This window comes from Pyrgilauda ruficollis, unplaced genomic scaffold (genome assembly GCF_017590135.1).
Source record: "Pyrgilauda ruficollis isolate IOZ18807 unplaced genomic scaffold, ASM1759013v1 scaffold7, whole genome shotgun sequence".
NCBI lineage: Eukaryota > Metazoa > Chordata > Aves > Passeriformes > Passeridae > Pyrgilauda > Pyrgilauda ruficollis.
Genome location: NW_024528821.1, coordinates 13,361,003 through 13,492,345, shown reverse-complemented (window position 1 = coordinate 13,492,345; position 131,343 = coordinate 13,361,003). Strand labels below are relative to the sequence as shown.

The 131,343-nt window shown below is 42.3% G+C and overlaps 3 protein-coding genes across 14 annotated transcripts; 2 read left to right on the top strand and 1 right to left on the bottom strand.

Moving 5' to 3' along the window:
• Positions 1–13,006: 13,006 nt before the first annotated feature.
• LRCH2 (leucine rich repeats and calponin homology domain containing 2) lies at positions 13,007–52,730 on the bottom strand. 5 transcript variants are annotated; one of them, XM_041485096.1, is made up of 22 exons: positions 52,401–52,730; positions 39,277–39,421; positions 38,246–38,372; positions 37,331–37,436; positions 37,088–37,224; positions 36,729–36,862; positions 36,513–36,600; positions 36,108–36,219; positions 35,697–35,794; positions 35,521–35,588; positions 35,184–35,288; positions 33,436–33,513; positions 29,543–29,611; positions 28,163–28,211; positions 26,931–27,047; positions 24,939–24,983; positions 24,492–24,542; positions 23,360–23,417; positions 22,599–22,711; positions 21,361–21,498; positions 20,989–21,066; positions 13,007–19,854 (listed from the first exon to the last, which is right to left on the bottom strand). In XM_041485096.1, exons 1-22 carry the CDS (start codon positions 52,684–52,686, stop codon positions 19,735–19,737), a joined length of 2,322 nt encoding a protein of 773 aa, XP_041341030.1. In that variant the 5' UTR covers positions 52,687–52,730; the 3' UTR covers positions 13,007–19,734. The 5 variants fall into 5 exon arrangements, with proteins under 5 accessions (XP_041341030.1, XP_041341032.1, XP_041341031.1 ...); XM_041485098.1 differs by lacking the exon at positions 26,931–27,047; XM_041485097.1 differs by lacking the exon at positions 33,436–33,513.
• An 8,433-nt stretch (positions 52,731–61,163) lies between these two features.
• On the top strand, positions 61,164–72,218 carry LOC121363101 (UAP56-interacting factor-like). Of its 6 annotated transcripts, none has more exons than XM_041485202.1 (9): positions 61,164–61,333; positions 63,645–63,788; positions 67,471–67,613; positions 68,888–69,009; positions 69,845–69,923; positions 70,340–70,380; positions 70,462–70,536; positions 71,171–71,361; positions 72,039–72,218. In XM_041485202.1, exons 1-9 carry the CDS (start codon positions 61,252–61,254, stop codon positions 72,056–72,058), a joined length of 897 nt encoding a protein of 298 aa, XP_041341136.1. In that variant the 5' UTR covers positions 61,164–61,251; the 3' UTR covers positions 72,059–72,218. The 6 variants fall into 6 exon arrangements, with proteins under 6 accessions (XP_041341136.1, XP_041341134.1, XP_041341133.1 ...); XM_041485200.1 differs by having other exon boundaries at positions 61,165–61,333; positions 69,842–69,923; XM_041485199.1 differs by having other exon boundaries at positions 61,166–61,333; positions 70,337–70,380.
• A 3,082-nt stretch (positions 72,219–75,300) lies between these two features.
• Positions 75,301–79,583, top strand: LOC121363173 (leucine-rich repeat and calponin homology domain-containing protein 2-like). Of its 3 annotated transcripts, none has more exons than XM_041485302.1 (4): positions 75,301–75,623; positions 76,063–77,024; positions 77,257–77,320; positions 79,066–79,583. In XM_041485302.1, exons 2-4 carry the CDS (start codon positions 76,790–76,792, stop codon positions 79,178–79,180), a joined length of 414 nt encoding a protein of 137 aa, XP_041341236.1. In that variant the 5' UTR covers positions 75,301–75,623; positions 76,063–76,789; the 3' UTR covers positions 79,181–79,583. The 3 variants fall into 3 exon arrangements, with proteins under 3 accessions (XP_041341236.1, XP_041341238.1, XP_041341237.1); XM_041485304.1 differs by having other exon boundaries at positions 75,304–75,623; positions 76,063–77,072; XM_041485303.1 differs by having other exon boundaries at positions 75,304–75,623; positions 76,063–77,320.
• The last annotated feature ends 51,760 nt before the right edge of the window (positions 79,584–131,343 follow it).

Below are 131,343 nucleotides of genomic sequence, written 5' to 3'. Positions count from 1 at the left end.
CTCACTGGCTGAAGCTGTGAGCAGTGTCCCAGCAAGCTGTGGGACAGGCAGGGACAATCCCTGTGCGTGCTGTACCAGAGCCCCAGGTCAGGGCAGGCACAGGTAGTGGATTTAGGTCTTATTAACTGTTGTGTAAATGGGATTAAGTTGCAAAAAAATATAAAAAAATATCCGCCATGAGGCGATGACAAGATCATGGAAGAAAACGTAAATGAAACCAGAGCAGCTCTGGCTCACCAGCAAGCCCTGCCAAAGCTCTGTGCAATGAGCCGAGCCTGGCGGTGTCACTGCTGGCTGGGCTCAGCCCTGCCCCTGTCCCCTGTGCCACCTTTCCTGGAGGCTCCTGGTGTCAGCAGCAAGGCTCCCCTGAGCCCAGCACCGAGCAGAGCCACAGGGACTGTGTCCCCTTTGATTGTCTGCCTTCCCTGCTGCAAATATCTGGATATTGACTCGTTTGGTTTGCTCATGAATGAGAGTTTTTAGGATTTGTCAGCTGGGTGACTGACCCCTGGAGTCACAGTGTGCTCAGGAACACCTCAGCTTCCTCCTCCTCCCTGAGCCTGGCCAGCTCCCAGAGCCCCACAGCTGCTCTGGGGGGAAAGAGTAATAAAAACACTAAAGCTGAGGGAATGCAAGCTTGTAAAGGTGCCACCGGGCTGAAAAAGAGATTTCAAAGAGCCAAGAATCCCCTGAGCTGGGTTCTTGGACTATGACAGATATGCAGCTGCATGAAGAAATTAAAAAGCCCTTCTGTAAAAATCTGCTTCTGATTGAGGAAATAAAGGAACAGCAGCATCATTGCTGAAATACTCCATTGCAAATGGCAAAGCAGTTGGCAAAGATCATTAATGCAGCTAAATATAAAAAATGGGCCAAATCCTTTCTGGTTGAAATATATTTGATGTATTTGCCCCATTTGTGCAAAATTGGTTCTGTCAAGCAATCCATTGTAAACCTAGGTTAAAATATTGGGATGCCATAGCTCAAAATAAAAGCTCTCAACTTTGCAACCTCCATGTTTAGAAGAAGCTTCCTAATCACCAAGATAAAAACGGAAAGGCTCCAGCTACGAACAGACCATTTGGTATAAAAGAGCATGTTTCATTTGATCCAGAAGGATAGTTTTGAAATTGCCAGGGGCATGGAAAATAGATGATTTATAAAAGCCTCTTAATTGCCTCATGGTTCAGGGAACCATTCAGGGAAATCAGTCACTTTTACAGAACTTGCATTAAACAAGCTCTTTCCAAGGTGCCAGGATGAAGGACTCAGTAATTCCAAGCAGACCTGTGGCCTCCAGCACAGAGTTATGGATTGCACTGGAGAGGGGATGTCACCACAAGGACAAGGGCTAGGAAAAGGAGCACGAGGTGCTGGAGACAGACTGAGTGTTGCAAGAAAAAAATCCCTTCTTTACATTCGTAAATTAAACACTTATGGCTGTTAGAGGATTTCAGGAAATGATGGAAGGAATCCAGACTCTCTAGCAATGTCCACTGTCAATATTTATTTTTCTGGTGAGTGGAGACCTCTCTTTCCCATATTTCTTTGCTGATGGCTACTATCCTGGCTTAGATGGCATCTTAGGAAGGACAGCAGCTGTTTGGATGTGCCTGTATCATGTGAGCCAACAAGGCAGCTGCCATGGAGCTGGCTCCACTGAAATCTTTGCTTTCTGTAATCAGTGCTGCTCCCAGAAAGACCCATCCAGCCCAAAGTCAAATGTCACACGCTCCCTCTGCCTCTCAGATGGCTGTGGCAGCCTCTCCACTGCCTATGAGGCAGCCCTTGCACAAATCCATCAGCAGTTTCCTGCAATTCCTGATGAAGTGGTTTCTGTGTGCTGTGTCTGCTGCCTTGGGAGCACACCCTGACTGAAGTCTCCACAACCTGCTGGCTCCTGTCTTCACACTGAGTCACCTTTTGCTCCTGGAGCAATTTCTTCCACAGCCTGCACGTACCCTTTGCCCACACAAGGACTTGCTCTGACTCTGCCTCTGATGCAGCTGGGCTTAGGTTTAGCAGAGACCGTGAGAATAATCGAGTTCTTCTCATGGCACAGTGCCAGGCTGAGTCAAGAACTCGGTGACTCTACCCTGGAGCAGCAGTGCACATAAAACTTTAGCAGGAAAGAGCTACAAAGCAGGCTGAGGAATTAGTGCTGACCAAAGTGCACAGCAGTGCCTGGGAATCGGTCTGCAGGAAAAAAAGGACTCCAGGGGCTGGGGGTGTGCAGGGCAGGCTGGGGAGATGCTGGAAGGGGAATAGGAGAACAGCCAGGAATGCCAAATTTTGCTACTAAATGCACCAGGGCATTACAGAAACAGCTGAAGACACAAAGCTGGCAGAGCAACAACGGCAACAGGCTGTGAATACATCCAGAGGGAGATGTAAAAGAAGGCAAAAATTATCTCCAGAACAGAAAAGCTCTGCCACAGAAGGATTAGGGGGGACAAAGAGCCACTGTACCTATTTGTGCAGGCAGCACTCTGCCATGTGGCTGCTCTTGGCTGCTCCCAGCACCATCAGCACTGGGTGCAGGGGGGTCCTGCCAGGGGACCTGCCTGGCTCTGCCAGGCATGCTAGGGATATGGGGCTTACAGGGAAGATCTGAGCACCCCTGTTCTGGGAAAGGTGTCATTTCCCCTGTTGCTCCTGCTCCCCCCTGCCTGCAGCCTCGGATCTGTGCTGCCCAGAGTCAGGGCAGCTGCTGACCCCATGCAGGGCAGGGGACCCCTCCAGGACCCCTCTCTGCTCTTCAGGCAAGAGCAGGCAGAAAGAACATCTTGTATCCAGCAGACTGAGCCCTGCTGGAGCAGAGAAAATGGAGACATCCAAAGATAAATGGTTCTCACCCACACCATCTCCCCTGCCTGTCCTGCAGGGTGGGCAGGAGCCTCCTGGGCACCAGGCTCTGACTGTGCATTGAGAGTTAGAAAACACTCTCTGTTTTCTCCCTCCCTCCAAATCCACCAGCCTGCTGAGTGGGCAGGTGAATACAACTGTTCTCTACCTGGCCCAGAGGCTGCCTGAGAAAAGACCAAAATCTTCCCACCACATGGCTTTAAGCCTGGCTTCAAGACTGAGTTTATCTGGAAAGGCAAATGTCCTAAACCTTGCTGCAATCCTGAACCCAGTGTGGAGTTCCCAGTGGGCAGAGCAAGCTCCCAGGCTGGCTGCCATCCTGAAAACCTGAGTGCATCCAAGAGCCTGCTGCCTTTCCATGAGAGCAGTTTTGTCACCAGAGTGAGGTGAGCAATGGCAGCCAGGTGTGCAATCCCTTCCTCAGTGCTAAATCCTGGCAGGGGCTGACACACCTCACTGGGACCCTCCTGCTCAGCCTTTTTGCTGGGAGGAATGCCCAGCTGCCAGCCCAGCCTCTTCCAGCACATCCTGCTGGCAGGCCATCACCATCTCCACTGGCCACCTGCCCTCCCTTGCACCAATCTTATCCCAGCAGCATTTGCCCTCAAAAGTAATTACTTTTGTGGTAAAAATAATTAAAATAATTATCCCCAGTGGTAAGAACTTCCAATCTCTTTTTCAGGTTGCTTCAGAATTAGATACACATACAAAAAACTAGGCTGAGAGTTGTTATTAAGGCAGAAATATTTCACATCAGGTGCTATCCCAGAAACTGTGAGGGCAGGGCTAGCAGCAGGGCAGCACCTTGCAGGCTCTGAGAGTAAGGATGGGGGAGGAAAAGCAGGGATCCTGGCAGGCAGGGATCAGCTGCCTCTGATGGCTTTGGCACAGGCAGCAAATGCTCCACTCAGGCCATCCGAAAGTGAGAATAATCTCCTGATTTCTTCTTCTCTGCTTTGTCTTTTAAAACTGATTTGTCCTCCACAAGCCTCCAAGCCCTTGGAATAAGGAAAATAAATTTCCCTTTCCTTCTCCTTTAAACTCCATGCACCAGAGAGTTTATGGAGATGCTGGCAGAGGTGTTCTGGTGCAACCACAGTGCAATGGGACTAACAAGTGAAAAAACAGATATTCTGCTTTTTATTCATGCAGTTGCTATTCCTACAGTTGAACACCCTGACCTGGGAGCTGGCAGTTCCCAATCTCTTCCTCTTTTCTTCCTGCCTTTGTCTCCAGTGGTGCCGTGGGCAGGGCAGGATCTGCCAGGGCTGGAGCAGCCACCACCCCCCAGTCCCTGCAGGGACAGCAGCACAGCCCGGCCGGGACAGGCTGGCTGGGAGAAGTGGCCAGGGAGCCCTGGAGGCACCCTGCAGCCGGAATCTAATCCTGCCTTTGCTGCTGAGGGCAGGATCTGGCAGCTTCCAGAGGGATGGGAGTGCCTGAGCAGGGCAGCTGGCACACTCAGGAGAATGGGCAAGCTCCAGGTCAGCCTCACAGAACGGTCCTTGAACCCTGAGCTGCAACCCTGGGCATATAAACCAGCATTTTCCCTGGAACCAGGGGGTTTTCCTGGAGTCTGGGGGGGCAGCAGGGCTGGGCTGCTCTCCTGTGCCTTCCCTGGGGTGACCAGGGACCACCAATGCAAACAGCAGCCCGAGCCTTTACTGCTCACATCAACAACTTCTGGTGTTGAAAGCTGCTTTGTGAAAAGTTAGATGTGTGGTTTGGCCTGACAGTGAACAAACTGAGGAGAAATTCTTTAAAAAAGAAAAGACAGTCCAAAAATGCTGAGTGGATTTGCCCTTTTCAGAGGCAGATCTTTGACACCTCCCCCAGGAGAGAAGAGTTAGCCCAGAATAACTGCTTGGCCAGACAGCCCTTGCATGATATCAGCTGACAGCTCTTATCAGCAAGCCAGTGCTGGATTAGGACAAGCCTAAAGGCTGTTAGTGATATGAAAAGCTGTTTAAATCTTTCCATAAAAGAAAAAAATATAGGAAGAGACTTAAGGAATGATCACCAGAAGGATTTTAGAATGGCCAGAATGTGGCTTGAAAAGGATGAGACATATTGGTGCAACAATGGTGTAAACACACACGTACATACACAACTGTCTGAAATTCTGCAATTAAACATCACCCTGCACTCTGAGCAGATACAACCAAAGTTATTTCAAGAACACAAACATCAGTGCCACTTAAAAATAAAGAGGTGCTGGAAAACTGTTACAAATTTGTACAGAAATTTTTTTCAAATTTATATAGAAATTATGGTATACATAAATCCATATTCTGCATTACAACTGAACAGCTTTGGAGAGTTTCAAACACACACACACAAAATAAAATCATAATATAAAGTAACTACAACTTACCATCACACTTTGGGATTTTCCTTTAAGCCAGGTAAAGTGTTAGACAAAATACTTACTATCTCTTAAAAAAAAAGGAAGCTGGAAGAGTGAAATGAAAAGAAAGTCCTGTGTATGTTCCTGTTTCTAGAGAGTGAGCTTTGATCCGCTGCATCTGAGAGGGCAGCCTGGGAGTGTTCTGTGTGTAGGATGCACATGAAGAACAGGGCAGGCACAGCGAGCTCACGGACAGGCTCAGCATCCCCTGCCAGCAGCAGAGCTCCCTGCACGTGTGCCTTGTGGTCCCACGGCCGTGTGTGAGGGACTTCCCCTTCACAGGATGCAGTTTGGATGGGGAAACCTGGATTAGTGAGACCTGAAGAGCCCTGCCTGGCTGTGGGACACCGTGGGGACAGTGCCACAGGCAGAGCCCAGCAGGGAGGGAGGGGTTCTGGCTGGGGGCTCTGTGTCCAGCAGATGGGAAAACCTTGGCAATCCTGGCTGGTCTCAGGTGTCGCAGCCCCCATCACCTGTGATGTGGAGACTGCTGCAGCTCTGCACAGCCTGGACTAACACCAGCATCTCAGCTGGGCACGGGCAGTGTGCCACTGCTGGACTTCTTCATTTATGGGGAACCCCACCCTCCCCAAAAGAAAAAAAAACAAACACAAGTGTCAGAAAGGTGAAACACTTTTTATCCAACGAGAAATTTTGTTCTTGGCTTCCACTGGGTCCTTTCAAATTGGGTGGGGCTCCTTCATCAAAGAGAAATCTTGCTCCATTGTTATTTCCTGTGAGATAGGCTGTGACCAAGGTCCTGCCCAGATGACTGCAGCTTTCAGACAGCAGCTCACAGCTCTCCAGCCATAAATCATTGTGCTGAAGGATGTGCTCACAGGACTGCTCCCCAGGGCACAGCTGGCTGGTCTTCCCAGCACTGACTGGCCAGTGAAATCAGGCACAGGTTTGATCTCCCCAGGTTTGTGGATGCTCTTACATAGGTTTGTTCTGCAGCAGGAAATATGATTAGGAAATATGATTAAGGGAAAAGGGTAGAGCAGCCTCTCCTGAAATGCCTGCACAGCCCAGGAGCACACCCGCATCAGGGAGCAGTGAAAAGGGAAGCAGAGGGGGTGGGTGAGCTGCTGTGCCTCTGGAAGGCATTGCTGGCAGGATGCTTTCATCCAGCAGCTGCTGCAGGGGGAGAGGGGGGACACCCTGACCCTCTTGAGGGGGTGGTCAGGCTAATCCCCCTCAGCTGGGCTTGGACAGGCACGCTGTCCCTGCACTTGGCAGTGGGAGAGACCAGCTCTGGCCAAAGCTGTCCCTGGCATGTTGGGGTCTTTTTTTTTTTTTTTTCCAGATAATTTACCAACAATTTATAGCACTGATAAAGGCTTGGGTCAGTGTGACCAGATCTGATGTTAACACTGTTCAGACCTCTACAAAAGCACAGCAAATTTCCAAAGCCAGAGCCCTGAGAGGGCCATTCCCATGTAAGTGTCCTGAGGATCCTTTTCAATAGAGGCTGTGTTGGGTTTTCCTTTCAGAGGGGTTCACCAAGCAGCATTTGCACTAACCACTGCACTTTAGCCTGGATTAAAGAAATCTAAGGATTCACATCTCTGCTGTGAACCAACACTTACTAAACAAACCCATGCTGAGATGGTTTCATTGCAGATCTGCTGCTGGTAAGAAAGAATGAGTGCTCCATTTCACCTTGAAGGCAGGGCTCAAACAGTTTAAAAACTGCTTTTGCAAACAAAAATATTGGCTAACACTTAATATCTGACATGCATATTCTTGAGAAATTAGAGGTCCCACGGGTACAGGATTAAGCCCAAAGATCATCCTGTTATTTCCTAGTTGTTCCCTCTTCTGACTTTCCCTGGTGTTATGCTCTGTTCTTTGGGCTTGCCCTGCATTAGAGATGACTTCATGGATTTGAGTAATACTACTCAAAAAGATTGACAACAGCAAAAACAAATATTTCAACAAGTTTTAAGAAATATACCAATAAATCCTTCATCAGTGTATTAATCAACTGCCACTTACAAGATGGATTTTAGCTGATGGAAGATTTGTCTTAACAGAGAAAATAAAAATATTTATTTTAAAGAAAGGATCTCAGTAGTTTGCCTGCTTTGTGAAAGACATTCCTTTACCCTGTGGGTGCAGCAATCTGCACTCTTCTAATTGTGCTCTCCTTAATTCCCCACAAGGTGACTGAGCAGTGACTTTTTAATCCCACTATTAGCCTTGAAACTTGAAGAGTTGCCTTCTTCTGAAGCATCTGCTAGTCCTACACCACCTGTCTCTGCAGAAAGCCCCCGGGAAGATGCCATGGGGACAGAGGCACCCTGTGATGCTTTCTTGGTGAAGTCCTGCAGCACACTAAGCCCCTGGAGGCCTGAACTCCCTTGCTCCCTGCATTGGCTCAGCCCAAAACAAATTTTATGGCTCATTACACACCAAAATATATTTAAACAAACCCGTATAATGTCAGGAAAAGGATAAACAGGGAAAGTCTCCACAGACACTGAGCCATTGAAGTGGGTCTGCTCCAGCGGTTCTGCTCCAGGGGATGCTCCAGGGCATCACCTTTAATTCCACAGGCTGGGATTTCAAGGAGCAAAAGAGAGCTGGACCTGCTATCTCTGCTGGGGCAAGAGCTGGCAGCTCAGCCTGGTGCCCACCCTGCCCTGCCCTGGGCACAGGGGTGAGCTCCTGGGCTGAGGAGAGGGGAGGGCACTGCCCACAACAAAAGGGACCCTGCTGCAGTTAAGCTAAGGAGCCACAGCCTTGGCTCATCTTCCAGCCCTCAGCATCTGTCCCCTGTTGGTTTCCTATTTCCCAGTTTGGGAGTATCAAGCATTAAACCAAATATTCCTGTATTTGTAGGTTTTATCTCTGTGAATATCTGGCACAGAAAACATTCATCAGAAGTCAGAAATTTGTCCCCTGTGAGAAGGATTGGTCAACAGAACACAAGTTAACCACTGTCTTCTTCCTGCTGGGCGGGAGACAAGTAAATTCCCAGCCTTAATCACTTCTGACAGCCTAATTTTAAATGCCTTATTTTGACTTCCAGTTTGTCTCCTACACTGTCTAAAAAAATTCTGGTCTGCAGCAGCACTTTCGTGGCACCACAGTGCATGAACTGCCCACTCAAAACTGAGCCCAACTAAAGCGTGTAATGTGGGGCAGGGTAAAAACACCTTTGGATTCCTCCTTTGGTCCACCAGAATCTCAGCATGCCTGACAAATGAACCAGCAATTGAGATACATTTCATGTCAATCCAGCTGTTCATTTGGAACATACCAGAGCGCACGATGCTCTTGCTTGTGAAGAAACATCCCACCCTCTGTTCTGCCAGCTGACAGGAGTACCTGAGTGCTCCCCAACCATTTTCCTAAAAATACTGTGGGATTTGTCACAAACCAGCATCTGCAGCTGCTTAGAGCCTGCTGGCCAACAAGGACAGCCTGAGGCACCATCCTTGTGCCTGCAAGCAGGGCAGGACACTGCAGCTCAGAGCCTGGTGGGACTGCAGGAGATTCTCCATTCCACGCTCCCGGCAGAGCGGCTCAAACACCAGCAGTGGGCAGCTGGGTTAAAATCTGAGCAGAACGTGTTTTAGCCCTGTAGGGCAGGCAGGTGGGAGCTCACCTGACTTGGTGGGGGTGGAGGGAAGCCAAGGCTCAGAGACACTGCTGGAAGCTAACAGGGAGCTGAAACTCCTTTGGGCAGCCCTGAGCACCACCCAGGTGTGTGTTTTTACTGCCACATCCTTGGCTTGGATTTTTCCTGTTTACAGGCTTGGAAGGGTAACAGCTTCAGGGGCATCAAGTGTTTATTCGTATAAACAGGCTGCAAAAGTGGCAAACAGCAGAGTGCTCTAGCTCTGGAGATCAGAGTGCAGGAGCAGTTCTCTGGCCAAAGTAAAGGGGCTTCCTTGTCTGCAGGCACAGCACAACCTGCACTCACAAGGAAACACGGGATTAATTCAAGTTGCAAGGTTGTCAAGCAGATGCAATCTGTCAGAAAGTGAAAAATACCTCATGTTTTTACCATTGTTGAGTAAACTGTCAATTTAGACATAAATTTGTTTTGTTTTTTTTTTTAAAGACAATAATAAATTTAGTTTTTAAAATTTGTATTTACAGAAACTAAATTTACCCTTCTGTGCATAAGGCTTTCTTGGTTTCTGTGAAAGTCCAAGTGAGAAAAGACAGATGGTGGTGAGGTTTCTTTCCCCATCTGTACCTGCGGGAACAGAAGTGGTAAGATCTGCTCTATTTTATAGATGTCTTCAAAGCATATTATAGCAATTCTGAGTTTGCTTTTAGTCAAAACAGAACTCCTTGCAATTTGTTGATATCTGAAAGGGCAAATGATTTCGCCGAGAAAAAAAAAAGGAGTGTACCCCAGTCTGGAGTCTGGGGACACATAAGTCCTGAAAGAATCAAGTATTTTTCCTAAATAAAATGTTTGTCATTTCAATTTATGCATCAAACACAACTCCTGAATTTGCAATGAAAGCGCTTTGAATAAAATGTTAATGCAAGTTATCAAAAAGAGCACACATCAGAAGCAGTCCGTGTGATAAAGCCGTTTCTGAGCCAGTAACAAAAGTACAAGTTGGGAATGGGAGTTTCAAAGTTCCCAAATACACAAATAAGGCTCAGTGATGCCATATACAGGCAATACACAAAAACTGATAACCAGAGCAGCATGGCATTGCTCAGAGAAGGACAACAGCACTGAGTGATAAACTCATTCACTGGGGGGGTCTATCTGCTACCTCTCTTTTGTAATCCTGTTACAGATACACAAGGAAGAAAACTTTGGGAATTCCCCTATGATTTCACCAGAAAAAAAAAAAAAATATAGCCTTCATTTAAACTAATATTCCTGGGAAATAGAAGTTTATGTTGCTTGAGCCAAAAATTACAAGATGATCACTGTCCTCACTGGAGAAAGAACAGAATGCACTTACTATTTCAGTACACAGTGAAAAGTGCAAGCTAGACACATCACCCAAAGGTTTATGGAGGAGAAGAGCTTTCACATAAACATTATTTGGAACTGAATTCAGTACTACTTATCTATTTCTAAATTATACCCCTGAGAGTTTTCAGAGATAATCCTGCTTTCTTTTGATTCTGTTTCTTAGGGCCTGGAGAATACAGGGAGTGTGGGATGATTTGTCTTACTAAGTATTCTTCAGAAGTTCATGCACTTGGGAACTTCTGCTAGGAAATACCGTGTTGGCTGTCGCTTTGCCTTCTCTTTCTGAGAGCTGGAGATTTTGGAGATCAAAAGGGAGAGGATGAAATGAACAACACAGAATCAGCTCAAGAATTTATACCTGTCTGTCTGGAATGTCATATTCTTATTAACACAAATTAACATTTACACTGAAGATATCACTACTTCTCACTCAAACTGCAAAAGGATTTAAGCCTCCACTAACTGTGGATAAGAAAAATATCTGGAATTGCATTAGGAGAGAAAGTAACACACATCATTGGGCAACTGAAGAGTAGGAAGTTTAGCTCTGACAGTTTCATGGAAGATAAAAGTGGTAGTGTATCATTGTCTTGGTTTCAACTTTCATCTTAGAATGGTACAACCATTAAGGCTGGAAAAGACTCCTGAGACCCTTGAGTTCAAGCACTAGCCCACACCACTGAGCTCACCATTAAACCCTTTTCCCAGTGCCACATCCACACAGCTCTTGCCCACTCCAGGTACGGTGATTCCACTGGGCATCATGTTCCAATGCCTGACCACGCTTTCAGAGAAATTTTTCCCAATATTCAATCTAACCCTCCCAACACCACTTGAGGCTGTTTCCTTTCATCCTGTTACTTGTTACCTGGGGGAAGAGTCCAACCCCCCGCTGGCTCCACCCTCCCTTAAGGAGCTACAGAGAGTGATAATGTCCCCCTTGAGCCTCCTTTCCTCCAGGCTGAGCCCCTCCAGCTCCCTCAGCTGCTCCTCATCAGACCTGAACTTGGTGGGGTTCAGCTCGGAACAGAGGCTTTTGAACGTGGCATCACTGCCCTTGAACATCCCCAAAGCCTTTTCATAACAAGTTTCCTTCAGAGCTGAAAACTAAACAACAGACTCAGAATATTTCAACTATAAACCCATCACTGGTAACTCCAAAAAAAGTTCCAGCTGCTGAGATGCTTTTCTAAAGGAATGGTGTTCACATTTCTTGGAATGCTGTTCCTCAGTTTCCACTTTACAGTCCCCAACGTGCCTAATCAGAAAACAAAGAGCAGCTGGGTGTGTGCAGGTGCAGAATGAGGTCTCACAGGGAAAAACATTTCTCAAAACAGAGTATTTATTTTCAATATTCAGGTCTAATAATAAAATGGATTACATCTTTAAATAACCTAAAAGAAATTAAAATAAAATAAATTTGGTCCTATAAAACACTCTGTTAACCTACATTAGAATAACCCAACTTAACTACAGCTCCAAAACCTGGCAGTTCAGTTTCCCTAAGGCTGGATCAAGCAATTGATGACTGCAAACCACACAGATTATCTGTGCTAGTGCCAGAGCCAGCCCAGGGAACAGAAGGGAAGCAGATCACCTCTGTCAGGAGGAATTTCTGTGCTGCTTTAAGGTTATCATTAGCAGGACTCAAAAATCTGTGTTGTTCTAAATATAAAGGTGAGAAGACATTGGGTGGTTCTCAGAGGAAAGTGTGTAGATGTATAAAGATTGCTACAAGTGAGGGCATCTTGATCCTTGTATATTCTCACCACTGTTGGTCAAAACCAAAATCCCAACATACTTCATAAGTGGATGTGTCCTACTTCCCTGAACCAGAAGTTAGCTTTCCTTTTGTCAGAGGATGTATTTCCTAACATAATGAGGCAGGTCACTTATCTATCAAAATGAAAACACAGACATTTGAGAGAACATACAACAAATTCTCATTATTTACTACAAATATATAAACTGAAATGAAATCAAATTGAGTAACTTGACTACATGAAAATTATGAAACAGTTTGTATTTTATACACAGCGTATGTACACTGGTTTTGGAAATGTGGGGTTTATCCATGCAAATTTAATACAAAACACTATTTACAAAAACAAAATAACAGTAAGAACATTTTTCGAAAGAAACATGTATGTTGGAAGCTCCAGCAATAATGGAAATCCTGAAAAAAGGCTTAATACAGTATAGTACAAGTAGACAATCTTCAAAAGTATGAAAGATGCACTTTACAAGAACATGAAATGCAAAATCAATTGAAATGCACTATCAAAAACTTTGCAAGTATATACACAATATGAGCATCTAGTTTTAATGATAACTCTCCTGCTGTGCCCTCAGAACTACTTTTGCCACATCCTGCACACATTTACATGTTGACCATTTGGTTACATTGCATCTTCTGAGTTTTATAACCACAAGTTACAAAATAAAATAACCAAATACCAACCAAATGATAATTGTAAAGCAATCACATTTTCATTGTTCTAGACATTCCACAATAGTAAAAAGTATTCACATTACTCCCAAGGTATTCCACCAACCCACCCTTTTTCCTACACCTGCGTGTGCTCCTCCTGGGAATGTCAGCCTTGCCTTGCTGCTGGTGCCACAGCCAAGAGCAGCCACAGCCAGGAATTTGCTCCAGGTACCACATCCCTTCAGCAAACACAACTGCATCAGCAGCTCCATGTGAAGAGCACAGTCCTGCACAGCTTCAGAATACAAATTAATACTGAATAGCTACTGCCAAGTTCCCACTGGTTTTGGAAATGTGGGGTTTATCCATGCAAATTTAATACAAAACACTATTTACAAAAACAAAATAACAGTAAGAACATTTTTCGAAAGAAACATGTATGTTGGAAGCTCCAGCAATAATGGAAATCCTGAAAAAAGGCTTAATACAGTATAGTACAAGTAGACAATCTTCAAAAGTATGAAAGATGCACTTTACAAGAACATGAAATGCAAAATCAATTGAAATGCACTATCAAAAACTTTGCAAGTATATACACAATATGAGCATCTAGTTTTAATGATAACTCTCCTGCTGTGCCCTCAGAACTACTTTTGCCACATCCTGCACACATTTACATGTTGACCATTTGGTTACATTGCATCTTCTGAGTTTTATAACCACAAGTTACAAAATAAAATAACCAAATACCAACCAAATGATAATTGTAAAGCAATCACATTTTCATTGTTCTAGACATTCCACAATAGTAAAAAGTATTCACATTACTCCCAAGGTATTCCACCAACCCACCCTTTTTCCTACACCTGCGTGTGCTCCTCCTGGGAATGTCAGCCTTGCCTTGCTGCTGGTGCCACAGCCAAGAGCAGCCACAGCCAGGAATTTGCTCCAGGTACCACATCCCTTCAGCAAACACAACTGCATCAGCAGCTCCATGTGAAGAGCACAGTCCTGCACAGCTTCAGAATACAATACTGAACAGCTACTGCCAAGTTCTCGTGCCGGGTATGGCACAACCAAACCCTACACTAATATTATAGTCATTTTGGAAATATTTCACTGGTTCACTCATTTTAAAATGAAACAAAGCAAAAAGGTATCCTTGTGCCATTTCCAAATATTCTCTGTTTTACAATCTGCCTTCGTAAAACTATGATGGAAAAAGTTATGTTTGCCTTATTTCACTTAACTTTCAATGAAGTGAGGAAACCCTCCTTAGTGCTAAGAATTTACTTTAAATGACTGACTTTATGCAGTAACTGAGCTGCAAACAACTCTGGAGGGAAATTCTGGTCTCACTGAAGCCTTGCAATCACAGACTTATTTAGGTTGGAAGAGACTTTAAATGGATCAAGTTCAACTGCAAATTTAACACTGCCAAAACCTAGATTTTTCCAAAACAATTTAATTGCTGTCAGTCTGAGCTGTTCTTCTCCTTTAGAATTTCCTAAGATACTAGAGTAGCCATGGAAAAATATTTTGGTTTTTGCTTGTTTTAAGATCAGGATTCTAAAATGTAAAAAACACTCTGAAAATTCTTTTTTGAAAATATTATATATAGTATATATAATTTGAACTAAAAATGATAGATTAGATGTCATTTTATGATAACTGGTGTGCCTTCCCTAAAACTGACCAAGCAGCTTGCAGAAATTTTGCTGTCCTTTGTCTCTCATGCTGAAAAAATAATGGTCAAACCCAATGAGGGAACAAACATTTCATATAACCACAATTTTAAGATAGCATGTTAGCAAAATTCTATTATGTGAAATACTTAAAGACAAATAAAGCAAAGGGCATTTTATTATGTAACACACACACAGGAGCCAGAACTGCTTCTGTGCAGTGGCAAGTTTAAACTAAAATTCAACTAATCATATATATGCTCTATTTAAGCAGTAAAAATCAGCAGAATTTTTCTTCACAGGAAAAGAGAAATTTATCTTCATATTTTCCAAAACAAACCTGTACCATTACATATCATTAAGAAGAGAATTCACCTGTCCCTTTGTCTGCAAATGAATGACACGTGACCCAGTGTGTGGCATATGGAACAAACCCAGCAATACTGTTTGCATTCCCTCCTGGAAGTGCACGAGGGCCACACTGACCAGTTCAGAGCCACAGTGATATTTGCTGTCAGAAAAGGTCTGCAATTCCCACAGCAAAAGCATCCTCTGCCTCACTACATCACCCATTGCTGGGGAAAGTTAAGTATTTCTGAATATCTATTAGTGATTACTGTCAAATCATCACTTGGTGGTTTTGCTCAGGTTGCAGCAGCTCTTTAAGAGCAAGGAGGTGTTTTTGTCAGCAGCTGTCCTGCACAGCCTCACTGGCCCAAAGGCAGGGGAGCACAAGTGGCACGTGCCAGGTGCCCTGCCCAGGGCTGGCACGGGCAGCGCTCCCTGCGCCATCAGCCACGCTTGCTGCAGCACTGGCACACAGCTGTCCACACCAAATGGGCTCTGGGAACACAAGGCTGGCAAACCCCTTGTTCTAAGCTCTGCTGAAAGCTCCACACACTCCAGCGTCCTCATCCCTCAGCTACAAAACACATCCCTCTTTACTGAGCCTGAAGGCTTTTCCTGAGGTGAAATCAATTCAGAGCACTCTCTGCTTGGACAACTCTACTTTGCCTTTCCCACTGCTGCTCTTAATGACATTTTCTTAATTCCAAATTGTGTGTGTTGGGGTGTGTTTATTTACTTTTGCTTTTTAAGTAGAGATTCTCTAACAGAAACACAGACATTAGCTTGATTTGGTGAGGGAAAAGTGACATTTGATTTACCACATCTCCTATCTGCAGAAGGGCTAGAAACTCCCACAGGTTGTTTTCAGTTGAAATGAGTGGAATAAGCCTTTCACATAAACACTTAAGGAATCAGCAAAGGGAAGAAGTGCCAGACCTTTGTCCTTTTCTTCAGTACCAACATGACATGAAAGTTCCATTTTAGTGAAAATAAATGTATTCATTTTTGTTTGGATTTGGCTACAGATTTACGTCAGAATCTGATGAAACTGCCAGTAAATGATACGGTATTTGAAATGAAGTTTTTAGTGCAGTAAAAACCTAATGGTTGTCCTCACCTACAATTTTATTGAGGTAACAACACCTTCCCACCTCACTTTAATGTAATTTTTCCTACCATCTAAATACTGTTTGGCTTATCAGAAGTTTTTTATTAAACGAATCCACACAACATTTTACAACTTCATGTGACTTACCGGAGATCACTTTTTTAGTCAAGAATCTGACACTAAAGTTTGCTAGTGTCAAACAAGTTTAATCCACGTTTGCTATGGTCCCCAGCTCAGGTGTTCCACAAATCAAAAAGGTGAGAATCTACTGAAATCAAGGGTAAAATCTGCCTTGACTTCAGTAAAGTCTAGGATTTAAAAAAAAAAAAAAATATTAATTTCAGTTGTTTATTGTTTCAAATCCATTCCTCCCTATTTTATGTTCACAGTTCTTGGTTAGATTTTGGAATCTGACTCCAGATCATGGGTCTGGATGGCTTCTGCATCCCCAGCAGTGCCCCACTGAGCACAGTGGATTAGCAGTGCTGGAGAACAGATGAAAAGTATTTCTGAGATACTCTCTGGGAAGACACCACACTTCACAACAATTATTTTACTGTCACTGCTTTAAGACCTCACCATATCTGGGACATTATTGCTCAAGTGAAAGATCAGTCACATGTGACACACTGCATGCAGTGACATAAAACACAGAAAAAATAGACAGGGCCAGAAGCCCTGTCACTATGCTGATCCACTCTGTAATTTACAGTTCATGCCACATTATTGCAAAGTTTATTGGGAAAACTTAATGCACCTTCCTAAAGCTTTTAATGATGACTTTTCTTCAAAAGAGTGCAACAGGAACTGAGCAGGCCTCTGTTTTTACCTACCCTATCAGCTGTATCAAGTATTAAACAATGGCATCATATCCTAAACAAAACTGAAAATGGGTATCTCAAACACTGGAAATGTTTGGAGCAGGGATTCTGGACTCACAATGGTTTACCAGTGCCACTGGAACCATTTCTTAAACAAATTCAAGAGGAAGAAGGGAAGTGGCCCAGAGTAACCAACAACCTGAATGCACTAGATCTGAGAATGAACAAAAATAAGATACTGGGAATCAAAAGGAAAGGGGAAAGGAGTAGAGTATATGCAAATTCTTGTACAGAAAAGACACAACTATCTCCACAGGCTACCTGGAAATAAACTTCAAATTCAAATTTTTTTAGCATCATTTTTGAAATTGCTGTTAAAGAAATCACAATGGGTACAAGCCAATGTTAGCAAGGCTTTAGATTATTATTATTAGTAGTAAAAGCAGTTAGAGATGAGAAAAAGTTTCATCCACAGAGGATCTTTTCTCAGACTGCTCCTAAGGGAACTTGAAGGCTTTAATCTTTGCATGCTAAAAGAGAAGCCTTGGAAGAATCATAATTATCCTCCTCCATAAGCAAGAAGGCAGCCATAATGATTTCCAAGGAATGGCAAAGCAAGACTGTTGGTGGCAAGTCTGTGGGGAAGAACTGCAGAGTACTAAAAAAAAACAAAAAACCAAGATGTTTTAGTAGATTTCAGTTTAAAATGAGTACATAAGTTTCATATCCAGTTTTCAACTTACAGGTTTGAAAAACCCCTAAGTAGTCAGCAGCTGCCATGCTACATCAAGGGAATTCTTAATGTTTACACTGTGATTTAACTTAATAAAACTAGTTCAAGAAGGAAAAACGTTACCTTAAGCACAGAAAATGTTTTAAAATATGACAAGGAAATAGTGGAGATCAGTTTTCAGATAACAAAGTGATAATTTATAGTTAGCACTTCCATGGCTAACACTGAACTAGAACTTTGCTCTGGTAGTATCAACAACAGGGAAATCAAAGACTGGGTTTTTTAAATGTAGCAGGCAAACATTTTGCTTAGTGAAGGATAACTTTTTCTTTAGTTTTTGCATGACTTTTCAGATAGTGCCATTAATGAAAATAGAGACTGAAGTTGTTAAAATTACCATTAGAAGAGATACAAGAACCAATTAAGAGATAGATTTGAAATACAATATTTCAAATGTCAAAGCAATCCAGTTTCCTTAAACACATATTTATCTAACCTAAGATTTATATCTATGACTTTTCAAAGTAATTTTTACACCAGCCTCTCCATAAGCTGTGTTTTAAGACAACACTATATGACCAAGAGTGGATTTTAGCTAGTACATGTACACAAACTTGTTTCAATGGATTTAAAAATAAGTGGTATTTTTAAACTTATCATCAGAAAAAGGTTATTTTTCCTGTCAGCTATTGCCTATAAGACTACAGTACAATAGACAATACTCCTCCCCCATTCTTTTATGAATTATCTTACACAGGGTCTTGGTCAATTGGAAAGAACAGAATCAAATCTTGTCACATGCCTGGCAAACATATCCCTCAACTGAAAATAACTTAGCCTGAAATAAAAAATCTGTGGCAGTCAAAAAAAAATTTTTTAATTGACCTACCTATTCATGAAGAACAAACTAATATAAACAGACGTACTACCAAAATTATGAAATTATTTGCAAGTTGTCTGGAGAAGAACTCAACTGTGTATGGTTCAACACACCAAGAATTTGTTCAGAAGCAAACAAATACATGAACTCAGAAGTTTCAAAAGAACACCACAATGGAAATGTTTCATTTTCACATTTATCCATTGATCCAATGTCTCAGCACAGTGACATTTGTAGAAACTGACCTGTGTGCTAATGCCACACTCATGTAAATTACACAATAAACCCTGCAAACACTAAAAAGATAAACACTGATACTTCCCAGTTAAATTATGGATATACCTGTTGTAAAAATGTCATGTGAGATCAGGAGCAATATTACACAAAATCCTGAACATCACAGCGTAAACCTGAGATTTTGGCAGTTTTATCAAAATGTCCTAAATTACTCTGTATGAATCACTAGTCCTCATGTCTTATTCATCATGTGTATTTGTTTGTCCCAAAGAAAGAAAAGTAGACAACTTTGTTTTGTCCAACAATACAATAAACCAAAAGTAATTAGGTATTATCAAATTAAATAGCATAAATAAAAAGTATTTACAGTATTTTCTAATTATTAGACAACAATTAAATTGTGCAACAAACTTAAAACACCCAACATCAAAAATGTGAAGTATTACTTAAATCTTCACATACTGATTTTACAAAAGAACTATTAAAATATTAAAAAATTTCCATTTCATCTATTTTAAACAAAGGAACTTAAAAAATGTTTAAGACTATTAAGAGTTATCAATTACACAGGCACTTCACAGGTAAACAATCTACAGTACAACTGAAAAAAAATATTTGGCACCAACCTAGAAGACTGGAAAAACTCAATAAACTGTGTCCTTTTCTCACTGTATCCTGTTCTGTGTAATCACCAGACACTCAGACTCAATACTGGCAATGTTAGAAGTGCGTAAGTTACAATCAGGAGTGCAAAAAACAAAGAACGCAAATATTAAGCTTTCAGAGAGTGAAAGGGGATTACAAGTGATCAGTTGCTCACATTTTATCATCATACCATCGCTACATTTTTGACTCATCTTTAAATCAAATGATTGACTCAAAAAATTAAAGTGACGGGGGGGTGTGCTTTGTACTTTCAAAAGTAACTCAAACAACATTTTCAATGGAAAAAAAGAAATCCAGCATTTAACTCTAACACTGAGATGTTAAATGGCAGCTTTTAACTTAACTGGAAAGAGAACCTGATGCTACCACATTCTCTTAGTACATCTGATTACAAAAGAAAATAAAAGAATAGTTATGTTCTTTTAACTGTGAACTGACTCCAAGGTTTCCACACACAGCTCCAAAGTAAGGCTCTCTACAGCATCTGGACAGGTTTTAGTTTTGATGGCTTGGGTGTTCCTGTGTAGGAGGCTGAAGTGCCTCAGAGCAATCCATAACAGAGCAATGGGAAGCCTTCTAGCTGCCAAGAAGTCGTGTCACATGGAAGAAAGCTGAGATACTTTCAATGCAGGCAACTCAAGCAGGGCTTGAACTGTGAGGCCAACCTTCACCAGACCCCTTTCCTCCAGAATGTGATGAGGCAAGCAAAGTCTCTCCTGCAAAAGAACACAGGACATTTAACCAGTTCCACGCCTTTGTCCCCAGGGCAGGTAACAAACACATTCTCTGAAGCCACACATGTCAGGAAGACACTTGCAGAGAAAATACCTTTGGCCTTAAATATCTCTGTGGTTCTCTACAGCAAGAGAATGGGCAGAAACTTGTTATAGTTAGGATCTGTTTGAAGTGTTAAACTACGACAATGTCAGAAGATACATAAAAGACTGTTAAATTCTTAAAGGACTTTCTTTTCCTAAGCAGTCAGAAAAACAAGCTGGTGAGTGCTGTTGGCTCAGTGCCCTTCTTCCCCCTTCCCCTGTTTTGCAAACTTATTACCCAATCTTTGCCTTGGCATAACTTAGAAGAGCTGACAGACTCAATAATGAACCATTCTCCAAGAAAGTCATAATTCAGTCTCAAAATTCAGCACAAGCTGGACAGTCCTCCCAACTGCCAGCTGGTGTTACAAATAATTCACAAGGTAAATCTCAGCACCTCTAGCTTCTGAATGGCCTGTGGCTCCACATGAGACAGAAGCCATGGCAGAACAGTAAACCAGCTTCTAAATCTATCAACTAATTTACTTCTTGCACTAAAGAACATCAAGGCAATTTTTTGTCTCATAATATGCGGGAAATTATTTATTTTTTAGGTTTTTTCCCCCTCATGAAAGGGGGTAAGAGGATACACTTGGGCAACAGAAGCACAAGTAATGGGCTGCAACTACAGCCATGCTAAAAAAACCAGTCAATCATTCAGGCTACAGATTTCTGTAAGTGTAGAATATTTCCTAGGCAGCCTGAATTCATGCTAAAATGAGTTGCTAAACTCAAGACTTACAAGGAATAAAACATTACTCTCTCAAGTCCATTCCTTTGTTTAGATGACAATATATTTTACAAGGAGGTCAGTGTTATTTTTATTATTAAGAACTGACTAGAAACCCATAAAGTAGCTTCTTCAAGTTCACCCCATAAGCCTGGAATGGAATTTCAGTTCAGATCTTCAAGTCCTCTGGTCAGTGTCATAATCACTATCGCTCCCTAAATAAAGCTCCCCTAACCCCCCAAACTCAGTATTTGCTGACGTCTTCTGTGGTTATCAATGAATCAATAAAGCAATTAGTGTACCTGTGGAACGCCCAATTTTTTACAAGCATCAAGAAAGTTTTCAACATTTCTTCGGCACTTTGCCATGCTGAGTTTAGGCTGTGAAGACAGGATATTAAATCTTCATCAGACATTCATGCAGTGCATATTTCTGATGTCAATTCACTTACAGTTACTAAAACACAAGACACATTCTACAAAGACTCAGTATGAGGAAAACAGCTCTTAAACTAAACTTCTGAGCATCGCTTAATGCTTCTTCCAAGAAAAACCTACATGAGTAATGTAGCAAATCAATGTGGTAAACATGAGTCACAATGTTTAATATTGAAATTCAAAAGCTTCTTTTCATGTAAGACATACCAAAAATGAGATAAATGATTTGTGCCTTACCACTGCTGGCGATGGGACGTGAATGCTGGCAACAGAACGTGGCCTTATGTGATTGGCTAAATGGCAAAGAACCACCCCATCCATCAATGCTGCTCCAATGTCATCTGGCAAAATTACCTTCAACCTGGATTCAAGATTCTAGGAAAAGGGCCATAAGTAAGTCACTCTCAACATTAGCTAGTTTTTTATTTTGAAAGCAGGGTATTTTAAAGCATGTAGATGTTTAAAAGGAACATTTTAATACTGAAGTGAAATAAACAGAGTAAATTTATGCTTTACTCAGTATAAACATCCTTTTCTCCTTACAGGCCTTGTGTTCCTTTTGTTTGTATTGTTGGGTTTTTCTTGTGTTTTATGTTATTCTTGTGTTTTTTAAAATGACACAACAACATACATTGAGAAAGATATTCTGCCAACAATGACTAGAATACACAGCTGTCAAGCCCATACAACAAACTCACTGCTGGTAACAGGAAAGCACAGACCTTAAGGACAGAATAGTTATGCTGAACATGTAATCAGTGCTTAGTGGGCAGAATCTGTGAGTTGAAACCATACAGGATTTTATGAGAAGGAAAATAAAAAGAAGGGAACAAAACTGTGGGAAAAGCTGTTTTGCAAAACAGAGAAGGCAAACAATGGTTTTTCCCACCCCAACAAGACTTCACTGATCAGGAAGTGAACCAGACAAACAAACATCCTTCACAGAAGTCACACCACAAATCAGCACTGCCCTGAAAAGCAAAGTAACTATGATTTAGTTTACTCTAACTGCTAAATGCTTTGAAAATAGAACTACACAAAAAAAAAAAAAATTACTAGAAATCTGAAATGTAGATCCCATTCAGGATTATGAAATTTCTAGCAACTTTCTACACTCAAAAAGCATTTGGCCATTTAGAAAACAATAATAATTTTTCCTCAGATCTCAGGTCAAACAATAACAAACACAAGCAGATTTATTGTGGCCCTAGAAAATTTAAAACCTCAGGAAAAAAATTCTTGTCACTTTGTTTTTTAGAAAGAAAACAACCCCAACTAATTCCCAGTTGGTATTTTGGTTGGATCCAAACAAGTACCAGTGCAGCCTGTTACATGAAATTCCTTAGGAAGAAATACCACTACAGGGATGCCCTTGTACAACAGCAACAACTTGGAGGCCTTTAAAATGAAGATTTAAATTGTGGAACAGAGCAAACCAAATGCACTGTACTCATATGGTGAATGGTGGTACCTACACTGCGAAGCTGTCTGATTTGTTCCCTCTCTTCCCTTAAATGTTCCATTTTCCTCCTCATAGTAAACCCAGGATCCACTGCACCATAGTCCTGGCGTGAGGCACGGCTGAAAGCTGTCAAACATGAGGGAAGTCAGTCAGAATTCAGATGGAAAACATTCAAAAACTAAAGACATATAACTGAGGATAAAAAGAGGAAAAAAACTGCAGAACTTTTAAGAACAAATATATTTAAGCATCCTGCTAGAAAAGATGCTGCCTATGAAACATTTTGCAAATAAAATGCAGAGATCATCAGACTTAAGTGTAAGTGGATAATTAGAAAATACGGAGACTGAACTGACTGCAATATTGAAGTATCAGTATGGGACATACTGCACTTCTTCAAGAATCTCAATCTAGCTTTGTAAGTATTCGCATGTTTTACTTTTAATCAAGTATAAAGCCTTTAAGCCATCAAACCTCAAGAACAATTGTGTACTGTTTCCCCGTTCTGTGACAGTGACTAAGTATGCACAAAATAAAGAAAGGGGGAAAAAAACTTAAAAAAAAAAAACAACCCCCCAAAAAAATCTCAAACAAATCACTCTGCAACTTGAGGAGCTTCCAATTATCTGTTTGCCAAAGCAGCTGTCTGTGCCTTTCCCAGTACTCTGCAGCGATAAGTAAATTGAGTGAACTGCTGTACTGTGACATCTGCTATGCTCACTGCCTCTTGCAGCCTGGGAAATAAATACACTGTGTTAGAGAACAGCAGCTTACCTGACCTTGGTTTGAGACCAAATGGACCATGAGTGTTACTATCTGTCCTTTCATAATCCTGTTAAAAGAGATTAAGTCAGTTTTCTTCCACTCATTAAAAGAAATAACTTTTGTTCCCATCAAGATATTGTTTAAATTATTCTTGCCTAAAGAGAGTCCTTCTGCTTAAATGTAAAAGTCTTTTGAGGAGGACAATATAAAATAAATTGAATGAATGTAACCTTACTACATATAGATAAAACTGTCAAAATGAGAAAGAAAAGCAGCACCAGATTATCTAAAATGTATTGCAAAATATTTCAAACTACTGCAAACTATTCTGTGAACAGTTTAAGCTAGCTGTAAGCCAATGCAAATGCAAATATTCTCCCAATGTTTAGCATCAAAACATTTCTTAAGAAATATCTACTTCCAACTATGAAGACCGGGTTTTTCTCATTTCACCATCTGAAAAGAAAAATGCACTCAATATCTTGGTATGTACAAGAGATACCCTTGTTTCATTCCAGTGTATTCTGGGAGAGGTTTCAATTCTTCTCTCTCAGGCTCCTCACTAACATGAGGCAGAAATGTTAATAATATTTGATTTATTTTGAGCTAAGCAGTGCAGTGCTCTCCCAGTGAGATTCCATGCACAGCTACCCCTGAATGAAGCTGGAAGGCTGCACCACAAAGGTGACACCCAGGGTTGAGAAGGATTAAAGTACTTGAGAAGTGTCACCACCTTTCGGTTCCTGGGGAAGTATAAAGTACTAAACCATAAACTTCAAATCCTCTCAGTGACTACGTGCCCTGAAGAGCAGTATTCCTTAGGAAGGCCTATCAAATATGGCAAATTTGGTTTTTGTTTCATTAGTATTTTCATCAGGAAAAATAATGGAGACAAAGCAATGCACCTTTCCTCACAGCAGTCAAAAAGAAGAACTCTAGAGGAGACCAGACTTGTAAAGGTAAAACAAGTTGTAATATCTGTCTCTATTCTATCTCTTTTTCAATTTTTATTATGATGAAATACTTCTAATTGTAATTTCAAAGGAAACAAACAGCTTTTTATATCTGCATGAAAACCTGGTGACAGCAATGAACACAAAGAAATGTTTGTTGAATGAAAAACAAACCCACAAACTTGTACCTCAGACGACACAGGAGACTGTGGGGACACATTAGTATTATCACTGTCTTGCTAAAAAGAAATCAAAAAGATGAAATTATAAAAATGAAAATGATGATTTAACAAGAAACATGAAATTATGAAATCCATGAGACATGTAACATTTATCAAGTATGCTACAAACTGGCAGCAACTAAATTTAAAATATGTAAGGCAAGGAACCACTGTTCACTGTTTATATCAAATATTAGTTTTACATCACCTCTGCTTGATAGGTGAATTAATTTTGCTATTACCAAAGCAAGCAAACATCCTACTGTTCCCCAGCAGGCAATCATGACATTTTTTTCAAATAAAAAAGTATAATAGGTATTTCTGCTATGGCTTTGGAATGCAAAGTTAATTTGTTCAAAAAAGACAAGCAAATAAATTTATTTCTTAATATTTTACACAATTACTACATCTCACCTCATCATTTTCATTTCCACTTGAACTCTTTCTGGAAGACTTATACTGCAAAACACACACAATTATTACTTTAAAATGAAAGCATGCTTTTCATTTGAACTAAAAGGCTTGCTTTCACTCAGATATTACTTATTACTAATGAAGCTGCTGAGAAAAAGGCCATGTTACAGAAACAAAGGAACAAAAAGAAACAAACCAGAAAAGAACATGACACTTCTAGGCAAGACAAGATCTTCATTAGCTGAAGAGATAAGTGCATTTTAAAACTAAACACTTGTATAATGTGAACTCTGAATGTGACAGCTGATCCAAGTGAAAAGATCTTAACAACTGCTAACACAAAACATTATTTCTTAGAAAAAATAATGCGACCTGTGAAAACTGCTTTTGTAATATGTTTCATGTGAGTAAGATTGCTTACACTTCAGGAGATTGACTTGACATTGCAAAAAATTAGATTAAAAAAGATTAAGGTTGCCTTTAAAACTTCAAAGTCTGATCACATCCTTTTATGTATTTAAGACAATGCTTTACCCACAGGTCTGTCTGATTTGTTGTGTGTTACCTTCAGCACTGTCCCACTTCCCTGATTATGCAGAAAGTGGAGACAATTAAGGAGGAATTGAAGGAAAAAAAAAAAAAAAAGCGGTATCTAAAAAAAAATAAATTTCATTGTCTATAGATCAAGTGTACTAAAAATTAAAGAAGCCTCATGCAGATCAAATTAAAGAGATCATCACTGCAAAAGTCTAAGTTTGTGGGGTGTATGTGGCCAGGCTACTCTTCATGATGTGGCACAAATGCAGGCTAAGCAAGAGACAACTGTATGTCACTGGTTTCTCACAACAGCACTGGTGCCTGTTTTTTTCCCAGTTTGCCATGGCAAACAGGCTCTGTTTCAGTGGCTTATTGCCTTGGTTTTGTAAATGAAACTATGAAACAGTGTCTTTTGTTAGTGCTACAGGCTGTTTAATTCACTTAGGAGACCCATCCAGAGCTGCATATAATATAATTTCAGGCATCTGCTTCCATCACAGAGCTCACAACTGACTGGGAAGTTATGAGGAACCACTTCTGTATTGGTAGCACAGCTCTTTAATCAGGCAAACAACTGAATTCTGTTTTACTGAGAAGTTTCTCTCTCTTTCTCCTTCAATGCTATAGCAAAAAATTAATTTCAGGATAAAAACCCTGGAAAGAGGATACAACTCCACAATCTCTTCAGGAAAAAAAAAAAAAAAAGCTTCTATAATTACAGCAATATATCTGAGATGTATGGCATGCTCTGTTCTCCCAAGAATTTAATTTCTTTGAAGTTCCCTGGCATTTCACAAAGACGTTTGATGGCAAAACCCAAGAAACTAATTTCATAAGTGACAAATTTCATTCTAATACAACCTAGCACTGCTCAGAGCTCTCCTGTTTCTCTACTTAGCCCAAAACAAACGTTTCCCAATGCTGCTACAACTTCCCCTCTGTTCTGCAGAAAGCAGACACTGGCACCTGCTGACTGAGGGTGCACACTACAGCAGCAAGGGAACACTGAAAATATTCCTTCTGAAATGAAAACTAATGCTATGAGACCCAAAAGGCATAAATCATTCCTAGAACCATGCTGCAAATAAAAGGCAATGTATCTTTTCTTTGCACTAAAAATAAGTACATAAATGGCTAAATAAAAATCCTTCCAAATAGATGGTGAAGGAACAATGACAAGATTAGTTTTTTGTTTTGCCAGAAAACAACAATTACTTTCTTTTATTTGAAAGATAAACAAAATATTTGATCAATTTTTTCATCTTGATTTCCTGCACTCTTAAATTATCCTAAATACATATATATATATATTAATCAAAAGAGTAAAATAAAAAAATTATGTTACATGCAAATTTAAAAGCATCACAACCTTTGAGGATTTACCTTTACTTAGTTTTACAATTTCTCCTACTCTTATTTAAAAGAAGTGTCATCCACCCTCACTTCCCCCATTACCTTGAAATACTCTTTTCTAATTTGTTTACTTCTCCTCCTTTCTTCATTCTGCCAGATTACTGGCTGTGTTTCTGGCCAGTGCTGCTCATCCACTGAATCCTTCTGGTTTTCCAGTGGCTATAATAGTCAGAAATACTTTTATGTAAAATGTAAACATCCCCCTTGTGTATTAGCACAAATTATTATGAACTACAATTGTTAATTGTTTGCCTGCCTCAATCTAGCTTTATGACCTGAAAGTTTAACAGTCTTAATGGTGATTCTGGTAGAAACCACTTATTTATTTTCAAATTCTAAAATATATTTCACAGAAGAAAAAGAATCTGTGAAATAATTCTTCAGAAAGTAACACTTTTCAGCATTGAGACTGATTTTCTAGGTAGGTTAGGAAACCGTCAAAGGCTGCCAGAAATACACCAGTTTCAAGTGTGGATAGCCACTAGCACATCTAATTTCTCACTGTGAATATTCATCACACAGGGAAAGGATGGCTACAACAAGACAGCTGGACTAGTTGCTGGCTGTTTCTATCTAAAAGATTATACACCCCAACAACTGGAAGAGAAATCTCTCTTTCAAAGCATTGCATTATGCAATACATACTGAGGGAACAGCTAGATTGATTCTTAAAGAATAATAAATATATATGACTACCTACTTTATGAAAACTGTAAGTAGACAATCTAAATGGACTGTTTCCTAAGGGTACCACTACATTTCTATTTCTTCTTACAAGAATATGAGGGCATTTAAAGCAATTGTAGATAACTAACAGATTGAAATAATAAAGTACTCTTTATAGTTTAACTGGAATTTTGTCATATCATGCAAGCTTCTCATTGAGGTGTGGGAAATGAAAGGCCTACATGCTTCAACCCATCTAGAAACTGCATCTAAAAACCAAACTGAACATTATGGTGAGGCAATACCTTTATATGGAAAGACATACTAAACCCAAGAAAGTAAAATTTATGCCTCATGAGCTTCAAGACCTTAAAGCTGGTACCACATGCTTTTAAAACAAAAGGCCTCCATTACAAACAAGTCAAATTGAGGCGTAACATCTCCAAAGGGTTTACATTTTCCACCACAATTAAGATACCTTCAAGAACCGCATGTATAAGCAACCATACAAATGCATAAAGTATTCTGCCATAGAGACAAAATCAAGGAAACAACAACAACAAAATCACTCCAATATAAAGCCACCACATTTACATTTGAATATTTACCTGCCAGCTATATGGGGACACTGAGGAATTCACTTCATTTGTTGAAACACTAAAAAGTAAGATGAAAGGCATTATGAAGCACACTACTTTTTTGTGTACTTTAAAACAAGTTACATGAAAATATCAAAAAAGTGGCTTCTCCACAGCACTACAGTATTTTCTTTGCCATCTGTATAAGATGGCACAATGTGGCTTAAAATATGACCATTTAACTAAAATCTGAAATCATATTTCACTCTCCTTTAACAGAACTTGACAATGGGTCTTCGACACTACAGTATTTTATTCAGCTAAAACTTCTTTTGAAATTTTTAGTTTGTTTTGTTTAAGTCTCAAAACTGCCTGTTTCATTAACAAAAAAGAGCAAAAATTTAATTCTTCCTGGATTGCCCTCTAATAAGGAAGCCTAACAGAGGTGTACACTGGAATAGGTGACAGCAACTCACAGAGAAGCTGTGGTAAGTAAGCAAGGCCTGGAAGGTTCCAGGTAACAGCTGCAGCAGGAGTCACACAAGCACAGGATGTGTGCAGCCAGCTCTGCAAAACCACAGGTACCACTGAGAGGGGAGACAGCCCAAGTAGGATGTGTCACACTGAAGGAGCTGTACTGGGTCAAGATGTTCCCCCCTGAGGTGTAGCTAACTGCACAGAGCCATTCCCACCCCACTGCTACCCAGCACCACCAGCTTTTTTCTCCCCACGTGGGTCTGGACATTTCCCAGTTCCCTAAAATCAAGGCTTTGGGTATTTCTGATATTGATGGTTTCTGGGTTTGTTGTTGTTTTTGGGGTTTTGGTTTGTGGGTTTTTTGGGGTTTTTTGCTTTGTTTTGTATGTGGGTGTTGTGCCTTTTCTTTTTTACTTCAAAGAAAAAGCCTAAGTACAGCTCCTGCAGACAGTGGATTCCTCAGTAACACACCCTGCACAAACAATAAAGGTGCTGTAGGCTGAACTCCCAGCAATGCTTTTCCAACAGCTCTTAAGAGCACAAAAGGACTGCCAAGGAGGAAAACTGAGATGCCTAAGCACAGTTCCAGTGCCACCCTGTGTAACACAGAAAAAGACATCTGCACAGCACCATCACCTGTGGGAGGAGCTACAACCTTCCCCACTGGAATTGGAGCTCTGAAGCATAAATGAATTGCTGCCATAATCAAACCTACACATTTGTTTCTGTATGACATCTACTTTCCTAAATGCTCAGAAGAACAAATTTATTTTTTTGATCTGAAAGAAGCTCAAGAATAGATTACTCTTGTAGCTTCAATTTCATCATGAGCTTTTAAAAGCATTATGACAGAAGATGGCAGTAGTAACACAATAAACAAAAATGAAAGTAATAAAAGATTGAAAGCTGTGATATATTTAAGTATATCAGTACCATTTTTCAGATTCCATTGGCTGCTTTGGCCTGTTCCTTGTGTTTACTGAAACTGAATGATTAAGAAGCCTAGGGAAAAAAAAAAGGTATTTAAAACAATTTTCTTCGAATATGTTACTTTCACTGCATCACATTTCCTGTAAATACAAAAGTCTTGAACATTAACTGGCACCTTCCATAAAACTAAAATGTGTGTGTACACATATGAAATCCAAGCCCATTCCTGCTTCCATTTGAATTAAGAGTATAATTTCCAGCTCTTGAAGAATTTCAAGTTCTGTATTTTAAGGAAGCAAAACTTGGTGATAACTCAAACCAAAATGAAGTCTCATTTTATTTTTCTCCCTAAATAGATACTATTTCAACAGATCTCACACCTGTGTAAAGTGATGCTGCTCTCAACACAAAAGACCCCACTGTTCCCTAAAATCAGAAGACAAAAGATAGTCAAGCTAAAGCAGAACAGCAAGGATAGAGACAGACTGAGCACAAAAAAGTCACTCAGGAGGGGCAGATGAGAAGGTGGCTGAGAAACAAACACTGCAAGTGCAAAGGAAATGTAGTTATAAAGGTGAGGTGGAAATTGAGAAACACAGACTAAGAACAAAATGAAAATTTTAATGCAGAATTTAATGGAAATTCCATTTTTCTAAGTGGTAAACAGCAAAAAAGCCTGAACTTACAGAGATTCAGAAAGGTGTTTTTATCTGCAGCAAACACATATCACATGTGTGTGTGTGTGCAGAGGAAGATGATACGAGCTACTATGGATGTTTTAAGTGTTAAAAATAAAATTATCAGTAACACTTAAAACTAAATGTTTTCAAGTAAGCATCACCTTGAACTTAAGTGAAAAATTCTGAACTCTCAAAGGTAGCAATATTACACTTTGGCAGTGACTTCATGTGCAGAAGTGTGACGGAAGTGTATGTACACAGAATTCTATTGAGAACTAGAATGTATTAAGAATCAGAACACAATCAACTATTCCATGGAAGCAAGTAAAACAGTAGGCCCCTTTTTATACTTCTTTACCGTTACGTAATGCAGCACAGCCATTAACTTTAAATGACTGATGATTTTTCAATCAAACTTCTCTGATTACTGTGATAACTCTGAGCTCAGTAATCTCATGTGCAGTATAAACCTCTCATTGTGTGACCCTCAGTTTAATGGGATTATGAGAAGTTAAGCCTGTAAACCTGTAAATGTCTGTAAAAGTTAAAGCCTGTAAAAGTTAAGCCTGTAAATGCCTGCTGCACTCAGTCTGCAGCATCTGCTTCCTCTATTTTGTGTTCAGAAACTAAGTTTAGAGGGGGCATTCCAGAATTAATTTATACTACAGCCTGAAAAAACTGTAACCAAAAAAAAAAACCATTCAGAGCATGGGTTATCAATCTAGAATATAAACATGCTTTTTAAAAGTCATCACTTTTTACAGAGAACCCCCATATAAACTAGCTTTGTCTTCATCTGAAAGCAATGAGAAATTCATTGGGAATTTGCAGCAAACAACAATTACAAGTAAAGAAAAAAATTAGACTCAGTTGGCTGCAACACTTGCACTAAAACTGACATTGTAGTGTAAATGCAAAGATTGTATATAATACAGGCTATTCCTTTTCTATATTTATTATATGAAACACAAGGAAAAACTATTCAAGCTAATTCTAGCATACATATACATACACTTTTCAGCTGCTTTTCACCATTTCTGTGCAACATGTATATAATTAATGATTGAGTTCATAATGAGCTAAAATTATTTACACAAAGTATATTTTTATACTTTCTAAAACAAAGCCAGTAATTTTTGAAAGCTCCTGTTTAAAAACTAAAGAATATAGATGGGAAAGTAACACTAAGTTCAGTATCTGACATCTTGCAAGCCCAGTTACAGAAATCTCAATTTCCTGTGGAATAATGAACTTGAAAGCTTTTAACTAAAGAAAATAGTGAAGAAAATTAATCTGAATATACTAAATTGCAGACAGTTGGCATAATAATTTGTACAGCTGAAAGGGGTTCAGGAAGAATCACTGCAGGCACATTAATTACTGTCTTCCAGGAAATACAATGCAAAGCAGAGTATGTAACATGAAAGTAAAAGTAGTTCGAGTTCAGAAGTTACACTCAAGTGTGGTGTTGTTGGTCTACCAATAATTTCAGCTACTGCTGCCATTCACGCCATCATTCATTAAACCCAAATCTTTATTGTATAGATCAATTATCAGGCCAAATACTGATGATCTGACTGATTCATGAACTAAGAACTTGCACAGGACGCCTGAGCTAGAACTGCAATTAATTTCCTACTGATGATTCCTAATAACCACACCAATTCTGTTGTTACAGAGGTAGCACACAAACTAATCCTCTGAAAGGGTTCTAAAACTCACACAATTTCAGAAATCTAAATTACTCAACACCCCATATTTATATATTCTACTTATATTTATATATTCTACTTCTATTATGCAAGCACAGCATCTACTCCAAAGTGCTTGACCAGATAAGTTACACTCAAGTGTGGTGTTGTTGGTCTACCAATAATTTCAGCTACTGCTGCCATTCACGCCATCATTCATTAAACCCAAATCTTTATTGTATAGATCAATTATCAGGCCAAATACTGATGATCTGACTGATTCATGAACTAAGAACTTGCACAGGACGCCTGAGCTAGAACTGCAATTAATTTCCTACTGATGATTCCTAATAACCACACCAATTCTGTTGTTACAGAGGTAGCACACAAACTAATCCTCTGAAAGGGTTCTAAAACTCACACAATTTCAAAAATCTAAATTACTCAACACCCCATATTTATATATTCTACTTATATTTATATATTCTACTTCTATTATGCAAGCACAGCATCTACTCCGAAGTGCTTGACCAGATGAGAGAGAAAGACAATGGCAAGACCAACAAAGATACTGGAAAATATATTCTCAAGTGTCAGGATTGAAAGAGTGGAATCTCTTCTCAGCAACTTATACTTTCAGATTTTTTGCAAACACAACAATGATTAACAGACATAAATGAAGTGAAAATGGTAGATTTATTTTAAGGTTAGCTATTTTCAAGTTTACACAAGCAAGTACTACCTTCAATCTCTAAAATGTAAAAAGACACTAGAAATCCTGTGCAGTGAGACAAAGAGGATTTATTTTCAACTCATTCCAGAGCAGTCCACTGACTTCACTTTGGGATCAAAGCTGTCCTCTTCTGGATTTGGACAGTTTTAGGAAATCACTACTGACAGGGAAGAACCCAGACTTAATTTTGATGCAAATTCAAAGAGCCTCATTTGGAACCAATGAAAATTAGTTAATCTAAACTATCCTACTGTCTTTTGAAAAAGACAAGGAGTATCCAGACTAAGTTACAGAGCTTCAATTTATAAGGCAATGAAGTCTGAAATCACTTGATTCAACACCTCCATGTCTGAGTACAGTCTACACTATACTCCAATTTTATGTTACTGGTGAGGTTTGTATATTACAAATACTTCCACCATGGGTCAAATGCAAAACAAATTATCTCTGAAAACAATCACTTTAAAACCAAAGTATCAAACAAACAACACAAAACCACAAAACAAACAAAACCCCAAAAAACTTAAAGCGCCACTTTGCATGAGATACTATATCTGAGGTTGTATACTTAAAGAAAAAGAAAAGCCTTTAAGGTTTGGACTCAAGTGTTTTTTGGAGAATTGCCTAATTAAGTATTTTTCTTAATATTTAATCCTAAAGAATAAAGAATGTATTGCAAACTGGTTTTGACAGCAAAACATCTTAGGCTAACTCAGCCAATCCCTTTAACTCTGTGTTTGCTCAGGAAATGGCCAAGAGCATTTCTTTTGTCCACACTTTAACTCTTTATACCTTGATGCACGTCCTGCCGCCCTGGTCCTCTGGAAGAGCTTTTCACTGAATGAAGTTCTATAGCTTAGTGGCCTTCGTCTGTATTCACATTTCATGCACACCAAAGCCAAAGACGGAAGGAGGAAGCAGGATAGGTTGATGGGAGAGGACAGGGAAGTCATTAGCATAGCAAGCAAAAGGAGAGGAGACTGTATAATATTACAAAAACATACACTGAACAAACAGAAATGTGATTAGTAAGGAGTTATTTTGTGATGCTTAACTTCCCTGAGGATTCTTTTCACTGATTGACCATGTCTTCAACAAATAAGCACATACAGATCTTCACTAAATGCTAAATAACATTCTTATTGCCAGTTAAAAAACACCATGGATTCAAAATCAGGGCTAAATTTTCTGTTAGAGGAGATTTTGAGCTCATGTACCTAAAGATACATAAACAAACTTTAAAATATAAAGGCTAAAAACTAAGAAACAAAACTTAAGAAGTATCAAGATTGCACATCTGCATCATTCAAGACAAAGCAGTACAATTAACAAGACCACTGCATCAAGACACAACAACATATGACGAGTAAAATTCAAGCTGCAGTACTTCAGAAGAGGAGTGACTTGGCATTTCAAATGATTAGATAACCAGGAAATATGTAATCAAACAAGAGCCTTGTGCAACATAAATAACCATCATATAAAAATCTAATATGAGAAAGACACCCTCATTCTCCCTTCCTTAACAGGAGAAAATGATGCATTCTTGGCCTTTTTTGCAGTACTTTAGGTACTGAGAATACACTAACATTAAATTAAGATTTCATTCCTATTTTTCACCTCCCTGTGAACAACCAATTCTTGAATGCAGGGCTTGAAGTTCTAAGCAAAACCTATTTTATCTTTCACACATGCACACTACTGTTACTATATTTACCTAATATAAAATGCTGGTGAATTTTTAAGACCCTGCAATTCATAGTACTGGGATCTCAGTTTCTCTGAGAGCTTCATGTATATTTCAACAATCTTAAAAGCAAAGCAGCAGAATCTCATAATTACACACAAATTTCAAAGAAAAGAACATAGCATTAAAGTTGGTATGAACTTACATCCATTACTGTGGGATACTGAATGAGTGTTATGAACTATTTTAGTTAATGAACTACTATTAATACAACTTCCACCTCTCAGAGGAGCTTACTCTAGAAGTACCTTACAGCATTTGCCTGTGGTAAAGGACAGAAACTGTTCCTACACCAGCCGGGCCATTTCTATGTGACTCCAGCTATTTCTTCCTGTTCTTCATCTCTCACAGTTGCTAACTCGTTCTATTACATTCCTTTAATCTGCTGCTTGTTCCATGGCTCCTTTTCAAGAATTGTTCTGTTGAGATGCCCATAATGAAGCAGAGAAAGGCAGGCAGTTGAAATGATTTATTTTTATCCATAGATATTGTCATTTGACATAATAATGTTCAAACAAATTTCCCCTTCAGTCCACAGGATATTGACTGAAGGAAGTACAACCTAAATTAGCTTGTATCTGAATAAAGATAACCAGTCATAAACAAACTGTAGGGAAGTTGTGTAATTCAGACAAGAAACACAGGACAGGTATCTTGACAGAGTCTGTCACTTCACTCCTTAACAGCTAGACAAAACTGTTCTCAAAATAAGTTGTCAAAAGCCTCTGGGTACAAGAGAGGTTAAAGAACAAATTAATTGTAACACAAGTTATTTTAACTAATATTGTTATACCTGTGTTTTTGTTCTTGCTGCAACAACTGAGCTGCAATTTTTCTCAAGTCAGTAACTTCTTTGAGTTCATCATCATCTTCAGCCAGCAGCTGTTCTTTCTGAAGTCTGAAAAATTAAACATTAGTGACCTGCCTGACTTCAGTGAAGCAAGAAACAGAAATGGCTCATTATGGCAGTAACTAAGTAATGCTCCTTGTAAGTTTATCCTCTGTCCAAGAGGAACACTTTGTTCAGTATGAGAATTCTTTCCGCCATATGCAAGGAGTTTAAAAAATCCCCCACTATCACCCCTGCCACTACCAGTAAAACCAACTCAAAAAAGATGAAGAAGATTTACCTTTTTTCATCCCCCCAGTCCTCATTTTGTTCTATTTTCTGGGATTTCTCAGGATGTTTTCCCCGTTCCTTCAACAAAATGGAAAAAAAAAAAAAGTCAGAATTTAATTAAGGCAGAAAAAAAAGAAAAAAAAATCAAGGCTACTGAACAGTTTTTCTTTTGTCAGTCTCTGGTACCTTGACATAGGAGAGCAGGGGGCCAATCTGTGCATCTCCCTGCTCAGGAAGAGCTCCCTCCTCGGTGCTGGGATCAATGTAGTCAAATGCCTCTTGGTCTAGGGAGGATTTATGAAGAATAGGAAAGACATCAAAACAGTTCTCTTGATCAAATGTTATTCCTGAGAGAAATAAGTACTTATAAAAAATGTCAGATAAAGATAAAACATAGTAATTGTGCCTTCCTAAGCTAGCAATATTTTTTTCCTTTCTCTCAAGCCTTTTCTGCTTGTGATTATTACATTGTTTTCTGAACTGCTGAATATAAAATGTCAACACATGATCCTGCCATTTTGTGCCATTTTCTTACATTATATTACCTAAGCAAAGTATCTCTGTTACCTAAAACAACAAATGTACAACTGGTATTACCTTTCTGTGGATCGAGTTTACTTCCCGTTACGTGATTGTCGTTCCTTAATGTCTGTTCCCTTGTTGATTCTGACACCTGGGAGTGAAGGCTGATTGTATCATCATCAGATGGCTGCAAAGACACTCACATTTAGTGCAGAACTGACATGGAAATGGTGTTATTATATGATTTCCTACATTCCCATCATATCATATTAATTAGAATCAACCGTAATCAGAAAAATTAAAGAAATATATAAATAATTTGTGTCTGATACGGCAGTCTAAAGGTTTAAACTCAATTGTACACATACTGAAAGAATATTAAATGCAACTTACTGAGGTATTTCTCAAATGATATAAAGTACAAAGGAAAAAGTTCTAAAAAATCAGAAATTACACATTCAACTGTGAAAAAATACTCACTTCTGTAGTGGACAACCTTTTATCCCCATTATCACTTCCAATGCCAGAGTCTGGTCCATGGTTTTTATTGGGATAAAAGTCTTCCATGCTACATTAAGAAAAACAACACACAAAATGCCCACACAAGTATGAAAGAAACAGTAGTTTTACTTTCCATAAGAAAATAAACATCCTTCTCAAAATATGTTCTCTATACTCAAAAACTCCACTACTCACCTGTCTGTGAGTGGCTGGGAAGGGATTCGTTTGCCTAATGATGGAAGATCCAAGGAATCTGGTTTTTTATCTATTCTGAGGCACGCCTGAATACTGAGGAATTTAAATATATGTACTTTGCCTTTTAAACATATCTGTTAGGAAACACAGGAACAAGAAGAAGTCTTAATTACACAGCATGTCTGCTAAGAATACACCCCAAGAAATACCTGCAGCACTGCATTTACAGTCACAACACCCCAAAAGCAGAAATACACAAAATACAGCTAAATAAAAAAGAAAACTTGATTGGTATAACTTAAATAGCTTCCTCTAAAATCCTAGTGCAAATTTCTGTACTTGTGTGCTTTAATACTAACCTGTGCTGGTGGTATCTGCATTGGATTGTTATCCAAAACTATAACTTGTAAGTGACGTAACTTTCTGTAACAAATGGGAATTTCTGTAATTTTATTACAAGAAAAATCCAGCTTTACCAAGGGAAGGTCTCCTAATTCTGCATTCAGGGAAAAAAAGCAAACAAACAAAAAAAAAGGATCAGTTATCTTCTTAACACTTTGCCTAATTTGCCTACATCAGTGGAAAGAAGATGAGTAGCTCACCATCTGGCAACATATGGAGATTATTTCTTCTAATGTTCAATTCTCTAAGTGACTGCAATTTTCCTATTTGCTGGGGAAGAACTTGAAGTTCATTACAGCTAATATCCTAAGAAAGATATAATTAAAAAATCAACTGAACATCTTAAATGAAATTACACAGAAGAATACTGTGATCAAAACTATTATAAAGCATACTATTAAAAGAAAAGAAATCTGAGAAAAGAAACCAAACTATCTTGGATTTTCCATGGAGAAGATGTACCATAACAGATCTTGCTGGTTTTTAAGGTATTTAGCGATTCCAAAAATTCAATTCAAGAAGTTAAATCAATGAATGATGAAATACTGGGTTTGAAATGAATACTGTAGCCTAGGAATGAGGAGCTCCTGGTGCAATTCCCAGAACTGTCAAAAACTTCTTGTGCTATTGCTGGCAATTGACTGGCATTCTGCTCCTCTTCCAAAAATTCTTTTTCCTCAATAAACCTTGAACCACCCCATGAAACTAAAAAAGAGCAGGCAATAGCAATAGCAGGCTCACCAGATTTTTGGATACAAGCACTAGAGGGTGACAAAGCTGCATCAAGTGAACACAGACTACAGCTATTTCTGGCACTAATTTAATATTAATTTATGTAGACCAGAGTGATTAAATAATCACAGAGCCTTTCCAGCCTTCTTATGTTCTAAATAGGTATATCACAGCTACTGGAATGAAACTCTCTACTATGTCCTCAATCACCATCAAGCATACATTCTGGGTTTCACAACACTGAATTTAAATTGTATAGTTCTATATTTAAAATATATTAATACTTTATTATAATGAATATATGATTGAGATATATATATCGTGCATATATACATATAATGCTTATAAGTGTACTTACTATAAAGATTCACAGTTGTACTTACCAATTCCATTAGATCTCTCAACTTTCCAATTTCCTCTGGAATGGAGACCAGCTTGTTATTGCTGACAACCAGAACTTTCAGTGGAAGATCAAACAGATATTTTGGCAATGTTGACAAAAGATTTCGACTTGAAAGCAAGAAAAAGGGACAAGAAAGGTTGAATTATAATCTCATATAGCTCTCAGGGAGTCTGAGATTAATATTGTACAACTTTTCTCCCACCCCAGATCACATTCTCCACCTATTACAATTTCATCTACAGTGTCCATCACAAATTCCTTATCAGATACAGCCTATTTCAGGTATATGAATTTTAGATCCCCATTTTACTTAATAAAATAAGGATGTACTAGGACAGAATCTAACACCAAAATGTACAGAGAAATCTGTTAAAACAACTAAAGCTTGACACTTGCTTTTATCCTACTGGTACCTTCAGAAGAACCACCTGATCTGACAGTCTGCCAAGCCAGAACTTTATACTGTTTATATTGCTTCTCATGTCATGTTGTTGGGACCCTCCTGAGCTGTCACAAAAAGTTTTAAACTTTTAATTATTTTGCTGAGCAACAGGCTGGAAAGTAAGCCTTAATTAAAATGTTTTAAAAGGTTTTGGGGATTTAAATAGCTCTTAACTGAGAAAACTGTTTTGGATTTGATGCAGCTAATATCAGAAACAAGGAGTATTGTGGAAAACAGGGTCGGGAGAGTTTTCTAGATTCCCTCACCTTCCAGAGCTCATATCCATCTTCTGTTCTAGTGAGAAAATCCAACCATATGTTTTCCAAGTTTAAAAAGAGGAGTACAGCAGTGGATGTAAATAATGTGCAAAATGAGCAGGACTTTCTGGCCACAGTAATTTAGCCTATTGATAGCAGCAAATTTCTATAGCTGTGGTTCCTGAACATTGTCTGTCTACATAACATCAAAAACAAAAAAAAATCTGCAAAAACAATGACCTGATGAAGCAAAATGCCAACTCTCTAAGGAGATATGTTAAATAAAGACCAAAACCAAACACCATTACTCACCTAATATTAAGGTAGGTAAGCATTTGCAGGTTTTTAATAGATTCTGGAATAGATTTGATGCAGTTGTGATACAAATTTAAAGTTTCCAGTGGTGCAAACAGCCAGACATCAGGAGGAATTTCAGTAAATCTGTTCTTTGAAAGATCTAGAAGCAAAGAGAAAAAAAAAATTCCTTTTTTAGTCAAGACTTTCCCTGCAGTAAGAAGAGATAAAAGTACCCACTGTTATTCTTGTCATGCTCCTAAAAATTAAGGTGTTGCAAGAAGTGTAAAATAATTCAGTTTTACCAGATGCTACCGCATATAATTAATACACAAAAGAGCCTTAAAATACTGAAAGATTATTGCTCAATATGCAATTACAACAAAGTAGAAGAGTGACAGGAATTCAAAAATTCATTTCCTACTACATAGTTACAGTTACAATGACACTGAATATCAATTATGATTGTCCCCCCTCTATCAAGTCTTTGTTCTGTGCAATTCTTGGGTTTCTTCCCCTCCAACTCTAGGCACCACAGTAAATCAAGGCAAAAACTCAAAGTTATTTTTCCTGTTTGACAGCTACATTAGAATCCAATGTCATTGTACAATGTATCTGCAATGCTAAAGTCAAGTTCCCAAAGCATCCTTACACAGTAATTGACAGAGAAACACAATTCTTGAGCTAAAGTTATTATGACAATGCATGACTGCATTTTGCATATCTGCATGCAGGAGTTATGAGAAAACAGAGCATTACCAAAATGCACAGCACCTCTGACTATATGAAACCTTGAAAAGAACCAGAAAATACAAATGAAATGTGACCCAAGAATCCTGGAAATTATCAGCTAAACTACCAAAGCCTGTGCCATCAAAAGTCCACCAAACCACCTTGGAAGAAAGAGATATTTACTTGAGAACAACTGCCTAGTCTTCTGAAAGGAACTCTGGCTGCCAACCCAAGACATTTCAAAAGGATGTGGTTTCTCAGAAATGCTGAACAAACTCTTTTAACAGAGAAGTAATAGAGATCCCTTGCTATTTCAGACTTTAGTTCTCAATTTTTAGCACTCACATGGAATAACTGTTGCTGCTTAGCTCCCATTACATTATCACTGGAACGAACAGTTCTGCAAAAGGTCTAGAAAAGGGTTGGAAAATTGGCTCCAAGTCACTGTCAGGTTCAAAGAGAGCTCAACAACCTGAAGTTCAACTGGCAAAGCAGCTACGAGCAGCATTTCTCAGGGCCAACACTGGGATCAATATTGCTTAGCTTCTTCATCACCAACCTGGCAAACAGGACAGAATGTGCCTCCAGGAAGTGCAGAGACAGCACGCAGCTGGAGGGATGGGATGAGAGCCAGGACCTCCCCTGGCAGACACCCAGAGTGAATAAAGGCTCACCTGAGGCAGATCCCTGCTCACAGCAGTGAGAGCTGCAGGACAGCAGGGTACAGGAAAACTGTGCAGAGAACATCCCCTGATGCTGCACACAACAGGCTGAATGCAGGACACCAGGGTGCTGGGCAGAGGGAACAGCCTCCACAGTGTGCTGCAGGTGACCAGCAAAGAAAATGGACTGGGACAATGAAACACCATCTTCCTGGGGAGTTATTTTTGGCAGTAACTTTAACTTTACCTCTTGAAGTCTAAAATACGTGAAATTTTGTGTGCTATCTGGCTGTCATTCCATTATTAATAAAAAACATTCTCAGGCTTAAGTATCACAAAGTCTTCCTAAAAATCAGGGTATCCACTGCTGGTCAAGAACTCTGCAAACTCTATCTGCAAGAGGCAGATAAATACATTCCTAGGTTGAAGGAGTGGCATTGTTAATTAACTGTGAGAAAAATGGAATAAAGTTAACTACAACTGAACATCGCAACAGAAACAACTGAACATGTCAACAAAACCTAAAAGCTTATTAAAGAAATTAGCATGCTTGATAAAGTTTTCACAACCAGTGAAGTTCATTTTCTGTTTTCCACTAAATCAGTTTTCAAATGTTACAGAAAAATGACAGCTTTCACACAAAGGTTTTCTGCAAAACCCTTCTTAAACAAATGCTCTCTTGTTCCAATATTCAGCAGAGTGCAACACCTGCATGCACAAGAGATGCCCCCAGTTTTATTGCTGGCCCAGTTGTACAATCTCCACCACATGCTGAAGCCTTTAATACAACCCCATTGTGAAAAAAAAAACCAAACAAAAAAACCCCAAAAAACAGCTTTAAGCCTCTTCCTGGTTTGGTTTAACCAGCAGCTGGAAAGGTGACTGCAGGCTGGTACAAAGATCTAGTCCACAAAACAAATGACGGAATCCCACCCTACCCAGGAGCAGCACTCTAGACCTGAACAAGAAGGCTCAAGGGCACCACAAAAATTTTGCTGCTGTATTTGCTTCCAGCCACACCTCAACCACGCATCTTGGAAAGTCCCAGGTTAAAAACAGCTTTGCTATTTCTTCTGCAGAAATAAAATCTAGAGGCAAGGCCAGACAACAATCAGAGGATGCACCCATTCTCTCCTCTGGATGAGTGGACCAGGGGTGTAATACCCACAGGGAACATAAACCAGCTCTGGTTTCCAGCCTGGCCTGACACAGATCACAGCAGCACAGTCTGGCTGGAGCCCCTCAGTGTGCCCTGGTACAGAACCCATACAGCTGCACATCAAAATACATACCAAGGTCACTGTATTTGTGTATTACTGTAGAAACCACTTTTCTGGAAACAATTCCTTTGAAGACACTGTGGGGCAAGGATTACACTTTTTTATTATGAAACCCAGAAATCCTATTAGAATAGGAAATGACACCCACTATCTCTCTACAATAAAATAAAAAAAAAAGTAAATTAAGAGATGGGAGATAGCATGACTTCTATTCCAAGCAATTTTTCATTCCATCATTGCAAAACAGCACTAGAATAGCTCCAGGGGTTGGTCCAGATTTTTATGAAGAGAAAAATTTGAGTATCTACAGTTTTCCACCATATTCTCATATTGAATGTAATTGCAGCTTTTTAAAACCAAGTAAAGCTATTTTTATCCAACCTAAAGGATGATTTCCACTCCAAAAACATTTTCATAACAAGCAATAAGTTTATGAGGTAATATTGCCTATTATGGTAAATAAAATGTAGATGTGAAACGTATGCAATTTAGGTACTTTTTGAAGACTAATAATACAACAGATGACCAAGAAAATACAGTCTGAAAAAAGGAAGGAACTTTAGTAACAGAGTGCTCCTCTATAAACAAGACAGCTTCCATCTCACCTGAAAGCAGGCTGCTAGCACTTGAGATGGCTTTTTAAGGGTTAATGGAGGAGCAAGGAAAGCTGCTAAATGCAGAAACACAGATGATTTAGGTTGACAACTCCTCTAGAAGTGAGATTATAGGAATCCTTTGCTTAACCAGTTTAGACTGGAAAACTCTCAGTGAGAGTGTTACGTGAGGACTAACCAGAAGACACTACCCATGCCTGCTCATGAATCACTGGGTATTTCAATATATTATCTCTGCAGGAACAATCAAAGTGAGAAGTACACCATTACTAAGGTTAAATTTGAAAGAGGAACTAGAAAAATATGAAGAAGTCAGTTGCCCTTTAGTTTTCTTTTAACAGAAAAAGTAAAGTCTCTAGTTACTATAAGATGGTGATTAAAAAACAATATGCAGAAAGATCAAAAGGAAAGAATTCTAGGAAATCAGTCTGGAAGGAAAGCTATAAGAAGTGAGAAGTTACCTTCTATCAATTTAAGCCATGATCAAGAAGGAAAACAAAAAGCTTAAGCTGTCAAGTTGTGCAGTGTGTAGCAGCAGTGTGCAGCCAGGTATTTAAGTAGTATTACCATCACATTTGCCTTGGTTTTGCATTTTCCCTAAGAATGCAGTAGGGCTATCCATCAGGAACACGCTGATACAACACACTGGCCTTTTATTTAAACCAGTACAATTCCTTTTATATTCACGTATTACATACAATACATGTTGAATTTTAAACAGAATGCTCAGCTAGGAAATTTACACTGAACCTCATCTTGATATTATAATATTTTTCATAAAAATATGTTTCTGATCCAGGATATTGGTGTTAGGCTTATGCTCCAAAACTGTATTAAGAAACAAGGTCATAAAACCCCCACATTCCTCATCCCACAAAACCCAGAACTGCTCTCCTAACTCATCACAGATAGATTTTCCTAGCCAGCTTTTCTAGCAATGCTTTAGCCTAAGCCAAACAAAATCCAAGAACAGTTGTAAATGTAAAATTAATCCTACAGAAGATAAAATAGATGCTTAAAAACAAGTGTTCAGATCTGATTCCAAAGATACTCCTTTAGTCATGAATAAAAGAGAAAGAAACATGAACATGAATCTCAGATCACCACACAGAACATGGGTAAAACTCATTTGTATGTCAGATGCAAGATAATTCTGGAGAAGGAAAAAGTGGCCTCAAACACTACAGAAACACCTGCATGTGGCATCTGCAGGAGGAACAAGTTGTCAATGTGCACAAACCATTGACTGAAGAAAGCTTGTTACATAAACAATGAAACGGGTTTGCTCATGCTATTTCTGTGCCATTTCTGTGGTTAGTCACAGTGGACAGATCTCTTCCTGCCTTGGTTACTTTCTCAACAAACTGGAGAAGGAGACTCAGGAGAAAGGAACTCTTCAGCTCCCCAAGCTCACCTCAAATGGGATGTCCTTCTAGCATTTCCCTCAAACTCTACACATCTACTTGTAGTTTCACAGTTCCAATCTTAATGCATGATGAGTGACAGAAATGTTTTAAAAATTTCCCTTCAAAGAAAAAAACAAACCTGGATAATTAAATAATAAAAACCAGAATTCTTCAGACTTACTTATGTTGCAAAATAAAGTACTGAACAATTAAAATACATCCAGATGTAGAATGATTTCCCATACTGATATAAACAGCAATCATTTCAGTTGTAAAAGAGACCAAAAATGTAGAACTTACTGGCAAAGAATGTTCAAGAATTACAGCACCATAAATCTATGTAACTGAATTTCACATACAAATCAACATTTGCTCTCCAACATCAACAGCAATGGTGAAGGACGACACAGAACAATCTGAGCACCCATCAGCTCTTATGCACAGTAACGAAGCTGGGAATACCTGCCAAAACCCTGCAGCTCTCAGGAAACCACAAAACGTCAAGGAAAGCTACGTACATTTGAAGTCTACTCTTAAAAGCTTATGTAGCAATATTTAATTTGATTTTTATCTGTTGTGTATACACAAGTCAAGTAGAAGCAGTCTGTCTTCTGTTTAAATGAAAGAGAAAACACTCCCAGGACTAGAGGTTGCTACAAGCAGATTTTACTTTTTTTCAACTGGGCATTTGACAGCATGGAATAGCTTCTGGTTTTGTGAAAAGGTATTACAAACAGATATCAAAATGGCATTTGGATCCTAAATCCAACAGCTGAAGATCTAGGAAACACCTGCTTTATGGTTATCCCTGCCCCTAAGTTTAGTTACAGACTTCATCTGTGCAATTAAAATGACACACAAAGAAACTGCACACAACCACATAATTGAGTTTTCTCATCAAGTACAGAGGAAGGGCTGTACAGGCAACAAGAAATTCCATTTGACAGTATCTAAGTTCTTGGCTTTTCATGCTAATCAACACTTCTGAAGAAAAATAAAATGCTTTTTAAAAATACACTTTAGTACTTTTGAGACTTCAATAAAAAACAAAACACCCTGTCAGACTGAACAGTTCTTCCGCATGACAGAAATGTTTCTGTAACTGGCCAGACCAATGATTGTCTCTCACACTTCTGCTACCAGGGAGAAAGAACTGAGATCCAGCACACTGGCTCTGAAATCAAAGCAGCCTTAAGGAACCCACTATTCCAGCCCACCCTCACTAAGCCCAGTCTCCCAGTCTACACTGGGTGCACCCACACTGAACATGTCTAAATTAGCAGTTTGATTCAAGCAATTCTTGTTTTTCATGTAAGCTGCCTCTGCTCACCACATGTTGGTTCAAGTATGTGAGGTTTTTCCTGAAATCTGTACCAGTAGAAAACTAAACCAGGAGCTCTGATCTAAAGACTGGAACAAGTGGGGGGCATGCTGGTGCTGATCTGCTGCACAGCATTGCCAGCGTCATCCACACAAATCAGATTTGTTACTTGAGGTGCAACAAGTACACTTGAGAGAGACACTGATTATTTATTTCAGAGTTATGCAAGCCTGGGTGCTCAGGGGTATTCTGCAAGTCAAGCACAGCAACTATTAAAACTTCTTACTATTTACAAATTTTAGCAATGAAAGGAATTAGTGTTCATTGGCCACAAGTGACATAGTTCTCTTTACAATCAGTATTCTATCTTCTATAGGCTAAGGATCTCTCTTGTTTCTCATGCTAATTACTCCATGTGCCCAGTCTCTCTTCCTTTGGGTCAGTGGGCTTCTTGGGTTGGTGGTCCATCAGTCACTGCTGTGATCTCCCCCTGTCACAACTACCTTTTATCCACTCAGAACTGATTCAGAGAGATGCTGAGTTGGTTGCATAGGCTTCATCCTTATCTCAGGGTTCTGCCAACTGTCCCTGTGCCCTGTAAGTTCTGCACTCCCTGTGCCCACTCTCGGTGTTATATCCTTCTTCCCAAGCCTTTTTAACTGCCCCCACACCTGAGATCACTGAAGCCTGCCAAGCCCTAAGTCCTAACAAGGCAACTCTTAAACCAGTAGTTTGTTTTTTTAACACCTGGACATCATTTAGGTCTTAGTTGTTATTTGCTTCACGGATTAAATTTGCCTCCTTGCCGAGGAGGCTTGAAAGTACATGAAGATCAAGGAACATCCTTTCTCAAGAAAAGTTTATATATTCCACATTTTGCAACATGAGGATGAACTCAACAGATGAACAGATTAATTCTTCACCACATTGCAACATTAGAAAGGTCCGGACGTTTCCAAAACAAGGTAACACAGTGCTCCAAATCTGAAGTGTGTTCAGCTATTTTAGCACAGCATGATTTAAATGGAAAATAAAGAACACATAACCAGGATCACTCCTCGGTCTGGCATGTGAAGGTGTAAATTCACATACCATGTCAAAAGGACATCATCCATTACTACAAGTCAAGGATTATCTTCCTCTCCATTACTGAAGGTGTCTTGGCTCCAAAAATCTTTCCGAGTTTGAACTGGTAAGCAGAAAATCCCTCTGGAAGCTTTTTTTGTTTTGGCACTTCAGTATTTAGTGTAGAGTATAGTTGTTAAAACGCTTTACTACCAGAAAGAGCATTTTCTTGACAAGTCAGCAAGACTTCTTAAGCTGCCATACTACAGCACAGGGCATCTTCCTCCCACTTAAACTCACCATCATTTATTGGTTTAATGCTGACAATTTCTTTTCTGGCTTCAAAATTTTTTAATTCCAAATTTCTGTCTCACAGACAAGTAATATAAGGGAAAGTAATCCTCATCTGGCAATGAAGCAAAGCCTGGGTTTATTAAGGAATACCTCAAATATACACAGAATTCCCAAGACTTACACCAGCCTCTGTATGCTCAGTAACACACACGCAAGCCTTTGTCCTGACAAGCTTTCAATCTAAATAGACATGAGACAAGCTACAACCAACCTGCAGTAATCAGTGTTTACTACATGATTTATCTTTTGTGCAGATAAAATGGCTTGTCATTGGATAAACTGAGCAGAAACATTTTTGAAGTAAGCTGAACTGCTGGAAGACAAAGAACACTGGAGAACAAGGCAACTGCACTAAGATGAAAGCAGAAAAAATCCTGAAGAAATTGGGTAAACCAGCAGTCCCTGAGCACTGAGTGAACCGGGTCTAGTAACATTTCCAGCATGTTCTCCTGAGACCTGGAGGCCCCTGCTGCAGCAACTTCAGCATCTGCTCTTACTGGCTGGTGCCTCCTACTGACTCTATCCTACTCATGCCAGACCTCATGGCAGCGTTAAGAATGGCCACAAGCCTCTTCTATTAGCTCAAAAATCATTCTACAGCACCTCACAGTAGTGCATGTAACAGCTTGAAGCAAACACTCTCAGAAACCTTTTAGTTCTAGGTCAGTCTTCAACAGAACAAGATCTGGTCACTACATCCTGCTTCCACCTATGGGAACGATGCTGAAGTGACAAATGGCAGGAGTGCTTGGTTTAACACCCAGATGGTCGGGGATTTGCTCCTGTGCAGTTACACCTGCTGCTCAGCTGCCAGTGAGCCAGGGCTCAGAACTCCTTCGAGCCTTTTAACTACACAAAGCCTTTTTCAGAAGTCATTCATTGACACTTGGAAACACATTTGTGATAATCATGTCTGCCAAGCACAAAACTATTTTAGTTCTATACCAGAGTATAAGACTTTATTTTTTATTTTCACCTGAAAGGCACGACCTCCTCTAGACCTGTGAGCACATTATCCTAGCAAGTGGCAAACAATCCCAGGGTGGAAGAACGATGAACATCAGACTGTTGGACAGCCACAAAACAGCAGAGAACTCAGAAGTCTCTTCCCACAGCCATTCCACTATTTTATCACACACACAAAAAAAAAGTATCAAATAACTTCACATTTTCTGTGGAACTCCAGCCTTCAGCCCTGATTTAGTTACCTTTTTGGTAAGGACAGATTTCAGCATTAAATACCAGCCTGGCTGGGAATATGAGTATGTACTTTTGAATCAGCTCCAAACAAGTAGCACAACTTAAATGGGAAAACACACTTCACCCAAAAGAGTATCTCAAAAAGCAAAAGCTACTCCATCATTCTTTATCGCACAAGGTTTTGCAATACAATTCACAATCTAAATTATTTGCCACTTCTGCAAATAATCAGTAATAAGTAGAAACATGTATCCAAAGAAGTAGCTTAGCTGATCAAACACAGAAATATTACAGATCTTAGATGTCGGATATTACAAAACACAAAAGCAGTCAACGCAATGGCAAATTTAATTTTGATGGATGGAGATGGTAAAAACTTCAAAAATTACACATTGCATGTTTTTTGTAGGTCAGTTCTCAGATAAGGCTGTAACACTAAATTTATTGGGTTTTTTAATATTAAGATGTAAGTGGTATTCTTCACAATACAATCCTTTTAGGCAGGCAAATAGTAATAATCAGCTTCTTTAACTTCAAGTCACTGAACTGAACTTGCCCATCACACCAAGTATCTTTAACCAGGATCCTTAACAGTGGCCCTCAGCAAGAAAGCCTCAAGCACACACAGCTCATTTCTGCTTTGCCCAAACACGAGACAGGCTGTGAGAACACTGCAGAAAACTTCCATAATTGTTTATAAACTGTGTCACTTCCAGATTTTGCATCAGATGCATTTCAGAGCATAAACACTAACTCCTCTCCCCCAAAAAACATAGAATCAGAGTTCCTCTTTTTGTTCAAATGTGAAGGAAATGCTGCTGAAGAACAACATTTTGCAATGCACTTGATTTCCAGAATGTAATCGAGATTTAGGATATACATCCCGTATGAATGCAATTTTTTTTAGCTGAATATTGGATTTGTTGCTGCTCTTCAGTTACCACTGTCCTCAATTTAATCAACATTGGCTCCACCAACAGAAATAATTTTATTCAGAAAGGAAAATATAATTAGTTTAGATGTGCATACTGTAGAGGCAGAACTGCATTATAAATTAACATTCTTATGCATTTCACACTCAGTATTAAGCCTTGGGGGTTTAATCTGTAATCACATGAATGGCAATATACCTTAGAAGGGCCAGAAATAGGATGTAAAAAAAATCAAAGACATGCAAGTGATGGTGACAATGGTCTCTGTAACAATGCCATGCCAAGCCTGGTACTGGCCACAACAGGAGGGCTCGCTCCCAAGTCATACTGGAATACACTGGTGTTACTCCTCCATGCTATGAGGAGGAAGCAGGGGTGAGAATGTTGAAATTTCTCCTTTCATCTATTTACAGGCAATCGTTCACCTATTTATAATTGCCTGGGAGTTCCCTTAGAATTAAGAGGTGGTAACTGAAGCTGTTGTGACAAAGCCATAAACAAATAAGTCTGATGGCACCACTGCATTTTCTGGAGCTGTCAGTCACACACCTTTGCTATTTACTAAATTAATTTCTTAAAGGTGCTCACTAAAAAGGGGGAAAATCGCTAAAGGCACAGGTTGACTTAGGTTCCTGTGCTATATTGTCAGACTGAACTATCTTTAAAAAAACAAAACAGCAAACAGAACTCTTCAGCTAAGCAGACTGTGATTACACTGATGTGATAGACTCAGTTACTTAACTGCCGGAGGCCTAATGCTGTTCATACAGACAGAAGCAAAGTTACACACAAAATTACTGGAATATTCAAGATCTCTCCTGATATCTCAAGAACTATAATTTTATTTTCTTTTCAGAAGTTCATTAAAAGCAACACAAGATCTGTTCGGGCAACCAGAAGAAAAATTCAGATAAATAATAAAATAAGGATTTCCTGGCCAAAGTGTGCCAAGGACAATTCACAGTTAAAAACAAACAAACAAAAAGAGCTAAACAGTCAGATATGGTCACTATGCTTTAGACACATAATTTAAAATACAAAAACTATGCCTCAGTATTTGCAAATTAAGTATTGGCATGCCATTATGTAAGTTAGATGCAAAATAAAATCCCAAGCTATTTTTGATAAATCAACAGAAGTTGTGCTTCAACATAGCTCTTGCTGACTTTACTGATATAAAGATAGAACATTCTGGGTTTACAGTAACACTGCAGATCCTACTGCCTAAGGGCTGGTGGTATGGGAAAGAAATTGTTTACATCCCCACTGGCCAGAAACTGTTTTAGATTTGTGACCCAAGCCCCCATCTCCTACACCTCAGCCGCAGTCCAGAACCTTGTTCCTGGGAATACTTTCATGCAAAACAGGGAGAACTGCTACAGAAATACCAGTAACTGCATGACTGCTGCCTCTGAGGCAGCTGCTAATTCCCCATGGAGCTCCAGGCCACACTGACACTGTCAAGGATGTCCATGATTCACCAGCAGAACACTGTTTACCCACTTGACAAAAATTTCTACAGATCAAGTCAAAATACAGACTACAGGTCTTTTTTTAAAAGCATCTTTTGAAAGACATCTAAAATTCGTATTTCACTAGGATTCATTCATAAACCAGGACTACAGTGAATCAGGATTCTCCCAAGATGGTACTTACATAGATGCAGTTTAACTATTTCAGTACAGGATTTTAGAGCAGCAAGCAATAAAGCTATTTCTGCCAGAGACAGCCCTTAAAACATTTTCACACCACCATTCACAACAAGAATTCGATCCTGATGGGAATGACTGGGCTCTACTACATCCTAGAATACAGAGACAAGATCACTGTAGACAGCTCTGACTCAAACACTGAGATTCAAAATAAATGGACAAAAAAAAACTCTACCAAAATGCACACAGCAATAATTAGAAGCAAACAAAAAGTACAGACCCTTGATGCTCCAGCTTCAGGGTACATGAAGTCTTTTTAATAACAGATTGCCTACATGCCTAGTGCTTTGGTTACTGAATAACTACACAAAGCAGTGACCAACAACATTGCTAAATACACTTTTATGCTACTACAAGGAAAACTCCAGCTTCTATTATTTTCATATAACCACTTTTTATTTCCAGCTACCACCATGGACAGTTTCCTATTCCAAACAATATGCCAGCTATTCGTAACCCACGGGGAAAGAAAAGCCCCAAACAGCATCAATTCACTCAAACAACATTTTCAAAAGCCACTACTATTTGTGAACAAAAGATCCTGGGCCTCTCAGTAATATTTTCGTCTAGCACATTGTTTAAAATTATCCATTTTTGGCAACTACCCCAGCAGCAAAAAACGCTACAAGCAAATGGAGATGAGACACAATACGAGAGAACCTCCGTGGAAAAGGTAGCTTTGTTTTCCAGGAAGCATACAGAAAAATGCCTCCATATTTACTTCACCTAAAAGCCTGGGTAAATCCAGGCCCACACTCACGATATCCAACACTGTGAACACACCAAGCTCTCCACACGCACTGCTGGATGGTGACACATCCCTCGCACCCGCACTTGGAAGCACCTTCCTGCTGAGCGGGGACGGCGATACCCCAGGCGATACAGCTTTTGCTGCAAGGGATCCGACACCCTTGAAGGTACAGCCCAACCACAACACGGATCTCTCATTCACTCGAGCGCGAACTCATGCGCTCCCCTCACCCTGCACACCCTGGTCCCGACACACCAATGCAATTCCCCATCCTCAAGGCACGTATGGACCAACACAAGGGACAAACGTCCGATTCCCTGAGACCGCCCCTCTTTCCCGCAGCACCTTCCCCTCGCCGCGCACGGAGCCGTTCTCCGACCCGCGCAGCCCGGGCACACCGACAGCGCCGGCTGCGCTCCCACCACCCAGGGGGACAGCGACTTCCATCCCCGGAACACCGAGCACCACTGAGCTCGGACACGCAGGCCGGGCTGTGCAGGAGCCCCTCCGCCGGCACAGCCCCGTGCCCCGCACACACAACACACACACACACAGAGCCCTGTGCCCTTCCACACTCACACACGCCCCTGTGCTTTCGCACACGCTCACACAGAGCCGCTCGCCCCCCGCCTCCTCAGGCACCTCCGGGTGCCCCGCTCCGCTCGCACACCGCAGGCTCAGCGCGCCCCGCTCACAGGCCACACCTGCACGGACACTCGCCCCACACTCACGCGGCAGAACCGCCCCAGTGCGCCCAGCTGGGCTGCCCCGACACTGCAGCCCCACATCCTCCACACCCCGGCGCGGTGCCTGCACGAAGAGCCCCCCAAAAGCGGAGCCTCCCCGCTGTCCCCCACCGCCCGAACCCAGCGGGATCCCCGCTCACCACCCACAGCGGCCGCTCCCGTGTCACCCTCTCGGCTGCGCCCACAGCCCTGCCCTGCCACCGCGGGGATCCCCCCGCTGCATCCCCGCACCCGGGCCCCGCACCCGCCACCGCCCGGCCCCAGCGGCCACCACAGCGGCTCCGCGCCCTCCGCCCTCAGCGCCGGGCCCGCAGCGGCCCCGCCGGACGCCCGCAGCCCCGGCCCGGCGATGCCAGGGCCCCCTCACCTGCTTGCGTGGTGTCGCTCAGGTCGCAGCCGCTGCCGGGGAAGTCGCGCAGCTTCCTCCCGCTCAGGCACAGGATGCCCGAGCTGCCCGCCTCCTCCAGGGCCCGCTCCAGGCTGCGCACCGTGTGCGACTGCGGCAGAGCTGCCGCGCCCCAGTGCGGCCCGGACGAGAAGGAGAGAGTCAGGTGCGCGGGGATGCCGAGCCCCGCCGCTCCGCTCCCGGCCGCCGTCCCGCTCCCGCTGCCGGTGCCGTTGTTGCCGCCGCCGCCCCCCTGCCCGGCCGCCATCTTGACCGGCCCCTCCACAACAACGACCGGGGCCGCTGCGCAGGCGCCGCGGGGCCCGCAGGGGGCGCCGCGGGACGGGGCGGGGCCTCGCAGCGCCCCTCAGCAGCGCCAACCAATCCGCGGCCGCGGCAGCGCTGAGGGGCGGGGTTTCCTGAGGGGGCGGGAGGCTGAGTGCCGAGGGCTCGTGTGCCGCTAGGGAGCGCTGCCGGGGCTGAGTGCTGAGCAGCGCTGAGGGGCGGGGTTTCCTGAGGGGGCGGGAGGCTGAGTGCCCGAGGGCTCGTGTGCCGCTAGGGGGCGTTGCCGGGGCTGAGGGCTCGGGATTCTCTTGGCAACGGAGGCATCCCGGGAGCGGGGGGAGCCCGGCAGGAGGGTCCCGTAGCCAGGACGGGAGCGGGCGCGGGGGGCGCCGTTCGGGAGGGCGCGGCTGCGGAGAGACTTCGGAGCTGAAGGAACGCGGGGAGCATCGGCTCAGCAGCCCCGGCGCCGCTGCGAGCGCGGCTCTGCCCGGCCCCGGGGCAGATGCATCATTCCTTCCTTTGTCTGGGAACCCAGATGAAGTGAATACAATGCAAATGCAATAGCAGCTCCTCTGCCCCTCACCCTGGGGGAGTCCCTTGGCCTGCAGTTGTGATTATTGTGTTTAAAACCAGCCCAGCACAGAGAAGCCACTGCAGGGGGACCATGGATTTACTGTTAAGTGTGGAATTATGGATATGTACCTACAGCTATTTATATAATGCACAGCAGGAGGGGGTTATTCTTAAATCAACAAGGAAAAGCTTTTCCCAAATGTTCAGACTGCTGTGTGCTACCAAGCACCAGATACCGCTCTGCCGCTGCCCTCACGCACCGCTCGCCGGTGCCGTCGCCGCTGTCCCGGCCCCGCACAGCATCGGCCGCTCCTCAGGCCCGCAGCTCTCCTGTGCCGGCAGCAGCACAGCCTCCGTGGCCTCTGCCTCGCAAACCCGGGCACCGGCAGAGCCGGGCACGGACTGCGGATCCCCGCGTGTGGCAGCGACAAAAATCACCCGCCAATTGTCTGTGGCAGAACAAAGGCAGACGAGCGAGCGGCTCCCCCTGAAATGGGTGAAGGAACGCTCACAAAAGCCCCACAGACACGAATGCGCCGAGCTCACAATGTGAAAGGGCAGTAGAAAGACATAAATCAGAAGCCCCTTGCAAGGTCCAGGGCCCAGCTACCTGAATAAAATGCTGCAGAGCTGCTGGCATACTGGACGCACGCATAATTACCTCTCCTACCATGTAATCCGTCCTTGTCAGTCATTGTTGCATATTTCTCTTCCAAAGAATTGCTCTGGAGCTGTGCTTAGGAAATGCTAAAGAAAGCCTCATAGACCCACATTTTAATGCAATTGTCATATGTTTGGTGAGCAGAATCTGCTTTTAAGCCTTGAACCTCAGCAAGATCCTTGAATTGGTTTGGGTTGGTTTTTTTGTTTATTTTTGCATGCATATGTCGTGCCTAATTGGAGAATCTAAGGGAAATTCCCTCTCTAGGGGGTATGGAAGAGACTGGCCTTCAGCCAGCAACACGTCACTGACAGACAGCTGAGCCATTATGGATCGCTAAAGGACCAGACCTGAAATACCACGGGGCTGATGTCTGGGTGACATTCAGCAGCACCAGTGAGCCAGGATCAGAGAGCAGCTCCTGAACAGGGCAGGGCTCAGTGCAGCGCTCTGTGGGTTTGGGATCGCCCTGTCCTGGCACACAGACTGCCCTTCCAGCAAGGAGCTCTGTGTGCAAAATGCAGCTGTGGGGAAAGGGGTCCCACTGTCACCTGCAAACAGTGTGGCTGCCTGCCTCCTCTGGCCTTAGCTGGGGGTACTCCGGGGGGCTGTGGCATTCAAGCTTTCAGATGAATATCTCCAATCAGTCTGGCTGGGCCAGAGCTTCTGCTCTTGCCCTGAAAAAACGATCATTCCCTGGATTCCCAACAAGAAAATCAGGCCAACCTGTATAAACACTGCTGACTGCTGCCCTTGGTTGAGGTTCCAGCCACAGAGGGTGGAGGGTGAATAAACTCAGACTGCTGTTGGGCCAAGTGTGTAGGATGATTTTGTCTGCAGACATGGAGCAGGAGGCACAGTGGCTCTGCAGCTGGCAAGAGTGAAGCAGAGCAGGAGCTAGGACCAGCTCCAGCACATAAATTCTACTGAACATTAGAGATAGTTGCTCGAAGTTTCCAAAGCATGTGGCACGGCACAGGGCCAGCTCAGAGATGCAGTTTGGCTGTCCTCCCTCTCAGCCACATCACTCAGCCTCTTGCTCTTTAGAGCCCAACTTAGATAAAAAAAGAGGTTAAGCTCTCTTTGTATGAAATAGCCCTGACAAATTACCAAAGAGTTCTTTTGTCACCAGAGTTCTCATATATTAGGGGCCTTTTTATCTTTAACCAAATACTCACTGTACCTGCAGGTGCTCATACAAAAAGCAAGCCAATCTTGCTCAGTCTCACATCTCAGGTCTTCAAAGGAACTGAAGTTTCCCATACCATAGGCTGCAAGCAATGTCTGAGGTTTTTCCTAACTGCTCACCAAAAATTCCCAATCTGCAAACTGTCATGAGCAAATTGGTGCTGATTCAGGCAAAAGCTTGAAAGCTGACTGCACGTTCCTGTGGTAGAGCAAATTTACCTGTGGGGGTCATTTATCACCTCCAGTAGCTGCAGAACCAGAATAGATGTCTGGAATGCTAAGGTCTAATTACTTTTATTTATAATTTCACAGCCTTTCAACAGTTCTTTTTTCCCATGTCCTCCTTTCTTTGTCATTCCCCAAGCAAAACCAGAGTTACTAGTCTAGTGGCAGAAGGCTCCTCAAAGCAACCTTCCTGGCACAATGAGCAGTGAGCCATAGCTGTGCCATCCCTCAGTTTCTCCTGTAAACCAGAGATTGTTGCATTTTCGTATTCATTATGGAAGTTGAGTAGAGGAAGAGGTGGAAATGCTCACATGTTGTCATGAGACTGCACAAGACAAACATATTTTCTTGCAGCCATGCCAGACAGAGTCGAGTTTCAGGAGTTTGAAAATTTCTGAAAATCCCACACTTCCCTGAAGAGCTTCCACTTTAAAAGTATTTGTGGCTACCCACATCTGCTCCAGACGAGATGAAAACTCATAAAGATATGACATAAACAAATTTAATGTTAATGCCTTGAGGAATGAGATCTTGATCAGGCTTTGATCTATCTAACTTTCAACATGGGATGCAAGATGTGGTTACTCACAGCTCTTGCAGTGAGGTAGCCCGAGGCACAGCTGGCCCAAGGCATGCTCAGAACAAGGGAGTGAGGGCTGTGTGTCTGTCCTGCTGCTCTGCCTGCTGCTCCTCCTCAGCCCTGCTCAGCATCATCGCTCACAGACCCAGAGCTCCCCAGGGCACTGCCTTCTGCAGAGAGCCAGACTGGATTCTCTGTAGCGTTGGTGTGAAATTGATTATGACAGCAGGGACTGCAAGAGTGGAGTCCTCGGTTATCTTTGTCACCGTGCAGCGTGTGCTGCAGGCTGTGTCCCAGGGCAGGCCAGCGCCTGTGGTGAGGACATCAAAGCACAGTGACAAACTGAGGTGCTGCCCAGGGCGTTGTGCAGAGTGATGCTCCCTCCACACCTCCACAGTGCTGGCAGGCCTCTGCCAGGCCACACAAGGTCTGGCACCTCTGGCCAAGCAACAGGGATTGTCAACAGCAGGGAGACCCCTGAAGCTTTCAGTGTTCCTGAGTTAAGTCCCTGAGGTGAACACACAGCGGGGGTTTGTCAGTCTAGATTGCCATTTGCTTAGAGAAATTAAATCCTCCTGAAATGTCAGCAGAGCTTTTTTGCATTCTTTAGAGATTTCCTTTTGCTTTAAGCAATTAAACGAGAGCTTTCCTACTGTTCTTGCTGTGCTTCTTTATAAGTACACTCAGTACTCCTCCATGAGTGAGCCACTGAGGTAACATAGTCACTGTTCCTTCAACACTCACGTGATCCTGGTGCCATCTCCATGATGCCTCTTCAAATCCTTTGTGTTTACTTTGCTTATCAGCACATGCTCTATGTGGCATGGATATTACTTTTCTACTTCGAGACCTGCAGGTGTGCACAGCTTCCCACAGGCAGTTAAAATAATCTCCAAATACCTGGATTCAAGATTCATACTAAAGTGGCACCATCTGGCCCATTTTGAAAGTGAAGCAAGCAAATTATACATATATTCCTTCTTAGATCAAAAGGCAAATGCCACTCTATCTCTGCTAAAGGGCAGTCATTTATCTGAAACACCATTTTAAAGAGCTAGAAATAGCTCAAAATACTCCAGCATCTGATGCTTGAATAGAAAAGAAGCAGGCAGGATTCTGTCTAGCTGCCTTCGCAAGCTATATCTGTTCTTTAAGTCTTTTTGTACAGACCACAATGAGAGAGCAGATCCATTAATGAGAATATTCCCAATACCTTTCCCATTGGGAGCATCTGATTCACTGCACATGCTTCACTGAGCATGAGGAAACAGTTCTGAAGGCAATGGGGAGGGGAGCATCTCTCCTTAAAGACATCATTTCAATCCCCACCTATTCCAGCTACATGCACTGCAAATACCTTCTTGCAGTGCTGCAGAGGCCTTTGTCCTTCGCTGAGCATTTTGGTGTGATTTCAAACAGGATTTGTCCTTTTATTCTATTCTGAATAACTTGATTGCTGTGCAGTAGCATACTTGGCTTGCTAGTTTCTTGGAGAGATTAGAAATGTAGGCCTTTCAGTGAAGGTTTACTTTAACACTGAGAGATCCCTAAAAGCAGGATAAACTGAAACTACTCCTACATGACAACAAGCAGCACAGCCAAGGGTGGTGTACCTGTGGATCTCCATTTACTGGAATGTTGCTTGGCTGGCTACAGATTGCACTGAAGCTTCCAGCTCCCTGACATCCTGTTCATGTGTTTTTTTATGGGATGATTGTGGGACACTCTGCATAGTCCAGAGGTACAGATTATGGGTGTTGAAGCAGTGGTTTTGCATGTGTCAGGCCGAGATGACAATTTTAATACATACAGAGAGAGAGGGGGAGAAAAAGCCAACAACCTCTCTATAAAAAACTCAGTTTTGCTCTATGCAGGCTGCATCTGCTAAATTTGTTAAGAAGCAAAGCAAGGATTTTGTCATTGTCCATGGCTGATCTTTTTTTCCCTAAGCAGAGCTCAGTGATGTGTGTACCTCAGCCACTTTATGGCACACAGTGCATACATTCTGGACAAAAACTGAATTATTATCATCAGTGTAGTTCATTCTGGGAATGACTAAAATAAAGAAATATTTGTGTAACTGGAATTTTCTTCCAAGAGCCTGAAGAAGTGTTTTGTTTTCTTCCATCTTCTCAAGAAGATGATTTTCAAGTGGTAACATATGGTTGAAATGCCATGTTCAGCATCTAACAATAAAACATAAGCTCTTTCTAGTGGTGGTTCACCAATTTTGGAGCAAGCTATTGTAGCTGTACTGCTGCCAGTGTGCCTTGTGGAGAGCTGAGAATGATGGGCCTGGGGTTCTTATAAATTAAAAGGCCTAAACATCCCCCTTGTGGGCAAAATACAGTGTCACAAAAGTGATCAGAGTTTTGGCCCATTGAATTAAGTGATTGTACTTTGAGCAATTCTGGGAGAGACTGGAAAGCTTCCACACCCTCAGATAAAAAAAATGTGTACATGTAGATTTACCTTGACACATATTACCTTGTGTGCAAGCCTTACCTTGACACATATTCCTACAGCCACCCGGGCTTAGTTCCCAAGAAAAAAAAACTTAAACACTTATTAGCATTTGAGTCATGTAGTTTTGGGTCCATTTCACTGAAAGGGAACAGTCATATATTTTGCAAGTTTGTATTAAATAACTGTGATATGAGGTACCCCTGAGGATAAAAGACAAAGTGGCCAGTGTTAATTTTGCGATCACAGTGTAAGATTTGTTTCAATAATAAATCATGACAAGTAATTTAACATGCAGAATATTCACTAAATCTACTTAGAGACTAAGAACACATTTCAGATAATACAAGTGTTTGGTTCCTGGCATGTGTTCCTTTCTACCACTGAGTTTATTTTTGTTTAGTTTTAACTAAAAGCCTTCTAGGGCTCTTTGGGGTTTCATTGTATGACAAGCAGAGCATCTGATAAATTGAAAGGCCCAGTGCCCCAAAGTAACACTTGCTCTTTTGGAACAAGTTGGTCCTGTCTGTGCCTAACAAGGGGAAGGATACCTGGCACCCTTGGCAGAGGTGCCCCAGTGCTCTTTGGGGGCTCAGCTTGATGGTTTGTTACCACAGTATCAGTGAGTCAACACAAAACACTTCTAGAAGAAAGCATAACATAAATATTTTCCCTCCCCCCTTATTTGTTTCTTTTTTCATTGTTCATTTATTAATCTCCCTTTTTAGTTGTGAAAGTCACATTCCTGATGTTCATTTTTTTAGGATGCAGAATCAAGTCTGTGTGCCAGACACCTGCAATCTCTCCAGGGCAAGGGGATTGTGCTTTAGAAGAGACTCTGGCTCTTCAGGCCTTTTCACCAACTCCATCCAGCATGTGTCACCTCCACTGTTGATGTGAGAAATTACTCAGGACTGAGGTGATGGCAGTGCTCAGACATACTAAGCAAATGGGACACTTGCCAAGATGTTAAGAGGTCACAGACTGGCAGTTGAGAGATAAGAGCACATATCAGCTCATACTTCCCAGATGAATAAATATGGCTTGGAAAGGTTTTATCATTGCCTTTAATGCTATGCACTTGAAGGAAAGCAGCTAATTAAACCTCTCAGCTGGTGAAGTGGAATTTGCTGCAAAAACTGCCTTGTAGTTCCACAAAAAATGTCTTTTGAATATTTTAGAAGTTGCCATTTCTAAACTCAGCCTTTGTTTTCTTTAGCCCCAGATGTTTCACTAAATGTGATCGAATAGAAACACTGCTGGAAATCTCTCAGCTGTTGCTTCCAGAGTTTCTGAAGATACAAGTGTCCAAGATTTTACAGAAAGCCAGGAAAGTTCATGACACAGAGTGACCAACTCCAGCTGCTGCCCTGTGTGGAAACCTGGGTCATTCAGCTCACGGCTGGCCTTACCCGAGGAGACTCCAGACCCCTGCTGCAGCCCTTCCCTCGTGTCTCTGGACAGCTCTGCTTTTCAGGACACTGCCCAGAGCCCTGCTCCAGCACCCTCCTTGGGTGCTAGGAAACGATACAGCTCCTCTCTCAGTACATCACTAAAAGCTGGGCTTACATGGATACTTCCAGCCCTTTCCCAGCAGCCACAGCTTCTCTGGATACTCTGGCTAAATTGCTGGGAAATCTCAAGGATTCTTTTTGGAGGAAAGCTCTTGGACTAGGGCAGTGTTAGAGCCAGGCTCCCTAGAGAACAGCAGAGCCCCCAGCACACCTTGTGTGCCACAGAACATTGCAAACAAGGTATCAACCCCAGTTCCTCACATCTCACACCAATCCACTTCCATGGTCGCTCTGCAGCATCACTGCAAAATACAGCAAAGGTTATTTGTTGCTCCCTCAGCACTGTTCTATTGTTTTCTTTCATGAAAGAACAACTCCCTAAACCAACACTTTCAGAAGCACTTGATCTTCCCAAGAGCTGTACACATACCAGGAGGCAATTCTTGCCCTGATTGATCTGCTTGTAGAAATTTCTCTCCCATTTGAAGTGAAGGTGGAAAAAAACCCACTGTATTGAAAACGCAGAACATGCAGACACTGTTCACTATTTATGTGGCCCCTATTACATACGTGGTGAGAAAGTTTATTTCACAGCATTTATCCTAAGGAAACTTCAGAGAAAAGCATGCTCCTCACTTGATGCATGGCAGCCCTTTGGAAGATACTGTTCTCCTATCTCTTTTTTATTTCTTCACCTGTCTTTTAAAGTAGAGGAAGATGGTTTAGCTCACATTTTGTATTCAAACTGTAGAATAGCTTCGGTGCCATAACCAATGCTGCAGAGACTGAAAGATGCCTGAGTTCTGTGAGTGATCGGGATGCTGCCCCAAGACCAGTCCCAAATGGGTGCTTCCTCCTCCGAGCGCTCACAAATACGAGAACAGGCTTCATGCACGAATATGAGCCACGAGTATCTCTGTTCGTAGTTGCCTTGTTTTTCTGGCCTTCAGAAGGAAGCAAGGTCATTCCATCGTTCACATGGCTCAGAACTGACTGCCGCGTTGTTAAGATACATCTGCTGCTGGCATAAACCCCGGAGGAGGAGGGTTCGGGTGGAAAAGGGGAAGAGAGTGTCAGCCCGGAGGCTGGGGCACGGTGCTTTAGGCAGACAGGGGTGGAGGGGAGGTGCCGATGGAAAGGATCGCCGGGGAGGGTGCGGAGGGCAGGCAGCCAGGGCAGGGCTGAGCGCGGGCGGGGAGCGGCGCTGGCCGCGGGCGGCGCAGGGGCCGCTCGCTGCGGGAAGCGCGGCCGGGCACAGCGGCCGGGACAGCCGGGGCGGGCGGGGGCCGCCGCGGGGCCGGCACATTCCGGGCAGGCGCAGTGAGCGCACAGCGCTCCGGGCCCATGGAGGCGGCGGGGCCGCAGCCCGCGCCGGGCCCCGCGGCGGGGCCGCAGCCGGGGGCCGAGGAGATCGACATGTCCCTGGGTAGGTGCGGGGCGCTGCCGGGCGGCGGGGCCGGGCCGGGCCCTCCGTGCGGGCGGGGAGCCGGGGTGGCTGTGCGGGATGGCTCGGGCCGGAGGTGGCCCCGCCGTGCGGGTGCCCCTGTCCGGGTGGCAGCACGGGCCGTGTGCGGGGCCGTGTGCGGGGCCCGGGCTCGGCGCTGGGCTGGCAGCAGCCCGGGGCTCACGGGAGAGCGGCCCGGGGGGCTCAGGCAGAGCAGCCCCGGTGACAGGCGAAGGGGGGCCATGGCCTCGCCGTGCTATTTATAGCAGCTTGCTCCGATGCTCGCCATTCCTTTGGCACAGGGAATGTGGACTGAGCATAAACAACCAACAACCGCCCTGTGATGAACTCCCCAGGCCTGGATTCTGACGCATGGATGAGAGATCTTGGTGGATTATCGTGTTGGTGTCGGTGCTGCGAAAGGAAAGGCCAGCAGCACCTTTTGTTACTGGATCAGCTTCCTAACTGAAACCTTGTGTCATTTCTTCCCAGCGAAGAGTCATTTGTTAGGAACGAGGAACATTTTCCACTGCAAACCCAAACTGATCCCTTGGCTTATGCACCCTTATTTTAATGTTTCTATGAGGAGCTATAGCAACAGTGGATCCCTAATTTTTTATTTATTTTTCTCCCATAGTGTTGCACACCCTTTTTCTCTTTGCTGATGTGTGATGCTGCCTTTGCTTTTGCTCTCTCGTTTACTGCTTCCCTCAGTCAGACCTCCTGTGGTCCAGCCCCATATTTCATCCAGAATACACCTTACTCAGCGTAGAAGAGAGAATTGGAAAACAAGAGGCCCCTGGTGAAGAGCTTTTTCCAACAGGTGTTTTTTCTATGCTTTCAGATACATTTGTGCCTTACATGAGTTAGCAGTCACAAAAAAACTTCAGGAGCTGCTTTAAAGCTGCCCTGATAGATCTAATTCTGCCTCGAGGGCATAGATGTACCATAAATGACCTCTCAGGATCCCCTTGCAGCCTTGTGTGGTAGTCCATTACAGTGCTCTGTTAACCCCATCATGTTTATGGGCACAAAATGCAGTGTAACAACTCATACCCAAACAAAAAAGACACTGAAAGGTGACAGATCAGGCACCTGAGCATTCAGCCCCTCTCATGTTCCTCCTCATGCTGTGGACAGCCCACCCTTGGATGAGTGTGGTCACCTCCCTGCAGAGCATGCAGGGATGCTTTCAAAACGCTTCAAAGCATCCTGTGCTCCAAATCACACATGTCCCAAAGGCACATTTAGCTGAGACCATTAGCAAATTCATCCCAAGAACATGGCCCAGCGTCTCCCAGCCTGCTCTTTTCCTGGCAGACTTGAAAGAGAAATCACAAAAGCAGCGTGTTCTTACTTGTGCTCTTGTTTCTTTTCCTTGGGCTTTGTATTCATTTGGACACAGGAGTTTCTTGATAGGAAATGACAAGGGAGCAGTGCTGGAGGTCTGATAATTTATGGAAAGCACCCACTGAAAGCTGATGGTACTTCTGTCCTCTGACTCCAGTGATACATTAAGGAGCTGGAGTAGCCACTGGCTGGGAAAGGGCCTGTTTTGGATGCTTCATTTCTTGCTAATTCATTCAAGTTAAAACATTCTGCCTGTAGCTTCACAGATGTGCCTTTATTATTTTCAATTTGCAAAGATTTGCAAAGTATTTTCTGGAAGATTTGAGGTTAAAAGAAGAAAATATTGGAAAATACGAATTAATGAAGAGACGTCCCTTTGCCATTCCTCTTCATCAGAACTGCTTGAATTAAGAGGATCCCGTTGATTGCAGACCAGCTGATTGAGATTGAGGGGCCTGAGCTGTTTCTTGATAGAGCTCTGCATCTGACAGTACTTTGTGCATGATCCAAGTAGCTCAACAGCTGTCACATCCTCCCCCCTTTGGCCACCTTTTCTACAACAGTTCAAGTCAGACCTTCTCAGAAAAGTTCTTTGCCTAGCACTGAGCTCCTGGTGCCCCTGCAAAAACATCCTCCCTTAGGCTTGTGGGAAGCCTGCACGATCAGATCTCCCAGGGAATGGGGTCTGAAATCTCGGTCCTGCCCATGGTGGGGACGTGCTGGGTGGTGGCACATTTGTAAATCATTTGCTGCACTCTAATCTCCAGCCTGCAGGAGCCCAGTAAATGGATCCTATACTTTCTAAGCTAAGCTTAATCTTTCATTGTCTGCCCAGCGTAGCTCACAGAGCAGCAAGCTCCATGGACAATTCCGAGCCCCCAAAGAGGGAATGACTGTTGGTGTTAAGTGCAGTTTCTATGGGTTTCTCCTCATTTCATTCCAGATGACATCATAAAGCGCCACAGGAAAGAGCAGACAGATGCCAGCGCCGTGGGCGACAGCAGAAGGCAGCAGGTCAAGAACAGGAGTTCAGCCTCTGGCTATGGGCGGCCCCGATACCGAGCCTGGAAGCAGAGGAATTTGCAAGGTAGATGGGCACTTGGGGCAGCAGAGGCTGGCCAGGCTGGGAAATGCATTTTTAGCAAAATCCAGCTCTTAAATCCTTCTCCTGTCCAATTTCTGTGTGCGTATAAGATGCGCTCAGGCTCTGATTAGCTTTTCTCCCCATAACAATGGAATATCAGGGCCCTTTCAGAGCATAATTCATCCATTTCTCTCCCTTCCACTCTCATGAATTACTAATTTAAAGTGACTTAATATCTATTCTCTATTCCCCTTGGCTTTGCATATTTTAATTATGCTTCTTCCTAATCCTCATTTTCCCAGAGCAGACTGAAATTATCCAAATTACCCCCTCAGTAACTGTATTTGATAGCTCAGTTATTGAAGCTAAATTGTCACTTTTGCCAAGCATGCTATTTTTATGGTGAGGTTTTTTTATAATACCGAGTGATCACACCTTTGTTTTGTTCCACTGGCTTTTACCTACAAACCAAAGTTATCTGCTGCATGAAATGGCATCTCTATGAAATTTTTTCTTTTTAATTACTGCTAAGTCACTTCCTGAAGATTTTAGTGATATTTTGCAGAAGTATCTTTTCAGTCTTATATTGGAGTGCTAATCACAGATCAGGACAGTGGGATCACTGGGAGCAATGCTGCCTTCCAGTTTTGTGTTCTTGGTGACCACCACAGACTCCCTTACAGAGGATTGTTCTAGTTCAAATCATAATGGTGATAAATGCCCTTAGCAAATTGATTTTTCTATCAAAACCCACAGGCTTTGATATTCTCGCGCACTCAAGCAATTACTGCACCCAGAGGCAAATCCAAGAAAATATTTTTTCCCTATTTCTTAGATGGGAGAGCTTTTCTGTTAATTTATGTAATTATTCCTGCTAGTTTTAGTATTTCATAGGTTTTCAGGGAGTCTGAATTCAACCCTGCCAAGTGCAGAGACCTGCCATGCTGTGTGGTGCTGATTGTCAGTAGCAATTTGGGGAATCTCAGCATGACTGGGAATTTAGCCCATAATTCATCAGGGGCTCAGTTCACTTCAGTCCCTATTGAAATGCAGTCCTGTCTGGGCTGAGATGTGATAACCATTATCAAAATGATGATCTGAGGAGCCCAGCACTGTAATGACAGAGGAGGGAGAAGGGTATTATGCTGATTAAACCAGCAAGCAAAGTGCTGTTAATCCCTCTTGGAATATGGCTTAAACCTTCTCCCTAGTGGGAGAAAGATGATTTTTAATGACGAGAAATTTGAATTTCAAATCTCCTTGGAAAAAAGAGTCTGTCCGACATGGGAACTTGTGCTCAGACTGGACTGGCTGAGCAGAGGTGCCTTTTGGCCATCCCAGGTGTGCTCAGAGCCAGGCTCTGATCACACACCCAAACATGGGGTGTGTGTGTAGGGGTTCTTCCCCAGCTGCTGACACTGTGGGGTTTTATTGAAATGTTCTTACATTATTAAATATCTGCCAGACCTTTTGCAGACATGAAGCCTCCCATGTGTCACACTTCAGGAGGCAGATGACAGAGCGAGGCCTTGGTCCCCAGCTGGTGTGATGGGGTCCCCCTTGGAGGCTGATGGCTCTGTCATGTGTTATTTGTGTTGGGTGAGCTGTGCCTGAGTGCACTGCTGAGCACAGGCTCTCTAATAGGAACAGACTGAAAGGGACACGATTTTCTAGTCAGAGCTGCCTTCTGCAGCAGTCCCTCTCATTGCCCTGATGGAGTATCCAGGAAAGGCAGCTGAGCGCAGTCTGTTGTCCTCTCCAGGGTGTAGGAGAGCTGTGCAGCAAAGCTGAGTGTCCAGGAGAAGAGCAGCCCAGCAAACAGGCAAGAGATAGGGACAGGCCCAGGGTGGGGGCTGAAGAGAAACAAGACAGGGCAAAAACAGACTGGGGGAATAGAAGCAGGAGAAAAAATCAAAGGGACATGGACTACAGAAAGTCCACATGTGGTCAAAAAGAAACAGTTTACCGAAACTGAATGTTTGTCACGAGAGAAACATTTACATACCTGTACTTCTGCAATGAGAGGGTATTGTCTGCAAAGGAAATAACAACTGGCCCCAGAGCTTGTGAACTGTGTTGTGTTTTTGTGCACGTTCCCAACCAGCACCTCTGGCCATGGGACACAAAGTACCCCACCATGGTGTTTGGTATCTGCTTCCCAAGGGCCTGTCCTGGTGCCCTTCTGTTTTAGAGCCAGAGCAGCTCAAATCATCTTCAAGCATGTTCCAGTGTAAGCAGCTCAGGCTGGTGCTGGCTGGTGTTACACCCTGAGGCTGGAGCCTTCATTCATTGTGGCAGTGGTGGCCCCTCAGAGCAATGCCGCTGCTACCTCAGAGCACTTCATTTCCAGTTGCTCCAAGGCAGTATAAATTGCTGTCACGTAGCAGTCGTTGCAAGATCAATATATGCACCTCACTGCTCTGTGCTTTGTGTCAGTGAGGTTCTGCTGTGAGATCCAGGGTTTGAGTGCACTCCCATTGCTCTCTGCCATGCACAGCTTTGTGCCTGATTTATTCACCCCCAAGGTGTGGGTGCATCTCACTGGTGTAGCGGCTGTTGGGGGGAATGGGCTGAAAACAGAGGAGCTTCAGTGACCTTGCAGCTGGGGATAGACAGCAAAGTGTGAAGCAGCAGTGAAGGAAAACACACATCTACTGCTGTTTACCCTCTGTGTGCACTGAGAAGTAGAACATCTGGTTATAGATAATGGAGGCGTTTGGTAGACTTGGACATGCTTGAGCTCCCTGCCTCGGTACAGAGATCAGCATGGTGGTGACCCTATGCAGGCAAACCCTTGAGAAACTAGTGTGAAGGGCAGCCTGGTGATTCTCCAGCAATTGGCCAAGCTTAATGGTGCTGGTGCCCAAGTGGCTGTGCTTAGGTGTTGCTTCAGGGATCTGCTGCTTTGTGAGGTAACAGAAAAAAATTCCATCTTGGCATTCCAGCTGTGGGTTTGTGATTGTTGTTGTTGTGCCTGTGTCACCTCACAGAGTGACTCAGAAATTTGCTGTCTCATTACGACTACAGAATTTTATTATGTGGAGTAATTAGGTTTGGAAGCACTGTGCCTCAGTCTGACAGGGCTTTCCTCTTGCTCAGCACTTCACACTTCAGCACTCAAAATCATCAGCAGGCTTAGGGGAGAAGGTTAAATGCAGGACGAACAGCGGGTGTGTGTGTATCATAAAAGAGCACCAGGAGACTTCTCCTTCAATACAAGAAGCTATGGTATATCAAGCTAAAAGAAAAATAAAAATCATACTATGATGTGGGCCCTTAGAGCTGTTTCAGGCTGCTGTGGGGTTGGCTTTGGGATGCTTAAGTCATGTGTATATCTGTATCTAAATGCTTTTTCTGTTTCATCGTTAATTCATAGCAGTGTGAGCTCTGACAACAGATTGACAGGTCTCCTGATGTGGGTGTTCCTGTCTTTATGAGGAATCAGAATTGTAAAAGGCTTTTCTCTTCTGTATTCTTTCACATCAAATAATGTGTATGGCAGTCCTATATACAGTAAGAGTGCTAGAGAGACATTGGAAAAAATAATTATTTAATATAAATCAGTGTGACTTTTGCACCACTATTTCTGTAGTATCAGATTAAGTTAATCTTATAATCTATTTACAAAACTGTAGTCATAAACCAAATTTTGAAAGATGCTAAAGTAAGAGGGCTTTGTTTTTAGGACCTCACCGTTTCAGAAGAGGCTTTGGACAGCAGCAGTTCAGTCGGAGACAATTCAGGAATGCCCTGCCTGGTCGCAAGAGGAGAGCAGCTGCTGCGTTCGATGGAGTGAGCCCTTTAAATCGCCAGGCGTCGGCTCAGGAGGTAGGGCAGTAAGGAAGGTATGGCTTTTCCCAAATGTCATGTGGAAATCTGCTCAATTTTATGATCCTGGAGCACCCCAAAGAACAATCTGCATAAAAAACATCTTTTAATGCCTGTGCACAGCATTTGTATGCATAGGTACAGAGTACAGACATACATGAATATGGAATAGCAATTTTACAGTTAGCTTTATAAAGCTTCTGACTTAGCATAATTTTACTGATCAGTTCCCATGAGCTTTGCTAAAAAAGATTTTTTAAAATTGATATGAAAAGGTTTAAAAATATTTCCATAAAAATTAATTCCATGGCATCTCATCTTAGTATTATAATTTAGAGGAGGTGTGTTAAGATTCTTTGTTATTTGTTCTCCACCCAGAGCATTTTCCAAGTTCCTGTGAAGTCAAAGGACAGACTTGGTGACTTGTCAGGTGACTCTGGTTCAGAGATATACTTTCACCAGAGACACTGATTCCCAGTACTGTGACAGATAGTGTGAGAGGCAGCTGGGTTTTCCTGCACTGATGAAAATCCTCTCAGTTAGGAGGTCATAGATGTTCAGTGAGCTTTTTAAAAAAATGCAAGTGCTGAGGAGAATGGCACATTTAGTGAATGTGTTGTAGGGGTATAAATAAGAAAGCCCTAAACTGAGCATGCATGTGCAAGGAGTGAGGTTATTCCTGAAAAGAAAGACCGGGATGACTCAGATATTGAGTGTGGCTGGTATTTACAGAGAGTAATAAGCAGTTGCTAGGAGGCAGAATTCTACAGTAACTTCCACTTTGCAGGAATAAACCAAGGGGGAAGAATATGGAAATAGACCTCAGTTAGTTGGTACTAACATGATGGTAGCTGTCCCACAGAAGTCACCAGGCTGGAACCTGGGGCAGTGTGTGTTGGAACTGCAGGACAGACCCTGCTGAGGGATCTTCTGGTGTGTTCCATGCATCAGGGTGTGGTCCAGGCAATGCATGTGTCCAGACAAGAAAGAGCTGATGACCAAAAGGAAACCTGAGCAGGGCTGTAATGCACAGCTTCTGCGAGACTTGCTCTGCATGGACTAATCTTTTATTTCTTCTTTGGCTTCTGCAGCACTAGAATGAAACATTCTCCCTGGCACCTGTAGTTCCATGTGCAGGAAGGGAGGCACACCCCCTGACTGACTGTTGTCAGCAGAGAGCAGCCCCTTGTGTGCTGTCCCTTGCCCTCACCCCCTGTTCTTGTACCAAGATTGTGCTGCAGGTGACAGCTGCTGAGGTCTCGCTGCTCTTTCAGGGCACCAAGAGCAATGCTTTTGCCAAAAGCAGCAGTGGGCAGCAGGAGGAGCAGCCACAGCCATCTCCAGGCCCCAAGAGATTCAGAGCAGATGCTGCCAGCATCCACACCCCAGGGAGAAGGTAAAATCTTTGGTAACTCTGGGTTATTTTGGTTTTCAGTGGTTTTTACCTGTGCAACTCATGGGATTTCCCTCTTTGTATGTGCCAGCTGGGTGTGGCTACAGCCATGTGCATGTACAGCACCAGAAAAATACCCCTGGGTATGTTAGGAAGGCACCTGGAAAGAAAACAGTCTCATGCTCATAGTTAATAATGGCAGTTTTATTTCGGGAAGCACAGAAAATGTGACATTTGTATTTTTCATAAACTTTGTCACTTGGGGAAACACTTTTGAAGGGTGAAATAGCATTTATTTTGATACAGGCAGGAAATACAGATTCCAGCCATAAGGGATGGGCAGAGACAGGGCGTCTGTCCCAGCAAGGGGCTGCAGGAGCAGACTGTGCCCCAGGAGCTGTGAGGAAGGCAGTGTGCCAGGTGCTGGGCACTGTCTCGGTGCCTGTCTCATCGAGATCATTATGTTCTCTGAGGAACAATGGAAAGCTTCAAAAGGAAGCTCCTTGCAATCCTTCATCTGCTCTGAGCAGAACAGGACGGAACAACATTGAGAGGTCCTTGCTGACCTGATTTTTTTCTATGATTTTCCTCCCATGTTTTTTGCTTTTAATGAGCAAAGCTCAGAACACACAAACTGTTGCCTCATTTGAGCAGAAAATCAAGTTCCTCTGAAATCCTTTGCTGGTGCGAAAAACCTGTTGGGCTGAACTCGGTAACAAACAGCCTCATTTGCTTCTTACACTGCTTTTTAAGACCAGCTTGGGTTAGATATTTTGGCATTAAATGTTAGAGAGACCTGGTATCATCCTCACCTCCTGTCTCTCTCCTTTACCAGCAGGCCTTTCCTGCTGAACAGGGGACCAGCGTTCCAGCAGAAGCGAGTGCAGCAGTGGTTCAAAGCCCGCTTCCAGAGAGGGGTCAGTATTTGAGATTTTCCTCTGCAGTCTGCTGGTAGTGACAAACCTTCACATTTTACCAGCCCAGTTGTAGCTTTGCTTCCTAAAGTAAAGAGGTGGAAGACCTGAACGCTGCATGTATTGGTAGGAAAGTATTTGCAGGCAGTTTTTAATGCAGCTTGGTATTCTGGCAGCTGGGAAGTAAATCCTGGGAGGGTGATAAAAATAAACCTTGCAGTTTATAGAGCAGCACAGGCAGGGCAAGGTAAAGGCACCCCATACACATCACTGTGCCACTGGGAAACCCCAAATTAGTTTCTTGACAACTCACAAGGAAGGAGCTCTTCAGATACACCAAACAAAATCCTGGAAAAAGAATTACTGTTTCTGAGAGCTAGTTCTTTTAAGTAATTGCTTTTAAATATATTTTACAGCAGATGGATTCTCAAGGAGAAGGGAAACCGCCAAGGATGAGAAGGTAATTGGTGAACAAAGGCACAATGCAAATAGACAGTGCTCTTTCAGGCTTGAAGCTGGATAAATCTCCCTGTCTCGGCAGGTGGCAAGTGAAACCCAGCCCGGGAGCAATTCTGACGGTTTCTGTGGTTAATCCCCAGGCGGGCCAGCCCAGCCTGTAAGTAAATGAGGTGATTTGTTAGGATGGGAGCCCTACAAAAGCCATTGCAAATCCTTTTAGCATTATTGCAGCTTCACTTCTGTAATGAGTGTGCAGTGAATGGTTCAGACCCAAAATGGTTAGCAAATAATGTCTGGTTCCTTTCCCAGCATATCAGAAGGAGATAAAAATCTCCTGTATTTACCTGTAATTACATGGTAATCTGTAATTACCATGCCCTCATTTGTTATGCAGAGTGAGGAGAAATGGAAGCACCATTGTGGGAAGAAGTGGCAGGCTGGTTGTGCTGGTTGTGGGGTGTTGGGAGAAACAGCGTGCCCCAAAGGGACACCTTGTGCCCGCTGTGTAAGAGGAGCTCAGAGGCTGGAAAGGGGCAGCTGCAGGACCTGGCACCCAGCTGGGGGCAGAGAGAAGGGTGGGTGAGGGCACTGTGCATGTCCTGGGTGCAGAGAGCACCCCTCAATAGCCTGGATGTGACAGTCCCCAGTGCTGGAACTCTGCCTGCATAGCTGCTCTCCTGGCTCTGCCAGGGGCCAAACGCGCCATGGGACAGGTGGAGTGTGCTGCTTTGCAGAGGATGGGAAGTGCTGCCTTAGCATCCTGAGTGACAGCAGCTCTGTGCTTTCCCCAGGCCTGGATCCAAGCACCCATTCCTGCGAAGCCAGAGACCCCCAGCACGGGTGGCCAAGCCCCAGCCCAAGGGGGTGCTGCTGAGGTTCAACTTCCGCGCCATGGCCAACCAGGTAGAGGATTGTCGACGGGACAGGAGGCACCTGGCTCCCTGCAGCAGCCCTGCCACTGAGCTGTTAACGTCACACTCAGGTTTCTGGGGCTGCCAGCTGGGTTTGTCTAACACAACCTGGGAGGAAAGTCCCGTAGCTGTGTTGGCCAGGTTGCTCACAAAACTGAAGGCACTTGAGAAGACTGTTCAGCAACTACAGACTCAGCCCAGTTTTCCCCACTCTCATGGCCTGTCTTGGCCTGTTCATGTGCTTGCTTGGAGCAGGGAGGTCCTGCTGATGAGTAGTCCTGGCCAGAGGGGACTGTTTCACTGTCAATGCTTACCATTCCTCAGAGACATGTGGCACTTCTGGGCTTTGCTCGCTCTTTGCTTTGGTGCCCTTCTTGGTGTCACATTTTACACTGAAGTATGGTCCAAGAGCCCTGGGGCAGCTGAGAAATCCTGTTCCACCTTCTTCATTGCCGGCGTTTCTTGTCTGGACAGTTTGGTTTTACCTGATGCCTTGTGCTCAAATGCCATCTGCTTGCTCCTGTTCTTGCCGAGGATGCCCTCTGTCTTAGGGCTGGGAGCTGCTTGGAGGTTTTCCAGCCACACACAGTCTGTCGAGCTCCCTGTCTCTGTGTGCTGAGTGGTTTAATTGACTAACCAGCTGTGAATCACCAGCCTGACTGATGGGCTCTAATCAATACCCTGCTACAAGTTTGGCTGTGCTTTGCCACGAGACAGGGGACTGACTCGCTCTCGCTTTCCCCTGCAGACCAGCCTGACGCTGGATGAGAGGTTCTCTGGTCTGAGGAATAAGAGGCGCTTTACAGCGGCCAGGAGCGCCGGACGGACGGTCACCATGCCTTAGGACCGCGTGCTCGTCACAGGGACTGCCTGTGACAGTCCAGGCTCCGTGACAAGGCCTCAATAAAAGTTGCTAGATTCCCTTTGAGATAGCTGATTTGGCAATGTGCTGTCTCCTTCCTTACACATAGAGTGCATGAGTGATTGAGGGCAGGGATCAGGCAGGATGAGAGTTTGGGCCACAGCACAAGGCAGGTGGGACAGGGACAGGGTGGTGGAGGGGGATGAGTGGAGATGGATTTGCTGAGAGCTCTGCTGGGAAGCTGTAGGGCTGGCACCAGCCCTGTCCCCCTGCCAGGGCACCTGTGCTGACCAGGGTGATGGCTGATTGTGGGAGGGTGTCCCACGGAGCCTTCCCTACATTGTCTGGTGGGTGGGAGGGTTTGAGGATGATGTGCCTGCCCACATGGGAGACAGAGCAAAGTGGGGATGCTGCAGTTGCCCACAATCACCAACATCCATCTAACTGCCCAACTTGTGCTTGCAGGCATCCCTGCCCAGAGATTTGCAGTGTAAGACCCCTCCACCCTGAAAACCTGTTGCTTTGCCCTGACAGTCAGGCCTGAGCACCTTGCATTTCTCTGTGGATTGCGTGCTGTTCTGACTGCTGCTGCAGGGACGGGGTGAGATGTGCCATGCCGTGCTGCTGGAGTAACTGTCCTCAGCACGGAGCAAGACAGGCTGCCCCAGCCCAGATCACATTTTCCAGTGCTGAGTAGTTCTGCATTAGGGTTTTTGTAGTTGCAGCTCCACCCATGCTCAAAGCAGCAGCATAATCAAACCAGCAGCAGCACTCTGATAAACATTGGGTGAGATGTTAATGAGCTGGGTTTAGACATTTGTTAATGAAGCCCTGCATCAACCCTGAGTAACTGCTCCATTCTCCAACCACTGCTGGAACCCAGCACTGAACGTGCTGGACACAGCCTGTTACTGGGCTCTAAGCTATACTTATAACAGGAAATATTTGATAGACTGCTTTACTTTTTACACTGAGCATCTTTAACAAGAGACTGGACTTGGCATTGGTTTTATAGGAATGTGTGAAATGTTGTTAGTTGACGAAGCAGTGATGTATGAGTCCAGTGCACTGAATAAAAAACTTAACTTGTCAAATGTCACCTCTGGTTATTTCCTTTCCTTCAACAGCTCTTTGGTGCAAGTTCAGCTTCTGTGTGACACTGCATGGCCTGGTGCTTTGGGGGAAACTGGTCCCCATTGGTGCCCACCTACAGGCAGTTTACTGCTTTAAAAGCTGGCTTCAAAGCAGAGTGAAGTTTTCAGTAGGTATTTTGTAAAAATCTTTGCTGTGGTCTCTTATGCCTTGAATGTTACTGGCAAAATTATCAGAGCAGTCCTGGCTCTGGGTATGTTCAAAATTAAACAAATGCACCCCAACACCCCAGTTAATGAACTCTGTAGGAGACATCACCCCTTCCTGCAAATAATCTGTACGTCACAGAAGTTAAAAAGTTGAACAAGAAACACAAATGGCAGTATCCCTGATTTCAGTTACCTCCTGACTGTAAATATGGACAGAAGACAGCACACTCACTAGGAAAGCCCGAGCACTTCTTCAGTCAGGTTGCAAAGGGATGGAGCCATTCAGTCCTGAAAGAACAGCTGAGTGGGAAACATCCTTTTGCTGTTCAGATTGCACCTTGATTCTATTCTCCAAAGAAACATTTTTTAGCAATCTGTACCTTATAATCTTTTAGCCACTCTTTATATTGAGGGCTTAGGTGATAAAAACTGCTTTTTTTTCCTATTTTGATTCCCTTGCAGTGCTGGGTGACTTTTTATGTAGCAGGAGATATAACAGGCTTTGCACTGAATTCACAAGCAGCCAGAATGCATAAGCATCACAAAAAAACGTACTGGGAGAGGGCACAGTGTGAGCTCAGCCCAACAGATATAAAATACCCCATTATGCCACAGTACTAAACCCACAGAATAATTGTCTCTAACAGAATTATCCCCGCTGTTGTGCACAGGGTGAACTGCTGCACAGGGCTTGCCTGTCCTTTGGGGAGGGTATTCATGTGACACAGTTCAGCTGCTTCCTGAGCCATCCCTGGGGCACATGTGGCCTCTGCTCATCCAGCGTCTGACAGTTCCTGTGCACTGTCCTGTGAGGACAGGTGGCCTGGCAGTTCCCCACCTGGGGAGTGACAGCAGCTGCCTTTGGCCCAGCTCCCAGCCGGGATGGCTGCACACAGGCTGGGGCCACAGTGAAGGGGCAGCTCTGTGACCTGGAAAACTTCTGCTCTCCTTCAGGCCAGGCAACACCACCTCCAGAGTAACATCTCCAATGGTGTCTGAGAAGTTTAAAAATGAAGGAGCAACTGCACAGGGCTAGATGAAAGTCTCCACAGTGCATCCCAGGGCAGGGAGGACACCAGCATAGCTGTGTGGCCCTGCTTGGTCACTGTACTGAACCCACAGTACCACTGACCTATGTCTTTAGCCACTTGTATCATTGCATTTCACAGCACTTGGTGGAGAATTCTTCCAGTATTGTTTTTTGCTTTCTATTTATCTGTAATTCCAAAGGTCCCCTACACTGCTTCACTCTTGCCAGCTGCAGAGCCACTGTGCCTCCTGCTCCATGTCTGCAGACAAAATCATCCTACACACTTGGCCCAACAGCAGTCTGAGTTTATTCACCCTCCACCCTCTGTGGCTGGAACCTCAACCAAGGGCAGCAGTCAGCAGTGTTTATACAGGTTGGCCTGATTTTCTTGTTGGGAATCCAGGGAATGATCGTTTTTTCAGGGCAAGAGCAGAAGCTCTGGCCCAGCCAGACTGATTGGAGATATTCATCTGAAAGCTTGAATGCCACAGCCCCCCGGAGTACCCCCAGCTAAGGCCAGAGGAGGCAGGCAGCCACACTGTTTGCAGGTGACAGTGGGACCCCTTTCCCCACGGGACCCTCCTGCCGGGCTCCCCCCACTCCCGGGATGCCTCCGTTGCCAAGAGAATCCCGAGCCCCGAGCCCTCAGCCCCGGCAGCGCTCCCTAGCGGCACACGAGCCCTCGGCACTCAGCCGCCCGCCCCCTCAGGAAGCCCCGCCCCTCAGCGCTGCCGCGGCCGCGGATTGGTTGGCGCTGCCGAGGGGCGCTGCGAGGCCCCGCCCCGTCCCGCGGCGCCCCCTGCGGGCCCCGCGGCGCCTGCGCAGCGGCCCCGGTCGTTGTTGTGGAGGGGCCGGTCAAGATGGCGGCCGGGCAGGGGGGCGGCGGCGGCAACAACGGCACCGGCAGCGGGACGGCGGCCGGGAGCGGAGCGGCGGGGCTCGGCATCCCCGCGCACCTGACTCTCTCCTTCTCGTCCGGGCCGCACTGGGGCGCGGCAGCTCTGCCGCAGTCGCACACGGTGCGCAGCCTGGAGCGGGCCCTGGAGGAGGCGGGCAGCTCGGGCATCCTGTGCCTGAGCGGGAGGAAGCTGCGCGACTTCCCCGGCAGCGGCTGCGACCTGAGCGACACCACGCAAGCAGGTGAGGGGGCCCTGGCATCGCCGGGCCGGGGCTGCGGGCGTCCGGCGGGGCCGCTGCGGGCCCGGCGCTGAGGGCGGAGGGCGCGGAGCCGCTGTGGTGGCCGCTGGGGCCGGGCGGTGGCGGGTGCGGGGCCCGGGTGCGGGGATGCAGCGGGGGGATCCCCGCGGTGGCAGGGCAGGGCTGTGGGCGCAGCCGAGGGGGTGACACGGGAGCGGCCGCTGTGGGTGGTGAGCGGGGATCCCGCTGGGTTCGGGCTGTGGGGGACAGCGGGGAGGCTCCGCTTTTGGGGGGCTCTTCGTGCAGGCACCGGGCTTTCAATGAAAGGACTCCTAATGGAATATTGTGAAAGCAGAACGCTCTCTCGCGACTGCCTTGTTTTCCAGCACAAACAGTTTGTTTTCCTGATAGCATCTGGTTAATTTTACGTCTCTTGTTGCAGGGCACCTCAGGCGTGGCTAACGAGAAGCTCCTCCTTTCGTGAGTGGAAAGGAACCTTTGGTGTGTTGCAACCGAGTGCCAGCCTGGTGGGCTGACCCAAAGTCCCTGTCAGTGTCTTTGCAGCAGCAGAAGCTGAAGGATCCCTGACTGTTTTCCCCTCTTCTGTTGAAGAGCTTTTGAACAGCTGCCAGAATGCTTTTGCAGACTGAAGATTGCATGATGGTTTTAGCCACAGTGGAGTATCTAATTCACAAGCATAAGTGGCAATGTCTACTTTAGCCTACTGTTAGTTTGAACACCCCAGAATGCTATTTCTCCTTAGTGCAGCTGGATGTGTAGCTGAGGATAAATAAGTCCATAAATGTGATACAACTGCCTGTCCCTCACGCTACTGTCTGTCCACAAAGCACAGAAGCTGCATCAGGGGCTCCTCTAGCTCTGTCTGTCTCCAAAGAGGAGGCTAAAGAGCAGAAAGACAAGAAGGCTGGGGAGGAGGAACAAAGTGAACTTCCCTCTGTTCTTGGAGACGACGGTGAACTTGAAGATGGTGGTGAATTTCCCACTGTTCTGGAAGATGACAGCTGAGCTCCAGCAGTGTGGATTGAGGACAGGGAATGTCTTGCAGTGTGGGATGAGGAGTGGGAACATCCTGTAGCACAGGAAGAAGGAGAGCAAAGATCTCACAGTGTGGGAAGAGGAGGGCAGACAGCCAGCAGCTTGGGACCAGGATGGGGAACATCCAGTGGAGTGGGAAGAGGACAGCAAACATCATACCATGGGGGAAGGGGAGGAACAACATCTCTCTGCGTGGGAAGAGCACCATGAACATCCCGCTGTTTGAGAAGAGGATGGTGAAGCACTACCTTTTTGGGAAGAGGACATTGAACCTCCCTCTGTTGAGGCATCATGGGCTGAGCATTCTGACAGCAGCACAGCCTCGCAGCCAGAGGGGAGAGGAGAGAGGTGCCTGATGCAGCTGAGCACATCTTGTCTGCCAGAGCAGGGTGTGGGGTGTGTGTCTGAGCATCAGCTGTGCTCAGTGCTCCTCTGCAGCTGAATGTCACAGAGTCCTTTATTGCTCTTGCCCACTTGAGTACAAGGGGCTCAGAGTCCCAGAGAGTGCAGCTGCATTTTGGCTCTGCTGCAAGGCGGGATCTCCATCTTGGAGTGACTGCCTTTCCTGTTGTTTTTTCAGGGAACACTGTGAGCATGGGGGAGCCTGCCAAGAAACACACTGAAGTTGAGCCAGTTGGCCAAGGGTAAGTTCAAGTCAGTGACTTCTTGGCAGTGATACCTTTCAGAGCAGGACATGCTGGCATGGTCTTGATCTCTAAAAATGTTAATGCATCAGCTGGTGGAGGCTGCCATTTTTGAGGCCCAATTTATCTCAGTCCCAGGTTAGAACAGTAACACTGTTAAGCATTTTTTCCATCCTGCATTTCATCCTCAAAGATACTGCAAGAACTAATTAAGGAGAGACCTTGCTTGGGTTCAGTTTTGGGTTTTGGTCCTCCTGCAGCAAATTCACAGAGGGAGAGATAAATGAGAAGACATATATCAAGAGCAAAGCTCTGTCCTTAACCAACAAACAGTTGTGTTAAGGTCTGGTGTCAGTGACAGCACATGACAGTGATCATATTAGAAATGTATGCTGCATGTTTGCTCTCTTATGCAATTCCAAACAACGGCAGTGGCACTTGAAATAATGACCAAAGCTCTTCCCAGCTGTTTTGCTCTAGTTTCACAGGACCAGAATTGCTTCCTGCTTGCAAAATGTGTGTGAATATTAATAATAGTGGTGATAAACTAAGGCCCTTTGAGAATGTAGGTGCAGAAAATGTCATTAGAGCTTTGTGGGTAATGGATGAGAGACCATTTCTCCAGAGCTTCCAAGGCCAAATGTCTCTGGCCATGTGTCCTGTAAGTGGCCCCTAAAGGGGGGAGTCAGAGCCCCTGACTGAGCTCTGGTGTCCCATCCCAAGGCATTTTGGCACAACCTGGCTCCATTGCTCCAGAAAGACTTGTTGCATGTTTGTTGTGGTCTCATGCCACAGCCTTCTCCAGTTAATGGTCTTCAATGTCCTTTTAGGTGGCCATGAAAAATAAATAATGAACAGCTGTGAGGAGCCAATTCAGTTTTGCTATGCCTGACAACAGTGGTTGTCAGAGGCACGTGGGGGAGGGCTTGCATGTGTGCTGTGTCCAGGAGGTAGCCAGGAGAAGATGGAGGAAAGCCTGGTTTCTGGGGGAACTTAGCCTGCCAACCCCTCACATGGGGCAGTCAGTAGGAGATGCTGTGGAGGGGCTTCTCCAGCCAAATTGTGAAAATGTCTCCACAATGGGCAGCCCAGAAAGTTTGAACTGGAGCAATGGTCTCCTGTCCCTGGGCAGACTTTGGGAGGAGTTGGGGTGTATAAAACTAACTGCATCACGGCTGGGCTGCTGCTGCTGGGGCCTGCCCTCCCTTGCTCCCTCCTCAGCCCTGGCCCCAGCCTGCCTTCTCCCCTACTATTTTCCCTTGCTGTGGATGCCAGGAAGACCAGATTCTTGTTTCCAGAAACACTTATTTTGCCCATTTTTCAATTGTCTTGTCTGTTTCTGAAGGTTCTTTAAGCAATGTTTTCCTGGCAGTTGACCACTTCTGTGTTAAGTGGCACACGGCCTCCTCCCGTGGATAACGCTGAGAGTTGGGGAGTTACTGGTGGAATTGCTGAGTTAAGGTGGTGAACCAGCTGGTGGCAAATGTTGTAGTTCCAGACTGATCTTGAGTGTTCCTAAACCACATTTTTCACATGCTTGCCATGAAAGGCATCTCCTTTTTCACAGATGTCTCCTCCTTTAGACTGTGCAGATTCCAAGGACAGTGTAGCTACAGGAATGTCTCTCCATTTTACTCTGTGTTCATTTACAAGTGACCTGGAAGCAAAACTCCTGTGCAGTCTTTTCCATAAGGTAATTTAGCTGTAAGGTAATTCATTTCCATGCCATTGTCTTCTTCTTTCAGCTGCCTTGTTGATGAAGATCTCTGGTTGGTGATGGAGTACATGGGTGGAGGAACTTCACAGGATGTTGTTAGACAGACATGTCTGGCTGAAGGAGGGATGGCAGCTGTGAGGTGAGGGCTCCAGCTTGTGCTGCCCATGGCTTGGACGTGATGGTTTTTCAAAGAGATGGTGAGAACAGGAATGGCTTCATGCTCAGAGCTTTGTTTCTCTGTTGTTTTTATGCCCTGGAGAAGAGAGAGCCTCTTAAATGAACTGCCTGTCAGTATCTCTGCACTTCTGCTCTTTTTTTTCTAGTACTCTTTCATACTATTGTGCTGTCACTTTCTCTTTTGATTCTGTTTGCTGTTCTCAACTTTGCCTTGGACCCTTTGTCTGGAGTTTGTCTGCACTGCACTCCTTGCTGGTCAAAGTAAAGTTGCTGGTGGCATAATTGTAAACTGTCCTTTCTTCTGTTGTATATTCAGGTTGTTAATTTTTATCCTTGTGTTTTTTGAATAAAAACTCTGTTAAACCTTAACTCCCTTGAAGTATCCCTTCTTTATCACCCTGTGATTCAGCTGACCGGAGCAATGTGAGGGGAGAGTGGGCCCAGCCATGCTCAGAGCTGAGCCCCAGCAGAGCCCTGGCAGAGCCCAGAGCCTCCGGGATGGAGGGAGGCCCTTGTAGCCTTCTCAAGTGCATCTGATTCTTGTTTACAAATTCGGGATGGTGAAAAATGCACCTGGTGCTGGAAGAAGGCAGAAGGGGCCTGGGGCAGGCCCAACTGTTCCATGCAAGGGAAAAGCTCGAGAAAACCTGTGCCTTTATCCCCTCCCACTTCGGCCAAAACCTTGAATCATAAGCCGAGTCAAAAAAGGGCAGGGGAGGAGCTGAGGCCGCTCCGTCCCTGCCAACCCAAGCGTCCTTTGCGCGGTTCTGAGCCCCCCGGGCTTTCCTGGCCCCACGGGTGTTTTGGTGGCCACCTGCGAGCCAAGAGAGGCATCGGTGTGAGCTCGCCGCCCGCCCTGTCCTGTGCCCTTCTCCTCCCTCCGGCCCCGCCGCTCACCGGGGGTCCCCGAGCAGGTGCTCCCGAAGCCGTCGCTTCCCAGTAGGGAGCCCACCCCGTACTGCTCCTGCAGGGCCTCCTTCGCCTTCCCTGCGGGCCAGACGCGTCTGTCAGCGTTCGGCCCAGCCCCAGGGCCCGCCTTCTCCACCGGGTGCCGGCGGCCGGGCTGCCGAGCGGCGGAGCTCGGGCCGGGGCCCCCGGGAGGCACGGCAGTGTCCGCAGCTCACGTGTGTGCTCCCTGGAGCCACGGCGAGCCAGGCGGAGACAGGCGTGGGACAGCTCCAGATGGCATCAGCTCCACCGGTGCCCACCCAGCAGCGCCGCCAGAGCCGGGCGGAGGCGGCACCGCGGCGGGGAGGGAGCGGCGGGTGGAGCGGGAGACCGCGAGAGGGACAGGGACTCTGGCAGAGGGACGGGAGGGAAGGGGAGAGTAACAGCGGCAGCGCGGCACTAGAGTCCGCGGTGCTGCCGGAGCGCCGAGACCGTGCGTCCGTCGGTCCGAGTGCCCGTTGGTCCGTGTGTCCGTTGGTCCGTGTGTCCTTTAGTCCATGTCCGTTAGTCCGTGTGTCCGTTAGTTCATGTCCGTTAGTCCGTGTCCGTTAGTCCGTGTGTCCATTAGTCTGTGTGTCCGTTAGTCCATGTCCGTTAGTCCGTGTGTCCGTTAGTCCGTGTGTCCATTAGTCCGTGTGTCCGTTAGTTCATGTCCGTTAGTCCGTGTGTCCGTTAGTCCGTGTGTCCATTAGTCCGTGTGTCCGTTAGTCCGTGTGTCCGTTAGTCCATGTCCGTTAGTCCGTGTGTCCGTTCCCCACCGGCCGAGCCCCGGGGGCAGCACGGGCCACGCGGTACCGCTGAGTTGGGGAGGACCCGCCAGGCTCGTCCGTGCATCATTCGAGGCTAATTAAAGACGCCGTGATTGACAAATCGACGATGGATACCTGCCCCCCTTAGGTTTTTAACTATCTAATGGAAGGCTAGATGCCTTTATGGGGGCCTACACTCGCTGTTCTACACTTTCTTGAAAGTAAAGATCCTTCATTGATTGTCGGAATTGTAACCGCGGTAATGCACAAACATGCCGCGAGATGGCGAGTTGTGACTGCATTAGGCTCCTCGTACTCGCCTCACAACTCCAGCGAGGCAGTCACCGGGTTCACAAAACTAATCTAATGTTAATTTCCTCAAGATTAAAAATAGTTTTGAATCTATTCCTTTTCTCTGCATTTTAACTTGCTGGGGTTCTCTGACACACGAGAGCTATTTTCCACAGTAGTTTCTGGTTTGTTTTAAAAAGTAAAAATAAAAATTGAGGCAAAACCTGATATTCTGTTTCTTAAATATATGCTAAGTATTTTGGGAACTACTTGTTAAAGTAAAAAGTAATGAACCTAAGTTTATTGTTTCTTTTTGTGGGAGACACATGAGTTAAAAGCTGGAGACCAGTGTTTGTATTCAGGAGTAGGAATACAAGAACATTCCTACCTCTCCATTGCCATTCCTGTCTGATTCTTACACCATCATTCTTGCCACTGGAGGAAATAAGTTCAGTTTTGGCCAATGATGACTCACAGGTAAAATTATTTTCAAGAGAAATTACCTATCAAAATGTGAGGTAATATAATTATTGAATAAAGGCAATTATTACACATAGAGCTAACGTTTCAACAGAAAGGGGACTACATTCTACCCTTTGTTAAGCCAAGTCTTGATCAAAACACTTGAAGTCAGTATAACAAACAATGTCGAGGCTGTTTATCAAACCAAAACTGCTGAAAGGCAAGGCAGGGGAGAGCAACCATAAGAACTTGGAAGTAGCAAGGGTCCTGGTTAGGAATCAAGAGAGAAACCCTGGTTACAATAAAGCCTTAGGGAATTCTGCCTTCAATTCCCATGGCTTTCACTTGCATGTAGTGTGAACGACCTCTGTCAACATTTATCCCTGCCCATGTTTGCTACTTTCTCCTCAGGAAACGTCTTTGCAGTTCATCTTGTCTGTTAGGATTCATTCTGTACAACAGAGATCCCCTCAAACTGCTGAGACCGAGCTCCTCCAGCAAGGAATAACATTCTCTACGCTCTGTGAGTCTGAGTGACAGCCAGTATCACAGTACAGTGCATCCATTCACGAACATTTACATCATTTATATCCAGCCCTTCATCTTTCAGCAACACTTAAGTGGCTCAGTGACTAAAGAGCCCTGCCAAGCCCCGGTGACAGTGACGGGCAGTGATAACCAGCCTGCTGCCAGCCTGCCTCACGTGGGCTTGTGTAAGGGGATCATGAGCAGTACTACACCTCCGGTACAGCTCCACTGCTGCTGGCTTATCTGAGGTAGACCTTGAAGGTCAAAGAAAACATAGCTCTGTTTTTGGAGTAATAGGGGTGTCTGGCTGCCTTTATTCCAGTCCGTGATGAGTGTCAAATCAACTTCAACGCAACCAGGGTTTTATTAGGGCTGGACTTCAAACGTCATAAAACATCAGCTACTCACAGGAAGCTGAGCTGCTGGTGGTCTGTCTCACTTCCTGTGAAAAGACAGGACAAATTAGGAGAGGTTGTGCTGTAAATTGCTAGAGAACATAAAATTATTTACTTGTTCATCATTTGTCAACTCCCTGCTTCCTTGTATTCTGCTTTATCTTTACAGCATGAAATGCTTCACTTCTGTTTGAGTACATACAATATATATTCATAGAAATCAACATCCACAGGCCTTTTTTCCACAGAGATTTGAATAAGGTGCAGTTATATCTGCATGTTTTATATTTAAAATACTCTATTCTGCCCATTTCTGAATTATTCAGTAATAGTTCTCTTTAGTAACAAGAAACAAAACCTTTATATTTATGTACAGATAGCATTCCATTAACTGTAGTTACATTTAATCTTTTTGCAATTAAAGACATTTAATCCCGAATGCTAAGAAGATGTCTTTGGAGACCACTAATTTGAAAATTTGTTTACAATTTTTGAATAGGATCTGAGGATGCTAACTTTCAACCCTGAGAAAACCACCTCACTTTTTATTTAAATTAAGCTTTCATGGACTTAAAATCCAATTTAAATATTCATGACAAATATGCTCCTTGTTTGGGGAGAAATGCATGCATTAAAAGGCATGCTGATTAAACTGAATGTAGTTTTAATGGAAACAGGTAAACACTTGATTAGTGGCCAGTAAAAATCTGTCTTAATTTACATAAAAACTCATCTTCTCTTTGAACCCAAGGTCTAGCTCATTTAACTTTATGTTGCTCAACATAAATAATTTTAGTATTGTTATACCATTGCTAATGACTTTCAGCAGAATCTCATCACATATTCTGACACAGGGTTTATAACTTTGATGTTAAAAGAGAAGTTAAATACTAAAGGATGAAGAAAAATATCTATTTTTGCTACATATTGAATCTTTAAATTGTTTGTGCTAAACTGCCAGTAATTGTTTTTTTGAAGTTCTTTGTTTGGAAATAGCTCTTGCTTAATCAGCAAGCCTGGTTTAACACATGAGATTTGCAGATAACAGATAGCCAGTCAGAATGAGTTCAATGTGCTGCTCTCAGTCCCAGCCATGCAGCAAGGGAACAATGTCAGCCAGTGAGGAGTCACCTGTGTGTGTGTGAACACAGACAGTGCCACTCACGGCTGTCATCAATTTGCTGCTTGTGGCAGAAATAACCTGACACCCCAAGAAAATGATTTGGCAAAAAGGAAACACTTCAGAGTCATCACTCATGGCTCCAGCAGAGCAGAGCTGACTGGGAAAACAGTTTGTTGTTGTTTTTGTTTGTTTTTAAACTGAGCATTTGTGCAGTGGCATCTTTCAGTTTAGGACTCCGGATATGTCAAACAGAACAATAAGTTTTAGCATCAGCTATCAAATTCTTATTTAATAATATGTAGGGTTCAGAATTCAGCAATGAGACAAATCTTCCATTTTGTCAGAAATCAATATCTAATTTACCTTAGCAGTACTTCAGAAACATTGGAAGTTATCACTAAAGTGGGTATCTGTGCTAGCTCATTCACAACTTATAACTCAAAAAATCTATTTTAAAGACATGTTATGCTGTATAAAATATTACACACAAATGAGTTTGAAACACCAGGAATATGTTTCATTAGCAACTCTCATCTCAGAAGGATCATCTTGTCTATGCATTAGTTCCACTGCCCTTTGTGCAAATGAATTTAGATCCCTGCGCTCTGGGTCAGTGAAGTACCAAGGCCTGAACAACAGGCCCAAACCAAAGCTGACCTCTAGACGAACTTTCCAACTAAATGTTAAATATAGCTGCTCATTAACAAAGTATTGTTATATGCGTTCATTTATTAGCAAAACATGTTCACCTTTCTGTATCTAGAAACAGGACAGGGCCACATCTGGCCTTATTAGGTGGTATAGGATCAAAGACAACTCCCCTTGGATCCTCCTTGAGCCCTGGCCAGGCTCTGGGAGGAAGCTGACAGGAAAATGAAATCAGAAATGATGTCAGCTGGTTTGTTTAGCAGTGTAAAACCTGGACCACTGTCCCAGCAAAGTGGGGGAGCCTGGTGGCCTGCAAAGGAGGAGGCACTGCAGGAGCTCCCAGCTCCTGGCGTGGTTCTCCAGTCCTTGGCTGTGGCAGCTTCCCCCAGAGCTGATGTTCTTGGGCTTGGATGATGTGTGATGGATCTTCCTTCATCACTGTAGGCATTCTTTCCTAGCAATGATTAGCATTGCTCAGCCTGTCCCTTTGCAATTCTTTGCTCATGGTTAGGTGCCTTGCTTAGCTTATCTTTTTGTGATTCTTTGCAGTTTTACATCATAGTAATGCCACTGTTCCTTAAGTTGGTGTCTGTGTCTCTGACCCTACCCACTGGCAAATGTCACACATACATTTTCCGCTCAAAATAAACATTTTTGTTTGTTTCATTGTAGTGTAAAAATTAGGTTTATTACTCAGCAGTGAGCATTTTAAAGATCTAATGATTGGTTACATTTTGTTTTTTTTCACACATCCTAAAGTCATTTGACTGCATTTAACCATAGAAAAATCTATCAGTAGCTTCCAAATAGATTATGAACTACTTAGTAGATTTTTGCTCTTACCTATCACTCAGTTAAAATAAAATATTGTTGACTCCCCAAATTAATTTTATGAACACCCGGAGAGGAACTTACAGATTTTCTGTATTTGATGCTTATATCTTGAAGATATAAAATCATAACCAGCATAAGCCACAAGGTGACACTTTAGGATTACTGGAAAGAGATTATCATCATGACAAAATAAAAAATTTTGACACTGGAATGAACTGGGCCAATTATGAAGTACACAAGTGTGAAATTGGTCTAGGTCTTTTCTGAAGGGGATTGATTGCTTGGCTGCAAAGAGGCAGGCAGCCAAGTGCTGTATTGACCCACAAGAAGAAGAAAGGAACTCAGAAATTTTTTATTGAGGGCTCTGCTTTCCTGTTGTCAAAGACACAAACCAGTTTTATTTATGGAGATTCAAAGCAAATCAGAACAGTGTGCATAACTTGAAAGTCTAGCATTTTCAAGGAGAGCACCCCCAAACTTGGCACTTAGAAGTGGCAACATGAAATAAATGTGTGTGTAGCTGGAAATGAACTATACATTCCGCAAGTCTATAGATCACTGACACTTGTTTTAGCAGCTGTTCTCCAATATGCCTCAAGTGAAAGAAACTAAGTAAGAGGATATCATTTTACAATGTGCCCTGTGGACAGCTCTGCCACAAGCTACACAATCAATACTGGGTTCTAACAGCAAAGTTGTTATTAGAAAACTCTTATTCAATACTAACCAAACTTTCTAGCCACCAGTTCTTAGAAAATCTTTGATATAATTTCCTTAAAACCCCTACTCTTCTATAACTAATAGTGCCATAAATATTGAGCACAAATACATGCATATTTCAAAACAAGAAAAGAAAAAACACCTGAGAACACACTTGTGATTCTTCTTCATGTCTTTTCCAGACCTTGATATAGTTTCCCAAAATTATATTCCTCCAAGATGCCAGCATAGGCAAAATTTATACACTTGAAGTAAGGTGCTCATGACATCCTAACAAAGTGCCCCAGGCTTCTCAGCTGAGCAGGAGCTAGAGTTCCCCTGTCGCTGCTCTGTCAAGTGGTCCTGGAGCTTGCTAAGCTGAAAAAGCCAGCTGAGGTTATGTAGCTCCTTGAAGAGGAAATGGACATTATTTTCCTGTTTGTTTATTGCTTACTTTCTACCAACTTGATTGTCCTGCTGAGACAGATAAAGAGATAAAGGACTTGGGAATTTCTGGGGCATTATTCTACTGTGTTAGAAAGCACAGTGCAAATCTATCCCAAGAATCTTTCCTAAAGCCACAGCACCTGTAAGACAATGGTGTGTAAAGGAAAAAGTCAAGACACAATTTTTTAAAACTCTGAGCATTCATAAAAAAGCAAAAGTAAACAAGACTAACAGTAAATTTCTTGGGTATGGATAAAAGTTGAAGAACATAGCAATATCATTTATTCTCTGTAAATCTCACAGATTTATAGATTTTAAAACACTGATTTTTTTTTCATGTTAATTTTAGTGCATTCTTGTTTACTAGGAAAGTTTCCTTTCCCTACTGGTTTTACCATTTTCCATTCAAGAGCTACAGATTTGCTTTTTCCTCCCATTTCCTACAGGGAATATACTATCATGGCAGACTTTTGTTTATTTGTTTATGTACCTTTGCATTATTAATAAGCTCTGGGAAGAGGGTTTGTTACTTAAGCTCCCTCTGCTGGCTCTTCAGCAGCAGAAACACAACGAACGAAAGGTTTTTCACTTGCACTCCTTTTTCATTAGTGTTAGAGCTGGGGAGCTGCCGTTGCCAAAGTTAGCACTTCCCCACAAAGGAAGTGCAGAGGACTTAGAATACTAATGCAATCAAGAGGCTAGAGGATCTAGGGACAGCAGTATCATGTATAAAATATTAGGTAAGTCTGTACTTACTGCTTGCAGCACTCAGCTACCTAAGGAAGACACCCACAAGCTGAGAAATGCATCTCCTTCCACATTGCATTCTCACCTGCTTAGGATTTAAATACCAGTTGTGTTATTGACACTCATAATTTGTCTTGTTCTCTTATTAGGCAAAGCTTTCTCAGTTATGAATATTTCACTCCCACCATTTCAAAATGTTACCATAGTGCACAATATATACTTTGAATATTTAGGTCCTCACAAAGACTTTATACAGACTTTGCAGTTTCTCGAACTGAAATGAGTACAGCTGTTCACAATTTGAGAGTGCATCTTTAGAGAATAATCACATTTTCAGTTGCTCATCTGCAAGCTTATTTTTACAGCTTATGGCAAAATCTAACCTATGACCTCTTCTGGACTCTGCACCCTATAGTTATGAGAATATTTTCACCATATTTTCAAGCATTTTAGTTATTCACAGTCCAAATAAAACATAGGCACTGTCCTGCCTTGAAATCTCCAGGAACATCCACTGTTTATGGCCTTTGAGTCAGATTCCCTGTAATTGAGGCACGCCTGTTAAATGGTCTCTGGGTGGGCACGAAGTCACATCAGGCTCACTGACAGAGGAGCTCCTCCACAGACTGAGGTAGAATTTGGTTTTTTCTCCCTACTAATCCCAATGACATGATTAGTTTTCCATTTTAGATATCTCATCATACTGGGCCAGTCTTGTTCTACTTGTCTGTTTGGCAATGAGGAAATGAGGACTGATATCCTCTCTATTCATTCCCTAGCAGAATGTTGATGTAATTCCAAAAGGATCAGTATTTTACCTTAACATGTGCTTTCAAATGACATTATTCTTTTTGCTATGCTGTTTTTTATTACTTGTGCGTTCTTCATTGCAATCTCAAAAGGTATAAAATTCCTTGTCTTCATCCCTGTAAGACACTAACACATGAAACACTTTTCTTGGTTTAAAAGTAAAGAAAAAGTAAAGAAAAAGTATCTTATTTTCCTTTGAATTCTGCTCCAGCTGTTCCACCAGGACTTCAAGGATATTACTTCCCCCTCCAGGAAAATCTAAGAGTCTTTTGAAAACAAAATAATATTCTAGAATCTGCAAAGTAAAAGCCAAGAATACCATCTAACATTCCTCTTGATTCACAGTTTCATCACCTGATTTATACTAGCTCTGCACCTGCACTGAAAAGATCTGGAATAATTCAAAGCACATTGTTGCAGCCTGATAACTAAGCTATGACAAAAAAGAACCTTGAAGGTCCCAGCAAAAGCCAAGAAGGATTAAACAAACATATTGAAATAAATAGTGATGTATAAGAAGTTAAAATCCATAGGAAATAAAGAATGTTGCTATTTTGGTATTTTATTTGTATTTCAGTTATATTTAAGTTCATCAAAAGGACTGCATGAAGACTTATTCTCTTGAGGAAAACAGAAACATTCCAAGTTTGTTTCTCTCCTCAGTAAATAGTTTTTTAAGTCTTCTCTGAATATTCTTCCTCTCCAGGAATTTTAAGAAATGACAACACCCTCCCCAGTTACTTTGCTACAAGGATAGGCAGAGGGTTCATAGTGCTCTTTCCCTGCTGTAGACAGAAATCCCATCTCTCAGCTCTGCTCTGCATCTTCTCCCCTTCTCTTCAAGAGCTGTTTATACACTGCAAGCTATTTATGGCTAAACTCATCACTTGACCAAAAGCAACAGAAGTTTTCCCATTTATTCAAAGAATGCCTGAAGGTTTAATTGGGATGGCAAATTGGCTCCTTCAAGTGTGACAATCAGGTCTGACCATCCAGTAAATGGACTACTCTTTGTACTACGCTAATCCTATTTCCCAATGAGTTTCATGCAGGTCTATTTTTCATTACTTGACACTTGGAGCTAAGAGGTTCTTATGGACATGCCTAAATTTTGACACAGTCACAACATAAAGATATTTTAAAAGGATAGTCATATTGTGCAGATCATCACAGAAGGCAGGGATGCACGGGGAGAGCAAGACAGCCTTGGCTTCAGGGCTTTCTGCCATCAAAGAGCTCTGATCTTACTGCATTGCTTTTTAGAATTCCCACACGCCTGTTTTTAACCACAGTAAACAGTTGCTGAAGCCTTCATGAACCATATGTTCAGGATGGCAAATGCTCCACTCTAAGAAAAGCCATAAATTCATTTGCATTTTTCAAAACTCCACAATCAGTTTATTCTTCACTATAAATTCTCAAATGTAAAGTCTCTTTCCAAGAATACATGTGAAATTTCTGATTTATTGTACACTTCATGGTGGTGCACAGCCTTGCATCACTTAAAGCACTGGGGTTGTGAGCAGCTTGAGGTTTACTCTGGGCTGGAATCATGAATGGTGGCTTGAGGAAATCCCAGACTGATGAATAACCAGCACTTTGTACTTCCAATAAAGCCTCCCTCTGTCATACACGTGTGAATGCCATATTTTTTTTCCAGCGGAAACTCAATACTGAATTTCTTCCTAAACAAAAATTTAGCCCTGTTTCACTGTTGTATTTGAAATAATGATTAGTAATATTGTTTCAAACTAAGAATTTGGAGTATTTGGCTTATCAGGATACTTATAACCATGTCGTTAAGCATGGTGAATACTCATCAGTATCTTATACTATTTCAAATGTAGCACATGCAGGTTAAGAGCCACTGCCACTGATGACCTCTTTGATTTAATTTATATTTTCTATTTATGTTTATGTTGTTTCTTTACTATTTTTCTTTAAACTTCTCAGACTAGGCGCAATCTCTTTATCCATCTGCACGGTGCCCAGCACGCTGCAGATGAGTGCCTAAAGTAACAGTAATGATGATTTCCAGTGGTTGCTATCTATCAGAAGCCATTTTAAGGCTTCCAGCAGAGGCCACAATTGCTCAGCAGTTCCCAGGAATGCTTTTCTGTACAGAAAACTAATTTCTGAAATCAAGGCTAGAAGATTTTACTGCAGAGCTGAGACTTTGCTGCAACCAAACGTGCATCAGATTATTTATTGGTAAGGAAAAAAAGATGTATCTAATTAATAATTGCCTCATATTTTGGGAAATTAATGAAGTAGCTTTGGTCTCTTAGAAAAATAATTTGCCATAAAATATGAAGTCTCTGAACTAAAGCAAACCATTTAATAGATTAACTGCAAATCAGTACTAATTTGCTTATGAAAAGTACACTTGTATTAGAGAGGATAGCTTTAATTTATGAAAAGTTAAGGGATTCACTACTGACAATAAAAAACTACTTAGAACTTAAACTCTGGATATTCATATATGCTAACAGCATTTTCTGTATTCCTCTATTATATCATAGGCCTACTTTGATATATACAAAGTCAAATTATTGTCACTATTACTGGAAGAAAATTAATTATTTCTGCAGTAGAAAGAAAGAAAAGGCCCCCAAAATTACAAAGTGAAATCATGAAGAAAATGGCACCAGGCTTTTTTTAAGGTTAAAAAACCAAACCAAAACAGTACAGACAAGATTTGGATTCTAGCTGAGTCAGTGAAAGTGTTGGGATAAAGCAAGATCAGAAAGAAAAAACATCTGTTTAAAGAGCAACTGGGAGTAAAATGGGGAATTAAAATGAAGGAAAAAGAAAAGTAAAGTAACCTGAATTGAACTAATAGTGCAGTAAGTCATACAGATCACAAAATATTTTTCTGGTAATTTATATCTGATTCTTAACCCTGGTCAAGGCTGCTGCTCACTAAGGATTTCCCCATTCATGCAGCCCTTGTGTCAGTAGAGGCTCTGCTGTGATTTTTTTCCCTCCATTATCTGACCACCTCCCTGACCATCATTTCTCCTTTCTGTCCTCCTGCCTTTCTCTTCTGGATAATTCCTCATCCAATAGTTTCCACTCTAATTTACCCAGTGGCTTTGCAATTCCCATCACACCCTCTCCTGTTTTTAACAATCTGTTCTGTTCAGTCCTTGAAATACATTTTAAAATTTTAGTTATGCACAATTCTAAAGAAAACAGCAATGTGGATATTTCTGTGTGTGACAGTCCCCATTACAGAAGTAAGAAAAAGGGAGGGATACAGTTGAGCAAAAGGTCAGTAGAAAGTAATTAGAGCTGTGGAAGCTTAAAAAAAAAAATCCTCACTCCCTGCATTTTATTTTCAAAACAGTTAAAGAATTTGAGTGAATGAAATGTGTAGAATAGCTAGGCAATGGAATTCATATGGCCAAAGTTAATTCCTTTCTTCATGTCTCCACCAAAAGGCAAGCTTCAATTTTAATCCTAGCCAGCAACAAAGTGGTTTTGTTTTTGTTTTTGGTTTTGCTTTTTTCTTTTACATTTGCAAGGATGAGGAATAATTGTGTGCATACCTGCCACAGCAAAGGTAAAGTATCTGCCAAGCTCTTTTTGATATTACAATACATCGGGGAAAAAGAAAGTCTTGCCACATTTTATTATGCATTTATTTATCAAGAATCTGTCATGCACACCTACCCTACCAGATTGCAGACTTGAAAGGTAAGAACAAAGCCTGTTTGTTTTGGGTAAAGTAATCTGCAGAAGAACTCTATTGCTATACTGAGCAAATGACTTGCATCCTCTGCAAGGGCAAGAAAGAAAAACAAACCATCAACTCAGAGAGAATGAGATTTATTTCATCATTTTAAAGTTTACAAAGCGATTCAGTCTACTATTATTTATTCAGTCCTCTCCCAAGGACTATCAGATATAATAAGCTGCATAAAACTGTTTGAATTTTCCTTCCATTTCCTTTATGGGTTGCCATTTGAAGTGTGTACAGAAACTTCACCTTTTTTAGGTATTAATTCAATGAAAACAGAGGTAAGCCCAAATCAAACTAACTAACAGGTTCCTGAGTCTATAAAATACACTAAAAATATGAGGGAAAATGCTGAAAATCACCCTGGGATAAACAGCTCATGGACCAGTGTCTAATTACAATTTTCAGGACAGTTCTTACAGAGGTGGATACTGAATATAACAGAACAGGTAAAATTAATCAAGTTTTGAACACCTCTATTCATTTGCGCTTACATTTTTTATTTTGTAGAGGCTCTTATATCCATCTTGGAAAACTTCTACTATATTAAGCCCCCTACACTGATGACACTAATATTTTCTTGATAGATGAACCAGAAAATCAGCAAAAAACTTATTTGGAGCTAATGATAAATGTTATTGTATAGATCATGAATGGCAGTCTTCATACCAGCCCTAAAAGCAACACAGGACTTGGAAGAAAACATTTCTGCCACAAAATCTGTTTGGCTACTTCAAGAGCAACAGCATATCCAACAAAATCCAAATTATTACTTGCTAGAGTTATTTTACATAATAATAGAAAAAATATTGGTTTTTGAAAACTCAAAAATATGTCTCAGGGTGTTGATACCTATCACATACCAGTCTTCACTGGAACGCAAGGGTGTGCTCTGATGGTGGAACAACGTTTTGACCAGAGAATGATGTGTAAAAATAGAATTTTGACAAGATCTCACATCTCCCTTGAGTTCTCCCTCTCCTTGTTGCTTCCCCCAGAAGTGCAGCTTAACAGCTCTTCAGGCACTTACACAGAAGCACAAAGTAGCCTCAGGCATGAAATGCCTCAGAAGGAAGTTCTTAGCCTTCGGTACAAAGCTGGTTCTGTGCGGTGTGGGCCTCTACGTCAGTTACTCTAGAAAAAGATAAATTCTGCTTTTTCTGCAAGGTTCTGTCTGTGATGCAAGACCCAGGGAGACAGGTAATAATAACAAAACCAGACAGGGGAATGGGATTCCTCAGGCACACCCCACTGACAGAATACAGGTGAATTGGGTGGGTGGTTCTAGCCCAGCCTCTATGAAGCTGCATCTGAGGGAATCCAATTCTGGTCATGTTGAAAAAGCTGTAATGTGGAATCCCAAATTCAAGCAAGGAAAGGGTGCTCTATTTAGTAAGAACAGCAGCAGAGTGAGAAGAAACAACTACACATTCACATATCAAGTAATTCAGTGACCTTTAGATGGACAGATTTTGATCTAGAAAACAATGTAAGAAAGTGAATGGACAGAATACAGGTGCTGCTTATTTCTAAAGCTTAGAAGGAGAAATCTTGCTCTCAGGTAACTCCAGGCATTGCTGGCCCTGCTATTTTGAGCTGCTAAACAAAACTCAGCTGAGAGAGTATGAGATCTCAGTAGAGGCAAACTCTAAAACAAAAATCAGAGGGAGAAGAAGAAAAAATAAACAAGTGCCTGCAGCAGTCTGGGCACAAACTAAAGGAAGTGTTACTAACATGACAGATCGTTCTGCAGTGACTGTTAGCAGGACATACTCTACAGAGGAAGCTCATTCCCAGCTGCTGTGTAGGTTCTGTAGGACCTACATGGACATGGTCCATGTGCATGGTGCCACAGGATGCAAGCTGGCAGAAGGACCCCTAAAGTTCACAGTGCACTGGGCATGGACAGCAAAGCACACAAATTCTTGGCATACTTTCTCCACAGAGCGTGGTAGTAACATAAGATGGGATGAATCATGGAGCTTATAACAGCCTGAGTCCAATCACCAGTGCTGAAATGCCTTAACCTCAGACAGAGCTTAACCTTTAAAGCAGAGGATCTGCTGGAAGCCAGGCAGGAGGTGGTTCTCTTGCCCAGGGGAAGGGAACGCTGCCCAGGGCAGCTGTGAAGGAGCACCACCAGTGCAGCTTTCCCTAGAGCAGCAGGGCTGTGAAGAGAAGTGTTCCCTGGGGAGGGGGGCAGCACCCACAGGGACTGGTGGCAGTGAGGGCCCTCATCCCTCACTCTCTGGTGAGGGATTGTTTTTCTGCTGGATCCCCCTGAGTGAGTGGTGTCTGTGTGTGTGTGTGTGTGTGTGAAGAGCTTTGGGCCATGCTCCTGCGCGTGCAGTAACTGTACCCTGAGCACATCAGGAACCTGGGAGTTCACAGCAGCATCATTGTGGATACATATTTTTTGTCAGTTTTGGCCACAGAATTTGGTTGTGAATTAAAGTTTGTCCAAGTTTGTTACCTGTGAAGCTGTTTTCCATGACATCAGTACATAGTTCATGCAGAGGATGACAAAAACTCTGTTTGTTTATGTTCTTTTGGCTGAGAAACAATCTTGACCATGTAGCATTCAGGTGTAGCAAGAAGTACTGATTAACCTCTCTGGTAGACAGGCTAGATAGCCATGATTAGCCAAATTGACTTCCCAAGACTGCTGTCTGAAAACATCTATTAGTGGAACTCAGATGGAATTGAGGAGCTTATTTCTCATAAGGGATTAGAACTGCAAGTGCATCTACAAGTGTATGTTTGTAAGACAGGCTAAAAATAGGTTTGTAAACAGAGGAACACAGCTGAGTGGAGGAAAAAGGATAATTTCATCTCAGTGCTAAACCCCACATTCCTATTGGTTTTTCAAATGGTGACACCTAGTTTGATTTTTTAATTAAAAAGGAAAAAGTCCATTTAAAATAGGAGATAAATCATAATCATTCAAGACCAAATGTTGAACATTTGCTCCTAATTTTAACCTTCAGTTCAACATTCATTATCAATTATGGTGACTATGGCTGAGTGATTATACATTGAAGCCAAATTGCCAAATTCTACCCATTTCTTATGGTCGGAACTGGAGGCATGATGAGAAGCTGAAGCACTTAACCCTGAATGTTTATTATGTTTAAATACATTCCTGTGCAGTGATGTCAATACAGATAAAGTTTGATAAATTTTGGAAAAGAAAATCTGTAAATGTGTACATACATTTGCCTGTGTGTGTCTCTCTGTCCATGTATAAAGTATTCAGACACACAAAGTCACTCAGACATGTTATATGGAATACCAAAGCTCAGGGCTCAGCTGCCAGTCCAATCCCACCCTTTCCAGCCAAATGCTGCAGCCCTGGGCTGTGAACATCAGCTGACCTGAGCTGAATATCAGTGGATGCTGAAGAGATGAGGAGGTGAAGAGATGAGAACAATTATCTCTCTGTATGCACGTTCAGCTGTGTCTGCCAAGGCTTCATTTCTTCTATTTAATCTTCCCTATTAAGGTTCAAATCGAGATCACCATCCAGATCAAGACAGGTAATGATAAAGGGAGAGCTGTAAGCATTACATGTAAATCTAGTTTTTCAGATACATAGACAAGGGTGAAAAAGAAATCACAGATTGTCTAGGTAATGGATACTTGTTTTAAGTTCACGGGAGGATCCTGGAACAGCATTTGTTTTAGTAGTGACAAAACAATGAGTAAGCAAATTCTGAAACAAGTGCATCCTTAGTAACAAATCTGCAATGAAGAGATACCTCAGTTCTGCAGAATCCAGAAAATTGGAATGACCTGCTCATAAAATCCCTTTTAAAAGCTAGAGCAAAAATATTATTTCAGTTTAAATTAAAAAAAAAAAAAAGAAAAGAAAAAGAGATAAGATAGACTTAAACGGACAGTTATATATTATTTCCACCTCCAATATCATGCTACAATTCTCTGTTGAAGAAAATATCTACCTATCTCAGGCTACCTATCCATCAGGCTGGAATAACCCTAATAATCTCTTTATGAGGAAAGCTGAAGACTGCATATGTAGTAAGGCTCAACAAGGTCATGGGTATCACAGCAGGGTATAAAGGTAGATTGGTCTTGCTAGAGCAAGACACAGAACTAATGGAAATACTGCTGTGCAAAAAATTAGCTTTATTAGACTGAAATTTTAAGAATATGTAAGCAATAAAAGGACTTGACTTGTTCTTCTTAAGTGTTCTCCTTATATTGTAGCCAAACAAAAGAAAGCTTTCCATTTGAGAAGCAGCTTTAACAATTTTTATTTTTATCTGCATTAAAAGATAAAAATACAAGGAAACAAAAACATTTAAAGACAATAATTGCAAAACATGACATCACATAATGAAAGACCTTTTATTAATTTGAAGGGTATAAACTTAAAAGCCAGAGAAAACTTTTAAAACCTTCATTTAAAATATATATTTGGAATACTTCAGTAATGATTGCACCTGAATGCTAGTACGAGATGAGGGCTAAAAGCTTGTACAAAAAGGTATATTTACTAAATGGATGCATTGATCACTGAACCTTACACAGCATTACATTTTAATGAGTGATTTGAGAAGCCTTACTTGTTTATAGTTGTTGTCAGAACTGTAAAAACCCCTATGAATTTACATTTACAGACTGTTTTTCTCTTTGTAAATGACAACATTTAAAAAAAGAAATCGAACAAAACCAGCAAAAAAGTGCCTCTTATCAACACTAATGGCCATCTGGTGTAAGCCAGTAAATACATCAAAAACTGAGTGGTAAACTTCTCTGTCCTGTTCAGCTAAGAGAGAAGGGAGCCAAACATACTTTTATCAGACTGCCTGTTGTTCTTACTCTTCATTTACAGTGTAACTCAAAGGCCTCCTTAAGCCTCACTGGCTCAGCACTGAGTACTGAGCAAACCAAGAGCATTAAAATAATCACAGCCTCTAACGAGGACTGAACAATCAAAGCACATGGGCAGAAGAGAATGTCAATGGCCAGAATAGTCCCAATTATTCCAACTGCCAAAGCCTGTGGATGTAACAGCCTGGTCAGAGAGAGAGAAAGCTAGATAAGTTCTCCCAGAATCAGCCTGGGAAGCTTCAGGGAGCTGAAAATAAACAATGATAACCAATTATTAAAAACAACCTGCAGGTGGTGTTTTTCTACCATCTGTTTTCCTGTTTTTCCCAAAAGAGCGTTTACAAATGGGTGTCTTGTTAATTAGCCAATCAGGTGAAATGTATTGATTAAATGACCAGTCAGGTCCACCTGTAGTGAATTATGCTATAAAAGAAGAGAGGATGAACCAAACAGGGCTTGTGCTACTTTGCCTTCTGATCTGACTGTGTGGCATCTCTGACTTAACAGTGACAAAAGCCAATGTGAAGCCTGTTGTGAAGAAATGTGAGTTCTTGATATTTGGAGTGGATATCCAAGACTTTACTAATTCAAAAGGTGAATCTCTCTTTTGGGCATAGTTAGATATGGCCACATTCCTAATTCCCTGAAACATCTCCCACAACTAAAGAACGTGCAAAAAACTCACCTAGCAGGGAAACAAGAACACTAGTTTTTAGACTGACTAATATATTAAAAAAAAAAAAAAGTCTTACTTTGCATGTTTGAATGTTATGCCTCCCAGACCCAAGATGGAACCACCACCAAATTTGGCTGCTTTGACAGTCCCAAGCACCTCCTGCAAACTGACATCAGGAACCTGGACTAGTGGGTTTTAATTCACAAGGAATGGGTCGGTGTTTGTGTTCAGGGACTTGTTGCCCAGAGTGGCTGGCTGCTTGCTGAAATTCCGGAGGGCGCAGGATGCCTCCCAGACCCAAGCTGCCACCACCGGCAACTGCAGCTGATTTGAGAGAGCCAAACACCTCCTGCAAACTGGCATCAGGAAACTGGGCTGGTGCATTTTCCGTTCAAGGGAAAAGGCTGTCATTTGTGTTCAGGGGCCCGAGGCCCTGAGTGGCCGGCTGCCTGCTGGAGTTCTGCACATCACAGGATACCTCCCAGACCCAGGCTGCCACCACCATGAAATCAGGCTTATTTGAGAAGACAAACAGGTCCTCCAATCTGGCATCAGGGACCTCAGCTGGTGAGTTTTGTTTCCCAGGGAAAAGGCTGTCATTGTTGTTCAGGGGCCTGAGGCCCTGAGTGGCCGGCTGCCTGCTGAGGTTCTGCACGGCGCAGGATGCCTTCCAAACCCAAGATGCCACCTCCACCAAGTCAGGCTGGTTTGAGAGAGCCAAACTCCTCCTGTAAAATGGCATCAGGGACATGGGCTGGTGAGTTTTGTTTTTTAGTGAAAAGGCCAGTGTTGGTGTTTAGAGGCCTGTGGCCCTGAGTGGCCGGCTGCCTGCAGAGGTTCTGCATGGCGTAGGATGCCTCCCACTCCTAAGCTGCCACCACTGCCAACTCAGGCTGCTTTGAGAGAGCCGAAAACATCCTGCAAGCTGACATCAGGAACCTGGGCTGGTGCATTTTCCTTTCCAGGGAATTGGCTGGCAATGGTGTTCAAGGGCTTGTGGCCCTGAGTGGTCATCTGCCTGCTCATTTTCTACATGGCACAGGATGCCTCCCAGACCCAAGCTGCCACCACCACCAGCTCAGGCTGATTTGAGCGTCCCATGCACCTCCTGGCTGTTGACGTCAGGAACCTGAGCCTGGTGAGTTTTGTTTCCCAGGGGAAAGGGCTGGCGTTGGTGTTCAGGTGCCTGTGTTTCGGAGTGGCTGGCTGCCTGCTGAAATTCCCTTATCACAGGGTGCCTCTCAGACCCAAGCTGCCCCCACCAGCAGCTGTGGCTGCTTTGACAATGCCAGGTGCCTTTTGGAAACTGACATCAGGAATCTCAGCTGGTGAGTTTTGTTTCCCAGGGAATAGGGCTGGCGTTTGTGTTCAGGGGCCTGTGGTCTGGAGTGGCTGGCTGCCTGCTGAGGTTCTGCACGGCACGGGTGGCCTCACAGACCCATGGTGCCACCATCTGCAACTGTGGCTGCTTTGACATTGCCAAGTGCCTCCTGTAAACTTATATCAGGAACCTGGGCTGGTGTGTTTTGTTTCCCAGGGAAAATGGGTGGCATTTTTCTTCAGGGTTCTTTGGCTCGGAGTGGCTGGCTGCCTGCTGAAATTCCGCGTATCTTAGGGTGGCTCCCTGACCCAAGCTGCCACCACCAGCAACTCGGGCTTGTTTGATGTTGCCAAGCGCCTCCTGGAAACTGACATCCAGATCTTGGATTGCTGAGTTTTGTTTCCTCAGGAAAAAGGGCCGGCGTTGTTGTTCAGGGCTTGTGGCTCAGACTGGCTGGCTGCCTGCTGAGATTCGGCACGGTGCAGGATGCCTCCCAGACTCAAGGTGCCACCACTGGCAACTTGGGCTGCTTTAAAAGTGCCACATGCCTCCTGCAAATTGACATCAGGAACCTTTGCTGGCAAGTTCTCTTTCCTAGGGAAAAGTTCTGGCATTGGTGTTTAGGGGCCTCTGGCCTGGAGTGGCCAGCTGCGTGCTGAAATTCCGCATATTGCAGGATGCCTCCCAGACCCATGGTGCCACCACTGGCAAATGTGGCTGCTTTGACAGTGCCACGTGCCTTCTGCCAACTGACATCAGGAACCTGGGTGGTGAGTTTTGTTTCCCAGGGTAACAGGCTGGCATTGGTGTTCAGGGGCCTGTGGCCCTGAGTGGCCGGCTGACTGCTGAAATTCTGTACGGTGCAGGATGCCTCCCAGACCTAAGCTTCCACCACCACCAACTCAGTCTGCTTTGAGAGAGCCAAACACCTCCTGCAAACTGACATCAGGAACCTGGGCTGATGAGTTTTGTTTCTTAGGGAAAAGGTCTGGCATTTGTGTTCAGGGCCTGTGGCCCTGAGAGGCTGTCTTCCTTCTGAAATTCCGAACATCGCAGGTTGCCTCTCTGACCCAAGGTGCCACCACCAGCAACTCAGGCTGCTTGGACAGTGCCAAGTGCCTCCTGCCAACTGACATCAGGAACCTGGGTGGTGAGTTTTGTTTCCCAGGGTAACAGGCTGGCATTGGTGTTCAGGGGCCTGTGGCCCTGAGTGGCCGGCTGACTGCTGAAATTCTGTACGGTGCAGGATGCCTCCCAGACCTAAGCTTCCACCACCACCAACTCAGTCTGCTTTGAGAGAGCCAAACACCTCCTGCAAACTGACATCAGGAACCTTTGCTGGCAAGTTCTCTTTCCTAGGGAAAAGTTCTGGCATTGGTGTTTAGGGGCCTCTGGCCTGGAGTGGCCAGCTGCGTGCTGAAATTCCGCATATTGCAGGATGCCTCCCAGACCCATGGTGCCACCACTGGCAAATGTGGCTGCTTTGACAGTGCCACGTGCCTCCTGCCAACTGACATCAGGAACCTGGGCTGATGAGTTTTGTTTCTTAGGGAAAAGGTCTGGCATTTGTGTTCAGGGCCTGTGGCCCTGAGAGGCTGTCTTCCTTCTGAAATTCCGAACATCGCAGGTTGCCTCTCTGACCCAAGGTGCCACCACCAGCAACTCAGGCTGCTTGGACAGTGCCAAGTGCCTCCTGCCAACTGACATCAGGAACCTGGGTGGTGAGTTTTGTTTCCCAGGGTAACAGGCTGGCATTGGTGTTCAGGGGCCTGTGGCCCTGAGTGGCCGGCTGACTGCTGAAATTCTGTACGGTGCAGGATGCCTCCCAGACCTAAGCTTCCACCACCACCAACTCAGTCTGCTTTGAGAGAGCCAAACACCTCCTGCAAACTGACATCAGGAACCTGGGCTGATGAGTTTTGTTTCTTAGGGAAAAGGTCTGGCATTTGTGTTCAGGGCCTGTGGCCCTGAGAGGCTGTCTTCCTTCTGAAATTCCGAACATCGCAGGTTGCCTCTCTGACCCAAGGTGCCACCACCAGCAACTCAGGCTGCTTGGACAGTGCCAAGTGCCTCCTGCCAACTGACATCAGGAACCTGGGTGGTGAGTTTTGTTTCCTTGGGAATGGTCCGGCATTGGTGTTTAGGGGTCTGTAGACCTGATCTAAATTTAATATTAGGTGAATAGGAATTAAACGAGCATGGTAACATTTTCCTGAATATTTTCCTTGTTTGTAAAGTTAAAGGAACTACTGCATGAAGCTCTTTAAATTGGATGTCCTTCTGCCTATGTGATGTATTCTGCAATGCGTGCATAGCTTCTCTTGGAATTAATATGTGGGTAGAGGGTCAAAGTGAACAGAACATAAAGTAGAGACACTTTATTGAATCAGTTTAAAAATATTGTTAACTTTATTAATGGCACAGTACATGAGACTGCTCTCTAAATTTCAATTTTTTTGTTTTTCAAAAGAGAAATTCAGAGCAAATAAGGCTGTGGTTCTCATACTAATGTGGAAACTGTGTAATTTTGGCTTTGTGTAAAATAAGTGTAGATGTACTCCTGAATATCTGCTGCAGATTCTCTTTAAATGGAAATGTCAGCGAAGGGTTCAGAGATTAAGCAGGAGTAGCAACATTTCCAAGTCCTAATGTGTTTGTAGACAGCACAGGAATCATTTCTCTAGAACACAATAAAAGCTCCTCAAGGTTAAGACAACAGAGGAATGTGAGTGAATCACACACCAGGAATAATTTTCAATATGGCTTCTATCTTAAGTGTCACAAATGCAGAAGCAGGTTTATTTCTGTCTGTAATAGTTGCATTTCCTGTACAAACATCAGTTTGAAGCTCCAACTGTTGCCAAGGGCCTTTTAATAATGCATGTTTCTTGCCTCATTTTTATGAGTCAGATAATGTACATTGTTGGTTTAAGCCAATTATATACAGAAATACTTCCTAGATAAGTGTTCACATTTGTAAATTTAAGTTTTGCTTTTTTCAGATGGTTGCTTTTATAAGCTGAAAATTCACTTTCCAAAGCATTTGTACTAATAAACCTGAATACTTCAAGTAGTATCCAAATGCAAGCAAATAGAAATTGAGCAGAACCAATGTGTCTGTACAGTTTAGAGACAATTATTTTGTACAATATTTTCTAAGGTCTAAGTAGGAATGACAAAAGAAATAGCCTAAGGAACACTATTTATTGTAATATTAAACTTAGCTGTTTCATGTGCTGATTCCAGAAAATATAGATGCACAAACATCCAAAATACAAAAATGCAGAAGATTAGTTAATGATCTGATTTTGGCCTCACTTGAAGGTTTCACACTAGGTTAAAAGTGAGTGAAAGCAACAGGTTATCCAGGGGTAATAGTAGTGCTACCAGAGCTGCTCCTGAAACAGTTGCTCTTAATCTCTTTTAGCACTTCAGAAAATCACCTGAATAGAACACAATTAAACCTTCGAATACCCCTATTTCTCACTCCCCAACCAAGCCACATGTCCCATAATAACACTGCTTTAATATTTACTGTTCCTATGATTATCATACCGTAAATTTTTATTGTATGTTTTGCTGTCGGTTTTGTGCTCCTGGGATGGAGTCAGAGGTAAGGAGCCTGGGCAGCTGAGGAGAAGAGGAGGCAGCTGGAGCTGTGGGGAGTAGAGGGAGCAGAGGACTCACAGCTGCCCTGGCTGGAGGGGAGCAGCACTGGGAAGGATCAGTCCCAGAAAATGAGCTGAGAGCTGCCTGGGAGCAGCTGGGGGTGAGAGTGGTTGTGAGGCTCTTGGTAAAATGATTAATTATCTGATACACTGCTGGGGAAGAAGCCTGGCTGTTGGAGCTCTTTGATGTGGCTGATGGCTGGTTCTAAGGAGATGGAGACCCTGGGATTTGCTGCTGTTCTGAGTTGTTTCCAGAACTGTCTCATAGGAGCGTATAAGTGCTGTAAACCAATCAATCTTATTTACCAGTGAAATGATGTGGATAAATAAATCCACCAGCAGCATTAGGCATGTCTGTATTTATTTTAACATCATCCAGATATTGTTAGTCTAAGAATTGTTGCTGCTAATTATTTTGTAATCACATCTGTGAAAGGACACACTATGGAGAAATTATTTTCCATACCTTTTGACAGAACAGGTTATGAAGACTGTAGAGGGAGGGCTTCCTTCCAGCCAGACTGATTCTGCTGATGCACTGTGGGACTTCTGAGTCACAGGCTGGGGGTGGAAGTGCTATGTCTACATCAAATGGCATTGAAAACCTTTTACCTGCAGAATTATCCTTGTTTTCCACCTTTTAATTACAGAAAAGAGCATTTTCTTCCTCGTGGCTGTATTTTGCTGTTTGCTCAGTTTTGTTTGGGTTTTTTAACAAGTCAGGAAGGAACTTTCTAAGTGTTAACTTGTACTGGTACTTGCCATGTTGTCCCGCTTAAGTCTGCAGAAATTGTGAGAAAATAACTGTTAAAAAAATAACTAAATACACATCTATTAGAAACAAAACTTTTAATTTAAACAGCCAGGTATCACACATGAAACTTTTGCCCCAGAGAGGATCTGAGTTTTTAGGCAAATATGTTTTCAGGTGCCCTTTGTGTGTGCACTTGCAGGTCATGCTAAGAGTCCTTTGTTGGTAGGGCTGAAGATTGATTCAGACTGCAGTATTGTGTTTTGAATAGCAACGTGCTTTTTTGGATAGGACTTGCTTAAAAATGAATTTAAATATTACCAAATGTTAGATTTAAAAACTGTGTGTGATGTGTGTGTCTGAACAACAGCATACATTTACCCACTGAAGGATTTCTCTAGAAAGGGAAGTATCTGCCTGTGTACTCAGGTACCCCTCTACATTTGTAAATGCACCACACAAAGCACTTCCCCTGCTTGTCATACACTACTTTTTTTTTTTTTTTTTTCCTTCACTAAAAGCTTTACAGGTTGGTATTTCACTGGAAAGCTAAAAAGCTGGATACAATGATTAAAAAACTCAAACCACAGGACTGTTTCATGAGCTATGAGAATGTAGAAAAATTCAAAAGATAGCAGGTCAGGTACCAGTTTGCATTTTAAGCCGTGACTCTTCAGCTTATTTCAGTGTTTCAGGATTTTTTTTTTTTTTTTGGACAATCTTGTCTCTGTTATTTCAAGTAACACTCTTGCACTGCTAAAGGAAATAGACTTGACTGATACCCGACTTCAGCATCACCTTTTGAATCCCATAATCTTCTTCAATTACTCCTACTGTGTCAGGTTAGAAGTGGAGCTTGTCTGGCATTGGTATTGTGAGAAAAACCAAAACAACAACAACAAAGGACCTCTGTTTTTTTTTTTTTTTTTTTTTTTTTCAGCAGCATTATTGCTTTTTGTTTTGCTCCTCCATAACGTGCATCATGAGGTGCAGGAAGTGGGCTGAAGTTCTTGTGGGAGCTCCAGAATGGGGGTTCTGGGTTTTTTGGGTGGGTTTTATGTGTTTTGATGAAATTTGCTAATATATAGGTAGATATTTCAGCAAGTATTTCTGACTCAGCTGGTTGGAAGACAGGGGTTTTATATCTGTCAGGAGAAAGTTTTGTTCCCTGAAGCACCCCTGTCACCTCCTTGTTGTTCCATATGCATTTTTGAGATGCTAAACCAGACTTTGGAGAATCTTAGTTGTGCAATCTCTTGATTTCTGTTTTTGTCAGGACTATTAAGTGTAGTTTTTTACTCACCTGATGCATTCCCAGGCTACAAGGGGAAACTGCCTCTTTCCCAATAGTAATGTTTCAAGGGAGCCCTGAAATTTGCTGTTAATGCTGTTAACAAAATGAATATTTCATACCAAGATGAATGCAGGTTCTGAGTCTAAGAGACTGTGTAATACCAAACTTCAAATTAGGAAATGAAATATGTTTAAATGATGTTGAAGAAGGCTCTGATTAACAGCCATTAGCATTAAACTTGGCATTTTATTAAAAACACATGACATGCTCAGGAAGAAGTCTGTATCTTCCTAGAAGTATTTTCTTGTGTATATTTGTCTTCAGTATGCAGTGACATGCTGAGCACCTTACAGAGAGTTTTATACGAACCTGTTTTACCTGATGCAGCCAGAACTGCTTTTAAAATACTTGAATTTTGTGATTCTGTGGCAAGCTATGCCAAGGTAGTATATAATTTATGATGAATCCTATCCTTGTGCAACTCATCTTGTACTTCTCTTGCTTTCAGGAAATAAATTATATTAAGTTTAGAGCAACTCGTTGTTGTGGCATGCTCCCTGATTAGTAACTCTGGCCACAGAAACAGTGTGCAGCACCTCGTAAACCTTGTTTTGTACCTAGACCCCAGTGAGGTAACATGGACTGTGATCTACCCTTTAACTGTGTCACAGTTTTAAAAAAATTTAAGATTTATGTTTTATGTTTACAAATATGCATTTTAAGGTAATTACCTTTAAAAGTATATGTGCCTTTGTGAAGGTACAGACAGAAAAATTAACATTCAAGAAAGAGAAAAATAATCTGCAGTCTTTTGTTTCCAGGTTTACCCACATAGCAATTGTAAAATTTTATTTATGTGTTTTTAAGAACATACTCCTTGGGTGAACAAAAAGTAATGAAACCTATTCCAGAGATATAAGCTGAAATGTTGTTTGGTTTTGCTAGTGGTGAGATAACTAAGCATTGAAACTAGAGGCAGCAAAGTAAATATTTCATATTCTAAGACATTAGGTGTCAAGGAGATAAATGAAAATTCAAATGAAACCTGTTAGCAGTGTGTCAACTTCAGAAAGTCCACAAACAATAGTAAGGTGAGGTTATTACTTTGGTTTTCTGCATATAAAATAACATTCTTTGGAGAGCAACTTGATACCCACATGGCTGGCTTGTAGCTGAGACTATTAAATGGGAATTGGCCTACTAAGTGTTGGTGGATTATGGCTGGTGAAAATTATTCTCCAATTACATTTTCTTGTGGAATGAAATAAAGCTCTGTATATGAACTGATCAGATTAGTTGGATATTCTTTAAAAGCAGTGCATTTTTAGGAGCCACATCCCCAAACCAAAGCACTTTTCTTTAGAATACAATGTAGGTCTGAAAGCTAGGTTGAATCTTTAAGTTGAAAACTTGATATTCTTGTGAAAACCTTTGTGTGGTGTACAAATAAAGCATACAGTATTTGACTGAAAAATAATAATCATAATAGCAAACCAGATTAAGCAGAAAATCCCTCAAAATGAAAGAACCAACAGAAATGTTATTGCACATGAACTTTATTTAAAGATTACTATCATTATTTGTCTGTTGTAAGTTTTACAGACAGAACTTATTACAGCACTGCCAAACAAAGATGTGAGTTTAATGCATTCTTCAGGAACAGCAGCTTTGTGCATCTTGATTTAGGAGAAGAAACTCATCTGTTCCTGTGAATTATGGGGCTTTGAGTTGCTTCTTTAAAAATCTGGCTACAAATAGAACTGGCAGGTTATTGAGGGCAGAATGGAGTTTCTGCTGGCTGGTGATAAGAGGAGCCTGGCAGCACAGGCTCCATCTGATAGAGGGAGGACAGGCTGAATGTCAGCACCAGAATGTGAGCAATGGCAGAAGTCACTGGAAGCAATGGTTTGCAGAAATTTCACTTGGTTCCTTCCAGTGTGGTTCATTTTCTGCCATCTGCTCCAAGACATCAAAACAATAAGATGAAACATGCAATTATCTGCATACGTCATTTGCATAATGAGGAGATAGATGGGAGTTGTCCTGTCTAACTGTTCAGCCTGGGCCAAACCAGGCTGTTTAACTTGTCAGTGACCTGTTCACTCAGTGGCGAGACACGGCTGAAATAGAAATCAAACCTACAAACTCAGAGCTAGGAGGAAGGAGCTATGCAGAGAGTAAAGAGGGACAATTTCAAAAGTGCCATATTTAGTTTTGGTTTGATTGAATAATCCACTGTGTAACAGCTTAATTTCCCATGCTTTAAAAAAGTGGAGAACATCTAAAACATTCATTGGGAGCATGTGAGAGTGAGTTAAAACCATTTACAGGGGTTCTCAGAGAGGCACAGAATTTGTCAGAAATCCCCTGCAGCATCAGCAGGAAGCAAAGATCTGGGGGAAGCTAAAAGTGGTTCACCAGGGTACCTGGGGCTGGGGCTGCCAGAGGTGAGGCAGCACAGGAGATTAGCCAGGAAACACCTTCCCTGTGCCTCGGGTAGGCTGTACTCATGGCCACAAGGTACTTTTATTTTACTTGCTTTAAGAGGAAAAACTTCAAGAGAACTTTATCCTTAGTGGCTGTACTAAAAAAAAAAAAAAAAAAAAAAAAAAAAAATCACTGAAAGCCCCAGGGCCGCAGCTGTGGATGCAGGGAGTGAGAGAAGTGATGTTTTTAACCCTAACCCTTACCCTGCCTTTTTCAGGCATCACTGCACTGTCAGTTGTCTCGGTGCCCCAGAGTGATGCTGAGTTTGAAATGCCAGCGGTGTAGCCAGTTGATTTTGAAAGAAAACAGTGGTTTTAACATATTTTCGCTTGTTGTCAATCTGTTCTGAAGCCAAGGCTGGCAGGGCAGGGTGAGCCGGGAGCTGCACCACACGGTGGCACTGATGGCTCAGCTGAGGCTGAGCTGGCACTGCCGAGCATCATCAGTGCAGAACTGAGCTGAGAAACTCCCTGTGCCCTCCCTGGGGACAGCAGCGCTGTGCCACAGGCTGGCACAGCCGGGGGGCTGGCACTGAGCAGTGACACGGCCTGAGAGAGATCCCAGCACATCCTCAGCTGGGGGAGGGCACGCTGGCAGGGTCGGGCAGCCGGGCTTCAGTGTCTGTATTTGCTCTGTAGTAATGCCTTCTCTGCTGAGGATTCGGGGAAATATCTTGTATTTCACCATTATTATGTTTTCTTTATCTCTCTCTCTCTCTCTTTTTTTCTTTCTTTTAATGCTGCTTTTCTTAAAATGCTGATCAAAATAAAATGAAAAAAGGGTATTTTGACTCAGTTTTGATACAGAAGCTGATGGGCAAAGTATTCAGACCTGTATCCCCTTTGGTCACTTCTTGAGTGCAGGACTGAATAAGTTACCATCACATTTTTATAGGGCACAGTGTGTTTGAATTACTTTTTCTTGTAATTTTATTTTGTTTTACTGACTGGATTTCTCCCTACAAGTTCATATGGGAAACTAGAAAATAGCATTCTGCAGTAATCTGATCTTATTTTCATCTCCAGCATGCTTTCTTGTATTAGGATCAGAGAAGAGCTTACAACATAGCCAAGATGATCTTTACTCTGTGATTGATATCTTTGTAATTGGCCTTTAAAAATGTTTCTTTAAATAGCTACCAGCATCCTGGGACAGCCCGTTTCCAGTTCTCACTTACTGAGAACTGTCTTCCCCAAAAAACTGTTTTTATTGCAGTATTATTTTTTTTGTCAGTGTTTTAGTGGTGTTTTATTATTACTTTGAACCTGTCATCCAAGTTACTGTCCACTTTGACACCCTTGGCCTTTTACTTGCACTTTGTGTGACATGCAGAGGACTTCCCTTTTCACCAGCATTTGTACCAAAAACCCCAGGAACCTGTGGGATTCAACAACCTGCAGATTAGTAGTGCTGAATTGCTTGTCCAAGAGCTACACCTACAGACCCTGCTAAATCAGGTTTTCTGATTGCAGGATCCGCTGTATACCCTCACCACTGACTGTATCTGGGACCTTTTCCTATTTTATTCCCTACTTGGTCATTTTCAACTGGTACCAGTCATTCTTTATAAACTGGATCTCAGAGTAAACATAACCCCCTTTGCCATGTAGTTTTTTCTGTTCAGTCTGAAGAGGAGAGGGCTTTGGGGAGAGATTATTGTGGCCTTTTAGTATAGAAAAGGGGCTTGTAAGAAAGAAAGGCATTTTACCAGGGCCTGACAGGAAAATGGGGTGAAAGAGGGTAGATTGACTTGGATATAGGGATTTTTACATGATAAGGGTGGGAAGACATGGGCTCAGAGAAGCTGTCACCACTCCATCATTGGAAGTGTTCAAGTCCAGGTTAGAGGGGCTTTGAGCAACCTGGGGTGGTGAAAGATGTTCTGTCTGTGGCAAAGAGGTTGGACTGAAGAGGTTTTGCATTACAGTCTTTAAAAATTCCTTCCAACCCAAACCATTCTATGATACTGTTAATATATCATCTTAATATAACAGTTGAGAGAAGCATCCATGAGAAGTTAATCTGTGTTAGATCAGTAAGAGGGTTACCAAAATGTTTATTTCTTTTCAAATATCAAGTCTCATATTTATTTGCTATGCAGTAAGTGTAATTCATGTTTTATGGAAAATATGCACACACATTTGGAAGATCTGCATATGTCACTGAAAAAAAACCCTGAAAGTAATTGCTGCAGATGAGAGTTAGTGCTATAATGTATCTTGGGTTGTAAAGTAACATTAGACTGTTTTTCTGAGCTTATGTTTTGGAGTTGGAGAAAGTGAGTTCAGTAAAGGGTTCTGATTTATATGGTGATTTTTCCCCCAACCTGCTGTGCAGTCTTTAAACAATGTTAATTATTTTGCTGACATGAAGGAGAGACAGGAGGTTGTTTCCCATACAGACAGGGAAGAATTCTGAGGAGAAAGATTTATATCCTTCTCCATGTTAAGCCCATACATCTGCCCTTGCCTGGGACTGCATAGGAAAAATTCTTCTAAGTGATCCTCTAGCTTGGCTACACAGAGGGGAAAAGGACAAAACTGTGGTGTTCTGAGCTAGATAAGCTAAGACCAGCTACAATGGGCTTTTAGACCTGTGTGAGAATGGCAGAGTCCTTGAATGAGGCAGCCTCAAAGGGGTCTTGCTGGCATTTTGCCTCTGTGTTTTCTATTCTGAGGCATTCTTCAGAAGCTTGTAGGTCTATACAGCTCTTGAATTTGGATTATGTTTGCTGTGAACTTGCAAATATTTAGAAAATACTTTTTCATAAAACACAGAGGATGTTTCTAAACTGAACTGACACATCCCAAGTTCTTACAGCTTTTACTCACCATGCTTCTATTATTTTCACATGTTGGGAGGGAAATGTTACTTCAGAAAACATTTATGTTCTGACGAGGCTTTTAAACCTTATAATTAATGAGGAAAGTACTAGATATTCATGTCCTAGATACAATGTACCTGGGCATCTTACAGACAACAACATCTCAAAGCTGGTTAACCATTATATGCTGCTTTCTTTAGTGACAAGCATATTTTCAGACTTACACAGGAAAATGTACAAGACCTGTGTGATAAGAATTAATCAGAAAGCTGAAGATTTAAGGCTTAATTATAATTCTGTTCCAAAGCAATGGACTGTGTGAACTGCTGGTACTAAACTGTACTGTGCAAACACTGCATACTGATGGAATGTGCTTGTCAACCCCAGTGGCATTTCTTTACACTGAGCTTGTTGTTCTGTCACTCAACTGCATCACGGGAAAAGATGAGTATCTCAGGGGAATGTGATCTGCATTTTTAAGAAGAAAGTCAACCTCAAAGATGTCACAGAAGGACTAACACAGATTAGAGATAGTTGGTTTATTGACTGTGGATTCTGCATGCTTCCTAGGTGATGACACACGTTTAGTTGCTAAAACTTCAGCTGAATGTGTCAATTTTTTTGTTTCATTGCTGATGAAATGATTGATTTAAGAGTGCAGTGTTATAGCATAGGAAACAGTCACTAAATCCAAATGATTCACAAAACTTTCATAGATATTCCAAAATTTGTTTTATTTTTTTTTTTTTTACTGCTCAACCCTAAATTTGTGTATAATGTTCTCCTCCCACAGAAAGACTCATGACAGGTATTTTAGCTTAGTGTGTACAACAGAAAACTAGACTAAAACAGTCAAAGTAAATGAAGTAAGACTTGAGCAAACTTCTCTTCTGCTTGCTTACAAGTTAGAACACTAGATTATCCTCAGAATAAAGAAGAAAGGGCAAGTTGAGGTCAGACTGTGATCAAAAACAGTTCAGAGCTAAAAGTCGAGGAGGTAAAGTGATACAGCAGCTTCTCAATTTGGTGAGATAAATTCTTTTAAACTTCATTGGCATTAGAAGGACAAATGTGTGTCCTCGGGTGTGGGCTGCAGGGATGTAATCTGTCTTTTCATGCACTTGATGATGAATACAAGCTTTTTTCTGGTTTTCTGCTAACAACTATTACTTGACTCTTCAAATTTACCTCAAGACTTTCTTCAGTTATGGGTTTTCATGCTACACATTAGAGTTTCTAAAGAAGCAGCAGAGATGTTTTGCCTCTCAGCTATTTGTGCTGCAGAAGGGCAATTAAACTGGGAATATTTATGGTGGAGTTTTGTACCTTTGCTTTAATAGATACAACAGTGCCTGATTTTGCTTCTCTCCAACTTTATGGGAGATTGTAATTGATTTTGCTATTGGGAACAAAACTGGGCCAGGCATTCTGAGCTGTAAATATCATTGGCATTTTGAAAATGGAAGTACTGTTAAATTGCAGTGCTGACAATGGATTATTCCACATTAAGCAGGTTTCACTAAGTTTTATGTGTAGCCTAGTCATTGTAATTCAAGATTTCTATATGTGTGGGAAGCCTAATACACTATGTTTTTTACATAGTCCTGTATATATGTAAATGGAATTGTGCAACTCCCTTAATGCTTCAATAAATATGCCAAATGTCTGTAGCAACCTGCTGCTCACTGTGCCCAGATTGCTTCTTTGTAAGTAGGTATCAATCTTCAGCACTTGCTGCATTCAGCCTCTCCTGGTCCCTGAGCAGGATCCATCTGTTCCACTGGATTTGGTAGCGTGGATTTTTTAATGATAGATATAGGTTTCAAAAATGTTAATCTCCAAGTGGTGCCTGATCCCTGCTGGGTTGTATTTGTCAGCATAATAGTTTCAAATTGCAAAGAGATAAAGTCATGCACTTCCAGGTAAGAATGTGTTTTGTTGCTTGGTACATTTACACAGCCAGGGTGGATTTTTTTTTAATTTTTTGTGACTTTTTTTTCCCACAGTTATAGCTTTATGAAGCTTAAAAACTACCACTTGTTTTTATTCTGATTCACTGGAATAAAGCTGAAATATTTTTTCTATACGGATATTGAATATTGGAAGACAAGACTGGATGCTTCCTGGGAAAATAACTTATTTGATTTTTAGACATTTTATCTTTTTCTTTGGTCTCTACTTTCTTTCAGAAATGCTGGACCATGTCTGTTAATATGTGAAAAGTGTGGGAAATCTAAAGTGAGCACATGGATACATAACCTTTGAGGATTTATTTGCAAATATGATGTTGTACAAATGAATTGTTGAAGCATGGGTTCAAATTTAGAAAACATATTATAGGTGTGCAAACGGGTAAACACAAGGTTCTGCTGGGAATACTTTTACAAATGTATTTGTGATGTACTGTCTGCACAAAAATGCAGTTTTGTTCCTGATCTGATATGCTTGTAGCAACAGAAGGCATTATCATCTGCAAATAGGCAAATGTTATGTGTGATTGTGAGCTTGACACTGCCAGCAGCTGTGCCTTGGGTCATGGTTCACAGACATTAAAGCCCATTAATGTTCTGATGACGCTGGGATGGCAGGGCTGCAGCTGCCTGGCAGTGTGTGCCTGTGTGGAACTCTCCATAAATGTGAGCAATGGCCAAAGGGAGAGGCCAGGAACAGCCATGGGGAACAGTGCCTGACGTCTGACCTGGCCTGAGGATGGTTTGCAGGCAGAGGTTTTGTTGGAAAAAAGGGTATTAAGGATTGCTGTGGTTTGAAGTTTATATGAGCAGTTTTTAAAAATGAAAAGAGGTAAAGAAATTTACATGGATGCATTACAATGCCAGGTAAGACACATTTTCTAAATAGTGAAGGATGCCAGAAGATAGCATTTAGTCCTTTAGTTTAAATTAAATAACCTCAAGCATTCACTTCATGCTCTGAATGGTCATATACCTGGTCTGGATACTTAGCAACCCTGAGGCAAGAAATTTGTCCTGAAGCTTTGCAATAAACTAAGCTTTCCCTTTCAATGAATTATGCAAATCAGCATAAAATTGAAATTCTAAATTGAATATATGCTTGCATATTTTAAATGTTTTCAGGTTAAAAATGAATATTTCATACTCACATATCCCTTATAAATAACATCTAAGACTTGGTTAATAGGATACATAAAACTTCTGAAGGCACAGCAGGACTGGCATATCAATGGGAGGGACTAGCCATGAATTCTTCTGCAATTTTACAGTACTGCACAACTTCAGAGAGGTGCAGTTGTTCCTTTGCCATGCACAGAGGGGAGCTTTCTTTCCTAGCAAGTACCAAGGACAGGGTCACCACAGACAGACTGTACAGAGCTGGGCTTTTTGTGTGTTTGACTGGGAGCTCATTGCATCACTAATTAACTGATTTACTCACATGTGCAGCATGGTGGGGCCAAGGAGAAGCAATCACTCTGCTGGGTCCTTGTCACCCTGTTCTTTTGAGTTCTTCTAAGCCTTCTGATGTTTACATTCTTGTAATGAACTTTCTCATCCACTTTATGTAAATAATTAATTGTTTTACATTCTTTTCTGGAGGAGGAGAAACTTGATGGACTGTTGGTTTGTCCAGTGTCATTGGAGAGGTGGCACTGTCATCCTCCAATCCACTGTCACTTTTGAAAAATCTAGAAATCTTGGAGTCAGAAATTAAACTTCCCTTCTTTCACCTTGGAAGTTCCAGTGTGTGTGTCGTTTTACTTCGTGTCCTAGAGCAACGGTCCTTTTGCTGCCTTTGCTGCTGGGGCTGTGTGGGTGACACGTCCTGGGCTACTTGTGCTGCTCTCTTTGGGGTTCTTGGCTCACACAAGGCACTGCAACTGCTTTAAGACTTCTGAACATTTATTCTCATTCTTATTTTTCTTACCAGTCACAAAATAATCTGAGTTTCCCCATCTCCACCATAAATTTCTGTTTCGGGGACTTAATATTTATTATAAATCTTTGTAGACCACTGGCATTTGAAATAGCTGCTTCAGCTGATAGGTTCTGCTCTTGGGAAAATATTTGCATTTTTTAAAGTTTAGTCATAAACTTGGCATCTTTTTGGCTTTTTTGAATTTGCCAGAGTGGTAGCCTTATTTTTAAAAATGTCAGGAATCTTTCAATATCAAATGTTAGCTTTTATTTCTAGGAAAAGACTAAATTCAGGAAGAAGATATTTTGATGTATGTTTTTTAGGCTTCTACAAATAGTTAAATTATCAAAAAACCAGTAGAGGTAACCAATGTTAAAAGCAGAGAAGGATGTAATTAGAACACAAAGAAAAGGAAAGCAAAACATCAACTCTCCTTCAGACTATAAGAGTGCTCTTTTCATACTTTGATTTTATAATCACTTTCTCTTCTACTTCATCTGACAATGAAAACAGTTTTTAATGTAAATTTTCAAACCCCCATCACAGCTACACACTCAGATGTAACAAATACATATAACACACATAAAGAATACAGGAAAATAATTTCTTTAGTGCTTCTGCTGTGATTCAGGTCAACGTCTGCAATCCCAGTGCATACGCAGCACAGGCAAGCTGGAGGAATGCTCACTGGGACAGAAGCTGGTTGACTTTTACACCCCAGCATTGCTCACATTCATCTCAGCCCTGACTTGCAGCTTTGACCTCTGTCTGCACAGCAGCACTTTCCTCTGAAACATCTGGCTCTTAGCAGGAATGGATCCCTGCCAAATGTGCCAATGTAATGCTGCAGTTCTTGCATCCCCTTTTTTACTGGGAGTAGAGTCAATCTATAAATAACTTGGAAATTTTGTGTTGGTCTTAATACATGATTAATTGCATTACAGAAAAAAAAAAAGTCCAAGTAGTATGTGGAAATTAATTTTATTTACTAGATTTCCTGTAAGAGTACAATTCCCTGTAAGGAAACACAACTGTTTTTCTTTTCCCTACTGAACATCAAGCACTGATGGCAACTGAATAGCTCTGTATCACAAACTACTAAAGTATGATATTGATAAAGAAAACCAAGTATTTATTTCTGTGAGGTTGTTTTTAAGGATGGTTTTCCAAAAGTTCAAAATTGCAGATGCCTTGTATAGTGGCATATAAAACTCAACTTTGAACATGTTTTAATCCTGACATATCTCTAGAGGGAGAATGATAAAGAACCTGCTAAAGATTATTCCTGAAATTTCCATGAGTTTTTATAAAAACCTGCAATAAGGTGAGTTTGTGTGGGCTGAGTGCTTAGCTAAAGCATGCCTGAAATTTGCTTGAAACTTAGCATGGGATTCTCTTTTGATGTGGGGAATTTTCACTAATAACACCTGATAAAGTCACTGCACTTTGTGATGCTGGCCCTAATTTTCCCTAGCGTAAAAAGAGAGAGAGGGAGACTTTCATTTTCCTAAATACTTTGTGGGATTACAATTTTCCTAGGCAACAAACCTACTTTGTAGTGCATCCACTGCTCAGACAGGCCATCTATAATGTATGAACTGATTAGTTTTTCCTCTGCCATTTTTACAGAAGCAGCTTTCTAAGCAGAAAGTTTGAAGCCAAACATTTTCTGTAGCTAAAACTGAGTGGATCATGATTTGACCCTTCTAAAGTTCAGTTTTGCTTTACTTAACATCTGTTTATTTATGAAATGTTATGGATGTTTAGCTCTTAGCTATCATGTATCACTTTTCAGAGCCCTTTAAGTTTATAAATATCCAGGTCTGGGGCACCCAATATAGGAAATTAACCTGCTGGAATGAGTTCAGAGGAACCACTGAGGTACTCAGAGGGCTGAAGCACCTCCGTGGTGAGGACAGGCTGAGAGTCAGGGGGGAGAGGAGAAGGCTCTGGGGAGATCTTAGAGTACCTTCCAGCACCTACAGCAGAGCTGGAGAGGGACTTTTGACAAGGACAAGGGGGGATGGCCTTAAGCTGAAGGAGAGGATTTAGATTAGATATTAGGACAGATGTTTTTCCTCTAAGAGTGGCAGGGCACTGGAAGATGTAGCCCGGAAGGGCTGTGGACTCCCCATTCCTAGCAGTGCTCAAGACCAGCCTGAGCAGGGCTTTGAACAGCCTGGTTTAGTGGAAGGTGTCCTTGCCCATGGTCGGGGGTTAAACCACATGTGGAGGCTGGTTCCTTCCAGCCCCAAACCTTCTGTGATTTTGCATAACTGCTCAACAGCTGTTTGCCCCCCAGCCTGTACTGATGGATTTTCCATCCTCAGCACAGGACACTGCATTTGTCTTTGTGTCAGCAGGAGATTCCTGTCAGCCTGTAGCTGCAGCTTCTCAAGGTCACCAGCTCATCAAGCACTCCTCCTAGTTTGTTCCTGTAAGCCACATCTCAGGGTCTGACAGACTTCAACCCACAGAGAAATCCTGGTCCAGTGTATTGATGTAGATCCCAGCTGCTGTGATCCTGCTCTTTTTCTCTGTTGCAATGAGTGTTCATAGTTCAAACCTTTGCGAGCTGCTGTTTCTCTGCAGAAACTCAGAAAATCCTGAGTAGCTTTGTTCAATTTCTTCTCGATTCTGCTGGTGCCAGGAGCTGTAGGATGCCTCTCTTTCCCCTGAAAGCCTGATTCAAAGGTGCAGGGATGACGATGAGGTTTTATGCTACTTAGGGGAAGTTCGTTCATACCTACTGAAAACCCTCTAAGCTGCTTCCTTGCCTCTGCCCTTTTTCCTTGGGACCCACAAAGTGGGAGCAGCTGCTTTGCATGCCCAGTGCTCAGCAGATATCACCCACGTTGCTGTGTGTGACTACACACCAGTAGCAGCTGTGGGCCAGGCAACGTACATCAAAGGGAAGAATAAACTATACTGGAGTTTCTGGTATCAGTGCTTCCCTCAGTTTATCCACTCTAATATTTTCTTTTGAAAAAGAGGTGACAAAGAAAATCAGAACTTCTGTGTGATTGAAAAGTCATCATGCACTATTCAGATGAGCAATATGGTTACTGGATATTATGTCCTGGTCTTGCTGACTGAAACCACACAGCTACCCTTACTGGGCCAGTTTGTTACACTTTGGCTCTTTTAATAACAGCTTTTTTCCTCTCTTGCATTCAGTGGTTAATGATATTTGTACAAGAAAAACTGCTCCTTGGTCTTCAAAACAATTTTACAGTACTGTGCTCATCAACTCTGAAAACTCAATGTGAGTCACTGTACTTAAAAGATACTGAGATGGAGAAGTAAAACAGTAACAAATGGAAATTAAAAGTGGTAGAATGTCTTTTTTAATAGCTCTGAGGGATGATGTGCTTATGTAGTAATGAAAAGTTACAGCTTCTCATTCTTTTTTATTTGAGACAGTGAAATTGCATCTGGAATTTCGGAGCAAAGAGTGAAGCAGCTCCACAATTCAGAGATGCCATATTAAACCTTCCATCTCAGTAGCTACTTTTTCTGTTATTTGGTAGTCTATACAACATATTATTGTATTCCTTTGGGAATTCAGGTGTGACTTTCAGAGGAATTTAAGAATTTTGGTACTGATGCTCTGAGCTTCTTTGGAAAGCTTAGGTAACTCAGAGTTCAACATTAAGAACTGAACCATATGTTTTCCAAAGTCTATCCCAGTGCTCCAACATACCTGATGCTAAAGCTTTGTAACCATGTCACAGTGGTGGTTCAAATTCAAACTTGAATTCCTTCCAGAACCACATTTTTACCTTTTAGGAAAGTTTAAGATCTTGCTTTCCATCTGATAGAAAACAGTAGCAATGAAGGAACTCGAGGGAATACAGGGAATTTTCTTGTGTTTCTACAACTTAGAGTGCTACAAAACAGTAAACAGGACTTCAGAGTTGCAGAATAATAAGAACTAACCTGCCTCTGACTGACCAGTCCTCATCTGGAATCACCTCACCTTATCTCCTGAGTTTAGTTCTGGGGCCTTCACTTAAGGAAAAACCTTGAGGGGCGGGAGCTTGTCCAGGGAGGGAACAGAGCTGGGGAAGGGTCTGGGGCACCAGGAGCAGCTGAGGGAGCTGGGGTGGTTGATCTCTGAAAAGGAGCCTTGGTGGGACCTCCTCACTTGTACAAATACCCAAAGGAGGCTGTAGGCAGGTTGGAGTTGAGCTCCTGTCCTGAGTAAGGAGTGCCAGGACCAGAGGGCTCTGGCTCAGTGTGCACCAGGTGCTGAGGGATGCTCTCAGTGCAGGTGACTCTGGGTGGGAGCCCCGGGGGAGAGGCTGGGAATTGCCTCCCTTTGGCTAACAAAGGACACCTGTGGCTCCTGTGACCCTGAGGCTTCTGTGCTTGCTTCATTCAGGATCCCTCCTTAGAAGCACCAGCTTGAGTGTCATTTTTTGCACCAAGAGTAAGTAATTTTAAGGATCTGGATGATTGAGACTCTGCTGTGGGAGCCCAGAACTTGAGCTGACAAGCTCAAGCTGGAAACCTGGGGTGGCTGTGAATGTGGGGTGGCCTCTTTCACAGCTCAGCAAGTGCTGGTGTGGCTCCTGGATACTCTTAACACAGGGGAGGTTTAGATTGGAAGTTAAGAAAATTTTTTTTCTCTGAAAAGATGGTCAGTAATGGGAACAAGCTGCCCAGGGCAGTGGTAGAATCACTGTGGCTGGAAGTGCTCAAAAGCTGTATGGATGTGGCATTGGGGAATATGGTTTAATGGTGACCATGGTGCTGCTGGGTTACAGGTTGTACTGGGTGGTCAGAGAGGTCTTTTCCAACCCTAAGAATTCTATGGCTCTGTCCCAGCTTTCCTTTCAGAATGTGAGTAGTGATAGCCTCACAATAAAATCAGTTTTAAACTGAGGAATTTAAGAGGCAATATAGCACTCCATAGAAAATAATTTAGAGAGTCATCAAGAAAATAAGAGAATGGTTTCTAGGGGTTTCAAATTTCATTGCTCTTTAGTGCCTTTCCATTGGGCCATTTTTCACATCTGGTGTGAAATCCAGCTGAAGGCAATTTGAATGATTACATTTGCCACTGTCTGTTACCTCAAAGGCCTCCCCTGCAGCATGCTGTAGTCAGCTTCACCTGAGGAGCTGGTGGGTTAATGAGGGAGACTGAAACACCTTCTGATCCAGACAGGTGGTATTCCCAAACCAGACAAACTGGCAGGACAGCACAGGGAAGCTCTAGCTGCCACTGCCTGCAGCTGGAATCCTTTGGTACCCAGAGCTGTCAGTACAGAACTGCTCATGGACTCTGAGATCAGGATGTAGAAAGGGAAGCAAGGACTTCAAAGCTATGCTGTGCTCTGAGTTTTTACATGCAGCTTGAAGATCCCAGTATTTCTGAATATGCATGTCTTTAATCTAAACACCATATGGTTTTGCTGACCTATGCAATGTTGATATTTCTACCCTAATTTGTATGTGTTTCTCTGTGCACTGCCTGGTTTAGTTCTAGGAAAATGGTTGGAGTGCTGCTGAGTCAGTGCAGCTGGGATAATGAGTCGACCTACTTTTCCTGTCTCATTGGGACATCCATGCGTTATTGGAAGAAAAAATTAATTGCTACAGATAATCCTTTCCACGGTAAAGTCAATGTGGAAAATCACTTCACCTATCACTGTATTTGTCCCCAACCCCATCCATAAAAGCAGCCTACAGCAATTATACAAGGAACAGCACTAGCTGAAAAAAGCATTAAAGTAGTATTCATGTGTAACAACTGTGTAGCCCAAGGTCATAAAGCAAGTACACAAGGCACCAAAGGGTAGGCTGAAGTAAACTACATTTTGTAAAGTTTGCAAAGGAATGGTGAATAAGTGGAAAGTCTTAATTCATGCAGTATCTTTTGATACAAGATATTAACTTTTAAAATGAGCGAGGATCTATGCAAAAGAAATCTTGATTCTTATCTGCAAGTCTTATGTGCTGGCTTTAAGGAAAAACACTGTGTTCTCTTATTCTGTGTGTATTCTGTATTCTGTGTTGCAAAAACTAGGATTTATTTCAGTAAAATAGGTCTGAAATCAGGGTGACTTCCAGGTTCATGAAGTTTTATACATTTAGTTACACATTGTGCCAACAACACCTGACAGAATTTACCACTTTATCTGAGAGTTTATCTGACTTTGTGGAGTTTTTTCAGCCACAGAACTCACCTATGGTACAATGTTAGGAGAGAGCAGCAAGACTTAGCATAGCTTTTTGATAGTGATAGGCACACCATCAGTTTGGGGATTTCTGTGCTGTGTGCCTGCTCAGATTCATCCCTAAAATAGTCCTGGGATATTTGCCAGGTCCAGGGAGCCATGTCCAGTTTCATGTAGAGGTACTGGCTCAGGACCTGGCAGCAGTGCAGTGCATCCAGCACACCCAGTGCGCTACCCCAGGGTAGTTATCCCTCAAGTTCTGGAATGAGGTTTATGGTGAGCTGTCCCAGCATGGTGCATCCTCACACAGTCATGAAATATCCATAACAGGATCTGTGCAGAGAGATCCCAGCATCCTGACTACTCTGATCAGGCAAGGGAACAAACCTAAGCTGGTGTGGAACATAGTGCTCTAGAAGAGATGACATCAAAATGATTAAAAAATAAAAAAGGTGGTCAAAGCACAAGAGTTTGTATGGAAATGTGGGCATGAAAATTACCTGGATGGCAGCCATTTCACTGCTGAATTCACCCTGGTACCCTGTGTTTCTAGAGCTCATAAAAGGGTATAAATTAACAATGCCAGCTGTCTGCATGGAGCACATTTCTGGTATTTGCTATGTAACAATGTCTTTCCTACAAAGCTACTCAATTTTCTGTGCTATGGGCAGAGCTCTATGTTCCTGCCATGCTACCAGAATATCTGCTGCTCTCCTGCCAGCAGAGTCTGGCAGTAAACCCAGTGTGCCTGGCACAGGGAGATCAGTGCAGATTTCCTTCCCTGGGTGGAACAGGTTTGCCTGCTGCTCTGAACACACCTGGGCCATGAACCCTCACTGTGGGACCCACATGGAAGAAAGAGGCGGCTGCTCATCCATTCTTTTAGCAGATGTAATTTCATGAGTTTTAACAGCTTAAAGCATGTCTTGGGCACTTTATAGCCATATGCAATGGTCCCTGGGCTGCTGGTGTAAAGAGTGTTGGGATACTGGTCCTTCCTGGCTCACCCCATGATTTCTGAGCTTGTCTTTCTCCTGAAAGCCTTTACCTGGGTGAGGAGTCACAGCCTTCTCTGTTCCTACCAGTGATTCACTTTATCTGTGTCATCTGTCCTCCCTCTGGTAGGAAAAGGGCAGATATATGTTTATCTCCAAGGACCACTTAACTGATGCTGCTTTTCAGCATTGAATATTAAAGTTGCAGAGACGGTTTATGTAGCAAAACAATAAAGGGCTCATAATTCTGCCTCACATGAGAAATAAGACAAACACACAGTTTAAAATAAATCTTCAGCTAACTCTAGACATATGTAAAGTTGCTCAATATTATTAGTTTTTCTCTACCACAGATGCACAGTCATTTTCTTCATTCTCCTCTGAGATTTCTGCCTGCAATTTCTCTCTAAACTCAGCATTAGATATTCTGTTTCAATGAAGTCCTGAAAATTGTGTATTTCTTTATTCTAACCCATGTTTCAGACATACTGAAACATGCTCTTGTACACTACTTCATTTGGAAGATGTAAGGATCTTATAAGTGAACCCTCTTCCTGTGCTAGGATTGGAGAAAATATGATGGGGAAGAAAACCTCTCATTATTCATGAGAGAAACATATTTCCAATTAAAATACATTCGTATAGTCAATAACTGTAGATTTCAGTATTCATTTTCTGTTGATTTCCATACCCCCAAAGCAGACATACTCTTGCAAGTATGAGCAATCCTGGAGCTGTGAAACTGTAATATTCAGTATTATTTGGGAAATAATACTGATATTTTGTTTGAATTCTGTTCAAGATTCTGTTCACTTGGGCTGTATGCTGGTGGATTAACATCATAATAGGAATGAATGCACACATCAAGTGCATAGAAGAAATAACAGGTAGACACACAGAAAATACATTTTGGGTTTTCTGAATGTGAATGGTTCACACTGTCTGAAAGTGTTAATGAACCCCAGAGACCTCTGTAAAAAAGGTGGCACTTCAGAAACACAACCAGGATTCTGTGTAAGAAGATTCTGAAACTGACCCACGTTAGGGAAATTACTTGAGATGACATTTGGTTCTTTAGGCCTGAGGGATATTTTAATCCTATGAGGATTTAATCAATGTTATGGGTGCATATGTGGAAAGAAAAAATAATTTTGGATAAAGAATGCCCATGGTGTGCTCTCCATGACTTTGGCTAAATTCAGTCACCCTTCATGAAGGCTAAATCTAATTAAGGTATGTTTTTCCCTTACACTTTCACTGGTCTGCTTTTGGCTTTTAAGGTCAGTACAAGGTAAAGTTATCCTGCTTGTATGTAAAAATGTACTTTCTGTCTCTTCATGAATTTGCAAGAGAAATTCTTGTTTTCTTTGTTAGATTTCAAACCTTGTCATTATTTCTACAATATTTTTTCCTATTTGCATATTTTTCAGTGATAGTTTGTATTTGGAAGCATTTTTATTTTCAAGAGCAACTGCAATGCAGTCTATTTAAATGCATTGCAAAGCATGTTTGGCATGATTGCAAAGAAAACACAGTCTAATTATAAGATATTCCACTTATTTTTAATTGGAGTACTGGCACTACAGCTATGGTGAAGTGTAGCTGTGAGGTGCTCTGATGGGAAATGTGTCATTATACATGCATTGAGTTTTCCTCAATAAAGCCAGATAGAACAGTTACCAAACAGCTAGAGAGAAATCACACCACTTGTAGTTTCTGGGCACTATAAGAGAGTGTTTCCTCCTAAATTTTGTTATTTATGATACTGATAATAGGAACATCAGGCTTGGTTCTGATATGTGCTTACCAAACATTGTTGAAAATAACATAGAAGATTACTTAAACAGAAAGTTTTTCTTTGTTTTTCTTGATTTATAAGAAGTGCTTTTTAGTTTGGTTCTTTCCCTTTTCTATGTGCATCAAATTTTCACTTTGCCTTTTTTTTTCTCAATTATGTACAATGTTCCTTTAGGCCTTTCAATGGCAGTTCTGTAAGGGGATAAAACAATGTTCAAAATCTCTCTAACCATGAAATTATCCATTTGTCCAAACAAAAGGCCAATGTGTTACATTCTTTGGTGGTGCAGCATTTTTTTTTATGTTTTCATAAAAAGACCTGCTTAGTTAATGAAATTTAAAATTAAGACTATAAGTATGTAAATAACCTAATATTTAAATTTCCTACTCTAGATGCATCTTATGCCCACTTCACTAGATTTCCAGTCTCATTAAAAAATGAGTTTATAATGAAGCTGAGGCAAACCTGTTATGTTTGCATGACAGGTCTGTTTGCAAAGCTATCAGGAATTTGATAGATTTATCACAGTAGTTCTTGCAACTCATGCTGCTACATGTACAAACCATAGTTCCAGCTATTGGAGCTATTCTTAGGGTAAAACATCTTTGTGTTTCCCCTAGCTCTATTTGTGTCTTACTAAGGAAGAAAAAGTTGTGGCATCCTGTTTTCCTTCTGTCACACCTCCATTCTGTGTGATCTCCTTCCTGTGCCACTTTCTCCTGCCTTGGAGAAAAACTTTTCTCCAGAGCTTTAGACATTTTCTTGCTTACAGAAGAATTGTTAAGGGAGCACTTCCGAAAAGGCTTCTGGAGTCGTGAATCTCTTCCTGGATGCAAACTTATGCTCCTGATTGTTGAGATACTCAGAACAGTATTACTCAAAATCAGCTTCATCTATTATTTAGGTATTGATGAGACCCAAATTCCTCCCCTGTATTTTAGTGGGCTGGGTGAAGAGTTAGTTATGGAGACTGAGAGGCAGAAAAAAATGTGGTGCTCTTATAGTGCATTGTCATGAATAGAGAAATGATTTCCTGGGGTAGGAGAATCAATTGCATTGTCTGAAGCCCCACACTGAATGGCAGTGATTCTTCCAGAGCACACAGAACTATGCAATTAACATTAATAATGTAGGGGATTAAACATTTTGAAATTGATTATACAGTACCAGATCTTAAGGCTTTTATTTTATTACTTCAACAAGTTCCTAGTTTAAATTTGTTTTAAAAATAGTGATATTCAATTGTATGCACAGCTGGTCTGTGTAACAACCTGCTCCTTTAACACGCTTTGCCTCTCATTCCCTTCTCATTCACCACTCTCCCCCTTGCATATCTCACCTTAAATTAACTTCCAAACTCCTGAGGGCTGGTAGTGAAACAGAAATTGTATTTGGATTTTTCAGCACTTTCAGTAAATGTAAAACGTGTAAGGGCTGTGTGTGCCTACTGTGAAATTATGAGGGAGGAATGACCAGGAAATACTTGATTTAAACAGTAAGGAATGACCTGTGAGTGAATCCAAGGAAATGTTTTGGTGTTTAACAAAGTGTTACCCTCTGATGTGAGTGAAGATGTAAGTTGTGCAAGTTTTCCTGTTCAGCAAAGCAACAGGGCAATTGATACGTTAGCTGCTGCAAGAGCTGGGACAATTTGCTGCCTGAAAGGGAAATTTTTGAGCACTAATTAAAGCTCCCTATTTTACAATCTTTTCTATGGTTTTATTTTTAATTTGTGTGAATGTACTAAAAACTGAAAATGCTTATCTTGACATTGTAGCTTGTATCTTGTAGAAGAGTTACAATTTGAGAGCCTCTGATAATATCACAGCTCTGCCAGCTGAAGGGGATGAAGGGTCTTGGCTGGAGGGGGAAGTGTAAATTCAGGTTACACAGCAGCCACTGAAGCAGAAGCAGAGCTGCTTCTCCCAAATCCTGGTATTTGCTGTTGTTGCTTCTTGAAGGTGTTGACTATCACAGCCAAACTCTTTTTTCGGTTGTTTTAGGAAGAGGTGTTGCCCTGAAGCGATGGGTGTTTTTCAAACACGGCATATTTGAGTGTGATTACCATGTCTGTGCTCCTCTTGCTAGTGAGGAACTTAACCAAATCAGCAAGGGCATAGCATTTCACTGTTTCATGAGTTGTTGGCAGGGATTCAGAGGTCTTGCAGGGCAACTGGGAAAACTGAAGGTGTTCAAGGACTAAGAGAAGAGCAAGGTTAAGAGAGCTTGGCTGTCTGCTTGAAAATGCAGAGGAAATGTACAGGGAAAACAATGGTGCCATATGGGGGCTACACCATGTAAGTATAACTGTGCTGAATTGCATTCCAGAATAAATAACTCACATCTGCTTCATGATGTTTGTGGTTCAGTGTGGCCACAGCTGCATCTAGATGTTTAGAATTCTGATATTATTTTTAACTGACTAGAGCAATCTTTAAATTGGGTAAGTATATGAGCAGATTGAATGTACTCGTCCCATTTTACAAGGATAATTGTTCTTCAGCTTCAAATTCTAGGGATATATACCAGGATTACTTTACCAAATTACTATTATGACTTAAAAAACATAACAATATCCTTTTGATATAAAGTTTATATTAAAATATAATTTGTATTTTCCTTCTGGAAACAATGTAACCAGACAATGCTACATTAGTTGATTTCTGTTCACACTTTTCTTATTTTTTATATTTTTAGTGAAAAATGCTGCCTAATCTAGATTACTTTCATTATAATCCAAATAGATTTTTATTTTTTTAGAGTATCATGTAAAGGAAATGAAATGATGAAAGGAACACCCTATCTGCCTGTTCAGGTCATGACTTTTATGCAGTGCTTTCATTTGAACAATCAGAATTTATGCTGTATTTTAAGGAGCTTATTTAATGATATGGTTTGCAATTTAGATTAGTTTATCCCTGAATTTTCCTCTAAAGTTATATAATGTCTTCAATTACACAAAAAGCTAATAAGTAATTAGTCCATTTTGCACACATAAAACCTGTGGGTGAAATGCAGTTATTTGTAAAGTACTTGTAATAAACCCTACTTTACACTAATGAAATAATTAAATGAAAATATCTCCATTATAGATTTCATCAGAGATTTTGTAGTGTACTTATTTTTGCTGCATACAGATACTAATGGGAGAGGGCATTCCATTTTGCCATTTTTTATGGGTGGATTTTTTGTTTTAGATTCTGCAAGCATGCCTTTCTTAGACTTTAATGAACAAAATGTTTGAAAACTCCAGGTGAATCAGGGATGAGGTGAACAGCTGATGAAACTGTGGAGTGAGAAAGTACAAACTGTTTTCATGGAAACTGGGAGCATCTCAGGGTGCCAACTGTCCTCTACAAAAAGGAAATGCAAATATTCCTATTTTTAATCCAACTGTTAGCTTAGAAATTCCAGCACCAAACTTTAAAGCCCTTTCAGGGCTGGTTATGCTGAGCTGCCAGAGTTGAGCTGTGTGACTTCACCTCCCTGCCCTGCTGCATCTCTTGGATAGCAGGAGATTGGTACAGGGAGAAGGGCACAGGGTTGTTGTTACAGGGTGAAAATGTAACTGGGAGCTTGTTACAGGGTGAAAATGCGCCTCTCCAGGCTGAGGATGATAAACTGTCTCATCAAGTGAGAGTGTGGGCTGGGAGAAATGAGTGTAGAGGCCTTTGAGACATGTCACAAAATGCATGTGAGAAACAAAAGTCATGGAGGGGTTGTCACAGGATGGATTTTATAAACTCGATGGTTAATATCTTCCGAGCACTCTGGTATTTTCTTTTGCTTTTTTCAATGCACTAGGTAAATATTCTCCTAACTCTGTAAAAATGACTTTTTTTGAGTTGGAGCCAAAAACCAGCTGAGCAAAATATTTTGCTCCACTGCTGTCCTTAGAGCAGATGCAATTCAAGTGCCTTTCAAAGCAGGAGCATCCTAATTACCTGGAGAGTCTCTCAGCTGCTTGTAGGATTTCTTCTGCTGGACAGAAGCATGTACAAAACCATTCCCATTCCCACTGCTGCAGCTCTGGTGTGCATAACAGGGATGTTATTTTCTATATCTAATTCTTTTAGCCCCTGTTCTTTCTGGGTCCTCTGAATAATTTATTTCTAAACTTTAAATCTGTAAAAACATTGTGTGATGCTTTGCAGTTCTGTGATCACCTTGTCACTGGTGCCTCTGCTCCCCACACTGGAAGGTGCAGCAGTGCTGCTTTCTGCTCAGCCCCGTGATGTGAGCACTGGCTGAGGATAATGGAAGGGCCATCACCTCCCGTGCTCCCATCCTGCAGTGAATCCACTCTCATTCTGGTGTCTATTCCTGCTGTGACCAGACTCCTCCCACACAAAGCCAAAGCTATCTCAGAGTGCTGCTCCTGTCATCAGCATTTCATTTTTGTTGCCCATTTGGGTTCTGCAACTCTTCTTGCCTCTAAGTCCTTTTCTCTATTTCTTTTTTTAGTTCTCTTTATACTGCTCTTTCTGTTTAGGATGGGATGCACTTCTCAGTCCTCAGGAATACATTTCTTTTCTGTTCTCCATTATTGCCCTCAAGCTCAGGATTTGATGCTGATTGTTTTAGCCTTAGTACTTCATTGTGCTTAAGCAGCTGCTCAGATTTAAGTGTAAGAAGTTAAACTATTAAAATTTTAACACATGCTTTTCCCAATTTAGAATGGATGGCACCTTTAACATTTTCCTGAATGGGAGCCTAAAGCCTCAATAAGAATATAAGTTTAAATAAATCTTAAGTGAATATTGAGGAGATATCTATAATATATATGTATTTAAGTGCTTTCCTATGCATAGGTATTTTCCCCTGATTTGAAGTTCTTCCCAACAAGAAACATATTCCTGTTTCTCTAATTAACTGCAGTTACTGGCTGGAAAAAAGATATAGTACTTTTACAGCTAATTAGGGGAGGGTGTTTTGCTAGTTCACTTCTCTATTTTCTCATTAGACAGGCATCTATTCATCATTCTTGGGTTCTGTAGACAAGATTTTTCTGCTGACTTTGTGCAAGTGTAACTTATACAGAGCTGGCAGCTAAACCTTAGTTAAAGCATTATTTTGTTGTTGGATGCTATTCCTGAACTGCTCTTGTTAAGGAAAGGGTATATATATATATGTTTACTTACCTCTTTCAGTGGTGTAAGAGAGCATTTGAAAAATAAGGGCCAGAACTGTAAAATTAATGTTTAAAATTAGATTTTAAGACAGTCTTATTGCACATTATTTTTATATGCACTGAATATAAAACTCTCCTACCCAAATTTTTTGAATACTCTGCTTTACTTCCTTGAAAATATTTGTTTATGGACAGCAGAAAAATCAAAATAAGTTCATACTATAGCAACAGAATTAATAAAAAATTCAAGTTGAAAAATTCTCAGAAAATATTTCATCTTGATTTGCTTTGAAAATCTTGCTTGTCTGAGTAGAATGACTGGAAAGGGGTATTGTGTAGGAAAAGCCCTGTTATGAATGCATGAAATTTTTGAAGTTATTTTTGAATAGATTGATTCATATTCAGATGAGCTTCCTGCCAGATGGAGGGAATTTACAGTAAATCAGTTCTTGGCAGGAGAGAAATAAAAAATGAACAACATCTGCTTATTTATAAAAGTTGTCCTATTCTTTTTCTATATTGGTGGGGCACAAATTACCTACCCAAAGAAAGTTTTATGACCAATAAGCTGTGGAATGTTAAAGCTCACAGGGATGAGAAGGCATTTGTGTTGACAAGAGAGGCTGACAGCAGAGCATGTTTGCAGATTGTTCACAGCACCCTTGCACAGCACAGCCACTGCTGTTCAGCACCTCTGTCTGCTGAGCTCCTGCTCCAGCTCTGGGTCTTGGTGCAAGAACAGCCTTGCCAGAAGTTATTTTAGGCTGTGATCTTGCAGATGTGTCTCTGTAGGCAAACTCAAAGTCAAGCATTCCATATCCACAGAGGAGGAAGGCTCATGAGTATGCAAACCCTTCACAGCCTCCTCTTGACCCATGCAGATCAAACTGTCCTGTGGTCCTATTAATATTTCTGTTCCCAAGTTCATACTTGATAAGTTGGGTATTGGAGAGCTCAGATATTAGGTCAATACATTTGACTGCTCCTTTGTAATGACCTTACTGTGATGGGTGTGCCTGGGTTTTTAATAAGCAGTTTGTTTACACTATTGACATTTTAATGTACATGTACATAAAAAGAGAAAGCACAGGCTGCCTCAGTGTCATTGATGTCCAAGTACTGGCTCACAGCTGCTGCAGCCAGAGGTTAGATGACTGAAGCAGGAGTTAACAGCATCCTTCTGGTATGAATAGCTCACAGCAATCTTTCAGTAACTGCAGCTCATGATCAACAAAAGCTGGAAGTGACAGGCAATGACAAGGCGCAGTCATATTTCCCATACCTAACTTCGTTTACCAAAAATACCATGTTGTTCTCTGCCCACATATTTTTAAGCAGAAGTAGCTGTAGAATGGTATTTTGTTGTTAAGTTTAGAGATAAGACATCCTTGGAACATTGGTAATTTATTTCCTTTACCTCACTAACCAGTAGATTCCCGAAGGAACACCTGGGCAGAGGAGCAGGGTGGAGACAAAGGCACCACTGAGACTGGTCCATGCTCAAGGATCACTGGTGGCTGTTCATTGTTTATCAAGGGTGCTCCTCAGCTGCAAATCACTTGAGCACTTAAAAAATCCTCAGCAACCTCCTGTTTTCAGCCTGTTTCCTCAGCATGGCCCCCTCCCTTCTGTGTGTGCTGTTGGCCATGGCTGCTCTGAGTGGATCCCTTTGCTCCTCTGTTTTTCCCCAGCTCAGGAAACCCCCCATGTGCTGCAATGCTCTGCTTTGCTGTGGGATGCAGCTGCTCAGGATCTGGTCACCTTGGTGAAGAAAGTCACAGCTCTCATGTCTTTGTGAGATTTACGTGGAATGTAATCATCTATGGCAGATTTAAGATTGAAATTTTTTCTTCTCCTCTTATTTGTGAAATTCTGTCATCCTGACCTAGAATACCAGGCATTTTGAATCCCCCCCAGTAAAAAATGTAATGATGTCAGGTATTTCATCAGCAAAGCTACCAGGAGATATTATTTCTTTCTATTTTTCAGACACTGCCTGTCAAAGTACTTAGAATTGGCACTCTTGTCCTTGGCCAAAAAAATGCCAAGGTAATAATCTCAATGAGGATAGCCAGAAATGCTGATGAATGAGGTCTGAAGTAATAGAGTCATTAGATTACATTTCCTCTCTTCTGAATGTATATGTATAATACTGCTATTTCTTCTTGGGTAGTAGAAAAAATGTGCTAATGTAATTTGAAAATTACACTGGGGAAAATGAGTATTTTCAAATAATTCCCACTTTATGTTGGTGGTTGATATGCAGAACTTGTAGGTGTTCTATAAAATGACTGTATTTTGGAGACTAAATTTGAACTTCGAAATGAATTAAAAGATTAGGCCATGATTAATGTTTAACTTATACTGTAAAATGTATGTCTGTTAAGAAAGCAGCATTATAGAGTAGTCATTTAGCACAAAATTCAGTGAATTTAAATAGGTGTAACTCAGCAGGGTTACAGCAAGAAAAGACCACGACTATCAAAGGTGAAGCAGAATAATTTTGTAAGGACCAAAGGACAGTGGTAAATGAATAGAAAATGAAAATGTTGTTACTTTAGTTTTAAATTGCTTTGCAGCCCAAGGTCCTGTGTCTTTTAAATACTTGGACACCAGGGGTGTTCCATGTGCTGGATGCTGTAGGGAAGTGGAGCTAAGCAGGGTGTCCAGTTTTGCAGGATCATGTAATTTGAAATGGAACCTGCAATTTCTCCTTATAGCTTTAAATCCTAGTCCTGCAAGATCCACACATCCAAACCTCACAGCAACTTTTCAAGGGAATTTGCTAGCTTTTGTAGAAGTTAATTGAAACTATTTCAAATATGTAGGTGTTGAAGGCAAAACCAGAAAGGGGTAGGCAATGCTTCTCCATCAGGTATCTTCAGCCTAAATTTGCCAATATTATTCACACTTTATGGCAGTGAAATGGAGTCAAATAACCACCCTGGAGCACCCAGAGCTGAAGGAATGTGTCTGTTGAGCTCCAGCGTGTGGTTTGGTTTGGTTTTTTATGTCCTATTTTTTTCCTGTTTCTCAGCCAGGTCTTGAACTCCTGCAAACCTCTGTTTACAAGAAATGTGTTGAAACAATACTTGCACTTAAATATTGCAGGTGATTGTTTTTGCCCTCCTTAGGGACAAGAGAGTTGCAAGCAGTTGGTGCAATCAGCTCCTAAGCACATTTCCACTTTCACAGTGTGTAGTTATGAACACAAAAGAAAAGGAGAGGAAGCTGGGGATTTTCTGGTTAACAGCAATTATAATTTTTTGTGTGTTTCTGAACATTATATTTTTGCTGAAGACCAAGACATTGTAGGCTGTGCAGTAATTATTTAGTATTCTATCAGGGAACACAAAACACATCACTGACCTTGAGTATCTTAGCAATTGTATTCATGAAAATGAAAATTCATTTATGCGAATAATGAAGGACAATAATTAGATAACATATAATTTAATGCTTGGAAGATTTCTAAAAATTAATTTGAAGTTACTAATGGTGTAAAATGTCAATTGCTTTTCACAAATGTGTGTTTTCTTACAATTTGTTCAAGGAGTTTAATCTATACATTTTGCATATGGTAATTCAAATCTTCCTTCAGTAAAGTGCTGGAGCGCATCAGCAGTTCAATTAGGGAACATTCACTGATATCAGCACAATTATTTACCTGAAAAATCTCTTAGAAGTGTTTTATTACAAATTTTTTGGAGTGGCAAAGCAAAGGGCAAGGTTCTGCAGTTAAGTTTGCAGCTCTCTGGAAGTCTAACTACTCTTTCAAACATTGTTTGCTTCATCAGACTGTCCCTCCTTGTATTTTAAAGAGAAATATTGAAT

What these genes read in the sequence shown, in the direction of transcription:
- LRCH2 (XM_041485096.1), bottom strand. Translation starts at nt 52,686, where the DNA reads ATGGCGGCCGGGCAGGGGGGCGGCGGCGGCAACAACGGCACCGGCAGC. An exon ending in TGCAGATACCACCAGCACAG is followed by an intron (nt 36,863 to 37,087) that starts GTTAGTATTAAA and finishes GTTTCCTAACAG; the next exon opens with ATATGTTTAAAAGGCAAAGT. An exon ending in AAATCAGACAGCTTCGCAGT is followed by an intron (nt 21,499 to 22,598) that starts GTAGGTACCACC and finishes CCCTTTTCCTAG; the next exon opens with AATCTTGAATCCAGGTTGAA.
- LOC121363101 (XM_041485197.1), top strand. Translation starts at nt 61,252, where the DNA reads ATGGAGGCGGCGGGGCCGCAGCCCGCGCCGGGCCCCGCGGCGGGGCCG. An exon ending in GGAGATCGACATGTCCCTGG is followed by an intron (nt 61,334 to 63,644) that starts GTAGGTGCGGGG and finishes ATTTCATTCCAG; the next exon opens with ATGACATCATAAAGCGCCAC. An exon ending in CAGGCGGGCCAGCCCAGCCT is followed by an intron (nt 70,537 to 71,170) that starts GTAAGTAAATGA and finishes TGCTTTCCCCAG; the next exon opens with GCCTGGATCCAAGCACCCAT.
- LOC121363173 (XM_041485302.1), top strand. Translation starts at nt 76,790, where the DNA reads ATGGGGAACATCCAGTGGAGTGGGAAGAGGACAGCAAACATCATACCA. An exon ending in CCAGAGGGGAGAGGAGAGAG is followed by an intron (nt 77,025 to 77,256) that starts GTGCCTGATGCA and finishes TTGTTTTTTCAG; the next exon opens with GGAACACTGTGAGCATGGGG. An exon ending in GTTGAGCCAGTTGGCCAAGG is followed by an intron (nt 77,321 to 79,065) that starts GTAAGTTCAAGT and finishes TTCTTCTTTCAG; the next exon opens with CTGCCTTGTTGATGAAGATC.